Source organism: Thamnophis elegans, chromosome 1 (assembly GCF_009769535.1).
Source record: "Thamnophis elegans isolate rThaEle1 chromosome 1, rThaEle1.pri, whole genome shotgun sequence".
NCBI lineage: Eukaryota > Metazoa > Chordata > Lepidosauria > Squamata > Colubridae > Thamnophis > Thamnophis elegans.
The window spans coordinates 102,421,966-102,566,144 of NC_045541.1; positions in this window are offsets into that span (position 1 = coordinate 102,421,966).

Consider the following 144,179-nt stretch of genomic DNA (forward strand, 5'->3'; position numbering starts at 1 on the left):
AGTAATGGGAGCTCCCCCCATTACACAGCACTCGGGATTCAAACCACCAAACTGCTGAGCCTTCTGATTGACAAGCTCAACGTCTTAGCCACTGAGCCACTGTGTCTCTTTATTGGTACAATTAATTCTTAATAAATAATTCCATTTATTTTAATACCAACAAACAGGCAACCAAGAGGGGAAAAAAAAGGGGGGGGAGTTTTCTCTTCCTCCACTCTTTTTCCTATGACATTGCCTATCTGGATTTTTGCAGTTTAGGTAGTACCTGCCATCATAATCAGAATGCTAGACTTAGATGTCCATTTTCTTTGAAAGAGTAATTTCAACTGTAACATATATCATAAGTTTTCTATCTTTTTTTCGGTCATAGTTTATTTTCGATTAACTGTTTGAATACTATATGGATGGAAAGAGACATATAATTAAAACAAGAACCCGATAAAAGATTGCAACTCATCCTTATCAAAGGCTGCAATTCCACATCTAGTCTAGTAAAGACATTTAATGTGACATGCACCTATATCTATGCAATTTATATCTGCACACTACCTATTTTCTTTCGCAATAATAAATGTGTGAGGTTGGGCTTGGAAAGAGAGACTGTTTCAAAATTACTCAGGTGGCTGCTGTGGCTGAAAGTGGACTAAAGGTTGACTCTCCCTACTCCTAAACCAACAGCCTCACACTCAGAGGTGGTCTTCAACAGGTTCTGACCAGTTCTGGAGAATCAGCAGTGGAAATTTTGAGTAGAATTGAGTAGAATTTTGGAGAACCAGTAAATACCACCTGACTGCCCCCCCCCCGCATATATTCTCTGCATCCTGAGTCCCAGCTGATCAGAGGGAATGGGGATTTTACAGTATCCTTCCCCTGGAGTGTGGAGGGAATGGGGATTTTGCAGTATCTTTCCCCTGCTACATCCACCAAGCTATGCCAGGCCCATCAATACACGTCATGCCCACCAAGCCACTCCCACAAAACCAGTAGTAATTTTTTTGAATCCCACCACTGCTCACACTACACCATTTTGTGCAATTTGAACAAAATTGAACAAAGAATAAAAATACTTAAGTTTGATATCAAGTCTTTAAAAAAGGGGCAAATGAGCATTTCAACTTCCCAGCAGACTCTATTGCAGATCTCAAAGTAACCATCTTGGAAAAACAGGACTTTAATAGCAGCATTGAGAGAAACTGCTGAACTGACCTACTTCCTACATAACTCCTACATCAGTATGCAGAGGTAGAAATAAAAAAAAATAGCCAGAACAGTTGCTACAGCCTCTTCCTGATTTTTGGCTGTGTCTAGCTGAGGACCCAGAGTGTTGGGAGCAATATGCTGACATTGTAAACTGCACAGAAGATGGGCTATGGGGCTATTGGGTGGTATATAAGTCTGCTATTGCTATATGGTTCATACTCCAGATAAAACCTCTGCTGTCATGCTTGGATTATTTGGTTAGCTCCATCCTTCTTGATGTGCTGGAAGTCCCCCAAGGCTATGATTATGGCTATGTCACCAAGCCAGGGCATCCCAGAGAACAAGAGGTATGTGTAGATGATTCTATTACTTAGATGAATATAAACATTTTCTCTCTGGCTGGAGTCAGTATGTTTTATTCTTAACAATATTTAAATTTGAATACTTTTTTTTTCATTTTTATAATGTTTGTTTATATAGCCATTTTTATCTGATTGCTCTAAGTCATAGCAGCCTGTTCTCTGGGTAACCCGATTCACTCCACCCTTTGATTCAGGTCTGGAATGTTGCTATTCATGTCCATTCTTTTATTTGTTTCTATATCTTTTTACCAATCTTTACATTTGTTCCAAGGGACGTGGAACAAAGGCTCAGTGGCTAAGATCCTGAGCTTGTCGATCAGAAGATCAGCATTCAGTGGTTCAAGTCCCTAGTGCCGCGTAACGGAGTGAGCTCCCATTACTTGTCCCAGCTTCTGCCAACCTAGCAGTTTGAATGCATGTAAAAATGCAAGTAAAAAAAATAGGAACCACCTTTGATGGGAAAGTAACAGTGCTCCATGTGTCTTCGGCATTTAGTCATGCTGGCCTCATGATCACTTCAGACAGCGCTGGCTCTTCGGCTTTGAAATGGAGATGAGCACCACCCCATAGAGTCGGGAATGACTAGCACATATGTGTGAGGGGGACCTTTACCTTTACCTATATTTGTTCCTGTGTCTGTCTATTGGGAGAGGCACAATTAGCTGTAATTATAAATGCATCATAAATAAAACTATTCCTATTCCTACTCCAGACTAGGAAAAACATTCAATTGAAATAAATGTTCCTTACTTCTCTGTAAATATGTGTAGGCTTGTTCGGTAAATTTTCAGATCAATGATAAGTTTTTCCTAAGCTGAATTGCTATTAGCTGATAAGTAACAGATGATTTTTTCACAGTGATCCAACTATCATGGATAGTTGATCCATTTATGTACAGTAACAGCACTATTAAAACCTATGTATTCTATCTATTACAACACTGATGAAATTACTAGTAATACTGAATTAATGGTGTCTGTAATGTAATGTAATGTGTAAATTCATGACTTACAGAAAAATGCATAAGCTTTTAACTATCTTTTATATTGATGAATCATTAATAGTAAACATTGAAGTAGTGTCTATCTCCTGAATTAGCATTAATGGATCCATGTTAATAGTACTAACCTACTAATAATACAATTTAGATTTACAGTTTTTAATATTTTGACTAACTTTGTCATCTTAAATATTGTGTTTGCATTGTCCATTTTGTGGACAAATGAGTTCATTGTATATCTGAGTTTTCATACATTAAGGATATGAATGCACTCATGAAGTTTAATAGAAACTAGTTTGACTTCTCTGAAACTTTTACCAATACTTAGAAATTGATGAGTATACTAAAAGTTGGCAACAAAATTATATGGTGCTTAGATATAGCTTCCAATAAACTCAGGCCAGCAAGGTAATTTCTTTTGCCTTTTATAGCAACACATTTTTATAGATTTTATAGCTTAGAGCAAGATATACAAAGACACAAGTAGAATTTTCTTTTTCTTTTTTCTTTTTAAAAAACAATTATGTTAAGATTAAAAATGGACAAAGTTAATCAAAATGAAGGCAGGCAGCAGGCAGGGAGGCAGGCAGGCAGGCAGGGAGGCAGGCAGGCAATTATATTAATCACTCATGGGCCATGAAATCTAGCAGCAAACTATTGGCAGTAAAAAAAGAGAGTGATATTAATGTTTTAAAGAGATTTAAAATTTCCAGAACATTTAGTTTCAGGAAAATCTCTGTTTTTAAACTCTCTTCCAAGGGGAGTCAGGGAAAGCTAGTAATCTAACAATGAAATATTTACTGTACACCCCTGCATAAACATCCACATTTACTTCATCTTGCGGTATTTGTTTCATATTAAATTAACATACCTAATTCCTGAACAAAGAAATATCAAAATAAACTTGACATAGAAAAAAATGTAAATGGTGGGAAGTGTTAAGAATCAGTTTCATCAATTTATCCTGGTTTTAATATAAAGGGAAAGCAATAGATCACTGAGTGTTTCTATGTTGCCTGAACAATACAGGAAAAAATAGAATAAAACTCCTTCCTGGAAATGTGTATGCAGTGTCTTGCCATTAATTACATCCCAGGTAATGTTCTTCTTCCAAGTATTTGAGATCAGATCAATTTCTGGTATAGATTTGAATCAGTATAAATTTGAGTAAACTTCCTTTAAATAGGTGTATTCAGTTAGCATTTCCAACACTGAGCCAGCCAATTAAAATAATGTTGCTTAATAGAAGATAAGCTGATTTTATTATTTTATTGTCCATTGAAACGATGATGGCTTAAACTTCCAGAAGTACTATAACAGTTAAAGGAAACTAAAAAAAAATTGTCCTAGTAATTCACTAGACTTTAACAATTTGAGTTAAAAAAAACCTGTGATTCTCCTAAATAGCATATAAAATCTAGATGATTCTTTTTTTCCACACTCAATTTTGAAAGGTCATTTTTATAATCTTTATAATTTAGAGATCATTTTAATCAGGTAGTGGTAGAACCATGTGTCATTGCCTGAAGACTTTTTTCAGAACAAATAAGCCACCATACAAAGCTAATTCTGTTAAGCACTAGATAGATCCATATAATAATAACATAGAAAATCACCTTCAAAAGATTTCATTGTCTATTGACTGAAAAAAATTGACAAGTTATAATCTCTACAGATTTCAGAATTTCTTAAAAACTGACAACATGTAAGTATGAATAAACAGATTTACATTGTTTTTAGTGTTGAAGGCATTACAACCTTATGCCAAACACCTCAGCTGATTTTACAGAAATAAACAAGGGGTGGGGGAAACAGATACCAACAACAAAAGCAACTTTGCAGAAGGAAGGAAATTCATTTTAAAAGTAATACAATGCCATTCCAAGCCTGGCACTTACAATAAACCATCAACTTAATTGAATTCCATAAACACCATTGCCACAACTAAATGTTGTTTAAAACAATTCATTCTTTCATTATGCTGCTTAGGAGCACCATGGAGTGATGAGAAATTACTGAGATGACTTCGATGTATCAAAATCCTTTCAGTTTCACTTCATTTTCCATCCTGACATAGAATTAATGAACTGCATTTACATGAAAAAACACTATATTTAATTGTAAAAGTGATGTTGTTAAATTACCTTCCAATGAGTTTATTGCAAATGGTTCATTAATTTTTTTTGAAATTGCACAATGCACAATTGCTTCTCTGTACTGTCTTACATGAACCATGGTTAGTTTGGAGATAGGAGCTATTTGAGAGGCTAGTTTATTTATTCATCAGGTTTTACTTTTTAAGGAACCACCATTTGTCTTTTATTCAGAGATAATTTGAAAAGGTTAGTGCACATTTCCTTGAAATATGAACTGAAGCAAATAAAAAAAAAACAGGGACTGCAGAGCTAAATAGGTTAGCAATAAAGGTAAAAATGCTCAACAGCAAAAATATGTTAAGATCCAAACAATAGTGTTAATCTATCGAAATAAAATGCATTATTGGCTGCAGGAGTTTTATGCAGGGAGCCATAGTTATTTACATTAAGAAAAAATCAGGAGGATGGTAGTAATCTGATATTTTTTTCAACCTTTCAGCCAGAAAAAATGATGTGCATCTTTTTCTATTAGTTGTTGTTGTTAGTTGCAAAGTTGTGTCTGACCCCTCGCGACCCCATGGACAACGTTCCTCCAGGCCTTCCTGTCCTCTACCATCCTCTGGAGTCCATTTAAACTCATGCAAACTACTTCAGTGACTCCATCCAGCCATCTCATTCTCTGTCGTCCCCTTATTTTTTTGCCCTCAATCTTTCCCAGCATCAGGCTGTTCTCCAGTGAGTCCTTCTTTCTCATTAGGTGGCCAAAGTATTTGTGTTTCCTCTTCAGGATCTGGCATTCTAAAGAGCAGTCAGTGTTTATCTTTTCTAGGACTGACCAGTTTGATCACCTTGCAGTTGAAGGAACTCACAGGAGTCTTTTCCAGCATCATAGTTCAAAGGCTTCAATTCTTTGGTTCTCAGCCTTGGGAAAACCATAGCCTTGACTATATGCATTTTTGTTGGTGGGGTGATATCTCTGCTTTTTAGTATGCTGTCTAGATTTGCCATAGCTTTCCTCCCCAGGAGAAAGCGTCTTGGCTGCAGTTCCCATCTGTGGTGATCTTGGACCTCCGGAAAATAAAATCTTTCACTACCTCCATTTCTTCCCCATCTATTTGTATATCTATCAGTATATCTATCAGTATAAACAACTTTTTGCTAGTTCAAAATACAGAGAAAGAACAAATAGTGATACATACTGCACAAATCCCTTTTGGCCAGGTGTTCTGACCCCCCTCAGTATGGTGAGGCATGCCGACACAAGATTACTGATAGACAATTTATTCCCAGTAAATTAACACACTGACAAGACTTTGGCAGCAACCCAGACTTCCACAGATAAGAAATACACACAAGAGCTTCTCCAGCTTTAGTATAATAGTTGAATCCTGCAAACAGCCTCCTCCCAAAGTCTCTTCTTATATACTCTCTTGGGAGGAGCCTAATAACAACCACCTGGCCCCAATTATCTTCTATATCTCCATAGTTGCTGTCGGCGCTTATATGCCCATCTTTGCCTGGCGTCCGGGACCAACTCCCTTAGCTCCTCCCACTGCTCCAGGGCCTGACATCAGGGACCAACTCCCTTTGGCTTTCACCTCTACTCCATGCCTCAGGCACCTCCTGGTTGCCAACCAGCCTATCTGGTCTCTGCTCGGAGTCTGCACCCTGTCCAGGGTCCCCCACATCTTCCAGAATCGACTCATAGGATCCCTCGCTATCGGAGTCTGTTTGCAGCTCCAACAGCTCCTGCTGGGCCACAACAGCCAGGAATACATTGACATAAAGCTATAGCAAGGGGATGTCAATCCTTCTACTTTCCAACAAAAGGAATTCATGTGAGCATGATAAACAAATGTCTTCATCCTTCCCAGTCATTTAGGCTCATCCTAAAATAATTGCTGCCCCTATTTATATTGACTATGAAAATGAGACAACAAAATCTGTCCTGAACTGCATACGCTTTGTGGCACAAAACTGAACTTATATAGAAGAGCTGTGGTGGTACTGTGAGTAGCATGCAGTACTGCAGGCTAACTCACTGTTCACTGTCAGGAGTTTGATTTGGCTCAAGGTTGACTCGGCCTTCAATCCTTCCGAGGTCAGTAAAATGAGGACCCAGATTGTTGGGAAAAATATGCTGACTCTGTAAACCACTTAGAGAGGACTGTAAACACTGTGAACCAGTATATAAGTCTAAGTGCTAAGAGCTATTGCTATTCAAAAGTAAGGCCTATGAAATTCAGTGGATTTTCTCCTGATGCTAGAGATTACACCACATCTCCAGGATCATAGCATTTATGAATTTAGATAATTTATATAGCCACCCTCTCAAATGGCTCTAGGGTAGCATAAGGATAAAATAACTAATAAAAGATAATTACTATAAAATGCAATAAAATTATCCAACAATCACATCAGTCAGGAACCCAAGTCCTCCTCACCCATAACCTTATGGAAATGTCTGGTCATTAAAACCTCACATAAGACAGATCGGGTTGGGCCACATGGATCATGGAGGTAACACTATTCCATAGAGCAGGGGCAATGACAGAGAAGGCACATTGTTTAAGACTGTAATTTTAAAAAAGATTAAAACAAACAAAAATTCTCAGAAATAAACCTAATAGAGGCCATTGAGTCATTTTTGTGACATAAAAAAGATCTATCTATCTATCATCTATCTATCTATCTATCTATCTATCTATCTATCTATCTATCTATCTATCTATCTATCTATCATCTATCTATCTATCTATCTAACTATCTATCTATCTATCTATCTATCTATCTATCTATCTATCTATCTATCTATCTATTATCTATCTATCTATGTAAAATGGATATGTTTGTGTGTGTGTGTGTGTGTGTGTGTGTGTGTGTGTGTGTGTGTGTGTTCCACATAACTCTAGAACACCTTGAGCAATTTCAGTCAAACTTGGTACACAGATGACTTACCCTCTGGAGAAAAATATTGTGGGGGGTAAGACACCCCTAAAACCCCTTGGGATTTGTGTTCTGTTAAGATACAGCCTGTTGTGTCTTAAAATGGCTTCTATTGTACTGCCATAAAATAGCTTCTACTGTGCAGCTCAGTGGAGTTTTCATGGTAACGGCTTCACAATACTCTATAAGGGGGCTCTCTTTGGTAAGGGGAAAGATCCAAAATTAGAAATTACATTTGGTTTGCACATTTCCCCCCTATAAATAAATACTCATAAATATAAAACAGTGCACTTCTACAGTGTGTGTGTGTGTGTGTGTGTGTGTGTGTGTGTTTGTGTCTCTGGGTGTGTACATGCTAGTAATTTTGCCATTCTTCAAGTTTAAGTTCCTAGTCAGATGTTGTGGCACTATGACTTATTTCCAGCATAGGACAACATTTATCCACACAGCTGTAAGGAAATAATTTGAGATTTTATCTTATTTTCATTTATGTGCTTTGGAATTATGCCTAGTAAAAAGATGTTTCATTTCAGGTTTGAAAGATGGCATTATTTAAATAACAGGACCCAGAGCAATCTAACTCTGTTGGATCTTACCAGACAGGCAGAGCTGATTGGTGACAGGAACTCTTGCAAATAAGCCAGCCCTGAAAATACACAGGGAATCTAATCTTCTGGAGTAACAATTCAGTGCAACAGAAAAAAAAAGGGGGGGGGGATATCAGTCTTGCGTTAATCTTTTGCAAACTTGGGTCCAGTCTGTTTCACCATATTGAGGACAATTAAATGTTCTGGAATACCCATTCTTCTGAGCAAACCTCACAGTTTCACATGATTGAGACAATCAAAGGGCTTTAAACTGATTAAGCACATAGTGACTTCTTTAGATATTCTTTAGCTTTCTCAATTATTCAGCACACACCAGGAGTAATTTCTCATGCCCTGGCCTTTAATAAAGGCAGCTGAAACATCTGGTATCTTTTTTCTCATGTAGAACTCTAGCCTGCATTGGTTTTGATAAAAAGGCTTTAGTTAAAACTATAGATGCTATACTTTGGCATGCTGAACTATTTATCACCAATGTAATCTATGTTAAATTGGGCCATTTCTTCTTTGTACAGATATGTTTCTATGTACATTCATTTGTACCTAAGATTGTCAAAAGCAGTTAAAATTGTTTACTGTAGCTTTGCCATGTTCGCCTGTAAGTATTAGCTTGGTATTCATTCACACATTGTCAAGAATCCTTAAATCAGAGTTTAAAAGTAAGGTTAGACCCCAGTCTATGGATTGGATTAGTAAACCTTGTGCCAGTTCTCAGGGGCCTGAATGCTCAGCTGACGCTTCAGCTATGTGGGGAAAAACATAACAGAAGTGTTATATCCCATTATCACAAGAGAAAGCAATGTTAAAGCTTGTATTTGTTCAAGACACTGAGAACTGAAAAGGTAAATGAAGGCTGAAAGTAATGTTAGCCTTAGAACTCTAAAAAGAGCTCTTAAAGATAGAGCTTAATAAAGTGATAAGACTTATTGGCAAGTTACTCCTGTTGGTGTCACTGTGATTATACCACTCAATCCATTCCAAGGTTTTTTAGACAGGAAAGTGAAGTTGTGATATGGAATTTTGCCTCTAACAACCCCAGGAGCAGAAACAAGGCAACAAATCAGCAAAATGCTCTAAATCCACACCAATCTGATTCATTAATGCACAACTTTGAAATAAGTCAAACAGTTTCAAACAGCTAATCTACTTTGATGAGGTGATTTGATCAAAGCCTTTTCAAATGGAAGTCTTTCTTCAACATTTTGCACAGTCCTATTCTAATCTCCCCCATTGTTTCAGAATGTGGGAGAACCTAATGAATCTTGACCTAAAAAAAAACTAAGCAGGGATGGTTTATACTTGGAGAGGAGAGACTAATAGGAAATCCCAGGGGTGTAGGCTAGACTAAGAATTTTTAAAAAAAGAACAATGTCCATGAATAAGGTATGACTTCTGTACTGTTTCCAAGAACACAGCATGGATCAGTTCATTCAGTTTTCAATATGGAAATTAATCACAAGGGAGATTTTACTTTAAGCTAATTTGAGGTTCATCTTTGAAAAAAAGGGCTCAGTGGCTAAGATGCTGAGCTTGTTTATCACAAGATTGGCAATTCAGCAGTTTGAATCCCTAGCACCATGTAATGGATTTAGCTTACTTGTCCCAGCTTCTGCCAGCCTAACAGTTCAAAAGCATGTAAAAATGCAAATAGAAAAATAGGAACCACCCTTGGTGGAAAGGTAACAATGTTCCATGTGCCTTTGGCATTTAGTCATGCTGGCCACATGACCACGGAGATGTCTTCAGACAGTGCTGGCTCTTTGGCTTTGAAACAGAAATGGGCACCGCCCCCTAGAGTCGGGAATGACTAGCATGTATGTGTGAGGGGAACCTTTACCTTTGTGCTGATTTCGCATGACAAAACTCTTCTCTGATCACTGGAAACTGAAGAAATGAGAAAAAAATATTGCAAATTCATACTGTGTCGGCACTAAAGTTATTTGTTGGCAGTTCTTGAATCTTCATTTTCAAATCACTAGAGTGAACCTCTACAATTGCAAATTCATACTGTGTCGGCACTAAAGTTATTTGTTGGCAGTTCTTGAATCTTCATTTTCAAATCACTAGAGTGAACCTCTACAATTATTTGTGAAAGGAAATCACGTTGAAAGGATTTTTGTGGTGTGAGACTGTATCAACAATGGGTAACCACATTAGCTAATGAAGTGTGCATTGGTGTATATTAATGCCAGCATATCCAGCCAAAAAGGTAAAACAATTTACTCCAAAAATGTATTCTGTTTATTCAACATATGGAGAATTATGATGTCAACAACACAAAATAATAGAGAGATATGATTTTCACTAGAAAACATGGTTCTCCTAAAACATAAATAGTTCCAATATGAACTGAAATAATAGCATTTCACTGACCAAACTTTAATGGTTAAAATTTGTTAGAAAATATAGCGAACTAAGGGAACTAAATCTTTTTGAGCCATCGCATAGAACATGATATGGTTCACATTGGATATTCCATCTTCATTCTTCTGGAACTCAACCTTTCTAGACACTTAAATCAGTGGTGGGTTGCTAACCGGATTACTACTGGTTTGCTTGTGCTCGCACGCACGGACAACATTTCTGTTGTGGATGGAGCTTCCTACTGCCGCCACTACTGGCTCAGCCAACCCTGGGCTGAACCAGGAGCAACCACCTCTGACTTAAATGTTGACTTGACAAGGCACACACAAATGTATGAATGTATCAAAAGAAGAAAATGTCAACCTACATGTCTGAATTTAATACTGGAGGTACCCCTTGGTCTTCAATGTGATACTTGTTCTGTTCTCCTGACATTTACACACATTCTTTCAATAAATGAAAGTATAAATATGAGCTTAGCTTGATTTTTGAAGACTACATGGGCATAGCCATGCAATTTTCTTGACAGAAGTATTTTGCCACAACTTCCAATATTTATTTTCCTGGTAATCTACAGATCTGGATTTTCCCAGTTGTTTCCCATCCAAGGGCTAAGTCCTGTTCTGCTTAACTTTCAAATTCAGGCCAATGCTACCATTTTCTGAACTGATACTTATTAGGGCTGTGCAAAGCTTTGAAGGCTTGCTTTGCTTCAGGGATGCTTTGAGAGAAGCACTTCTTCAAAGCTAATTCCAAATCACTGCAGTCTCCTGCTGTTAAGCAGGAACACAAATTGCTGTGCTGTTATACTTCATAGTGCTCTGGCACCCATCTCTGGCATGTTGAATGATGAGAAGAAACTTCTGTGCATATTGAATGTGACGTAGAAGGCAGAGTGATGTGAAATGCCTCAGCGATACAAAAGATTGTCACCTTTGTGCCTCATTGGAGTGAACAGCATGACAGCAAGGAGCACCTTATTAAAGCAGATGGTTGTTTCCTCACATGAACTTAATATTTATCCATTTATCGAATATTGAAAGACAAAGTTTTTTTCTATTTAAAATGCATTAAATGCGCTAAAGTTTCAGATTCTAAGTTCAATTTGGATGAAAGACAGAATAATGTGCATTTGCGTATATGCTTGTATATTTATGCTTGTGTATATGGAGAGAGAGATCAATAATCAAAGTGTGAAATTATACAGAGATATGAGTCAATCAATGGCTGCAATATGAAATAATGACTTGTATGTGTAAATAGCTGTCACATATCTGCAGATCACTGGAATGTTAATATTCCTTCACTAACAGATATATGTTTTTCCAGTGAAAATAATAGTATTTGATCCATCCATGAGCCACTGAATGCACTAGGCATGATATGTATGTATGAATCAGACATAGGCTTCTTGCTCGTATTTTACTGCTTTTTTATTGCCTTTTAAAAATACCATCAGCAAATTTTCTTGGCTGATTCATATACTGTGGGGAAATAGGGAAAGAGTGTTGTTTAATGACTTCAGCATCTTCTGTTCCCCTGCCTGTTGTAATCTGTAAAGTGAGGATGAAACCCAGAAGGTCCACTTCAAAGTTTATAGATGATGTGACATAAGGAAGTGTGATTTATCTCTGCATCTTTCCCAAGCAAATCCACCTGAATAATATCATCACATCATACAGTTAGAGAGATGGATGAAACTAACTCTCTGCTCAGTATAGGAATTCAAGTATTAAAGTAGACCTAGCAAATGGCTCTTTGAATACTCTCATCAAAGTTGAGCTTAGTATTCTAGAGAAGAGATCTTGGATCTTCTTTAGTTATCTTTTCTCAGAATTATATCTATCCAGTTTGCTTAGGCTCTTGTCTTTCCTGTAAGATTTAATTCATCCTAGTTGTCCTTATTTGCATCTGTTATAATTTATTTTTATGAATCTTCCTTAAGTTAAGATGCCCAAAACTGTCAATGGTACTCATAGTGGGTTTAACCAAAGCAGAATAAGAAGACTATTACTTAGTAGTGAAATAATGTTATATGTGCAGTTGCACATATAAATGCATATCACATCTTGATGCATACTTATGATTATCTACAGGTCCAAGATCCTTTTCATGACTATAATTACCAAGTCAATGCTCATATTTTATAGCTTCTTCTTATTTGTCTCTATTTTTTTATTCTGCCTGTATCTCTAACAGTGGTGGGTTGCAGGCAGTACACCCTGGTACGGGCATACCTGCCCACCCTCCCTCCTTACCTGTCTTTAAACTCTTCGGTGCTTCTGCGCATGGCACATACAGCACCTGCGTGATGCTCTGCTGGAGCATCGCGGAGGCTCGTGGAAGCATTGCTGGACAGTAAGATGCATGCGAGCACTGTGCGTGTTTGTGTGTGGAGGACACCGGGCCCTGTTGCAACTGTAGCAGTTGTAACAGGATCCAGAACCCACCACTGGTGAACATCATCCTTATTTTATATCTGTCTTTGAGAATTTAATGCAATGTGCAAATTTGGTAAGCATTTGTTCCAGATGTCTTCTAAGCCATTAATGAAAATGTTGAAGACTATATATAGGACCCAAAACGTGACACACTCCACTTGATACTTCAAATAGTCTGATGATGAATTGTTGATTAGAACTATTGGAGTATGATTTGAAATCAAATGGGGTTAGTCCTTCACATTAGCTCAGCTTAGGAATCAGACAATACAAGGACTTTACTTTCTTGTTGTAGGGTATGATAACAGAATTTGGAAAGTCTGCCAGAGGTTCTCTCAGTCTCCTCATACAATATGTGGAATTAAGGCAAAGTTATTTTGAGTCTCTTTCTCATGTTTTCCCCTTTTCCGGGACTAAATTGTCATTTATATTCTCTTGTATTGTTTACTAACAGTTGTGTTAGCAGTTTTTGCATATCTTCATCAACTGTATCTACAACTGAGGATACAACTTATGCCATTTTGCTTATTCAACTAGGTTGCTATTCAAAATGTATATAGTCTCATTATTTGATAGTTGTTGAATTCAAGATATATTATGCTTATTGTATATGGTTACCCTAAGGCTATGTATAACTTCAAATCTGAAAGAAAATAAACTTCATGAGGGCATTCAGGTATCCTTTGCTAACTTGTTCGTGTAGCTATATTTTTTTCCTGGATTCACAAAACTTTTAATTTCAGTGTTCTTACTAGAAAATGTGTGTATTTGGCTTAAGGAATACATTCAATCAGTTTTAGTTTTGTCATAGACCAGCATCAAGTTATCTTGATCCACTCCAGTCCGGCTTCAGGCCTGGTTACAGCACAGAAACCGCTTTGGTCGCATTGACCGATGACCTCTGGAGAGCCAGGGATGGAGGCCACGCCTCCATCCTGGTTCTCCTTGACCTCTCAGCGGCTTTCAATACCATCGACCATGGTATCCTTCTGCGACGACTACGGGAGGTGGGGGTGGGAGGCACTGTTTTGCGGTGGTTCTCCTCTTACCTCTTGGACAGGTCGCAGTCGGTGTTAGTTGGAGGGCAGAGATCGACCCCTAGGCCCCTAACATATGGGGTGCCGCAGGGTTCGGCCCTGTCCCCCCTACTTTTCAACATCTACATGAAACCGCTGGGCGAGATCATTCGGCGGCACGGGATAAAATACCATCAGTATGCGGATGATACTCAGTTGTATCTGTCCGCCCCGTGCCAACTCAATGAAGCGATGGACGTGATGAACCAGGGCCTTGAAGCTGTTAGGCACTGGATTAGGGCTAACAAACTCGTGCTCAACCCGGATAAGACTGAGTGGCTGTTGTGTTTCCCTCCCACTAATTCGGCAAGCATTCCATCTCTCAGGCTGGGGGGGTCAAACACTACGCCCCTCAGACAGGGTCTGCAACTTGGGAGTCCTCCTGGACCCACAGCTGACTTTCGAACACCATCTGTCAGCTGTGACCAGGGGGGCATTTGCCCAGGTCCGCCTGGTGCACCAGTTGCGCCCCTACCTGAACCGGGAGGCTCTCACAACAGTCACTCGTGCCCTTGTGACCTCTAGGCTGGAGTACTGCAATGTGCTCTACATGGGGCTGCCCTTGAAGAGTATTCGGTGACTTCAGCTAGTCCAGAATGCAGCCGCGCGAGCGATTGTGGGTGCACCTCGCTTCACCCACATAACACCTATCCTCCGCGAGCTGCACTGGCTACCTGTCGATCTCCGGGTACGCTTCAAGGTGCTACTCGTCACCCATAAAGCCCTTCATGGTAGTGGATCTGGGTACTTGAGAGACCACCTACTGCCAATCATCTCCATTCGACCAATTAGATCTCACCGATTAGGCCTCCTCCGAGTTCCATCCGCCGGTCAATGTCGACTGGCAACCACGCGGAGGAGAGCTTTCTCGGTGGCAGCTCCGACCCTATGGAACGATCTCCCCATGGAGATTCGTACCCTCACCACCCTCCAGACCTTCTGCACAGCCCTTAAAAACTGGCTATCCCGTCAGGCCTGAGCTAAAGATTGCAACCCGCCCGAATGGTATGAATGTTGTGTTTTAATGATGTATTGTTCTATATGTTATAAGTTTGTTCCCCCCCCTTTTTAAGTTGTAAGCCGCCCTGAGTCCCCCCAGGGAAAAGGGCGGCATATAAATAAACTTAAATACAAATACAAATACAAATAGGACTAATAATATAACTATTATGCTAAAATAGAAATAAAAATATAAAGTCATATTGACAGAATAAGGTAAAAGCAAAACTATTAATATAAAATTATAGAATACAAGAACTAAAGCACAAAAGTATCCTATAAAATTACAATTAAGTGCTGTACATCCCCATTCCATAATCTTTAAAATATATTATCACTCAAAAAAAATTGAAAACAGATTAATAAATTGATGCAGCCATCTGGCAATCATAATATTATTTTCAAAGTGGTAACAAAATGATCATGAATATTGCAAAATATTCCCAGGTATTGAGCTGTCAAAGATATTAGTCTATTTTTTTGGGGGGGGGAGAGATTGCTTTACTTATATTTAAATATAGGGAAATTTATTTATTTATCCATTTTCCTTGGTGATCTATCCTTCTCTCCACCTGCTTTATGTGCTTGTTTTGATTTTCAGATTTTCAAAAAAAATTCTTAGCAGGCACATGTTTTTATCTATCTTGTTACCCAATTTTTATTTCTGATTCTAGTATCTTTTTCTTCAGGAATTATCAAGATTTTATTTTCTTAGTAGTTGATCTAGTTACAATACTTTTTAAGGTGCTGAATTTATTAATGTTATTGAAATCTATAGTATGAATTTGATTTGATTAGCTTCAGTTTCCCTTAAAATCAAGAATTTTGGAATTAAATGGGTGGTGGTGGTAGAGAAATGATGTCACGATGATACGAAGTGCGATCTTGGAGCTCCAAGATAACAGTCGATATTTCTGCCACTGGATGGTCCTTTTGGACCTAAACTGTCCCAAAGAGATGGTGATAGAGGAGAGTATGTCCTGCTGATCTCAGGGATATCGCAAAGTCTCTGATCCAGGAGAAGCTCTTTTTCCTGATTACAGAAACCCAACCCTGAAGCTGCTGAAGTTGGGACAGCTCCGGAATGGAAAGAAAATGGAAAAGAATAGTGTGTTGGATCGGTGAGGAAATTTTATTATTAGAAAAGAGACTACCCAAAGAAAATTAAAACTAAATTAAAATTGAAGACAAAAGAAACAAGGTGAAATTAAGTTACATTAAACTTAGTGTGTTATCCATTTTAAAAAAATTCTCTTTTCATGAATGGAAGTTTTGCAAATGTTTCCTATTTTTTAAATTGGAAGGCTCAGTTTTTCTTCTTCTACTTTTTATTTTTTACTTTTTCTATATATACTTGTGGATTAAAATTTTCTTGCTTTTCTACAACGTTTGATTGGGGTTTTTTAATTAAGAATTTTTCTCCATAAGTCTGCTATGTAAAAAGGGCTGTAATAGCAGAGAAAAAAAAAGTAATACTGCCACTTTAAGGCTGGAGGCTGAATCATTGTATCTTCTTTCCACTATTTGATCATCAGAGTTCCTTTCAGTTTGTTTATTGGGAGTGATAGTGGAAAGAGCACAGTTTGTTTATACAGCTGCTGTTTCAGAGTTTTTGCAGTGAAGGCAAAGTTTTGTCTTGAAAGATTATAATGAACTTGTTTGGAACACAATAAGAGCCTTGCATGCCATAGTGGCAGTGTTTATAAGTTGGAAGGATGGTGCAACATGAAAAAGAAATATTAATATTGCAAATGATGTTTAAAATTCAAAAGATATTAATAATAACAGAGAAAATTGAGATGAGAATGGATGATGCAGAACAAAGAACAACAAAAAGAGATGGAAAAATTGAGAATATTTATCAAAAGAAGAAAGTTGAGGACAGAGTTCCAAAAATTGAAGGAAAAAAGGAACAAAGAGATAAGTAAACTGTGGATACTGACAGCATACTGAGCGGTGGTTGGAAATAATAAGAGTGGACTATGGAAAGGGGAGGTAGGTGGACTGGAACTCTACCTCAGACCTCAAACTACAGAAGAAGAAAAAAGAGAAAATTTGATGGAAGTAAGGAGAAAAATCTTGACTGAAACATCGGTGATAACCAAAGATCAGTTGATGAAAGGAACAGATGGAGGGTGTCGCATGCTCATAAGATATACAATGAGCAACAAGCTGTGAAAAGAAGTCCATAAAAGACCCACTAAGAAAACAACCAGAATATTAATTCCACAAATGACACGAGATATAAAACTGCACTACTACTGGAAAGATACAGGTTGATGTAGTGAAAGTTTATAACAAAAATTAAGTCAAACTTAGTTAAATTTTGAGTATTATATATAGTCATATAAATGAGTAATATTGAAATAATACATATATTGGTACTAATTTGAGGTTATGAAATTTTATACAAATTGCAGATGAGGACTACGAGAGGAGACTTAAAATATTTGTTATTAAATATAATCTATTTTTATTTAGAATATGTTAGAAAGATGAAATGTTAATGAATGGAATGCTATTATATAGTTTTACCTCAAATTTAGGATATTTCATACAAAAGGATGTAAAAGCAATTTATAGTCGAATGTTTAATAATTATAATATTTTTTATATAACATACTGGATTGATGATATGAGAATTTGTTTGAGATGAGTTGATAATTTGTGATCTTACATACATTTGAAAGTGAGGAATAGGGAAGTGATGCACAAAAACTTTACAACCAAATGACATGCTGTACGTGATTGAAGAAGGTTCTATGTGTTATTTGTTGTCTGTTTTTGTCTGACCAAAAAAGAAAAATATTCTTTAAAAAAACATGAAATGATATACAAAGATTTTTTGGGTTTGCAGAAATACCACCCCCAGAAAATAGAAATTAAGAGCTGGAAGAGTCACCTGCAGCAATAGAAAAAGAAAGGAAGAGAGGAAGAGAGGAAAAAGAGGGAAGGAAGAGAGAAGGTGAGGAGAGAAATATGGAAAGGGGAAGCAGAGAAGGAGAGAGGGTAAGAAGGGGAAGAGGTAGAGAGAAGTAGGGGAGGGGTAAGGGAAGAAGGAAGGGAAATAAGAGAAGGAAAGAAGAAAGTAGAGAAGGGAGAGAAGGAGAGAAAGGAAGAGAGGAGAGGAGATAAGAAGAAGAGGAGGGAAGGAAGATAGTGAGGAGGAGAGGAAGATGGAGGGGAGAAGGAGAGAAGGAGAGAGGGTAGAAAGGGGAAGAGGAAGAGAGGAGGAAGGGAAAAGTAAGGGAAGAAGGAAGGGAAAAGAGGAAAGAAGGAAGTAGAGAATGGAGGGAGGGAGAAAAGGAAAGGAGAAGAAGGGTGTGTCAAAATAGGCGAGGGATGGTAAACAAAACAACCCGAATGGAATACTACAATTCTATAAATGGAATGACAAATGTATTAGAATTATGAATGTAAAAAAAAGAATAATAATTATGTGTATGTATATAAAGAACAAAAAATAAAAAAACTTTATTTATAAAAAAAAGAATTTTGGAATTAAATGGATAGTTTCTATCAAGAGCTCCAGAATGTGTGCTTTATCTAAAAAGTCCTTGCTACTTGATATAGTCAAGTCAAGAATAGATTATCCCTTGGGTCTATCTCCTCTTTTGAAGGAAAAAGTCTGTAATATTGCTAAAGTTTTACCTAGAAGGACTATGCTGGGCAAAGTTGTCTTTCAAAAAATGCTTAGGATAATTCAAATTCCCATCACTACTACATGCCTCTTTGAAAAAATTACATCTTGCTTTTGGAAAACTTCACTGAAGTTTTGCTTTAGTGGTTGAATACTCAATTATACACACTAGCACTAGAAGTTTCTTTAGCTGTTCTTCCTATTATTTTCAACCAATAGCATTGATTTCTCTTCCAATGAACATTTTTTAAAATATCAAAACATAACTTTTCCTCCCCATTGTGTTGTTTCTGTTTCTTTTGAATAAATTGCACCCTTCAATTGCCATATTTCAATGATGAAACTCATTGCACCAGATCTGACTTATTCCAGTGAAATTGAGTTTGTCATCCTATAATAAGAGTTCAAAGTTGTTTTATTTATTTACTACACTCACATCACATCGACATTTGATATGATTTATTCAAAGCAGTATAAGTCAATGGTAATAATAAAATAATTTTAGTAGAGTATGTTTATATTCAAGCTGAACTATATACAAGGCCATCTGTCAGTTGGCTCATAGTCAAAGGCATGGGGGCCAGATAACTGGTTTCTGCATTTCTTTCATGTTCATTTGATTGCTATCTCAGTAGTAAATATTTGACTGTTGGAAGTAGGATGACCTCTTCTCCATTGCCAGAAAAAGAAGAAATGCCAATGCATCTCACAAAAAGGGGAGGGGGATGCTACATATCATATGTGCATATGATGATTTGTAAAAGCAAAAGTAGAAATAATTACTGCCATGTAAGTGGAAATGCTATATATAGGCAACCAATTCAAGTCATGATGGGAAGTCGTAGGAACAGAAGCAAGAGGACAAGCCACTACAGAGGAAGACACCCTCAATACTGAATACTGGTGCTATGTTCTGGTCCTACAAACTCATGCCCAGTCCCTGGACCAGTTGGGTTCCAGGCCCAGTTATGGTACAGATATGGCCTTGGTCATTCTTGTAGATGATATCTGGGAGTAATGCTTTCTTGCTCTTTTGATCTCTCAGCAGCTTTTGATAATATCAACCATGGTATCCTTTTAAGCTGGCTGGAGCAGCTGGGGCTGGGTGGTACAGTACTCTACTCCTTTCTTTGAGATCAATCCCAATTGGTTTCTATAGCAAAAGAGAGGTCAATTCCGCAGTGATTCCATTGTAGCTTGGTGCTCTCTCCACTTCTTTTTTGATAACTAAATGAAATTGCTGGGTGAGATCATCCAACACCATGGTATGAAGTATCATCAATACATTGATAATAGCCAACTTTGCATCTTCATCCCTGGTGATCCAAGTGATGCTGTACTTGCCCTCTCACAGTGCCTGGAAGCTACAGGAGTTTGGATGGGGACAATTGTCTTCTAAAGAACACTGGTAAGACAAAGTGGCTGTAGGTTCAAGGGGCCTTAGGACCTAGGAGTTTATAATTCTTAGTTCTGGATGTGGTTGCACTACCTCAGAAAGACCTGATGCATAGTCTAGGGTTCTCCTAATCAAAGAGTGGTGGCAGTTGTGGTCAGGAGAGCCTTTGTGCAATTTCATGTTGTGCACCAGTTGCACCCATTCTTGGATTTTGAGGCCCTGTTCAAAGTCACCAACATCCCTGGTCATCTCCCAGTTAGTGTGATACACTCCACATGGGGCTACTCTTGAAGAGGATTTGGAAGCTACAACTGGTACAGAACTCAGTGGCACAGACTTTTCAAGGCCTTTGGGTGGCATATACAGTATGACCTTAATGTCACACAATCTGCATTGGTTGGCATTTTGTTTCTGGATCCAATTAAAGGTGATGGCCATTATCTTTAAAACCCTATATCGCTTGGGTCTAGGGTATCTTAGGTACTGCCTTACTCCAATAAGTTTAACTTACCCCACTCCTTCCAGTGGAAAAGCCCTACTTCAGATCCCATTGGCTAAAGAATATTGGCTGGCCAGGAGAAGAGGCTTTTCTGTTGTGGCCCCCACCCTCTGGAATTTTCTCCCATTGGAGGTGAGGTTGACTCCCAAACTCCTGGGCTTCCTGAAGAGCCTAAAAACCTGCTACTTGGCTGGAGTCTGGTACATCCGGGGTGGGGTAAAGAAGATTTTTCTCCCAAGTCACACTTCATCATGGTTTTTAACTTCAACTTTTCTATTCAATTTTTAACTTTTTATTATATTGTAATCATCTAGAATCATTATATCAGTGAGATGGGTAATGCAACAATTTAATAAATAAATACAAATAAATACAATATTTCTCATTATAGCAGACTGTCATGGAGCCCCAATATTAATAGAAAAAGATCCTTTCTCTCTTCATTTTTTAAGGATTTTAATTTTCACCTGTACTAGATTTATAGTAGATAGCCTTTCAAAGAGAAATCACCTTAAAATAGAGGTGTGTCCTTGGATTGTTCTACAAATAAATGCCTGTCTTTTATAAAGTAAGATACATGTTGATTACAGAACCAAAAGACTAGAGTCAGCAGATGATGGTGATGATGAAGACAAATTGAACTTGTATGCCATCTGACTCTGAATAACTCTGGGCATCTCACAACAATCATAGGAAAATGCATTAATGCTGAACATTTTGGCATTCTTTCATTAAATCACAGCACAATGATGAAATATTTTGTAATTTCATCAAAGTGGTCATTTTACCATTTACATGTACATGCACATACACACATTGTATTTTTCTATTCTATTCTATTCTATTCTATTTGTCCATCAATCCATCCATCCATCCATCCATCCATCTATCATCTGTCTGTCTGTCTTTCTGTCTATCTATCTATCTATCTATCTATCTATCTATCTATCTATCTATCTATCTATCTATCTATCTATCTATCTATCTATCTATCTATAATCTATTGTATCGCTATTCATCTATGTATTCTCCCTCTCTCCCTCCACAATATGTATCTAATTTTGGAGGTCTCTAATTTTGGAGGGTACCATGGTCACTCTTCTTTTACCAACTCTAGGGTTAGTATAATAGCAATAGCACAAATGGGCTTTAAAGCCCACTTTAAGCTGTTTACAGTACCAGTATATTGCCCCCAACAATCTGGCTCCTCATTTTACTGACCTCAGAAAGATGGAAGTCTGAGTCAACCTTGAGCCAGTGAGAATTGAACTGCTGGCAGTCAGCAGTATTAGCCTTCAATACTGCATTATAACTACTGTGCCAGCATGACTTTTTGCACCATGCAACTATTATACATAGCAGATGACAAGAGATAAGAATGGACTGTCTCCTAAAATGTTATTTTTAAACTATGGCTTGTTTTTGGAATTCACCTGAACCATTGCTTTAATGCAGGTTTTTTTTTGATGACGATTAGTCACCTTTCCCCATGTGGCTATTATTTATCTTTTCCAGTGGTACTCCTTGGCTCTTTAGCTTACAAATTAACTTTTGATTTTGTTAATAAGTGAACAGCCCAACTCATGCATTTCATATTGTCTCAAGCACTTTGGCAGGCACTGAATGTATTAAACTCATGCAGTGCACATAGATGCAGTGAGACCATTGCACATTTGATTGAATGGATATAATAGCAAGAAAGCAACAGTGGAGGACTGTTGAAGAACGGAGTTGTATGTACTGTGCAAACTCTCTGTCTATGTCTTATCTATCTATAAAAGATCTAGTTAATAGTCTTGAAATAAAAATTAAACTGATTAACTTCTGAACATGAAAGAGGCAAGGAGATTTTTTCTCTCTCAGGCAGTAAAATACATTGGATTGATATCCTGCAATGAAATATAGGATCCCTTCCCTTCCATTCTAATTTATTCAATACATTTCTCAACCCCAAAGGAAATTCTAGGGAGTTTTTATATTAGGATTAAAACACACATACATAATGTGATAATAACATCTAGTAAGGTCTCAACCATGCTGAACTTTCATAAATCCTTAAAGATGTGACTGTTCCCATAGACCAGAGGTGTATTCAGTGTTTCTCTCTGGTTCAGCTGAACCGGTAGCAGCGGCTGTGAGAGGCTCCGCTGACCCACCTGACGTAATGTGAGAGCACTGCGCATGCGCATAAGCTCACATTTGAGATCCGGTAGGGAAGGTAAGTGAATCCCATCTCTGCCATGGGCCCTGGAAAAAGAAGCAATGCTTTCCTTGATACTGGATAGATATTAGACTGATATTCTGCCAGTTCTCTCTAGAGGATAAATTTTGTCTTTTAATTTAGCTGTGTTTAGACTTTGTTTCCTTCACATAGGAAAGAGTTTGAATACGATGTTGGAGAAAAAAACCAGTTCTTCTTGTACTACTTAAAAAAATACAAATGCATTCAGCATGTAGTGTAAAATGATCTGAAAGATAATTTTTTTTAAAAAAAATACTTTTTTTTTCAAATTCCAGTTATTTTTTATTATTTTACTAGAAATATACTCAATTTCCTCAAAAAAACTAAAGCAAGTGCGAAAAATAGAGATGGTAGACCTGTGCAACCAAAATAATTATACAGACTGAAATCATATTTAAGAAAACATCAATTTAGATCAGTTTAACCTCTTGAATCAATGGACTTAACAAGAGTCTAATTTCTGGTTCATGATCCCTGAAAATAAAATTAGCAGAAATTATTGAGAGTTAAAAATACTGCAATGTTTATCTCAAAGAAAGCTCCAGTGATGTACCTCAGGAAAATATCAAACAATTCTTGCTTCAATAAAGGTACTTCCAGAGAAATATTATGAATGAACCTGAAAACAGCTCTAGGTCAGAATGTCGCCATGAAGTGAGCTGTGTAGAAGTTTTGAACTGATTTATTTCCAGAGTGTATGCTGTAGCTGAAGCATGCAAAATGCAATCGTTGTTTTTTTTTTGTTGCTTTCTTTTAGCCCCTCTAGGAAAGCTTTGTCTTTAAAAAGCACAACAAAGTAGTTTACCACATAACTAAGTAGATTTTGTGTTGATTTTTTAAATTTCCTCTGGAAATAAGGATAACTTTATGTCCGCCACAGGGGTCAGCCAGTAAGTACTGTGCACATTATTCTTCAGATGTAAATGAAAAGATTTTAGAGGGAGTTCATAACTGAACTAATTGTATATTAATCCATTTTTGATTTGACCCCTGAAAATTCAATTCCTCACCAAAACTAATCATTGAAAAGAAATTATGTCCTTCAGCAGTTTTCAACCTATTGTTCAGGCAATGACGTCAATAAACTGTGTGTGCTAAAGATTGTGGAATTAACATTCAACATTTGGAAGTCACCAATAAGGAGATACCTGGTTAAGATGCACTCTTTATTCATTATATATAGTTTGGGAGAGAAACCTAGAACCCTAATACAGGGCAAGATTTGTCCACTTTGTGTGTTGTCTATTAAGTGGATTCTTTTACTCCAAATATAAAACAAGATTCATTTTTTTCATATCACTATCAGTATTTGAGGAGTGGATGTTAGCAGGATTGTCCCTAATTGATAGTATTGTGAAATAGAACTACTGCTTGTATGGATTCATTGATTTGAAGAGTAGTTGCATTATGTCACCCCGGGAATGCAAACTGAATGGAAATACACAGTGACATCATTTCATATGCAGTCTTGGCTCTTTTGTGAAGACCTCAGAAGCAAAAGAATAGCTGTTCCTTCTATGTCCATGTAATGTTCTCTTTACCCTTTATGCTAAATCCGTCTTGGTTTAGCATGAATAAATGGATTATAAAACTACACTTAATTTCTAGATTATAGTTGCAGACACCTTCTCAGCTCTTATGCACCTTCTTTGCCAGTTGATGATACTTAATGAATTCTAAAATTCTCTAAGTGAATAATGGAGCTAATTGTCTCATCTGGGATTAAGGCGGACAGCTAATTTTAAAAGTGCCATTGCACAAAGACCCTGCCAAGAAATTCAGAAATCTCTTGGATAAGTTAAGTTTACATGTGGTAAAGTCTGTGTGCTTTGTTTCAAGTTAAGTGAAACAAAGCACACAGACATTACCATATGTATTATGCCAGTCACAGCATGTTAGAGAGATTTTCTGGAATAAGTGGTACTGGCATGGGAAGATGTGACAAATCTCATACAAATTTAAGTTCTTGTTTATGAACAATTGTGTCACAAAAGTCACAATGCAAGCAGATGGTAGCATTGTTTAATTTTGTGCCTGCCATGGCTGACTGTATCTATAAGGTACCACCACAGAGTAGAGAGATTAGAACCTCACAGAGTGCAGAACCAATATCCATCATAGGCAGTGAGGTCATTGGCAATGATGCTGTACTTATTTCTAATCTGCTAATAAACCTGAGTATGTGAATATCATGGCAGTTCTTTTCCAACTTTCACTTCCTTCTCTAAATGATAAAAACAAAACAAAGCAAAAGATAGAAACACTCAAAAGAATTCTTAAAATTCTTCACTTTATTCATGGAGGGCTATTTAAAGAAATTTCAAAAAGGAGCCATTTAGGAATACAATGGAAAAAGTACAACTGTTTTATTTTCTCCTAATCCTTTTTCCCCACTTTCAGCGGCAATAGTAACAATTGTGCCAGAAGCCTAAATAGCAATTTGCATGTTATTTATTTTACTCAGAGTATTTTTATGATGCCCACTCCCTGATCAACTTAGGACAACTTAGAGAAACTCTATAAAGACAATAGAAGAACTATTAAAACTATAAAGCAGGATAATAAAAAGGGATATTTTAAAACAATTAAAATATTAAAACTGTTGCAAGGACTGGGAAAATAAGTATATTCTGAGCCTCTTCCTAAATTGTGATATAGGTAGTGGTGTGGTGGTGGCGGCGGCTTGCTTCAACTTCAGAGAGTTTGTTCACCATACATGCTCTGTCATGGAGAAAGCAAAACTAAATATAGATATCAAATGTTTCTGTGGTGAGATGTGTAAAAAGGACCCAAATTTAGGGATCGATGTTACATTCATAGGACTAAGCAGATCTATAAAGGCATGATGATAAGCATTTAAGCAGAGGTGAAATCAACTTACCTTCGCTACCGGTTCGCAAATGTGAGTGCATGCGCAGAACATCAAAAACAGGATGTGATGACTCTGGGTGGGTGGGCGGAGCCTACTACCGAGTGTGCCTACAAATGTAAGTAGAACAGCGAAGGGGGAATCCACTGTGTCACACAATTTAGATTAGCTGAAATATTGGTTCACTTGAACTGCTAGCATTTTTTTATTATCGGTTTGGGTGAACTGGTTGCATTTTTACTACTGGTTGGGTGAACCATTCTGAACAGATAGCAGATCACCCCTGCTTTTAAGTCTTTTTACACAATTAGATGGACAAAGAATGTAACTGGAATCAATGAAGCTAAGCCAGTAAGGAGTGACATGGGACTTAAAAAGCACTGGTCTCTCTTAAGAGCCATGAACAGCTTCTGGACCATCTTCAATGGCTATCCTGAAGAGCACATTAACCTTGGATAGTGAGAAGGGTGCCATATAAACAAAGAAGCAAAGAAGCAAAGAAACTAAGAAACAAACAGTACCTTGAGGTTCTGAGCTCAAAGGTTTTTCTCTTAGAACTTTCTCCTTCTGAACAGTATTTCATCTGAAACTCATTAAAAACCTCTTTGCATACCTGTTACATATATGTCCATTTTTATGGTTACAGGAGGATTTCAAGAGTGCACCTGATTTTAAAGGAAGTATGTAAACCCAATTCATTTCTCCTGAACCCTGAAGTCCAATCCTTAGAATCTGTAATAAGACTATCTTGCTTTTGTTGTGGTTCCGCTTGTTCACCCACAAACAATCTTTTATTGGCTACAGATGTTGAATTCTGAGTTCCCAGAAAAAGAGATGTGTACTTTAAAATTATCATCATTTTATAACTGATGACAATGTTCTTAAAATCATCCTTCTAGTCTGTTTCCTGGAAGAAACAAGATTTCAAATAACATGGGAGAAGATTGATGTCCATCATTTTGATGTCCATAAGACACAAGATTGAAGTCTACAAGATAAATCCCAAAAGTAGTTCCACAGTATCATTTTATGATAATACTGGGAAAAGTAGGAATGGTTAGTAGTGGAAAATTGCACAATGGAACTTCAACCCCCCCAAATCTATTCTCCAAAGCACCTGAGGGTAGGACAAGAAGCAATGGGTGAAAACTAATCAAGGAGAGAAGCAACTTAGAACTAAGGAGAAATTTCCTGGCACATAGAACAATTAATCAATCAACTTGCCTCCAGAAGTTGTGAATACTCCAACACTGGAAGTTTTTAAGAAGATGTTGGATAACTATTTGTCTAAAGTGGTGTAGGGTTTCCTGCCTAAGCAGGAGGTTGTACTAGAAGATCTTCAAGGTTCCTTCCAACTCTGTTATTCTATTATATTCTTTCAAGCATAATCACTAAATTTGGTGTTGCACTAGAACATATCCCAAAAAGCTGAAACCATCATAAGAAGCAAACAAAAAAACTTGAAAAATATTGGAAGAAAAATGCCTTTTTCAAACGAGGCAAAGTCTACAAGAGAAGCAAAATCCTTGCATTGAAAATCTGAAGCAAATGAAACTCAGATTTATTTTTTCAAAATGAAGAGGAAACTCCCCAGCCTGCACCAAAGGAAGACAGATGTGATCTATTCTGTGACAAAAATATAATTGTTCGCCCCAAATTCAACTTTAATGCCTGTTCTTGCCTTTTGTTTAACTAAAAGTAATTACATTTGTATCAGATTAAGCATTGAATTTTATTCTTCTGTAGCATGGTGAAACTTTTCCCTATCTCTCCTTTAAGTACCATTTGTATCACTTAGATTATGTAGTATTCTCAGATGGATTTCTTTTAAAGATACAGTTTAAATTAGTGAAAGTTAAAAATTCCAGCTCTGACAATGACACATATTTTTATCCATAATTAAAAGTTGTAGCTAAGAAAATGCTAGCCATCAACAAGACATTTGGCTTGTTTGAAAGTGCTCTTATACCTCTCTTTTCATTTTTCTTATTATTTTCTTACCCAGTTATAAAGTCTCTTTCCCTAGGTAGCCTACACAGTCAACACTTTTAAAAATCTTATTAAATGTATGTAATTTCAAATAAAAGCTATTGTATCCAAGAATATCATACTAAAAAACAGCTACTTTTGGGGCAAATGTATGCCTTATGGGAAAGAATAGCACAAATTAGCATTTATTGCAAGGAAATCCTTATTTCTAGGATCATGGTGATTGCTGATCATGTGGCAGATGAATATGTTGACCCTCTGACACTTATTTTAAGTCATGAAAGTATCTATATAGATATAAAGATTCTTCAGCTAACTCAGACCCCCAATCATTTAGGATTCTAATAAGCACTTTGAACTATGTCCCCAGAAATGCACTATTACAGCTTTTGTACAATACAATCATTAAAACAATTTCTATAAGATCCAGATTGCTATTTTTGAAATTGTAGAGCTGTCTTCAAGAGCAATGCACACAGAATGAACTAGAATAGCATGGCTGGCTTTAACCAGAGGTGGAATTCAGCAGGTTCTGACCAGTTCTGGAGAATCAGTAGCAGAAATTTTAAGTAGTTTGGAGAACCAGTAAATACCACCTCTGACTGATCCCACCCTCATCTATTCTCTGCCTCCGAAGTCCCAGCTGATATGGAGAAAATGGAGATTTTACAGTATCCTTCCCCTGGAATGGAGTGGGAATGGAGATTTTACAGTATCATTCCTCTGATACGCCCACAAAGCCATGCCCACCAAGCCATGGCAACAGAGCCGGTAATAATTTTTTTTGAATGGATTTAACCAAGTGCATTCCAGAAAGCTATTCTATTTTGCTAAGATAGAGTTAAAATTAATGGATTATGTATTCATTTCCTTTCTGATTTTTCATTCAAGTATTTAAATAACCATGGTTATTAGAGAAACTATTTCAAAAGCTGTCCATATTACTCTGCAACTGTACTTCTTTTGATTCCATTGAATCAGGAGGAATCGCTCTTGCTCTTCAACTCTTGAAGGTCAGCTCTTGGTTCTTTAGAAAAAAAAATGGAATCATGTCCAATGCAAGATTAATCCCATATTCAAACTAGCAGATATTTTTTTAAAAAAATTGTTAGTTTACTTGGATTAAAGCATTGCTTTATTAATCATCAGAAAGCCATCTCCTAGCCTCCATTTAGAAATTCCATCATCTTTTAAAATTTTTCTTAGAGGGAAGAAAAATAAAGATGGATTAGTGTTGTGGCCCAGCAGGAGCCGTTGGAGCTGCCACCAGACTCCGACAGCGAGGGACCGTATGAGTCGGCCCTGGAGGATGTGGAGGACTATGGACAGGGTTCCGACTCTGAGCAGGGCACAGAGAAACTGGTTGGCCACCAGGCGGCGCCTGAGCCTTGGATCAGTGGGGAGGAGACAAGGGAGAGTGATCCAGAAACCAACTGTGAGTTGTTCCGGGATGCACGCCGTCAAAGAGCTACTGGGTGTCAAGAACAATTACAGGGGGTAATTATGCTCAGCTGATGGTCATTAGGCTCCTCTCTAGACTATAAAAGAGACTTCTTGTGCCACGCCCTTCTTGCAGAAGTCAACGCTTGGACTAAAGAGAAATTAACTTGGCAGGCTGGATTGCTGCCAGAGTTTGTTTGCATTGCTGCCAAGGTTTGTCGGACTTGCTGCCAAAGTCCTTATCTGTTTGTTTACTTGGCTTTCAGCCACTGAGAGTCTGGACTTGTTATTAAAGGACATTCTCATTTAAGCTTGTCTCGGCATTCGTTACAGGACGAGGAGGGGGTCAGAACAGATTATTATATTCTCTGCATACAATCATACAACCTAGTCTTCCAGAGGACACACCCCGATAGTTTTACACAGATATTAAACAATCTGGAAGGTTTTTTTAAAAAAAAGAATGCAATGTTCTTCATAGATAAAAGATCATGGAACAGAAATCCCTTAATGCCGCTAACTGTCACTAACAAATCAATTGAAAACCTTTCCTTGCAAACACAATTTAGCTAAGCAATTCTAAAGAACAACATAGTTGATAGGATTGAATATTTGCCCAAGCTTTCCTTTCCCTAAAATTGGGGTTGAAGTCAATCTGAACTGAAATGGATCCAAACTATCAGCATCGGTCACTTGAGAGACCGCCTTCTGCCAATTACCTCCCTGCGACCAATAAGATCCCATAGACTAGGCCTCCTCCGTATTCCATCGGCCAGCCAGTGTCGGCTGGCAACCACAAGGAGGAGGGCCTTCTCAGCAGTAGCCCCGGCCCTTTGGAACGAGCTCCCCGTGGAGATTCGTACCCTCTCCACCGTCCAAGCCTTCCGCATAGCCTTGAAGAACTGGCTCGCCCGTCAGGCCTGGGGATAAGGATAGTTACCCCTCCCGAATGATGAATGTATGTTGCCTACCATTTTATTACATGTCTTCTATCTTGATGTTTGTGTTCCCCCCTTCCCAGTTTTATGTGAGCCGCCCTGAGTCCCCTCAGGGAAAAGGACGGCCTACAAATTCTAATAAAACTAAAAACTAAACAAAACATTCCCACCACCTGGATTTCAGGATTGATGTAAACATTATAGATATAGTGTTATTGGCAAACCTTTTTGTCACCAAGTGCCAAAACCAGAATGCATGTGTGGATGTGTGCTGAAACCAGAATTCATGTGTGGCTGTGTGCACGCATCCATACTGTCAGTTGGTTGTGCATGTGGGAGCACCGGAAACCAGAAAAGCAGCTGCATGCACCGGCCAGCTGCTCTTCTGTGTTGTGGCATGTGCATGCTTGCTGGCCAGCTGGTCTTCATGCATGTGCACAGGAAACCGGAAGAGCAGCTGCCCAGTGCACATGTGTGTGCTGACCAGTTGGTCTTCTGGTTTCCTGAGTCCCCTGTGTGTGTAGACCAGCTGGCCAGTGTGCATGGATGTGATAGAACATCTGTTTCCACAGATGTTTAGATTCGGTGGTTAGATGAGTTCTTCTATAGTTAATAGAAGAGCTCCCCCACCATGAGTAGGATTATTATGTCAAGATTGAACCTCTTTTGAAACATTTAGGTCTTATTGCTATTCAACTTGCCAAAGATCTGAAGGGTGAAGGGAAGGGTGAAAGAATGCAGATGGTCCAGAGACAGACCACGAGAGCCTAGATCCTACCAAGGACACTGTAGGTGTCCAACAGAGAAGTGAACTGTTCTCAAAACAAATGGACAATTCGTAATTAGACAATGTGACCAAACTGGGATGAAGAGAAGGAGAAGCCATTGTTTAACTATACAAGCATTGTATAGGAATAACAATTGGTTTTGATTCTTCAGTGCCGAAATGATGCATCCAATAAAGTTTTGCTTTTGGGATTTAAAAGGTCCTGGGAGTGTCTACTTTTCTTGGGTTCACCTATCAGACTGTTGACATATTGTTTATCCTTGATTACCTGGAATGATGTATTTATTGTGGTCACATCTTAATCATGTGTGTTTAATCTTGTAAACAAACAAGAAAAAGCAATGAGTAGCACCACCATTCAATATTAAAAGGTGTTATTTGTTACAATAACAATAACAGCACACTGATTATTATAACAGTTACATACAGTAACAGAATTACTGCAATAGGAACAATAAATCAGTATACATTATAATTTATTGCAATCCAGATTCCCAGCCCAAGGGGGTAAGGGACTACATGGCATATTTTGACCTTCAAAGAATAAGATTCATAAGTTCAGGTTCCATAAGCTAAAACATACAGTAGAGGGTTATAACAATAGGAGGAGATGCCAATTATAGTCTTTTCTGATTCCATTACAAATGCATCATATACTTACAGAAGTGGTAATTTTAATCATTATGCAGTACAAATTGATCACAGCAAGATGACAGAGTGTTCTTTCTTCAAATTTACATTTAGTAGGTCTTTCATTATTCAGAATTACTCTGCTGGTTGACATTATACTGATATAATAATGGTGGATAAGCTACTTCTCCACATACTTCCTATTGTGTTCAGTCATTTTAACTGTAACAACATTTGCATGCCACACTCAACACGGCTGTGAGCAGAGTATAATAAAAACATCTAAACCCAACCAATTAGTGTTTTGTTTGGGGTATATTTATGAATGCCACAACCTTGTCAAATGGAGCAACTGCCCATCCTACTTGTCAGTATCCCCAAACTTTTAAGGCAATAGAACAACTAAAAAAACCCTTAATTCTCTACTTTAAAATGAACTATCAGAGTCCTGGCAGCCACTGAACATGACTTCCTGATTGTCTTCAGGGGCCAGGGAAGCCATTGACATCCTGTGGGTTATTCTTATTTAGCAATTACAACCAGCCATGTCCCAAATGAAAAGAAACATCCAGAAGACTAGTGATATAATGAACTTTACTAGTAGGGCCCTCTGGCTATTAGTATTTCCTGGAAGAAAGTTGTTAGAGACTTTGCACCCATAAAATAGAGTTTCTTGCAATAATTAGCAAAAACGTGTGGTGCCAAAACTTTTTCTATAGAGATCTGATTAAGTTTGGAAATAACTAAGGTAAATGTGTTGTTTGGATATGGTCTGTGAGTTCTCCACCAGTCACATTCTCATTCTAAAGCTAGTTCTTCAGAATGACAAAAGAAATGATCCATCTCTGCAATTTGATCATAGTTCATACCAATATTCCCAGTTATCAAATAATTCTGAGTGATGGAAAGTGCTTAGATAGACTATTAGCTTAAAGTGTAGGAACACTTCCTTGCAAATCAGTAAGCATTTGTTTTCATCATTCTCTAGAGGCAGGCCATATGAACTTGTCCTTCATTTTACAGTAGTTATGTCCTCTATTCTGTTGCAGAATTCCAAGCTTAAAGTAGTCCTTGCTATATACTGTATGTTGAGATCAACATAATTTTAATAAACCTATGGCTTTCAAGAAGCCATATGAAAAACTACAGTATGAAACACAGAATTAGCCAGCTAGGCAACTATTGTGAATATTTCATCTTCCAGGATGATCAGCCTTAAATCCTTCTGTTCCACTCCAACACTTCTTCCACTAATTTGGAAGACTGTGCACAAAATTACTATAATGTCTCCAATAAATGGAAGAGATGCAGACATTTGAGACTGGTATTTAGCAAAGGGCATGCTATGGATCAAAACTATCTGTTATCTGTCTTCTTGCCCCTAAAATCAGACATATTGCACCCAATTATTTCAAAGACACGATGCAATACTTTTACTTCAATAAAAAGGGACATCAGTGTTAAATAAACCTGCTCTACATTCCTGCTGGATTAGTAAAAGTAATCTTAAGACTACATGCTCCATATCCTATTATCCTTTTGCAACCAGTCCTTCAGCTGTTAGTCTTTTAAAGAAAAGACATTTTGGAACCCAAAATGGGAACTTGTAATCTTAATAGATACGTAAAGCATTTGATAAAGTAGACCATAACCTACTACTAGATAAAGTAGAAGAATGTGGGTTAGACAGCATCACCACCAGATGGATTTGTTACTGGCTGACCAACCACACTCAACGTGTACTCCTCAATGGAACTGCATCTACATGGAGGGAAGTATGCAGTGGAGTACCCCAAGGCTCTGTTTTAGGCCCAGTACTCTTCAACATCTTCATCAATGATTTGGATGAGGGAATAAATGGGGAACTCATCAAATTTGCAGATGACACCAAGCTGGCAGGAATAGCCAACACTCCAGAAGATAGGCTCAAGATACAGAAGGATCTTGACAAACTTGAACATTGGGCACTATCTAATAAAATGAAATTCAATGGTGAAAAGAGTAAGGTTCTACATTTAGGCAACAAAAATGGAAATGCACAGGTACAGTATAGGTGGTACCTTGCTCAGTAGTAGTAACTGTGGAGTCCTAGTGGACAACCATTTAAATATGAGCCAGCAGTGTTCAGCAGCTGCCAAAAAAGCCAACACAGTTCTAAGCTGCATAAATAGAGGGATAGAATCAAGATCACGTTCTGGTCACCACAATGTAGAAAAGATGTGGAGACTCTGGAAAGAGTGCAGAGAAGAGCAACAAAGATGATTAGGGGACTGGAGACTAAAACATAAGAAGAATGGTTGCAGGAACTGGGTATGTCTGGTTTAATGAAAAGAAGGACTAGGGGAGACATGATAGCAGTGTTCCAATATCTCGGGGGTTGCCACAAAGAAGCGGGAGTCAAACTGTTCTCCAAAACACATGAGGGCAGAACAAGAAGCAATGGGTGGAAACTAACCAAGGAGAGAAGCAACTTAGAACTGAGGAGAAATTTCCTGACAGTTAGAACAATTAATCAGTGGAACAGCTTGCCTCCAGAAGTTGTGAATGCCCCAACACTGCAAGTCTTTAAGAAGATGTTGGATAGCCATCTGTCTGAAATGGTGTAGGGTTTCCTGCCTAGGCAAGGGATTGGACTAGAAGACCTCCAAGGTCCCATCCAACTCTGCTATTGTATTGTATTGTATTATTGTATGTATCCTTGTTAGCTAGAGCATTGCAGTTAACATGAGTGTTTCTGTTAAAACTGTGTGATGTAGCCTGGAATAATCCTGAGAAGAGTTTTATGCCATACAGATAGACACAATTTTTTTCATTGATGTAAAAGCAGGGGTGTCAAACTCATAGCCTGCAGGCCAGATGTATCACATGCTGGCCACACCCACACCCATTTTAACAAAGGGGGAAAAAGTCACGATATGTCATGTGACAAAAATGTGACACTGAGTTTTTTTGCCATGTCAAAATGTTTTGTATTGCCTTGTAGTATCAACCAGCAATCACAACTTTTGGAAGAGACTTTGCATATGAGCTGCATGCTCACAAAAACCCCGACCAGTGATGGACAATAGAGCAACAAACTAACACAATTACTTTTCAGAGGGAGATGGTGATGCTACTTCTGAAGGCTGGGTTGAGGGGGAACTTTGTTCTGGTCACCAATGAGAAACTCAGGGCCTTCTTCATTGATATAATGCCCCTATAACTATAGTTTGTGTTCTGGCCTTGTTCACTATTTCATTAAGAATCTTGTGTAGCTATTTTCTTTCAATTAAAATTGAATAGAAGTGACTTGTGAAGCAATGGTTGTGTACCATTTATGGAATGCTGCTCTGGAATGTTGTATTCACACTATATCAGCAGTGTTGGAAACTGAGCTGATTTTTTTTCTAGCTTTGGTATGATAGAGTTGAAACTGCATCAAAGCCCTTCCTTCCTTCCTCCCTCCCTCCCTCCCTCCCTCCCTCCCTTCCTTCCTCCCTTCCTTTGCTCTTCCTATGGGAGAAGATTGGGACTTTAGCTCCCCTCCCTCATTTTAGAAAGTTCTTGCATGATCTCAAATCGCACCATTGCACAACTTTTTAAATGGTATGGTGAGTGTATGTGGTATGAATGTGGTTGACTGACTGTGCCCACTTTTATTCCATATTGTTGTATTTGTGTTTTTTAAATCGTTTTGTGGGGAGTGCTTGGTTGTATGATTGTGTACGTCTGAGTAGGCTGGGACCACAACCGGGTACCCTCTGCACTGAGTGCTCTGCAGAAGTGTCAGAAGGGCCTGGGCCTAATCCCAGCCTAAGATGTCTGATTCGAAGGGCCTGCCGAAGAATGCGGTAGCTATGGGGGAGGGTGGGCCGACCACAGACACAGGAGTGGGCCAGAACATTATGGTCATAACAGGGAGGGGCAGATATGGCGGGAACTTTAGGGCTAGCCATTACCGGGGAAGGAGGGTTCGCTACGTCACAGAAATCCCTCCTTCCGGCCCTATCAGTTCCACTCCAAGGCCAGATGGCATGAGTAGTCAGGGCCCTGGTATCAGGCTGCTGTTGCTAAATGCCAGGTCGGTGGTTCACAAGGCTCCCCTCATCCGGGACCTAATTTTAGACAAGGGGACAGACCTGCCATGTATTACTGAAACCTGGCTGAGTCTGGAGGGAACAGTCCCCCTCACTGAGATGTGCCCAGAGGGTTTTCAGGTGCTTCATCAGCCATGACCTCAAAAAAGGGGTGGGGGAGTGGCTATCATTATCCGAAGGTCTCTAGTTCCTCGTAGGATCCCTGCTCTGGAGCTTGTCGGGTGTGAGTCCTTGCTGGTGAAGTTGGACTTTGGTGGTCAAGTGGGCTTGTTGTTAACGTACCTGCCTCTCAACAGCGTTACAACAGCCCTCCCCTGGCTCCTCGAGTCAGTGGCCGAGCTGGCAGTTGAGTTCCCCAGGCTTATGGTGCTGGGGGATTTCAATTTGCCTTCGCTCGGCGGGTACTCGGATGGAGCGCAGGAGTTCATGGCTTCCATGACAGCCATGGGCTTGACCCAAGTAATTCGGGGCCCAACTCACTCAGCGGGTCACACGCTCGACCTCGTATTCCTCGCGGAGCAGTGGAGTCATGATCTTGGTTTGAGGGGTACTGAGATTGTGCCCCTGTCATGGTCGGACCACTTCCTACTGAGGCTTGACTTTCAGAGGCCAATCCCCCACTGTAGGGAGAAGGAACCGATTAGGTGGTTCCACCCCAGGCGCCTAATGGACCCTTTGGGTTTTCAGATGGCGCTTGGTGTTATACTTGATACTCTCGTCCACAGTCCAGTGGAGACCCTCGTTGCTGCTTGGAACTCAGCAGTGGTGGAGGCTCTAAACCGGATTGCGCCTTTACGGCCTCTCCGAGGTAGCGGATCCAGGAGAGCTCCTTGGTTTACCGAGGAACTCCGGGAGATGAAATGCCAAAAGAGATGCCTAGAGCGTCACTGGAGGGCCAGTAAGTCTGAGTCAGACTGAGCACTGATGAGAGCCTAAATCAGAGCCTATCTCATGGCAATATGGGCGTCAAAAAGTGCACATTTTGCCGCTCTGATTGCATCCACTGAATTGCGCCCAGCCGCCTTGTTTAGGATAACCCGCTCCCTCTTGAGAGGGAGGGATGTGGGTGACTCCTTACAAAGTAGAGCTCAGGCTTTGTTCAGTTTCTAGCAGATAAAGTCGCTTGGATTCAGACAGACCTGGACTCCAATTGCTCAGAGCCAGCCGAGGTACTGGGGGAGGGTCTTGAGTGGAATTTATGGATTGATTTTCAACTTGTCACACCTGAGGAAGTGGACAAGGCCATGGGAGCAGTGAGTGCCTCCACTTGCGTACTGGACCTGTGCCCCTCCTGGCTGGTTGCGAACAGGGCTGGATCCAGACGATAGTTACTACCTCTCTTCGGGAGGGAGTCTTCCCACCCCTTTTAAAGGCGGTGGTGGTGAGACCCCTCCTGAAGAAGCCGTCTTTGGATCCAGCCATTTTAAATAACTATTGTCCAGTTTCCAACCTCCCCTTTGTTGGGAAGGTTGTTGAGAAAGTGGTGGCCTCTCAGCTCCGGCGGTCCTTGGATGAAACGGATTATCTGGACTCCTTTCAGTCTGGATTCAGGCCTGGCTACAGCACGGAAACTGCTTTGGTCGCACTGATTGATGATCTCTGTAGAGCCAGGGATGGGGGTCATGCCTCCATCCTAGTGCTCCTTGACCTCTCAGCGGCCTTCGATACTATTGACCATGGTATACTTCTGCGGCGGTTACGTGAGGTGGAAGTGGGAGGCACCATTCTTCGATGGTTCTCCTCCTACCTCTCTGACAGGTCGCAGTCGGTGTTGGTTGGAGGGAAGAGGTCGACCCCTAGGCCCCTTAAGTATGGGGTGCCGCAGGGCTCGGTCCTGTCCCCCCTCCTGTTTAACATCTACATGAAGCCACTGGGTGAGATCATTCCTCGGCATGGGATAAAGTACCATCAATACGCGAACGATACACAGCTGTATCTGTCCACCCCATGCCAACTCAGTGAAGCGGTTGAAGTGATGTGTCAGTGCCTGTTGGCTGTCAGGGTCTGGATGGGTGTGAACAAGCTTGCACTCAATCCCGACAAGACCGAGTGGCTTGTGTTTTTCCCTCCCAAAGATTGGCCCTGTATTCCATCCCTCAGGCTGGGGGGTGAAATTATACGCCCCTCAGACAGGGTTCGCAATTTGGGAGTCCTCCTGGACCCACAGTTGACTTTAGAACATCATCTGTTGGCTGTGACCAGGGGGACATTTGCCCAGGTTTGCTTGGTGCACCAATTGCGTCCCTACCTGAGCCGGGAGGCTCTCAGAACAGTCACTCACGCCCTTGTGACTCAAGACTGAACTACTGTAATGTGCTCTACATGGGTCAGCCCTTGAAGAGCATTGGGAGACTTCAGCTTATCCAGAATGCAGCCACGCGAGTGATTGTGGGTGCACCTCGGTACACCCACGTCACATCTATCCTCCGCGAGCTGCACTGGCTGCCTGTTGGACTCCAGACGTGCTTCAAGGTGCTAGTCGTTTCTTTTAAAGCCCTACATGGTATCGGACCTGGGTACTGGAGAGACCACCTCCTGCCAATTACCTCCCTACGACCAATTAGATCCCACAGATTAGGCCTCCTCCGAATACCATCAGCTAGCCACTATCGACTGTCGACCCCTCGGGGGAGGGCCTTCTCTATGGCTGCTCCGGCCCTCTGGAACGATCTCCCCATGGAGATTCGGACCCTCACCACCCTTCTGGCTTTCCGCAAAGCCGTCAAGACCTGGCTATTCCGGCAGGCCTGGGGCTGATGAGTTCCCAGCCCCACTTGAATTGCTGTGACTGTTGTGTTGTTTTTAATCTGTTTTGTGTATCTTGTTTCTGTCTTGTTTGTTTTTTGTATTTCCTCCTTCCCCACTTGTTTGTTAGCCGCCCTGAGTCCCTCGGGAATAGGGCGGCATACAAGTATAATAAACATCCAACATCCATCCATCCAACCTTCCTTCCTTCCTTCCTTCCTTCCTTCCTTCCTTCCTTCCTTCCTTCCATCCATCCATCCATCCATCCATCCATCCATCCATCCAATATGAGTTGCCTTTGTTTCTGACTAGAAACCATGCAAGATACCAGACCTAAGTGAGAAAACTGATTTTGGATTAATCTCAGTATTTTCAAATTTCATGGTGAAAGCAAGACGGATTGTCTTCAAACTGTTTCTGAGGATTTGAGGGGTTAAAAAGGCAATGATATGGAAATTCCCTAATACATCCATTTCAACTGAACAGTGAGTGATGTGCATTTTTTGTTGACTCAAATCAAGAAATCGCATTGTACTCCACCCCTTTCTCCCCATAGTGATTAACCTCTTCTGCTAAGAAGCTGAAATAGCATAGCTGCCTGATTGCTATACTGCACAGACCTATGTTTAAGTTTCTCATGAGCTTTTGGGACAAAACGTTTAACCAAATATTAATTTTACCTATATTACCCAAGAGCTCGAAATGTGACACGTGCATAAAACTAAATGTAATTCATACTATATTTTGCTATTATGACTCCTTATATCGGTGTTGGAAGGCATGCAAACAGGACATTTTAAAAATATTTTACAGTAACACACGAGGACACAGATTTTACCTTGTAATGAGGAAAAACACTTGAGCACAGTGCAGGGAAAACCACATGTGGGAAACCAACAATCTTTAGCTGGCTAACATTTTATTTCCTTAATCTACCTTTGATTGAGCTTGTTCCTAGGGAAAGCATTTTCAGTATCAATGAGCCATGAATAACTTTGCCTACTGAAGAAAATAATGTGTCTGGCTTTTGCATAAACATGATGGTTACAACAGGTCATGGTTGATAAACATATCACTAAATTCAAAGGCATAACAGGCCAATACTGACTTTCTTCATTGTTTTAAAGGCTGCAAAAATACCTTGAAACTTAGAGACGTAATGTGTATGTTAAATATCCTTATTATTTTGAAGATGGCATCCAAGCTGGATTCCTAGCTCCATAAAGAGTTAATATTCATACATTCAAGTTGAAAAGCCTGAGTTTTATTTCACTTCAGTTATTTTTGAAGGACACTTTTTTTTGTTCAATGCAGGTCACCTTCTTGAATTCCCATAAGGATTTATTAGCAAGCAAACAATTCTGAAAGTCATTTACCACAATGGGAAAATGTGCTAAGGCCTAACATTCAACTCTTTTCATTAAACTTTTTTTTAAAAAAAATAACTCTGGTTTATTTATAATTTAGAAGATTTGGTTTTTAAATTAAATTCAGTTGTGATGAGACTTACTGACTTTTCTCCATATGTTTAAGTGCCAATGCTAGAGATATAATGTTGTGTGCTCAGAATCCCATTCATGTTTATTTTGAAATATGTTATGGGCTTATATTTCTTGATACAACTAGTTTTAGAGTTGAAAGATTATGAATCCAACATAACAAGTTTAATCCATTCATGGATCCTTACTTGTAGGTCAGTGGTGGGTTACGGATCTTGTTGCAACTGGTATGTACCCGTACCGGTTGCAACGGGGCCCGGCGTCCACTACATGAATGGGCGCAGCATGTGCATACACACGCACAGCACGCGCATGCGTCCTTACCTCTTGCGACACCTCTGCAATGCTCCAGCTGTTTGGCAAAGTATTTCACAGGTGCCGTGTGCTCTGTGCGCAGAAGCACTGAAGAGCTCAAATACAGGTAAGGTGCTCGTATGGGTGAGTGGGCCCTGTGGAGCACCATACCAGAATGGTACCTGATGCTCCAGGAAGGCACTGGTACACGTGTAAAAGGGAATACCACCTGCAACCCACCACTGTTGTAGATCGAGTAACATGTACTAACAACTTCAAGAGTCATCTTTTGCAGTATTATCAAATCCTTATCCATTTTATCCAGTTTTTGAACACAACACATGGGTTGGATTCAGCTGGTTTGGACTGGTTCATGCAAACCAGATGTTAATTTTAATCTGGTTCACAGAACTGGTAGTTACAAGGACTGAATGACACCCCCTCTCCCAGGAGTCTCCACATGGCCCGTTCATCATGCCAGTAAATGCAGGGTGCATGGAGGTTCTGGGAGGGTGAAAATGGGCCATTTTTGCCCTCCCGGAGGCTCAAAAAAAGCCTCTGGAGCCTGGGGAGGGCAAAATTTTCCCCCTTGCCGTAATGCAGAAAACTGACTGGGCCATGCCCCCATGGCCACAGCCACCAGCAACCGGGCAGAGAACCGGTTTCCAAAATTTTTCAAACCCACCCCTGACATAACCCTCATACTAGGAGTAAGATTTCTTTATCATGATTCAGGGCAGAAATATGGGGTGTGGATCACCTATCACACACATTATGCATTTGGAAAGCACATTCCACTGTGCCAGGCTCTAAATATTAGTTTTGGAAGGGAGCATATGGTCAGCGAAGAACTGAATGGGATGCTCAAAGACCCACAGTTGACTTACCTCTGGGGTTTACACAATACATCTTATTTCCGAACTATAATTTCAATGATTCCCATATAATTCTGACTTACAACCACCCTTCTCTTGTGGTAATATTGATTACCGCAAGAGAAGGGTTAAACAGTCATACAGCATGTTGGACCCTTTGTTAACCTCCTCATCGGAGTTTCTTATTTTGATAAAGAGATAGCTTTGAAGGCTGCTGGAGAAGTGGGAGAAGAAATCTGACACTGTAATTTCTTCTCTGAGATGAAGCACCTGCTACTATCCTTGACCTCAGCCAGAGAAATATGACTAATTCTAAAATATCTAGAATGCTGCCTTGAGGGTATTGGAATACTTATTATTTTCAAATCCATAAAAATCTTCCTTTTCAAAATGGCAATATCTGCACTTTGCTCTCAGTGTGGGAAAGAGTGATTAAATTCATTCTCTGAGACAAGTCCCTGGGTAATGACGGTCAATTCTAAATGTATACAATTATAAGAAAAAGAGAAATGTGCTTTGCCTGTTCCCCTAAGAATTCAATAAGTCTTCTGGGGCTGCATTGAAATTGGCTACTTGCAGGTGGTGATTGTAATATGACATATTCTTTTCATGGTGCTTTTGGTATTGTATTATTTTTTGTGTGTGTTGTTTAAATCTTCTTGCAAAAATGGAGTGTTTGCCTCTTAGAACTGGCTGAGGTGTCCTGAAGGCTAAGTAATAAATAATCTGCAATTGTGCATCTGATTGCTTGAAGGTTAGTGCACATAGAATTGAGTGTTTATGAAGCCAATCATCTTCAACGTTGTAGTCCCACTTTGAACCACTTTACGTAATTTGCACTGTGAATTTTCCAAACACTTTTTGTTTACATAAAAATAATTCAGAGTAATTTCAGCACTATGAAATTTAAGAAATACAAAACAAGAGAGAAAGCATTAAACACTGAATGACAGTGTTGCTGTTTACTACATCTGTAGGTGAACTTGTGAAAAAGCAAAAACTGAATAGGACTAGTCAGCTATGGAGAAATCAAATTGCATTATAGTTGGAAAACATTTTGATTCATATCTAGCAATATATCTTATCGGTTATACTAAACAGTTTTTTATAACTGTACTTTGCTATTGGATGTTTTATCGGTAATAAGCAAATTGATTTCCTGAGAATCTGTCATCAAAAAAGAATATCCCCCCCCCAAAAAAAGCATAGAGGTCTCAAGTTATCCATGACTATGTGCAGAGCAAAGAGGGGGAAATTTATTATTATCATTATGCAAAGACATGTTTTAACACATTTATAATGCTGAAAAAGATTGAAGGAAAGTGAAGAGGAGAAAGACCAGGTGGATGGGGTCGATTGCAATGGATGGCATTGTATGGACAATTGATAGGAATCAGATCATCTGGAAAGGGTCAATTTACATGGTTGTGGATATCTAATTGATAGCAAATCATCATCATCTTCTTCTTCTTCTTCTTCTTCTTCTTCTTCTTCTCCTTCTTCTTCTTCTTCTTCTTCTTCTTCCTCCTCCTCCTCCTCCTCCTCCTCCTCCTCCTCCTCCTTCTCTTTGCCAACTTTAAATAGATTAAAGGATGCAATATAAAAGGTCAATGGAAGCTAGCCTATTTGCTCATGGGGAAGTACAAAAGGCATCTTGGGAAACAGGAACAGACAGTGCCAGGAAAAAAAATATTATTATGCAGTCTGCCTCGGTTAACAGCTATTAGATAAAAGGACAAAAATGAGAAGCAAGTAGGGAAAGAGAAAGTGGTGGCATTGTACATACTTTCCCAATGTAATTGCTGACATTACTGAACAGCTCTTGAACCTCAGACTATTATCAAGTTTTGAATAACTTGTATTTCATCTTTCTGTCCTCTCTTAATTTGTATTTAATTAATGTACTTATCTGTACTTAATAATTACTTAATGAACCTGCAAACTGTAGTTCAGTATATCTTTGTTGCGCAAACATCCTCTTGACAAGTGAGCCTGTTGTTCAATAAATTATGGCGTGTCCTTTAACATACATTGGGCATGCCAAAACAAGGTATATGTAGCTAAATCAGAGTAATGGAATAAACAAAGATAATTTCACTTTCCTGACATGTTCCAATTACCCACTCATACAGATTGTAATTTCTTCAGTGCATAATTGCAGTCTTTGGAAATAGGGATAATTGCAAGAGAAAACTGGGATCAAGATCTACATTTTGAAAAGTCATATCTGATTGATGCACTTGACTTGTTGGTGAGAAAATTGAGCTCTTGCAAAATTTGGGGTAATTAACTTCCTTTTGACTCTAACCATAATATAGGCTTATTCAGTGTTGTTGCATTTTACACTAGGAGAAAAAATATGAATTGAAGTTCCATTAGGATAAGAATACATTTTGGGAGGAGTTGAAACATAATTTATTCTACTAACTTTACAAATGGTATATTTTATTATTTTGGATCTCATTTCAGCTTTGTGCAATAATAATTATCTCACTGTTTTAGCAATAGCAACAGCACTTAGATGTATATACCACTTCACAGTGCTTCACAGCTCTAAACAGTTTACAGAGTCAGCATATTAGTTTACATCCTGCAATGATACTTTTAACACCATCAAATGATATCTGGCCTATCCCAGATCCTTGGGAGGGACTTGAGTGGTAAAAATGCAAAATCCAGACTTAAACACTCAGAGCCATTCGGACCCGTTTCCCACAGAAAAGGAGCCACAAAACCTGGGTGGGTATGGGCAAGTCAACATCAATCACACCAAGTCACATGACCACCACCCCAGCCATGCTTACCCAGGTTTTGTGGCTCCCAATGTTTTCAGCAGGAAATGGATCTATCTCTCTCTTTCCCCACCCCTCCCTCTCATTTCTGTTTTTGTCTCTTTTTCCTCTCCCTATTTCTTCTTTCTTTCTTTCTTTCTTTCTTTCTTTCTTTCTTTCTTTCTTTCTTTCTTTCTTTCTTATTTCTCTCTCTCTCTCCCTCTTTCTTTCTTTCTTTCTTTCTTTCTTTCTTTCTTTCTTTCCTTCCTTTCCTTCTTGCTTACTTCCTTTCCCTCCCCCTTCTCTCTCTCTCTCTCTGGGAAATAAGAGGGAAACAAATCCTCTCACTCTCTCATTCTCTGCCTCCATCATTTTTTCATTTCTCCCTCTCTCTTTCTCCCCTTTTCTCTCTCTTTCTCATGCATATGCACAAGTGGAATATTTTCCTGGGCCTGGATCACAGTGGCAGCACTGACTCCTCCTCCTCCTACTGCCACTGCATGCTCAGGAGAGTAGTCAGCCATGCTATATAGGAGAGCCGGAGCTCTTCCCTTCCTGCATCCGGTGGGCGTGGCTGCTCCTCCTAATTCCCCTCCTTTCTGAAGGGGACCGAGGCTGGTGCTGAGCTGCCTGTGAAGGACGCAGAATCACAAAAAGTAGCCGGTTGCGGGCAATGCAAAGAAAATGCTAGAGGTGCTTCAGCTGCACAGCTCTGCGGACAAGTGGCAAAAGGTGATCATGTGGTCCCAGGGACAATGGAGCCTTCATAAATACATGCTAAATACATGCCAAGTGTTCAAATTTTGATCACATGACTATAGGGATGCTGCAATGGTTGTGTTAAATATGGTCATAGGTCACTTTTTCCAGTGCCATTGTAATTTCAAATGGTCTCTAAATGAACGGTTGTAAGTTGAAGACTATCTGTAGGAGGAAATGTATTCTGTTGTATGAGAGATCCTATAACTGAATTGTGAACTTTGCGGTAGCTATGAAAATAATTAATCTTGGGCCACACATCTTCCTGTCCTTTTATTCGACTGCAGTGTGTGGAAAGAAGATATTGGATTAGCAATTTTGTGTGCCAGCAAGTTCTGCTCGAGAAGGTTTATGATTTATTTTGTATAAACATTTGGAAAGTAATAGATGTTGTGAAGTATTGTTTTTCACAGGTAGACACCTGGTTTTGTTTCATCTAATTGAGTATCAATAAATAGCTACTTTTTAAAAACAGAACATCTTTCACCTGTCACCTACCAAACATTCATTAAGGAACATATATATTTATTTATCTGTCTCATTGACAGGATAAAGAATTAGTATTTTTGCTGAAATCTTAAATCAAAAAAAGTAAAAAATATGTGTCATAATGCATTTTTTATCCCCTTGGAAAAGTGAACACAACAGTCTTTAAATTATGCACTTTTGTATTCAATCTTGGAAATGTTTAAATAAATATGCTTAGGGCTGCACCTTTAGAAACTTTTGAAATTAATATTTTAGCGAGTGAAGTAACAGCACTGTAATATGCATAAGAACAATTCTCATAGTCTTGATATTCTTTTAAATATTTAGAAATGGTTCATTATAGTTTTACTGGGGTTTGGCCTAAATAATTGTATCTAATTCTTTCAGATTTCCTTCATGGTTTTTTAAAAGGCCCTTTTACTATCTTTTAAATGATTTCTTGCTTTTTAGTAATTTCTCTTCCTATTTTTCCTAGGCTTTTAATACTGTAATATGTTCCATTAATGTTACTCATTTCAATAGATATGAAAAACTCCTTAAGTATACTTTTTGTAAAGCTCTCATCGCAATTTAGGCTTCAAGTTAGACTCTATTACTTAATTCTATAGGATATAGAGAAAAAAAGGTAAAAGGGCTCCCTGCAGATTTTACTCTGCTAGTTATTTTCCAACTATAAGGGCTATGCTCATCTCCATTTCAAGGCCATTGAGCCAGTGCTGCCTGAAGATATTTCCATGGTCATGTGGCAGGCATGACATCATGAAACATTGTTACCTTCCTAACAAAGTGTTACCTATTTATCTATTCACATTTTCATGCTTTTGAACTGCTTGGCTGACAGGAGCTGGGGTAAGGATGGGAGTTCACCCTGTCACGTGGCACTTGGTTCTCAAACCTGGGCTGCCAGTTTTCTAGCTGACAAGCCCAACATCTTAACTACTGAGTCACTACACTGCCCTGAATCTATAGGATATAGCAGTGATGGCTAACCTTTTTGTCATCACATGCCGACAGCTCATAGTGCAATGCATGTGTGACACTCCTCCCGCCCCTCACCCCTGGCATGCATACATGACACCCCCGCATTCCCCCCACCCCTTGCACATGTGTAAGTACTTACAGTTGTATGTCAAGACATCCATCAGACTGACCCAATTCAACAACCTTTTTTGCAACAGTTGTTAAGGAAATATGTGATAACTGTGGCATTCATTAAAGGAGTGTGTATTCTTATGAGTATTTTTTTTATTTTTTTTTTTGGTCAGAAACCAGCCAAATTGGAGAATTGGAAAACGATTGTCATAAAACACATCACATGTCTGCAGAATACTACAACTGGCTCTATAGGTGAGGTGGTAACCAAGCACCCAAAAGGACATTAAATGATCACAGGCAGGATGGAGTGCTGCCATCATAAAACTGGATATCTTTCGGGGAGATCTGTTGTAACTTTGAATGGTTGCTAAGCTTTTCCCATGTTCCATATTTCCATTATAATGATACCTCTCATGCTGTGATTTCTCTTTTTCTGTATTGCAATTGGACATCCTGAAAGATTTAACATAGACAGATCATAAACACCACTACTACTCTGAAACATCTTCAGCTCTTCCTAAGTAGTCTATTGGGTGCCATCCAACCTGGGGGACCCATCATCCAGACTGCAACCTAAACTGTTTCAAGTCAGGAAAAATGAAAAATTAATGGGGAGGGAGTGTGGAGAGAGAAAAAGCAGTTATTTTCCTGGCATGAAACATATGGGAAGTTAATAGCTAGCCATCAACACCACAATCAACATATAAAAAGCCACACACAACTAGTACCATATAAATAGCACTCACAGAATAGCCCAAAATATACACTTTTCTAGAGAGAAATTACCTGAGGATGGGCTCCAGCTCAAGTTCGAAGGTTTAGAAGATTACATCTCTGGTCCTTGTGACCAATCCTAGTGGATTTTGCAACATTACCCCAGGACACATATATTTGCCTTTATTCATATTGGAGATTACATAGATCTAGTTTTTTTTGCTGATACTGAAATGATATTTCTAGGATGATTAAAATTTGGTTATGGGATACTGTAATTTGTCTCTTCCATCTCTGCTGCTGGTTTTTCTTTCTTTTTTTCTTTTCTTCTGATTTATTTCTCTTCTTTTGGTAGGAATGAGCCATTTTAAAGCTCTTTCAATTGGTAGCTACAGTTTTTGTCTCTATCTAATTCCCTTAAATCAGCACAATTTCAGCTGGGATTACATCAAATATGCCATTGAAAATAACAGACTTACTTCTGTATAAATATGCACTGGATTACAGGCTTATTGGATGGCTTACTAGCCAATAAATTTAATATATGTTTTAAATCAAGTTGTGGTGCACCTTGGCCAAAACTACCTCTGAGAATCATATAAATCTCGGAATATATACAAAACAATTCAAAGGATTTCTTATGGTCCCAGACAGTAGCATTAGTTGAAAGTCAATTTCTTTAGTTATTCAGACTTAGCTTTTTCTACATTCTTTATCATCCTTACAGCTCTTTTTATCAAATACTCTTAAATTCAAAGTTTCAATGAAATCAAGGACTGATTCATGAAATTTATAGTTTTTCCAGTTTATAAAAATTGAAATAGCACTACTTCCTGATTGGTACTGGCATCAGCCTTTTAAAAAGTGTAAAAGACAGGTGTCGGCTATGTACAATATTTGTGTACACTGGTACATTTTTTCCAATGGAAAATTATTTATTTATGAGATATGAATGGCATTCTTGGAATAATAAACAATACTTAAGGCAGCTTATGGCGGAAAGATTACAATAGAGACAGGCAAAAAATGTAGATGAACAGATAATCTTATATATTGCATGCATTTATGGCAATTATTTATATTTTGTTTTTCATGATAACAATCCAGCAAAAATAGTTTTCAAGCAAAGTCATATGTCAAAATCAAGCAAATACCAAATATAAAAATTCTTAAAAAAAAAAAAGAAAAACAATGCTATATTTCTTCCTATAGGCTAGTAGAAGATAATAGGCCTGTAAGAGAATGGGAGGGGATAAAAGAAAAGTAAATGGAAAACATAAAAAATATATATCTACAAATTAAATCACAAAGGAATTCAGTTTAGCCAAACCAGTTAGACAAGAAATGATTTTTTTAGACTTTCTAAAAAATTGTATGAAGGGCAAGGGAGGAAGAAGATCACCATTTAATGCCATAATTCAGAAGGCCATGCTCATTTTTGTTGTTCTCTTAAGGCAGGAAAGTAAACAAAGCACAATGGTGAAGTAATAGACAAAGAATGAATGGGGTTATTATTTCCACTTTCATATAGAAATGGATTGCAGAAAGATTCACTGAATGGAGAAAAAGGGCCATTTGGAACATATAAATCAATAAGCAAAGCAATCAGCTTGGTAGCCAAAGGGAATTAATCATATTCATTAATTTGAAGCAGATCTATCTATACTTTAGCTTAGGGGAAAAAAACTGCTAAGGAGGCTTTTAAAAGTTAGTAGTACAACAGATCTGGCCATCAGGTTTGTCATCTAAAGAAGTGGTTCAGAAAGCAACAAAGATGTGACAGGCGTTTCCACAGCCGGTCACCAAATAACAAAGTAGGTGTCATAATATCAGTATACAACTTGGACCCTTTTGTGCTTGCAGCATGTCATATGCAAGATTGTGATGCAGGTTTTGTCACATGCACCTCACCAATCACCTATTCAGCCTGTCTAGGGAGGAAGGGAGAATAAATACTCTTAAAAACAGTTCTCAGAATGATCAGTGTGGGTGGAACTATTTCAAAATGGCTGCTGATAGGGGACAGCTATAGGAGAAGATTAATCCATATGACTTGTTTGCTGAAAGCATAGAAGAGCTGCAGGTCATTTCTAGAGGGCAAAATGCACTACATGGTCATCCACCTTCATCCAATCCATCCAAAAGGCAAACACTACTTTTCTGTTTCTGTTATAAGCAAAAAGTAGTATTTTAAAAAACTTGGTTCACCTGATCAGCTTCATTTCATTCTATGTAAGCAAGTCTACTCCAATTGGTTGTTGTGTTCTGTGACAGAAATGATCCCTCCCCAAGTGCATCCCTCACTTTTTTTAAAAAGTTAAATAATGAAAGAGTGAAATGGTGGTTTTATCCCTCCCTCTTTTTAAAAAAGTTAAGTGCACTTGACAATAATTTTCCACTTTATCCTTCCAGCCCAAGTAATGGGAAAAAAATGCCTCTTCCCCGTCCCCATCCTAAGGGAAGGGTTTTCTTAAGTTGCCTTCATTTCTAGCAGGTTCAAACATAGTAGACTGGCTTAAGACTGAGATGTGGAAAAACTCATTCAAAGAAACCAGCCTGTATGAAGAGATGCTGCTGCCTCTGGCAGATATCTAATTAAAGTCACCTAATTGGTTTTAACATTGTCTCAACAACTGGATGATGTCAGAAGGTGCTATACATCGCAAATGGTTCTGTTCCCCCTCCTTTTCTATGCTGTGCTGAAATGGCTCCCATTTGGAGAGAACCCTGTCTTCTTTTCCCACTCTGGTGTTACCCTTTGAGACCAATAGAAGTATATACAAGGCTTTAATGATCAACAGAAATTGGCTTTGGAATTATAATCAAAGTGCCAGATCATCGAAAGATAATGCTTATACATAGCCCACATTCTGCTGATTTAGTTTCTTCTAAGGCAGGGGCATCAAACTCACGTTGTCATGATGGCATCACGTATCATGACTTCCTCCCCTTTGATAAACTGGGCATGGGTGTGGCCAGTACGTGACACATCTGGCCCATGGGCCAGGAGTTTGACAGCCCTATTCTAAGGGATTCTGAACCTCCAAGGTCCTTTCCAACTCTCTTATTCTGTCATTTTTTTAAATGACAGACTGAACTATGGTTAGGTAGAACAATAACTTGTTATCTAAGGGAGAGGCAACGGGTTTGCAGAAATAAGGATTGGCTAAGATATAGATTGGACATCAACATGATTGCAACTATGTTTGATAATTGTCCTTGGGAATGAAACACTGGGGATCAGTCTGATATTTTTCACTAGAATGAATATAAATGTAATCACACTGGTTGTCTTTCAAAATGTAAGGCATTACAGTATGCAATTCTCTACTATTAGATTCTAGCAGTGCAACAGATTACAATAATAAAATGACAAAGAAAAATATGCTTTCCATTTTGCAAGCACAAAAGAGGCATCAATCAAATATAATAGTGAGAGTAGAAAGAAGCAGGGCCTTTCTAAAAAAACATGAAAGCTGGCTGAAAATATTTAAAATGCTTTACTCATAACATACACATGAAAAAACATATGCACCAGGGAGGCATTCTAAATACATATTCAATAGATAGGGACAAAACAATATAATTCTTTATTAAGGATGACTTCTTATTTTTCAGCATGGATTAAATGAACCTTAAGAAATAATCCACACAGTAGAATTGTATAGTTCAAATTTCAAAAATATCTCTGTTTGTGTGATCAATGTTAACACTGTATAGCTCTACAAGAAGAGAAATAGCTGATTTACACATTTTTATTACTCTGATGACATTGAAAAATGAAGATAGAATATTACAGAAAGCTGCTTTACATCAAGTCTGATCCAAAGTGTTCCATGGCACAACTGGCAAGAAATTTCAGTGGTCTGTTTCTATAAGCAGCTTTCTCCAGCTGTACTGGGAATGCCATCCCCAGAATTTCCTTTGTCCTTGCTATCCAAACACATCTGGAATGCTGGGAAGGCTGCTTGGATGTCCCATACAATATTTCTTCCAGTTCAACTATCTTGAATTATTTAAGAATGAAATGAGAACCTGCAAAGGCTTAGATGTTATGTTGGTCATGGACTAGATGTTAGTCACATTGGCTGAAATCTGGAGTTCAGGAACAGCAGAAGGCAATCACGTGTCCATTTTTTGCTTTAAATTTGTGATGCCATAGATTGAACCAAAATGTGATGCATCCAAAGCATAATATCAAGCACAAGATGATGTTAACAGCCATAACACCTCTCACTGATTTTAGACTGCTTTCATTATAGGGGAAGGATAAACATGGATCCTTTTTCATTCAAAATTTCAGCTAATTCTGCTGATTGCAGACTGCATTGAGTCTCAGACTGTCAAGTGACAGCAGTTCGGCAGTTCAAGTCTCACTGGCTCACGTTTGACTCATTCTTCCAACTTTCCAAGGTCAGTAAAATGAAGAACTAGACTGTTGGGGTCAATACGCAACACTGTAAACTGTGTAAAGAACTGTAACAAACTGTAAAGTGGTATATAAGTCTGTGCTATTGCTATTGTAGCTATATTTTTTCCCTGAATGTTCCAATCTAGTTGTAATTCAATAAGGGTTGATTTGATGCTAATATTTTCTTCAATAAGTTATAAACATCTACCTATTTAAACAAACACCATGCATTTGTTTTATATCTCTACCACAAATATATGGAGATTTGTGTTTCTGCCTTTGAGTCAATTTTAGCTCCTGGTGACTGCCTTGACATATCCTGCAGTTTTCTTGACAAGGTTTTGGAGAAACGATTAGTCATTGCCCCCTTCCTAGGGCTGAAAGAGATGGACTGGAACAAGGTCACTCAATGACTTTGTGTGCAAGGTGATACTAGGACTAAGTCTCCCAGGTTTTAGCCTGGTACCTTAACTGAAATACCAAATTGACTCTCAGCATTAAGGAGAAAATCATCAGTAACTCAAGTACCACTGTGGTTTTTATCAATGATTGTCACCCAAAAGTTTTGTAAGCACTGGAAGATTTTTAACCTACTTCTAGCTTTTCCAAGGAGCTTGCCTTCCATAATACCAGGTGCCACCCACAATAACATGGTCTGCAATCAGATTCTTAATTGTCAGTGCTTTTAGTGAAATTTGAGATGGTAGCGAATTCAGGTAGATATTCCTTAGCAATACAGAATCTGAAGAATTGACAGCAATAAAAGTGTGCTTTGTCAATATACTTTAAATGACATGACTTGGATGAAATACAAGCAGTAGAGGTGCACAATAACAAGGTGACAAACTTCCATTCCAATTGTACATATATTTAATTCCTAGATGATGTTAGAATCCTTAAGAGTTATTTGTATAGTCATTGTCACAATACAAATATGACCCAGAAAAAATGCACCGTATACTTACAGCATAAGAATCCTTCTTGAGAATAAAAAAATAAAATAAAAGTTAAGGGTATGCATGTGAATTTTATCAATGGCTTAAACAAATATACAATAAATATTAATGAAAAGTTAGAGAAACTACAGAACAGAGGTTCTTAATCGGGAGTCCAGATTAAGTCTGTTTTTCAAATGATCTCCCCTCTTATTTAAAATTAATAGTGTATGAGTTTAAGTATAACTTCAAGCCCTCATGAATTCATTATTTTAGTGCACATATAAGACATTCTTTTCCCCATTTTCCTGGTGCTATTTCTCCCTTTTATTGAGGACATAAAGTAATTTATAGCTTTGTCAAGAAAGCATACCTTAAACCTGTTTGAATTGTTTCAGTGGAATTTACATTTTTCCTCTGTTCAACTTATCTAATTTCAGGTTTGTTTGCATTGGGACAAGCTCCTTAAACTTAAACAAGAACCTCATCATTTAAGACATATTTTCTGACATTACACTGTATAGCAAATCAGACAATGGAACACAAATAGTATTTTCCTTTTATAAACTAGTCAGAGAATCAACAGAATATCATGATCTATCACAATTCCTATTCCCCTTGACTTTCTCAGTGAGATGACATTTGACTTTTTGATTTTACTTTGAAAAAGTTCTCACACAAAGTTATGACATATTTTCTGCCTGAGCATAACAAACTGTTCACTGAGGTTGCTGTCACAGCAAGGTACATCCATTCTCATCAAAATCCATTATTTTTATAATGGACTATAGCCCCAGAGACCATTCAGACATCTTTGGTACCACATGACATTTATTTATCAAGAAACTTGTTAATTCCTTAAGAGGGAAAAATCGGTAAATCTCAGTTTTTTATACATACAACCCAGAGAGTTCACTAAAGTTTAAGAATAACTAAGGGGATTAAAGTCTGGTGCAAAGTTTGCTAGGAGAAGTAAGGAAGTTAACTTTGGTATAAAGACTCTCACACACAATGTCTATAACCCAAGTCAGAATTGGAGGAAATAGGATTGTCAGTGATGTTAAGGGGGGAAAAGGTAGAGATTAAGGGGAAGTAATAAGCAGCTGGTAGGCAGTTGGGAATCTGGGAAAGAAGTCAGAGAGATCTCTAGCAAGGGAGAAAGTTTCTTTTGAGAAACAAGAAGCAGGAACAAACATTAGAAAAGTTATAAAAAGCTGTGGAATTGTGGATGCACAGAAAAGACTAAAATGCACAATGAGGAATAAGGGAACAGAAAGCACAAGAAGATAGCCTGATGTTATGGACAGGCAAAAGTAAATAAAAAAGAGTATCTTAGCAAGAGTCAATCTAAGAAGATAAAGGGATTAAGACACACATCTTTAAAGTGAGCAAGAAAGCCTATATATGAATAAACAAAAGGTAAAAGGGAGAAAGGATAAAGTCCTCCCCCCCACTCTCTGGCTCTTTGCTCAGCAGGGATTCTACTCCCTGTAACTAACGGGGAGAGATTTGGTTTGGGGGTGAAGATACAAGGGATTCAGAAACATTCTTTCCCAAGCTGGACCAAAAAAGAAATGGGCAGTTTCACTTATGAAACTATCTAGTGAATCAACTAAAGGAGGATTTGAAGAACCAAGAAGAAAAATGGACTGATTGAGACAAGCCAAGATGAATGAGGTCATTCACCCAGTAGGAGTGATCAAGCAACCAGACAGAGGAGAGAAAGAAAAACTGCTTTTTAAATCTTTGGCATGGACAAAAACTGTTCCTTTGAACGTTTTTTTGTGGAGTGTACTAATCTTTGAAAGAGATTGTCCCATCAGTTGCAAGCAAAGTGGCAGGGAAATTCATCCATTGACTTCAAGTAGCTTATTATTTTTAAAGTTGTTTTGTACCTATAGAATAGCATCTATTTATATGCATGGAATTTTCCTAACACAAAATAGTAAAGTTACCTTCATAATAAAAAAAGAATATTTAAACACATTTATAGAGGTACTGAAAGAAGTCCTGGCTTAGAGGATTGTAGAGACAGCTGGTTCCCAAAACTAGATAAGAAGATAATGGGTGACAAAACAAGACAAGATCCCAACAGTCTCAGTGGGGCTTTCCAGTCAAAGTGAATAAGTAGTTCATGGTTCTTAACTTTGCCTGAATTATAACTCAGTTTGTCCCTTCCTACTTGCTGATTAATAGATTCCATATGCAAAGCACTTGAACATCCAGATTTGTTTTTCAAGCACATTTACAATTAACATGATAAAAAATATCTCCAAAGGCCAAGTTTAGTGGGAAGATAGGATTTTAACAGAAGCCACCACAACAACTAATTATATATAAAAAAGCATATGCTGTTTTTAAGAAACAATATGCTTAATCTGTAGTAGACTTTTGTTCCCAACCCCTCCCCCCGCCAAAAAAAACTGGGTTATACAAATGCAATGAGATGGAAACTGTGATATGTTTCATGCTGCTAATACTTAAATTGTTTCCATCCATTTTTTTTAAGGAAATTAATTGATTTAGAGTCATTTCTGGGAATTGCTGTGCCATAATAATCTTTGCATTCTGGCAGACTTTTCTTGGCTTTGTTATACTAAGAGAAATAAAACACCAAAACTGCAAGAAAATGGATATCATTGTTACAAAGTGAATTGTTGGAAACTGAACAAATACTTTTAACTTTGATGAAAATAATTTTTAATTTTTCTTCAACTCATTTTGAAGATTTCTAGATTTAAGGAATGAGGAAAAATATTGAAATTACTACTGCTATAATAATACTCTTATGCAAACCTGTGGGATGTCTATTTATGAAATACTGATGGAATGATACTATAAGAGCAGATTTGTAGATAAATATGAATATGTAAATAGATATATAGTTATAGATACAGATATAGATATAGATATATTTACCCATCTTAGACACAAAGTCAGCTGGATAATCTTGTCACTCTATCTCAGTCCTATAAAGCAGACAATGGCAAAGCATTTCTGAAACCTTGCCAAGAAAATTCCAGGTAGTTGCCAGGAGTCAACACTTGAAGGCACAAAAAAGTGTGCAGAAAACGAAAATCAAAATAATCAGGGGGTCAAATATATATCTTACCAGGAAAGGCTAGAATGTTTGAGAATCTTTAGTTTAGGGAGCAAATGAGTGGGGAAAGAATATGTTTGAAGTGTATACAGTTTTGAATAGCATGGAAATAATAAAAAGGGAAATATTTATCTTCTCTTCTCAGAAAACTAAGAGTAGCAGTTATCAAATTAATCTGGCTGGAATAAAACTTTGCACAAACAAAATACTTATTCTCACAAAGCATAATTAAACCAAAATCCATGATCTTGAATCATGGTGATCTCTAACATGAATGCTCAGAAGCATCTGTGAGAAACAATTTCTTGGTCTCTTTAATATTTAAGGGGTGACATAGTTTAGATAAATAACCACAATCTTGCCATCACCCAACAAAGCAAAACAAAACAAAACATTTGTAAATGGAAAATGGACAATCACAGTTTGCTTTGTCCGCTATGGAAAGTTCTGAGTTAGTGAGTGGAAGCATATTTTGGAAGCACTAAGTTAAGGGTCTTTTCTCTGCTCAGTTAAAGAGTTATTCCTTGATTAGCAGTAGGGAACTATTCTGACATGAATTGTATCAGTGAAGGCTTTCATGGCTGCTATCAATGAAACAGTGATGAGTGTTTGATCTTTTTTTGTCCTGATGTTTCACCAGCCGGTCTGATTGGCATTTTCAGAGACAAGAGTTCACTGTTTTGCAATGTATCTCTCAGCAGCCCACAGACTTCAGGGTAAAGGAAAATTAAATCATAGCCATTCAGATCATTATTGATTCATATCCTGGTAATTTGTTGTTCATATTGTCACCTACTCTGTTTCTATTAAGGACTTTCTACATGCTAAATATTATAATATGATTAACAGAAGGATTTGAAGATTAGTGTAATGATAGCTAAACCTGTTGACTGTTTTTCTTCTTTCTTCGTATGTATGTATGTATGTATGTATGTATGTATGTATGTATGTATGGCAGCCGTAAGGTATATACAAACAATGATGGTTTTCCCATCATTAAATAGGACAGGAAGTCAAGTGACCAGAAGTGGGTGTGAAGAAAGAGCTTCTTTCTGAGTAATCTAGGTTACTGCCAGATGTCTCTTTTCCACAGATGCCCACTTTGTCTTATCAGGTTTCTGCTGCTCTTTCCCTAAGAAAGATCCTACTCCAGACATCCTATGTAGTTCATTGTTCAACCAACAATTGAACAATTGTTCTATATTGATAATGAATATTTTCCCTGTCATCTGGTGTCATGTTGCAAAGGGAGGGAAATAAATCTGAAGGATTCACCCAATCACTTGTAGTTCCATATAGCCATACATAATCTGGACAGTACCATCCAGTGGTGACAATAGAAACAAATATGGACAACAAATTTGATACCAGCATATGAATCAATAATGAGCTGAATGGCCATGGTTTAATTTTCCTTACCCTGATGTCTGTGGGCTGCTGAGAGATACATTGCAAAACAGTGAACTCTGTCACCGAAAATGCCAATGAGACCAGCTGGTGAAACATCAGGACAAAAGAAGATCAAACACTCATCACTCTTTCATTGATGCCAGGCTACACCAGTATAATTCATGCAAAAATAGTTCCCTGGTGGTAATCAGGAAAAATTCTTTAATTTTTTAAAGTATTTATTATCATAAGAAATAAAATACAAAACAAGAAAAATGAAAGAAAGCAAAATCATACATTCAACCCTAAGAACAATAACAAAGAAAAAAACTGTGCAAAAAAAGAGGAAAAGGTGATCAATTAAATCCACCACTGTGGATAAAACCTGCTTTAAAACAATACAGCTAGGAATGAATGAAGCACAACTCACTCATTGACTATGGCAAGACAATCTCATAGAGACAAAGAAAGCCAACAGCCCCCACTCTATAATTCCCTTCCAGAAGGTGCTGAAGACCTGGTTCTGCCAGTGGGCCTGGGGAACCCAGAGTGGGATGGAGTCCATTAAATGGCTCTTGTGATCTGCTGTCACTGGGGAGAAGGGGGGGGAAGGAGGTAATTTTATTATATTAATTTATATGATTATTTTATTAGTTTTATTGTTTTTAATGTGGTTTTAAATTATGTAAGCCGTCTTGAGTCGCCATGAGCAAATAGGCGACAATATAAATGTAATAAATAAATAAATTAATTACATAAATAAATAAATGTTCATGACTTGATTAGGTTTCAAGGAGAGAAAGCTGCCCATAAGTACTGTACAGATTTTGAAATGTTCTGTTTTCAATGTTTAAGTTTTCATGTTCAGATATTACAAGTTTTCAGTCCAGGATCCACAATGAGTTTGCACTCTAGTAACATTTAGTGTGTGGTAGAAGCTGATTGAAGATTTCATCAAACTCTGGTGTTAGAATAATGGATTATAAAGGAACTGGCAGTTAATCAAATCTAAAGTCAGCCTTGAGTTTCATGTTTCAAACAAAACTTTGCATGCTGCCACATAGCCCTGATAGATAGTGTCACTGATACAATGAGCATGAATTTTGGAAACCTCTGGGAGACAGTGGAAGACAGGAGAGCCTGGTGTGCTATGCTCCATGAGGTAGCAAAGTGTTGGACACAGTTTTGTGACTGAACAACAACATAGGTCTGAAGAAAGATTTTCATGTTTTCTAGTGGAACAAGGAGTATAGGTGAAATATTGTAGCAGATGAATCACAAATGATATGAGAACATCTTAAATAATTAAATATTAAATAATTAAATTAAAAGGAAAAGTCACCGAATAAGTCACTGGTTGAGAAGGCCGGCTATAAAATTAATACATAAAAAAGACAACTAGTTTTCTAAGTCAAGCTCATTTTCTGATAATTAGAGCAGCAGTCTTGTGTAATGGCAACATTATGTAAGTGACTTGTCAGTGTTTTCTTCCATGATATATTTCCAACTTTCCAGCTGAGCCCACCGTCTGGTATTTCTAATAGTCTTCAATCAAAGTACTAACCCATATGCAAGTTGTTTCTGCAGTCCAAGAACATTGGATAAATGTTGCTACCTACACTAGATGGGCAAACTAGGTACAAACAATCTTTGTTTCTTGCTGTGTCATATGAGTTTTTGCCACATCACTTTGCATGAATGAAGTACATGTTAAATCAATAATATACATATTCTGCAAACAGATAATGTCTCCTGCCTAGAGTCAGTTGTAAGGGTTAGTTGAGATGGGTAGAAAATTGAGTTAGATCGGCATGGCTAGAAATGGGGACACTGGGAGTTCTAACCCTGCCTTAGACATGGAAGAGAGTTTACTTTGGGGCAGTCCCTTTCTTTCAACTCTAAGAAAGAAGAATCTGAATTTCACATCTGAAAACATTGATTAAAAAACACCACCTGAATGCATTTGTTCATGTAGTTTTAGGAGTGAAGACTGACTCAAAGACTTAAAAGAAAAAATAATGCAATTTATTTAAGCATACTCTGCATTTTAACAAACTGTTGTCTTACCTGAAGATTAATTGGAAAAGCCATAATTTAATTATAAATTAAAAATATATTTTAATCCAATTAACTGATGGAGAGATATTGCATTATTATTTTATCTTTCAGATTAAGCATTTAACTTGCTTGGACACTTTTTGTTTAGCAATCAAATGATTAATGATTTGTAGATTTGTGTAAGCTCCTATTTATTCTGGATATTATTTTTTAAACTTGAAACCAAATAGTTTATTGGTAAAGAATTCTGGTCATCATGACAGATGAGCTGTTGTGCTTTGCATTGTCTAAATAAAATATATTTCTTAAATTAGTTGTGTTGCATTTCAAGGTAATTAGAACTACATCACCTTCCAATGTTGCATCTCCCTTCAAATATGAAATCAATTAAGCTGTGTAAAATTGAATAGTCAACATTGAATTAAATAGTTCACACAAGTTAATAAATACAGGTGCTATTCCCACTGTGTTCAGTATGTTGGTAATTAGCAGTGAGCTTAGGACAATTGGAGACTCCCAATACATTTCAAGGTGACTTCTCCCTTAAGCATGATTAGAAAACTACATTCTCACTACATGCTGTGCCCTACACTGATATTTATAGCAGTCAATAGTATTTTGCAATAAACAGGCCTTTTTTCTGACAAACACTTTTGGAAGACCAAGTCCAATGGCAGCAATTCTTTATGATCAGCCGAGGTGGTGCAGTGGTTAAATGCAGCACTGCAGGCTACTTCAGCTGACTGCAGTTTGGCTGTTCAAATCTCACTGGCTCAGGGTTGACTCAGCCTTCCATCCTTCCGAGGTGGGTAAAATGAGGACCCGGATTGTTGTTGGGGGCAATATGCTGACTCTGTAAACCGCTTAGAGAGGGCTGAAAGCCCTATGAAGCGGTATATAAGTCTAACTGCTATTGCTATTGCTATTTATGACCTACGGACCATAATGGAGTATGACATTGTAAATATACAGTTAAGGATTTACTCTGTGTCCCTCTTTGTGTAAGAGATTGTTGATCCTTCTGTCTTTGTTCCAGGCATTTGTTTTCTGACTCTCCTCTTATCTAGATAGTTTGGCTTATTTCTATTATAAATTTCTTTCTGGTTATAAAATGTGTAAAGCCTGTTTAATTAATCATTGCTGAAGGCAGACCACTGTTCTCAGGAATCTTCTCCTACAGATCCAAAAAAAATTCCACCTCTCACTTTGCTTGCCATCCAAACAGCTGTTGAAAATTAAGCAGCCTGTAGAAGACACTTGAAAATAAGCTTGGAGAGGGTTTTTTAATGACTTAAATTTACACTGCAGGTTCCAGGTGAACATGAGGCTTGAGGTTGGATCCAACCACCAGAAATAAAGGAAGTTATCAAAGCAATCACTTGGCTTCTATAATAAACATAATTTTTCATTATTTCATATTAAAAAGTGGTTCATTTAGATCAATTGATGAATAATTGTGCAACTCACATTCAAATCAAACTTCTGTGTTATAAGCCAAATGCAGGCACTGGAAAATGTGGTAATTTTTTTAGAAGCAATGAGTAATTGCATAATCAGTCAACACTTGTATTTTCCATTTGCTTTCTTAACTTTCAATGGAACATATTGTTATCCACAACAATACATTGTGTGATATACAATACAATACTTCCAATTCTGTTATTCTGTTATTGATCAGCATGAACTGTAACTGCAGGCCATCTATTGTCGTGAATTCTCTAACTCTGATTGTGTTAAAGAACTACATAATGAATTTATCAGGCAGGCAAGCAATTCAGCATTGTCTTATTTCTGACTATGTGCTTTATTTCTTTTAAAAGCTGTATTTTCACATTGCCCAATCTGATCCAAACCAATGGTAAGGAAGAGAACTAAAAAGCCAGTTTGGGGTAATAGGTAAGGTGCTAGCTGAGAAACCAGGAGATTGTGAATTCTAGTTCCACTATGAAAGCCAGCTGGGTAACTTTGGACCAATCACTTTCTCAATTTATACAACTTTCCTTACAGGGTTGTTGTGGGGAAAATAAGAGGAGGAAGGAATAGGGGTATGTTTGCCATCTTGAGGTATATATGAAAAATACAAATAAAATGATAAAAATCAAATAAATAAATAATAAAACTTGTTGCTTATTCAAAAATCAGAAAAATTAAAGTGACATGCATGGTCTTATATATAGGAGAATGAATAGATAGAATAGGAAGTTGAAAATACTTGCTAGAAGGCCATAGCGGACCATTTCAATATCATGCCAAAAAAAAAAAAAAAAACCTGCATAGATGTTTTACTGTAAGTCACCAGGAGTTCAACTTGAATTGAAGAAAGCTTTTCTTTAATCACCAATAATTTTATAGTTGTGAGCTTTTAGCTGTCTGACTAATCTGATGTAATTAACAATTGCTTTGGGAGCAGATTGCCTTTTCAAATGGATTTTTTATTTTTTATTTTACTTCTATTTTCTTTATTGGCTTAGTTGATGCATTTTAACTTGTTGATTAAATTATCAAATGGTTTTTGTTTAATTCACTTTTCTTTTTTCACACTCTACGTTCTTTTGAAGAAATAATTGTAAAAAAAGAATAGACCATCAGAGCAATATAACTAACCAAATTACTGAATGATTGTATACTGCACAGTGTTGAATACTTTGACAGTCCCTAGTACCAGATCTCTGTTCACATAGTGCATCTCATCCAGTGAGAAATGGCATGTTTGAGAAAAGTTTCTAATGTAATAAAATCTAAATTAAAAAAATACCATATTTTTCAGTGTATAAAAAACACTCCCCGCCCCCCCCCCAAAAAGAGGCTGAAAAGTTGGGTGCATCTTATACACAAAATATACCCCACACACACCAGAGGCCAAAAAATGTGAGGCACGGAGGCAATGATGGTCTGTGGCAATCCCTGCAGACTTGAACAACTGATTGGCAGTATTCCGGCAGTCCAATCCATCTGCCAATCAGCTGTGCTGAATCAGGCTGCAATAAGTGCTAAAGCTCACCTGGCTGGTCAGAGTTTGCAGCAGCATAGAAAGCATAGTAACTGATTCAGCAGGATTCAAAATAATAATAATATATAATACATCACCAAAAGCAGTTTTCCAAGGTAGCAGTAAATACATGCAAAACCCAAACAGTTTCACTTTCAGTTCTCGGCAAAGCCAGGCTTCTTCCTGTCTCCTTCTTGCTCACGCAGCAAATTTCAGAGTCCAAATAGCCCTCATTGGCTGACTTAGTTGCTATGCCTATTCATTGGCTGACCTTGTTACCATGTGTCAGCTGAATATCATGGATACTGCTAGGCTTATACTCTGGAGCGTCTTATATGCCAAAAATATGGTACGTAACAGTAAGAAAGCAATGTAAAAATTATATTCAAGGGTGATATGTTCAATGTTTGTTAAGAAAGGAAATATTGAATATACCACATGTTTATTTCATTGTTATATTTCAAATAATAATATGATCTTTCCCTGAAAATGATTGAGTGTGTGTGTGTGTGTGTGTGTGTATGGAATATTACTTTGATTTTTAATTCATCAGTAAAATATTGGGGAGTGGAAGAAGCTAATGAAGCTTGAAGAATATGACAAATTAACTTTAAAATGCATGCATTTTCATCTAGAAAATTCTAATTGAGCCCTAATTGAGACCACACCCACTCCATGATGCACAAATAAAAATTAAGCTAGGATGGGAATGGGTGGTGGTGGAGTTGCCCTACTACTTACTTCGGACAGTTGTAGCCAGGCCTCACATACCATAATATCTGCCTTGTTGGCCCATTTCTTCTGAAACCGACAAGGCTGGTAAGGCTTTCCTGAAGGCCTCTGTAGCTGATAACAGAGCTCCTGATCAATCTGAAGCTCTCTTATCAGAGACCTTTAGAAAAGCCTTGCAGATGCAGAAGAAGACGTTCTGATGGTGAACAGGAGGGTGGGGATGAAGTCTGCAAATGAGGTGAGTCAGTGGACAGCATCCCCTGATGCCTTTTTTGGTGGGGAAAAATATAAGACAGGGTCTTATTTTGGGGAAAACACGGGCACTTGAATTTTTTCCATGATGACCTATCCCTAAGCTGGTCTTTCAGGTCTCCCAACAGTGCACACATCACCACTTTAATTAAGTCCATCCACCTTACTGCTGGTTGCCTTCCTCTTCCCCTTCCTTCTATCATTGCCAGCATCTGAGTTTTCTCCAGAGAGCTAGAATTTCACATAAGTATCTGAAGTAAGATAATTTACAAAGTCATTAACTATTTCTTTCTCCAAAATGCATTTGATCCAGGAGGAAAGATGGTTGCAACCCTAAGTAGACAAAATTAATGAAATCTATAATTTTCCATTGTTATTGCACTTTGTGTTGTGAAGATATATCAAAACAAGGCAAAAATCATTACATTTATCCAGGAAAACTTCAAGCAATCCCCCTCAAGACTTGTGATTCCTATTTACCTACAGTATATATCAAATATCTGGCACTTGAAGTTAAATTAATTTATATGTATGCACTTTTTTCCAAAAGAAATAATAATAAGCTGCTGTATTCTGCCACTAAGCCTGTTATTAAGAAGATATTTTACACTGTCAAGCTGCCTGAAGGTAGGGATAGAATGAGAATTTGTCAGAAGACAAATGAAGCTTTATGTTTACAGACTGTGGTTCAAGAGGGAAAGGATTAATTTGGATGATATATTCTAACCAAATAGAAATCATGGGAAGAAGTACCACTGGACTTTTAGAGGATATGGAAAGTTGGAGAGTCAGTAGGTGGGCAGGATACCACAGTCAATCAGACATCAGTGACGTGTGGTGAGGTTTATGGCTGGTGAGGCACTGACACAGGGGTTTCAAATTTTTTTAGACTTGTGGACTTCAACTCCCAGAATTCCTCAGCCAGGCATGCTCAGTTCCAATTTAAAGCAACAGCATTTGTTTTTCTCCTTTGCGAAAAAGTTTTCCTTCATTCTTTTTCTTCTCCCTCCCCCTCCTTCCTCCATCTCTCTCTCCCTCCCCCCACTCTCAAACAGACACACGCACACAGAGAAGTTGGATCTCTCTCTCACTCATTCACTCTTAAACAAACACAAACACAGAAGTTGGATTGGATATATTTTCTAATGGCTTGAAAGAAGCTCCTCTGCCATACCCCCCATTCCCCTGCTGCCTCCTGATCCGAGTCTTTGATTGCAGGTGGAGCCATGTTGCCTTTTCAAACTTGTAATCAGCGAAGCTAGGCTTATATACTTTTATTGAGCTCTGTGTGTGTGTGTGTTTGTGTGTGTGTGTGTTTGAAAAGACAACGTGGCTTTGCATGCAATCAAACTTTTTGAATTCCTCCCCCTCCCTCTGACCCACACATGTACCTTTTCCAGCTGTTTCAGAGAGGATTTCAATTCTGCTCTTGCCTGCCATCATGAAAAGAAAAAAAATGTAAAAGGAAAAAGGCATGAGCTGAGGTCAATAGCAGTTAGACTTATATACCACTTCATAGGGCTTTCAGCCCTCTCTAAGCGGTTTACAGAGTCAGCATATTGCCCCCAACAACAATCCGGGTCCTCATTTTACCCACCTCAGAAGGATGGAAGGCTGAGTCAACCCTGAGCTGGTGAGATTTGAACAGCCGAACTGCAGAACTGCAGTCAGCTGAAGTAGCCTGCAGTGTTGCATTTAACCACTGCGCCACCTCGGGTCAGGCTGAGCTAGTTGCTGCCAGAGGCTCTAAAAAGCCTCTAAAAAAATGCCCTCTACAGGAGGCAGGCGAACGACGTGCCTCATCAATGTCAGGAATTTTTTGGCTTTTAACCCTTGCTTAGCTCTGCTCGAGTGATCATAAAGTCAGACTAGATGAGGCACCTCGTTCTCCTGCAACCTCCTGTAGAGGGCACTTTTTTAGAGGCTTTTTTAAACAGTTAAGCACTAAGCAGAGTTATCCATGGTGATTCTGGCAGCAACTAGCTCAGCCTGATCTCAGCTCTTGCCTTTTTCCTTTTACATTTTTTTTCTTTTCATGATGGCAGTGGTGAGGCTCTGCTTCCCCTGCTTCCCCTGACTGCACGTCCCTGTCAGACACACATGAAGAGCAAGAAAAGGTCAACTTCAACCACTCAGCATTTGTCCATGGAACTGCTTTGCAGTTGCCAGCAAATCAGCATGTGAAGACAGAAGCTGGTGCTCAGCGTCTCTTCTCTTTCTTCCAAATGTTCCCCTTTAAAAGCCTTTAAAAAGAAAAAAAAAGAGTCAGTCTTGTATAAGCTGTGTAAACCTCAAGGATATATATGCACTCAAATATATGCATATAGCCAAGGGTGGTTACCTTCCCTGCTGGTTTGCAAATGTGAGCATGTGTGCTGCCTCTGCACATGCGCACAGTCTTCCGCACATGCATTTTTGGCAAAAAAAGGGCCTAAATGGGATGCTGTGGAGCCGGGGCGGGTGGGTGGGGCCACACAATTTCCACTACTAGTTCAGGAGAACCAATCCGAACTGGTAGAATACCACCTCTGCATATAGCACACAGACACATGCACACGCACACACACACAAACACATCCACATTCAGAACCATCCCTGAACTTCCAAAGCATATTAATGGTAGAAATATAGACAGCAATATACAGTTAGATAAATGGGTATAGTTAGAGATGCCTCATAGACAACATTTTGTAGTATATTTATTTATTTTGCATATCACAAAGATGAGTGCCTACACCTGAAAGCATGAGGCGCCGAGCAATTGTTTGGTAGACTGATAATCCACAGTTGAAGGTCAGTCATGACTGTTGAAAACTGTACTGTAAAGAAGGAATTAGACATTCTTGCAGAGCTATGACACTGACACATGCAGGGAAATCCAATAATCTTGCAAATTACCTTATTTTTAGTGTGCCTTTTAAAAACAAGCATACATACATACATACATAATCTCCATAAATGCACAAAGGAAAAACAATAATAACAGGTATCTGTCTTTTCCCAGGGATGCAAATATCCTTGTATTCTTATTGCTTCCCAAACATTGATTGGTAAAAGAGAATAACGGTTTGAATAAATGTTGCTTTGCTGTTTTTCTTTTCTAGAGTCGATGCATGAAAATGTCAACATTTTTAGATAATCATACTAAAAAGGAGTAGAAAGTGTTAAGTTACCATACGAAATAAGACATAGTAAGGTACAAACATGCATAAGATATCAGGAGCAATCAAAAGCTTTGACGCCTTAAAATTAAGAGAAGTGGAATAATAGAACAATTACTTCCCATGCTTGGTTTCTACTTCCAAGGTTTTTTGTTAAGTCTTCCATTTTCTGCTCAGCAGAAATTCAGATTATTCATTATTAAGAGCTTATTTTGGATCACAACCTGGATGTCAGTAGATTAGGACACAGGGGAAGATTATCTTCTACTGTAGTTTTGAAAATAAGTTCTTTATCTTATCATTAGTATGGACTTTCATGCCTTTTTATTGTAATTAATAATTCTGCCAGCAGACTTTTCCACAAGGATTAAAATGTAGATAGTTTCATTTAAATAACATAATGAAGCTGAAAGTAGGGTTTAGTGAGGAGCAAATCTATTTTATTTTAGTTAATTTGCTTTTTGGAGCTTTGAAAATACTATTTTGTTTCTTCTTTGAAACAAACAAACAAAAACTTGACTCTCAAAGGCGAATGAAAAAAAATGGTATAATTCTCTACCCCATCATATCCTGATTTGTGAAAATAAAACATAACACTCTGCAAAGAATCTATCAGCTTCGTGGCACATGCTACTAAGTAAATATGCATGGAATCAAAACAAATGTAACGGTACAGTAGTTTGCTATTAGTAGAAACCAAGCATATAGGGGAAGGATTTCTAGTTGAATTCTAATTAATTGCTTTTTTTTGTTCTCTCTTTTCCTTTCTATTTTCCCTGAGCTTTATCCTCTTTTTGATTTTCAATAGATTTCTATATAGTTGAATTCTAATTGATTGCTTTTTTTTGTTCTCTCTTTTCCTTTCTATTTTCCCTGAGCTTTATCCTCTTTTTGATTTTCAATAGATTTCTATATTTGAAAACAAAACTAGGTCTTGAAGCTTGACACTTTGAAAATCCCAAATTAAATGAAATAATATATTTTGGCTCTTCTCTCTCTTTGTAATTAATTGTGCATCACTTGTGGTTTACACTGTTTTCAGAACAAATGCTTCTAGATGCTGTTTACAAATAAGAGATGAAAAATCAAGATCCATAGTAGGTAAACATTTGACTTTTAACTCAAGAAACAGGAAGAAGCTTTGAAAACAAATTCTGGCTCTCAAATCCATTGATCGGTTGGTACATAGGTAGGCAAATGGTAGACAGACAGATTTTTTAAAATATATATTTGTTTTTTGCAGATATTTAAGATTTGTAAAGTCCTTCTAAAGTGAAAGATTTTCTGTAGTGTGAAATACTGTGTAAGTTCTAAAACAAAGTAAAGATTATCCTAAACACATTTCTTCTTCCATTCCAAATTCCTCAGACAAGTGTTATTCTTAAAGGCAGGTAGGAAAGTTTTTTTTCCAGTTTTAAGAAGTTTACAGTATTGGATTGCTGGATTGGAGGTCTCTTCATTCAAATTGATATCTTTTATTTTTCAGTTTTTCAGTCTATTGCTGAGAAAGACTAATCCAAAATTACACAGCTATCTGCTGCACCTCAGTGAGGACTAGCATACACATATCACTTCTCCCAGTTTAACAATTTGACTGTTACACACACTGATTGTCAAATCTGTATCTTCTATTATCTGCATCTACATTTATATAGTGCGTACATCATACAAAAGTCATTTGTGTAGGAAGCAGTCATGCCTGTGGGGTTCATTCCCAATCACAGACATTTGAATTTGATATGTGATTGGCTTTAGAATATTACCTGGAGAAGAGATAATAGCTCTGTTCAAAGAACACCTTCACTATGAAAATAATAGTAAAAAAAAAAAAAAAGATTCTCCCTTCCTTGCATCTTAGTTTCAGTTTGTCTTAGGCTTTGATTCCAGCTAGAATAGTCTTCCTTTCTTTCCCTCTCATTTTTCAACCATGCCAGTGGCATTCTTTAAACATCCCAACTCTTACGACAATTTAGTACCGCTCCAAAGAGGCAGTAATGTAATATATTTCACTGTAGAGCTTGGAACCTTTTTGTAATACTAAACTATTTGTTTTTCATCTTGGTTTATGCCTTGCAGCTATTACACAAGAGATAATCGAAGAACTACTACTTAGTAAATATAGTATTTGTTGCCAGGAGTTGCTTTAAATTTCTTCAGTGCCTGTTTAATAAATAATGGAAGAGCAAGAAGCTAAAAACCAAACTCTTTTTTAAAAAACAGAAGAACCTTCTTACTGATCTATTTAAATGATGGAACATGGACAAGAAATGATTCTGTTTGTATGTTCAGGTTATAGTGGGATTTATGGAATTCAATAAAAATGAACAGAAAAGGCTTTTATGTAGATGTAAAGGTGGTATTCTACCGGATTGGACTGGTTCAAGTGAACCAGTAGCGGAAATCACAGGTGGGCCCACCACCAATTCTGGCTCTATTTCATCCTATTTAGGGACATTTTATGAGCAAAGCACATACACGGAAGGCTGGGCGCACACACACATTCGCGAACCAGTAGGGAAGGTAAACCACCCCTGTACAGATGGTATTACAGTTTCCAACTTAGAAACTTTAGAGAACAAAGTAGATACATTCAGGTAAAATTAAAGCTGTGAATGGCATTACAATGATAGCACCATTCATCCAGAATTAGATGCTGCTTTCCTTTGAAACCCAATTGTTGGGAAAGAACTGTTGCTGTAATATCCCCCTTTCTGATTAGTTATCATCAAAGTGGTTGTTATTTGGTCTGACCCAGCTTGGTTCTTACATTGCACATAGGACTATTGTTCTCTCATAACATATACATGCTGCTTTGATAGAGTTGCTGTAGCTTGTCTATCTTTTAGGTATGTTCTTTTCAAGACCCTACCGTAAGCAATCTGTTAATCTGTTTGAAAGAGTCTTTTGGGAGGAAGAGTGCTATGAAGAGAAATAATTATAATAACTTAGAATAGCAATAGCAATAGCAGTTAGACTTATATACTGCTTCATAGGGCTTTCAGCCCTCTCTAAGAGGTTTACAGAGTCAGCATATTGCCCCCAACAATCCGGGTCCTCATTTTACCCACCTCGGAAGGATGGAAGGCTGAGTCAACCCTGAGCCGGTGAGATTTGAACAGCCGAACTGCAGTCAGCTGAAGTAGCCTGCAGTGCTGCACTCTACCCACTGCGCCACCTCGGTTCTCAATAGGATAGGAACTCAAGTTCTAAATAGTGTACAATAATCCCAAAATGAGTAAAAGTAAGAAAGAACTCCAATAATATGACCTTTGAAAGACTAATGACCCTCACATACTCTGTCAACCATGCTTTAATAATCCTGCAGAAATGCAACAGGAAGTGGCAGTTGATTAAGTGCCATATATTTTCTAAAAGAAATTGACATCTGCCATTCCATATTCATTCCTAGTTTTCACTGTACATTTTCCTTAATGGGACTTAGAATTTCTGCTGTATTCTGGGTCTGCTTTCAAAAATGCTTATCTTACTCTGATTAAATTTGACCCTAACTCTAACACTAATACTATATAGACTACATTAACTTCTCTTCCAAATATGGAGTGTTGATTCTTAAGGTATGACATGTTTCTATTGTGTGCAGCTAATCTTATTATGATTATCTAGAGTATTGCCAAACTGCATATATGTTATTCACATACGTTCACTGGATGATTGCATGACTGCATGAACAACATATATGCAGTTTGGCAATACTCCAGATAATCAGAATAAGATTAGCTGCACACAATAGAAACATGTCATGCCCTCAGAATTAATCAACACTCTATATTTGGAAGAGAAGTTAATGTACTCTATACAGTGTTAGTGTTAGAGTTAGGGTCAAATTTAAATGATTCTACAATGGACTTTATCTTGGTTCTACATCTTCATTTGGTGTCCAATGAATCCTGTCCAAAATTCAGAATAAACAAATAACTTCCCAGCAGCATTGCTTAGCTTTTCTTTATAGGAAGTTAATCATTCAGACAGAACTTCAGTTCCTTTAAGCATAGAAGTATACTCTTGCAGAAGATCTATTTCAACTATCTGTGGCCCATTTGTGAGTCTCTATTTCAGCTATATAGTTCTCCCTGCAACTGAATTTGTGTGTGGACTTAGATTTCTGGAGGGACCCTACTATCACTTAAAATTGAAGAAACAAAAACATTTGTGACCATTCCACAGAGGCAGCACAAATAACTTTACAGTAACACCTTTGTGAGAACCAGTTTGGTGTAATGGTTGAGGCATCAGAGTAAAAACTGGGAAACTGTGAGTTCTAGCCCTACCTTGTCCACAAAGCCAGGTCAATAGTCAATTTCTCCCAGGCCTAGGAAGGAGGAAATGACAAATCACTTCTGAAAAGTCAAGCTAAGAAAACTCAGGGATATGTCTAGATAGTGTTTGAGAATTGGACATGATTGAATGAAAGAAACACAAACAGCATCTTTTTAGAAAATCTTGGGCTCTACCTTTTATGTGAATCTCACAATACAAATTATTGAGCTAGTAATGTGACTTATATTCTTACATTTGTTGTAGACAGTATTGAAAAGAATCAAAACTGAAAATTTAGAAAAAAGTTGAACTTAATATATTGAATAGACATGCATATATAGCAATAGCACTTACATACCACTTCACGGTGCTTTATAGTCCTCTCCAAGTGGTTTACAGCATACTGCCCCCAACAATCTGAGTCCTCATCTCAGAAGGATGGTAGGCTGAGTCAACCTTGACCCACTCAGAATCGAACTCCTGGAGTGAGCAGTGAGTTAGCCTGCAGTTCTATTCATTTATTTAACATAAATTACAATTTAATGAATAAACACATTTGATGATGTAACTAGAAGGACAGGAAACATAGTGCAGGAAGAGAATCAGCTGCAATGATAAAGAATAAATATGCGGAAAGTTATAAATTAGACCAAGGTAAAATACAGTGAGACTACTGTAATCTTACGATAGAATCAAATATGTCATGTATATGAAATGGGCATCCTATAAACTTGCTATATAAATGAAATGTACTAAACAAACTTGATAGCTTGTAGAAACTGCCTCTAACAATCAGTCTTTCTGTAGCTTTATGGCTGCCTGTTACATACTAAGCATGTGACAGTGATATGGATAAAAATGTCAGACAAGAGAAGAGCACAGAACATTAAACAAACAGAAGGACCAGATAAGGAGAGCAGAAAAATAAATACTTGGAAAATGATAAGAGAATGCTAAGGGCAAGGACAGACTGAGATCTTTTAAGGAATTAGCAGAATTCGTTGTAGTAAATACATATTCTGTATTTTAAGTTTTGAAGCATTTTTCTTTATGTCTATTGGCATAAATCTACTTTCTTCTTTTGGGCTGCCTGGAAAGATACCCAAATACTGGCACCCCATCCCATTCCTTAGGCTTCTAAAATTTAGAATGTAATATCCCCATCATTACAAAAGTGCTAAAGAGCTAGTCAAATTATGGATACAAACCCGCTGAGACCACACTAAAACCATATACATATCTCAAATGTAAACTCAGTGACTTCTGCATAGTTTATTTCAGTCAGCCTAGCTATCTAATTCTTCATAATTATAAAATGAAAAAAAAATCCTTTTACAGTAATTAAGAAAAAGAAAAGACAACAAATATTATTAGATGCAATATTCTTTTCAGTAATTAGACTGAGTTGTCTGTTTAATAACCTATCAGGTTCAATGTTAACAGCATGATCATTCACTGAGCCCAGTATCTTGTTTTCAACCGTATAATTTCTCAAAATTAGCATTCACCAAAGGCCAAGCAAAGTCGATTCTATCTACATCATTTTAATAGGCTCTAAGAGTGTATAAAGACATTTATTATGACACAGGAGAAACATTACAATAATATAGCTTGGCAGAAGTTACATGTATATATTGAGGAGAATATCCCAAAAATATAAATGCAATGTACAATCTACAAAGGAAAATTCTGTCACCATGACCACCCTGTTCTTTTTCATACTGCCAGCTCAATAAAGAGTAGGTTGTACTAGTTTTTTTCATTTGATCAAATGAATATCATACCTGAGAAAAGATATACACCAAGGTCACCTTGGTATTGCCATAGTTAGATTGTCTGTCAGCAAGAAAAAAAACTGAAATTACTTGGGTATCTCTGCTTATACTACCAACTCCCTTCTTGCTACACTCTCTTATATGTCACTAATCCTTCCTTCACCTCATTAATATAATTTTAGGAATCCGTCTGTGTAATTTATTTTCCTTAAAGAAATCTTGTTACAGATCTTAAGAGCTGTGGTTGGACAGTGGTTAGAATACAGTACTGCAAGCTACTTCTGCTGACTGCTGGCTGCAGTTCGGCAGTTCAATTCTCACTGGCTCAATGTTGATTCAGCCTTCAATTCTTCTGAGGTGGGCAAAATGAGGACCCAGATTGTTGGGGGAAATATGCTGATTCTGTAAACTGCTTAAAGAGTCCTGTAAAGCACTGTGGAGTGGTATATAAGTCTAAGGGCTATTGCTATTGTTCAAGAAAACTGTCTGGGATGAGATGACATCTAATGATACTTTCTGCCTTTATAAGGTAAAGGTAAAGGTTCCCTTCCACCTATGTGCTAGTTGTTTCTGAGTCTAGGGGTCATGGGGCTTACCTCCATTTCAAAGCTGAAGAGCCAGTGCTGTCCGAAGGTATCTCCATGGTCATGTGTCCAGCAAGACTAAACACAAGTGCATGGAATGCTGTTACTTTCCCACCAAAGGTGGTTTCCATTTCTCTACTTGCATTTTTACCTGATTTTGAACAGCTAGGTTGGCAGAAGCTGGGACAAGTAATGGGAGCTGACTCCGTTATGCGGCGCTAGGGATTTGAACCACTGAACTGCCAACCTTTCTGATCGACAAGCTCAGTGTCTTAGCCACTGAGCCACTGTGTCTTCTGCCTTAATATCCACACTCAATTTAGACTATTTTAAAAATTTAAAGCCCTAAACAATAGGGTATAATACTGGCCTCTAAACAGTACTGTAAAAGTGATTTTATCCCATACAATCCTGCCCAATTCTTGAAAGTATAATCTCTGCCTCTTTATCTCCTCTGCCACCACAGCCAAATTTTTCATCTCAGTTTGGACTGATAGCTGAAGGTGAAGAATTTTGAAAGAATACTTTCATTTTGGATGTTTCCTTGGTTAAGCATCATTTTAAAGAAATGTTGAACCTGCAATATAATACAGTGGGAACATTCTTTGATCTTTCTTTCTGTTATTTCTTTTTTATACTGACAAAGGAGTTCCACATTGTTAGCAGGTAGCAAGAGCTGGAGTGAAAGAAATATTTGTTAGATATGTGTCTGACTTATTCATTAGGGAGAAATGTATAGTTTCTTTTACGGAAAAAGAATAATTAAAAAGTTGTTTTAAAAAAATCCCTGTACCAGCAGTAATCTAGGTGATAACAGTTACTTTAATTTCATTACTGACAGATCAGGGTCACAACAACAGCAATTACCTGTAATTTCCCATTCTGGCAATTATATTATTATGAAAATGATCACTTGCTAACTGCACTAAAGCTTCTTGGGATGCTAAAGTGAATTCTTTTTGCTTTAGCATGCTTGCTAATTGTGTCAGGTCTTTAGGGTAATGTGATTACTGGAGCTTTTGTTTCCCCCTCAGAGATAGAGAGGAAGAGAGAAAGAAGCACTAAGTAAAAGACTAATGTTGCTTTTCATGTGAATATTGTTTCATAGTAAATCCACAGGGAAAAATTCAGATACGTACTCTTATAGGAACACCTAATATATTCTCATGTTGAACTGTGTACAATTGCAGCCAGTACAATGTAGCTAGAGAAATGACATCAAGAAAAGAAGCAAGGAGAAAACTTTAAAATGATCAAAGCATTTATTCTTTTTAAGACATAAAACTTTGGGCTATATGACCTTTCTATTGTTATTATTGTCCCTTGAAGATGTCTTTGGAGGAATACTTCAGATCCAGATAAGATGATTGTGTCTAGATGATTATATCTCAATCCCCTCCAGATGTTTTTTTAGACTTAAGTCCCTAGTAGATCTGAAATAACAACCAATGACAAGGACTTGTGGGAGTTAACCACAGATATTACTTATCTAAAAGTTGGTAAGCCCGTATCTCCCCTGCATTAAAGGCATCTTGGAGTAGTCTATTCAGTAGCTATTCAGAATAACCATCATATACAAACCCATAAAGTCCTGCAAAATACACTAGCAACCCAGAGATAAGAAGCCAAATAGGAATCATCTATAAATAACGTGCAAGAATTGTGAACACCAAAGTTCACCTTCAAAGGTGAACCTTCATAGGTCAAAGGGACAAAGGAAATAGTGCAATGCACATAGTAATACCAACCAGCTGTCAGAAAATGCAACAAAACTTCTCTAATGTCCCTCTACATAGATAATTTCAGTTAGAAAACAATGAAAGACTTAGAATATGCAAACCAAGAAATGCATGAGAATTCTTAGAAAAATGACATTCCAATCAAACTTCATATATGCTTTGTATATATGTATCAAAAAGCACAACTACAATCAGAACTACTTCATTAATTGATATATAACAATATGCCTGAGAAGGACACAAGGAGGTAGTGGTATGCCCTCTCCTAAAGGGGCCATCACTCAACCCATCAATCTGGAAAGCTATTGTCCAGTCTCCAAGTTCCCTGTTTGGGGGAAGATTGTGGAGTAGGTGGTTGCATGGCAGTTGCAGAAGATCCTGCATGAACTGGACCCTTTTCAGTCACGTTTCAGACTGGATTACAGAATTTAGATGCAATTGATCATACTTTTAAATGACTTCTGGTGGGAGAGATGTGAGAATAATGTGATCAACCTTTCTCTTCTTGACTGCCCCTACTTTAAAAGGTGCCCAAAAGCTCAGTTATCTCTCATCTATTTTATATCTACATTAGGCTAATGGAGGAGGTAATAGGATAGTTTGGTAGTCTGGGCTGAGATATCATCAATCTGTTGATGGCACCCAGCTTTATATTTACATCCCAAGCTGCCTAAATCAGGGGTATCAAACTGGATTTCTTCAAGGGCCAAATCAGCATTGCAGTTCTCCTCTGCAGGCCTGCAGTGGGGAGGGGGAAATGGGGCAGATGCCTACTGCAGCACTTTGCCGGCCAAAACAGGGCTCGCGGGGCCACGCAGATCCTTATTTTGGCCTAGACAGCCTCTGCAACACTTTGCTAGCCAAAATGGGGCACAGGGGTGTGTGTGTGTGTGTGGTCCCTGTGCAGCCCCCTCCCATGACCCGTTTCAAATGGCAAGTTGCAGGAGGCTTTCCAGGCTAAAAATGGACTGCACGGGGGCAAAAAAATCTTGACATAATACAAATGTTAACTAGTTTTGTTACTGCCAAAACATAAATTTCAACATTTATGACTATTTCATCTTTAGTTTATTTCTGAACAGTGGCATCCACAACAATTTGCTGCTTTTATTAGCATGATATGATGCGACATGGCACACTGTATTCCTTTTGGGTGTGATACAATGACACAATGCATATTGAAAAGAAATGAATCATGATGCAGTGATGCTAATGGCTCTTCTTGCTCTCCTGGTAATGCTGTTTTTTCTAAAAAAAACCTTTGTTCTTTTTTCTATTTCCCAATTTTGGTCCTCAAAACTACAGCCATGAAAAATAAAAATATTCTCAAGTTTATAGTGTGATGTGAAGAGATGCTGGACTTAGTGGAATGAAAGATTCATCATTGATTTTGATGTGCAGAACAAACAAGGCATATATTATTACTTTATTTATGACCATTATGAAATTTGTTTTTCTCTGAGTTACCTGCTCTGGCATCACAAACAAACCTGCTTATTCATCCCAACACATTGCTTGTAACCTTCTTCTTTCCCGCAACCCTTATAACTGTAAGTACTCGTAAAAACTGTCTCAATAATAATTTATTCCATTATCTGACAAATCTCATTTCATGATGACTTATTATATTATAAAATGGTTTTTATAATCTCCCCCCTCTCCTTCTCCCTCCCCCATCCCCCTCTCTCTCATACACACATACACACAGATGAATATTCAGTACAAAAGCAAAAACAACAATGGAAAGGAAGACTAGCAGCAGCTGCTTTTCAACTCTACTTTTGAGCTGTGAATTCTATTAAAATTAGAATGCAGTAAAAATACATTCAAGTTCTTAAATGCTTGTAATTTTCACCTCAGTTTGTCACAACTATCTTCGGGGATGTCCAGAAAATATCAAACTCATGGAAAACAGCACCATTCTTGCAAATAATTTGCATGCCAAATGCTCTCAGTATTGACCCCAGTACAACCATTTAACACTTCATGTTTGGCTACCACTGTGTGTAAAACACATCTCTGAATACTGTAGCACTCAAAAAGCCCTAGTGATTCCCATGAAGAAGCAGCAGGGCAAGTGGGACATTTGAAATGGAAAAAACATGGTGAGGATAATTTGAAAAGGGAATAACAGTAGACATCTGTGAATCAATCTTTTAATGTGGTTTAAGAATCCATTATTGTTAGCAATGTTAACAGAGTAGAAGCCTATAGATTATATACTGTAGATGTTTTATCTATGGGCTCAGCCCGTACAGCTGCACATGTGAAATATTGTGAAGTGAACTAAGAATGTTTTAAAGATTAGCCTGTGCAGTTTACAAACCATAGCCTTCAGGGAAGATGCTTTCACCCTCCAACAGATTGACAGGCTGGTAATATTCATACATATATAAAATGTATATAAAATATTGGTTTATTATGCAAATGCAGGAGATTAAGGTGACATATAAAGTCCCCAATTCATTTAATCTCCCCAATAAATATCCTATGATATCAAGGTGATATTCCTTCCTTCCTCCCTCCCTCCCCCTCCCCTGCCCTTCCTGTCACTTCCCTTCCCTAACTAGGTGTGGTATAATTGCGCTTTTTCTACAAAGTTATGCTCATAGAAAGCTTTGCAAAGGTACTGTAAATGTATCACTATGGTATAACTTTCTGGGTACAGATCTGTAGTAAATCAGAAATGTCCTTGTAATATTTATTTTCTCATACATCCTTCCTGAAATCTATCTATCTATCTATCTATCTATCTATCTATCTATCTATCTATCTATCTATCTATCTATCTATCCTATCTATCTATCATCCATCCATCCATCCATCCATCCATCCATCCATCATCCATCCATCCTACTAATCAGGAGGAGACACAAGTTATTTGTCCTGTAGAGTCAGTGGGAAAAATGAAACAACCACACAAGGAAGATCATGGTTTCTTTTGGTCTACTGATTGGAATTATATTGGCATATATTTTTATATTATTATTACAGATTAATATCAGACACTAGTAGAAGATGGATAGCTCTTTGGACTGTATGTATGTCTAAATAAATAAATAAATTGATGCACATAGTTCTTCCTATTACAGGTAATCCTCAATTTACAAAGTTCATTTAATGACTTTTCAAAGTTATAACAGCACTGGAAAAAGTGACTTAGTGCTGTTTTTCACACTTATGACTGTTGCAGCATCCCCTTAGCTATGTGATCAAAATTCAGATGCTTGGCAACTAACTCACATTTATGATGATTGCACTGTCCAGGTGGCAGGCCGGAAGGCCCAATGCAAAAGATAGCTACCAGGCCATCTTTGAGGAATTTCAAGCCTCAGAGCCTTTTTTTGTTGGGGGTCTTACTTGAACCCTGAAACCAGGATCATGTGATCACCTTTTGCAGCATTCTGACAAGCCAAGTCAACGGGAAAGCCAGATTCACTTAACAATCATGTTACTAACTTAATTTGAATTAACTTTAGTTGGAAAGGTTGTCAAATCTGACAAAATTCACTTAGCAAATGTCCCACTTAGTAACAGAAGTTTTGGACCCAATTGTAGCCAAAAGTCAAGGACTACCTGTATTTGTACAAACCAGCAAAGCTTTGGCATAAGCTACCATTTAATTCTGAAAAATAAAAAAAAATGAATGTAGACAGGTTTAGGCAAGATCTTAACATATTTAGAGATAAGATCCTAGCAACTAGGGTCCTAGAGATGAGCAGTCTAGAAATATGAAATATAAAAATGAATAAATTTAGTAAGATAGATTTCAAATAAAGATTTGTATGATTGAACTGTTATAATTTTATACATCTCTACATATAGGACTATTGCTGAAAAAAATGCCATAGTTGTCTTGTAAATTGCTCAAGTGGAAGAAATATAACTCAGGTCCCCAACAAAACCCTTAGAGAGACCAATCTGGCTACAGATGTTTCCCTTGGCAGTCTTATCTTCCTGTCCTATTTCTTTACATTTCATGTTCTTAATTAAAAGAAGAACCAGCCTCTAGCATAACATTTTCAAGGATACCTCTGAGCTTTAAATTAGATCATAAACTTTATTAGAAAATAAACAATGATCAGCAACTGTATCCCAGAGCTTTGCTTATATGCCTGTCCACCTACCTGTGGAAAGGCAGGTGGACAGACAAAAAAAAACAGGGGAGAAGAGAAGGGGAAGAGTGGATGAGCAATAGAATGAAAAAAACCAATATTCTCGGGAAATTGTTTTTTATTACAGGCTCTGCTCCATTTGGTAGCTATTTTATGAATGGACATATGCTCTCCATCCATTTAGTGAGAAGACTCAAAACATGTTCTCCAAATTCTATGTGTCCATTGATTCCTCCAAATGTAAGGGCTCCTAAAATACAGGAACAGTTGTCCAATTACCATTATTTTCAGGGAGAGTAGGATCCAGTGTGGCTCATTGATAATTTATCCTGTCCACAAAGCATATTCAGCCAAGGGCATAATTCATTCTGTCTTTTAGGACAGAAGCCTAAAAGATTCTCTTTATATCCAGGAGAAAACAGTATATGCATGTGTGGATCTGGACTAAGGATGAACATGTAGTTATTGATAGAACACTTTTTCTTGATGCTTTTTTGTACTGACACTGCCAATAATCTGTCAGTAATCTGGTCCCTATATTGTTTGCTAAACTGTGTTTTCTTGAATATGGGTAGTTCTTGTGTTATGCTATAATGGAGCCTGCCCACCACTGTCATAGCTCATGATACTTATAAAGCAGGTTTGGTCATGTGATTGCCTGGATTTTATGATCATTTCTTCAGCAGTTGTAAGCAGCCATCATGAACATTAAGTGACTGCGGTGATCATTATGGGCCACTTTTGTCAAAAACTAGAAGTAAATGCCAGGTTGTAAGAAGTGATAACATGACTTTAGGATGTTGCAAAAGAGCATAAATGCAGCCTGGTTGTCAAGTTCATGAAGTGTGGTCATATGCCCACAGAGAAGACAACCATTGGACCCTCAAAGCCATGTAAATACCCCCTCCCAGGTACGTAATTTTTTGGAGTATAAAATGCACTTTTCCCCCCTCAAAAAAGAGGCTGAAAATCTGAGTGCATCTTATACACTAAATACAGCACATTTTTGCTTACTGAAACCCCACCCCCTTCACCAAAATGACCATGCATAACCTTTAGGAGCCTTGCAAAGTACTCCTGGGGGCGTACTCCTGGGGAAGGCAAAAATGAGCAAAAACAGGCAACGTTTTGCTCAATTTTCTCCCCTCATCCCCCCAGGAGCACTCTATATGCCTCTTAAAGGCTATGCAAGCCCTTTTATTTGACAAAAAATGGGTACGTTGTCGCAAAAAATGGGCCATTTTTTCCCTTTTTTGGGAGCCCCACCTCCCAGGAGCACTCTACAAGCCTTCTAAGCATCTTTTTTTAAAAAAGAAAACAGGCCCATTTTTGTGAAAAACGGGCCATTTTGGGGAGGTCTGCAGAGTGCAAAAACTTTTGTTTTTTAATTTGCCTCTTCAATACCTTAGTGCGTCTTATACTCCATAAAATATGGTAAGTCCATTTTTAGTTTCCAAGTTTAATAGAATTTGTATGCCGCCCACTCCCACTGGGACTCTGGGTGGCTCACAACAAGACAAAGAACATTTAAAATTTAAAAATAGAAAATACAATATTAAAATTCCACATCATCCATTCCATCTAAGCGGGTCTGGATATCAATCAACAGCCCCAGGCCTGCTGGAACAGCCAGGTCTTGACGGCTTTACGGAAGTCCGGGAGACTGGTAAGGGTCCAGATCTCTGCAGGTAGATCGTTCCACAGGGCCGGCGCAGCAACAGAGAAGGCCCTCCCCCAGGGAGCTGCCAGTCGGCATTGTCTGATTGACGGCACCGGGAGGAGGCCCAACCTGTGCGATCTTGTTGGTCATTGGGAGGTAAGTGGCAGGAGGCGGTCTCTCAGGTAGCCAGGTCCTAAACCATGTAGGGCTTTAAAAGTAACAACTAGCACCTTGAAGCGCGTCCGGAGACCAATGGGAAGCCAGTGCGGCTCGCTGAGGATAGGTGTAACATGGGTGTATCCATATCGCTCGAGCGGCTGCATTCTGGACCAGCTGTAGTCTTCGAACACTCTTCAGGGGCAGCCCCATGTAGAGCGCATTACTGTAATTCAGTCTTGAGGTGACGAGGGCATGAGTGACTATTCGAAGTGCCTCCCGGTCCAGGTAGGGCCGCAACTGGTGCACCAGGCAAACCTGGGCGAAAGCCCCCCTGGTCACAGTCGACAGATGGTGCTCTAACGTCAGCTGTGGATTCAGGAGGACACCCAAATTGCGGGCCTTCTCTGAGGGGTGTATAATTTCACCCCCAGGCTAAGAGGTGGAATGTCTGGACTAACCTTGGGAGGCATCAATAGCCACTCGGTCTTGTCTAGACTGAGTCCAAGCTTGTTCACTCCCATCCAGACCCTGACAGCCTCCAGGCACTGGCACATCACTTCCACTGCTTCGCTGAGTTGGCATGGGGTGGACAGATACAATTGAGTATCATCCGCATATTGATGATATTTGATCCTGTGCTGGCGTATGATCTCACCCAGCGGCTTCATGTAGATGTTAAATAGGAGGGGGGACAGGACCGAACGCTGCGGCACCCCATATTTGAGGGGCCTAGGGGTCGACCTCTCTCCTCCAACCAACACCGACTGCGACCTGTCTGAGAGGTAGGAGGAGAACCACCTTAAAATGGTGCCTCCCACTCCCACCTCCCATAACCGTCACAGAAGGATACTATGGTTGATGGTATCGAAGGCCGCTGAGAGGTCAAAGAGCACTAGGATAGAGGAATGTCCTCTATCCCTGGCCCGCCAGAGATCATTGATCAGCGTGACCAAAGCAGTTTCTGTGCTGTAACCAGGCCTGAAACTCAACTGAAAGGGATCCAAATAATCTGCTTCATCCAAGGTCCACCGCAGTTGAAAGGCCACCATCTTCTCAACAACCTTCCCTACGAACAGGAGGTTGGAGATTGGGCGATAGTTGTTTAAAATGGCTGGATCCAAAGAAGGTTTATTAAGGAGGGGTCTCACCACCGCATCCTTTAGGGGGTGCGGGAAGGATCCCTCCCGAAGAGAGGTGTTAACAGTCCTCTGGAGCCAGCCACGTGTCACCTCCCTGTTGGACGAGACCAGCCAGGAGGGACACAGGTCCAGTAAACAGGTGGAGGCACTCACCGCTCCCATGGCCTTGTCCACTTCCTCAGAAGCAACAAGCTGAAACTCGCTCCATAAAATCTGATCAGGATCTTCCCCCGGCGACTCGGCTGGTACCGTCGAAGTGCAGTCCAGGTCCGTCCGGATCCGAGCGATTTTATCTGACAGAAACTGAATAAATTCTTCAGCTCTACCTTATAAGGGTTCGTCTGCATCCCTCCCTTTCAAGAGGGAGAGGGCTATTCTAAACAGGGCGGGTGGGTGAGATTCTGCGGCTGCAATAAGAGCAGAAAAATGCACACATTTTGCCGCCCATATCACCACTAGATAAGTCCTAATAAAGGCTCTTAATTGTGTTCGGTTGGATTCGGAGTTACTAGCCCTCCAGCATCGCTCTAGGGTCTCTTTTGGTGCTTCATCTCCCGGAGTTCCTCGGTGAACCAAGGAGCCCTCCTGGATCCACTGCCGTGGAGAGGCCGTAAAGGCGCAATCCGGTTTAGAGCCTACGCCGCCACTATATTCCAAGCAGCGACCAAGGACTCTGCCAGACTGTGGGCCAGAGAGTCAGGTATCTCACCAAGTGCCATCTGAAATCCCGTAGGGTCCATCAGGCACCTGGGGTGGAACCACTTAATCGGTTCCCCCTCCCTACAGTGGGGGATTGGTTTCCAAAAGTCGAGCCTCAGTAGGAAGTGATCTGACCATGACAAGGGCAAGATCTTAATGCCCTTCAAATCTAGATCACGTCTCCACTGCTCCGAGAGAAACACAAGGTTAAGCGTGCGCCCCACTGAATGAGTCAGACCCTGAATTACCTGGGTCAAGTCCATGACTGTCATGGAAGCCATGAACTCCTGTGCTCCATCAGAGCGTTCACTGAGTGACGGCAGGTTGAAATACCCCAGCACTATAAGCCTGGGGAACTCAACTGCCATCTTGGGTACTGACTCGAGGAGCACAGGCAGGGCTGCTATAACGCTGTTGGGAGGTCGGTACATTAACAACAAGCCCATTTGACCCCCAAGGTCCAACTTCACCAGAAGGGACTCACACCCGACAATCTCCGGAGCAGGGATCCTACAAGGAACTAGGGACTCTCGGATGATGACTGCCCCTCCCCCCACCCCTTCTCTGATGTCGCGGCTGATGTAGCACCTGAAACCCTTCTGGGCACATTTCAGTGAGGGGGACTCCTCCCTCATGGCCCAGCCAGATCTCAGTAATACATGCCAGGTCTGCCCCCTCATCTAATATTAGGTCCCAGACGAGGGGAGCTTTGTGAACCACAGACCTGGCATTTAGCAACAGCAGCCTGAGACCAGGGCCCTGACAACTCTCGCCATCTGGTTCTGGAGTGGAGCTAACAGGGCCGGAAGGAGGGATCGCTGTGACGTAGCGATCCCTCCTTTCCCGGTAATGGCTAGCCCTATAGCTCCCATCAAACCTGCCTTTCCCAACAATGACCGGGATGCACCAGCCCACCCCCGCACCCGTAGAACCCACTTCCCCTCCCGTAGCCCCTGTTCTCCCCGGCAGGCCATTCATATCATTCATTCTAGGACGAGAGGTAGGCCTGGGCCCTCTACCACTTCTGTTTCAGCACTCAGTGGAGGAGACACCAGGCTGCACTCCCAGTCCTCTCATGCATACCACAGCCACTCACTCATGCAATCCCCACTATAGTCAGTTTAAAAGAGTACAAAAATACAATAGATAAAATAAAATTAATTAAAATTAAGTGGCCACAAGCATCAACAATCATACCATACACACCTCATCCATAAAATTGTGCAGATCTTAAGTCCAGTCAAATGGGTTTGTGCAAATATGGGGGTGGAAATCAATGATAGTGAAGGAGGGAGAGCTCCTCTGCTCCTCTTCCTTCCTATGTCCAGAAAAAAAGCCAAAGAGGGCTTTTTTTACTTCCAACAGTGCTACAGTAAGTAATCAGTCATAAATTGAAGACTATCTATAAGCTGCAATGGCTGGGTTAACTCATCAGCTAACCCATAAACCATGATTTACAAGGTATGTTGGGAAGGTTCACACAATAAGCTAAGCTTGAACCAAAAGAAATAGAGCACCTTATTGACTATTTCCAGCCCCCATATACTAAAAGAGAAACATTCACTGTTTTTTTTTTTTACAAGGCCTCAAGAAAAAATACTTGATGACTTTTCCTTTTATGATGGGAATTATTATTTACAATATAGTGTATTCTGTTTTTAACTTTAAGCAACACTAGATAGACAGGAAATCAAACCACTTACTGCTCACGGGGTAAACATAAGGATTTGGATCAAACCACAGCACTTAGTCCATAGCTTATCCAGATTGTCTCCCCTGAGCTATTTTCAGCATTTATCAGCATGAAAGTTATGTAAAAAGGCCTTAAACCATATGTTACAAAGCAATACTCACATCAAACACATTAAGAACGACTGTAGAGGGCTGCAGAAATGCTATGTACAGTTCCTTGTCTGACTCTAACAAAACAGATCTAGACAACATAAACTGCAGAAATGAGCTGCCAAAGTCACTGACAGAGAAAATAAAGGTATTTGATGAACTAAACTCTTCACTGTGACAAGATACAAGATTTCAGCGGATATATCCCAATGATGGAATCAGTCAAATGGATCTGACAGAGAATTACTGAGAAACAAGAAACTGTTTTGAAAAAGAAAATTAAAGTCAATATTAGTCTGAATGAACACAAAGGAGTATGTTGTGTGTAGATACTCAAATGAAGAAGTGGAAAAATATATAGAGTACTTTAAATCACAGGGACCCAGCATATTGGATGCTTTTGTAACAGTTAAAGTAGAACCAATAATCTTTGAAACCTAGATTGGATTGCTCTTTTATCTAAAGTCACAACATAAATACAGGCGACAAAGTGGTTTTGTAGTATTGCTATTGTTTCAGTCACTTGCTTAGAAATAAACTACTTGTAAATATAATGTCAGCAAGGATCATAGAACATTTATATCACATTAAGAACCTGGGAATATAAAGGAAATTGGTTTTGATTGATTCTTCAGATTCCTTTTCAGGATTTGTGGAAATTATAGCCCAGTAAATCTGGAAGGCACCAAGCTCAGGGAATATGGAATAGAGATTTTTCAGCCTACAAAGGTGCTTGTTACTGGGTAGAATAGTCAGGAGGTGGTGGTGACTATTCAATTGAAACCTTATTTCTGTTTCATGAGGGATGAACAACTATTTATCTATGTGTACATCTCAGGATAACAATATATGGTAAAATCATGCTAGTTGGTTTTTTTTCTTCATATTATTTGGTTTTTCAAATAGGTACCTAGATGTATAATGGGTATCTACAACAAATATTTCATAATAAAAATGAATATTCTCTTTTTAGTATTTGTAGAATGTTTGAAAATCATTTAACTTCACACAATCTGTGTCTAAACTCTGTGGTAATATATGCAAACTGTTTTAAACTAAATTTATTCTCCTCTTTAAAATTGAAACTAGAAACATTTTCTCCACAAGCATACAGTACTCATTTCACCAAGCCTGACATGGTGGAATATCCTTCTGTTATACTGAGGGAGAAATGGTACATAAGTAATTCACTGAGTCACCGTAGAAAACTAAGTCATGGATTCTAGTCCCTGGACAGCCCTGGCTCTCAGCAAAGCCCAATACAAAATGAAAAGGATGTTGCAAAAACCGAAGGTGATTTTGAGGTGCCTTGTCAAATTAAATTGTGATTGCAGGCACAATAGATCAAAAGTTCATCAGCAGACTACTGTGTTCCAAGGAAGCTATTAAAGTTGCATAATCTATGTTGATTCTCTCTTCTTCTCCCCCTTATTGAAGAACTGAACCTTTGGGAAAATATCATAAACTTGATTGCATTCTCTCAAAATGAAAGTCTCAACTAAATGAATGGTAATTATATCATTTATGACACATGGTTTCATCTAGTGTGTTACTGTCATCTGTGGGAGGAATCATCAGTTAAAGCAAAGATAATTCAGTATTTCAACTAAAGCTGAGTACCAAAAGATTAAAAATTAAAATTAGTGTGTGAAAACACTAATGGATAGACAGTTTCTACCTTAGATATGAGTATGCTACTGTCTAATAAATAAAGAATAGTAATTAAAAATACAATAGACTTGAACATTTAACAGATTTTTAATAGCAAATAGGTGTCCCAAATCATTAACAAGGCCTTTAATATATACTTCTCTCCAAAAGTCTGAAAATGAATTAAGTGAGATAAAGCAACATAGCAATTATGTAGCCATAAATAAGTGGTGATAATATTCTTTCAAAAATGTTAATATACTTCTGTTTTAAATTATACCTGTATAGTGGTATGGGAAAGCTGTTTTTGTTTTCTGACTTGAAGTTATTAGGTCTGGCCAAAATCAACAGAGAAAGGAATACATTCTTTTTCCTCTGCTAGGAAAAGTAACTTGAACAAACGTTTCAGTGAGTAGCATCTGATGTATACAATTCTTCTAAACATCCTTATATTTTTAACATAAGGAGTGTGCAGAGTTTGGAAAGAGTGTTTTACTTTGGTGATGTTTTGAGTGAAACAGTCTTTGAAGTTACTCTGCAATGCAACATGACCTCCAACACTTCTGAAGAATAAAGTTAAGCTCTCCTATTTTTTATACCATCCTATCTTCTTCTCCATCTGATCTAGCAGCCAGAAGAGGTGTTTACATTTGTGTTCCTCATATGCAAAAGGCTTTTTTAATCTTTCCAAAGAATTCTTAGAATTTCTGGAAGAGGCAGCTGGAGTTGAGCTGAATAGCATCATCTCACTAAGATGAATTAGGATGAATGTCAACTCATAAAGCTTTGGCATGTCTGTTATCAAGTTGCCATAGTGAGGAAAAGGGGGAGGGAGTGCATTCCATGCATACCTTCGGCTACAGTTGGATCTCAGATTACTACAGCAGGCTTGCAAGATGTGCACCTCATTGGAGAATGCGATTTATGACACAGACTGAGGGGAGGGAAGAAACAAAGGGCAAAGTTCAGCCATAATTTAAATGAAGTCAGATCTGACTGCAATGAGGTATTGCTGAAATGGTGTTCCTAATAAATGACTGGTTTTCTTTTGAAACTTGGCTTGAGGTTCATGAATTAATTAGGGCATCTTTTGGAAACCCGAAAGACAGTTGGGAGAGCCTATTTTGTATCTGTGTAAGGCTGTTGAATGTTCATAATTTCATTATCTTAGTATTAAATGAGTCTTGTTGCCTGATCTTCACCTCTTTGACCTATACAATATTACAAGTCAATACAACTTCAGTTCAAATGTTTGTTTAACATCACTGACATAATCAAATCTCCAGATTCCTAAAGCTGAGCAAAAGGCATTAGTTTCTGTAGAAAAGAACATACTGCTCTCAGCACACATATAGCAGTAGACTTATATACCGCTTCATAGGCCTTTCAGGCCTCTCTAAGCGGTTTACAGAGAGTCAGCATATTGCCCCCAACAATCTGGGTCCTCATTTTACCCACCTCGGAAGGATGGAAGGCTGAGTCAACCCTGAGCCGGTGAGATTTGAACCGCTGAACTGCTGATCTAGCAGTAGCCTGCAGTGCTGCAGTGCTGCATTTAACCACTGCGCCACCTTGGCTCATATGAAAAGATCATCTCAGATATTCTTCAGCATAGTCCATGTTGTACAAAGAGAGTGTTGCTCTTATTCTGGCATTCTTCCTTATGGGAATTAAAGCCTGCAAAAGCACCGAGGAATTCTATGCATGAGTATGAGTGACCATGAAAGATAGATGAAACCAGTAAGGTCATTAGAAAGAAGATGCACAAGAGTATGCAAGACTGTGTATTTTAACAATGAATTAGTGATTACAAACCACCCATATCATTAGGAGTTGGGTGACATATACATTTAGTAGATGATGATGATGATGATGATGATGATGATGATGATGATGATGATGGTATGCTTAGAATTTTGCTCCAGTTGCTTAGAATTTTGCTCCAGTTGCTTGAAATTTTGCCTGAACAGCTTCGTTCTACCAGCATGCAATCTGCACACTACATTTGTGTAGATTTCAATATGCATTCAAGTTTTAGATTAAAAATGCAAAAAAAGAAAACAGAAAAAAATCAATAGCATTAGAAGCAAAATTAAAATTTCATTAAAACCATGACAGCACATTTCTTTTCCTTACCCTGGTTTTTCAGTGGAATCTTTCTTATTCAATTACTCATATATTCTCTTTATCTCTCAATTAATATATGTCTCTTTCACCTCTTTTTGCATCCTTTGGGTTTACATTGGCACTGGATAATTATTTAAATGTGTATTTGCTGTCATAGCGTTAGGAGATGCATGTATTTCCAGGCACATCCTGGGAGATGTCAAGCAGATGGCAAGGGCTCAAGTGTCATAACGTAAATATTACAATGGAATTTGCTGAGATGAAAACTTGCAGCAATCAGAATCTTAGTATTTTCTTTATGTTTGCCTTTCTCTATGTGCGTGTATGCCTGTGTGACATCAAACATGAAAAATGCAGTTGGAATGATCAAACTGGTACTACTACTTAATCCCAATGTGATGGTCCTCCTTAGGAAAATAATTTCTTTGTCTTGTAAAATTGCTACAGCTTTTATTTAGTTCATGATTCAAATTAAAACTAACAATGTTTAGTCTCCACAAACTTTGTTTTCCCAAGAGCTAAACTAAACAGAAAAAAACATGCCACTATAGCAGAGAAAAGTCTGGCTAATAAATCAGGTTTTCATATTATAGTCCAAGCTCCTGGATATTCCAGCTGAATAATGAATAATGTCTCTTAGACAGATGCCAATTGAGGACTAAAGCCAAACAGAACAAACTAAAAAGGATTCAGAACAGGAAGTAAGGCCACTTATTAGTCTGAAAACTAAGTTTTCAAATAACTAAGAAGATGGTTTGTTTAACCTTATGAAAGATGACTGGGGTGGGGTGAAAATATAATAGTATGTTTTAAGTAACTGAAAATATGAAGAAGGGCAGGATTTTTTCTTTATGTTCCTAAAAGAAGGCAGATTCCACTTTGGAGGTTAGGAAAAACTATCTAACAGTAAGAATAGTAAAACCAATTGCAAAGAAGAGTTAATGAGCTTAGATGTATCCAAGCAGATCAACAGTGTCTCTGTACATCTATTATGTGAGTAAATTGAACCAAGTTGATTAGTTTTGCTTATCATGTACTGTATAGGGTTTTCACCATAACATGATTTTTGGGCATTTACAAGTTGAATTAAAACATAGGAGAGTTTCTCTCCTTCACTCATAACTCAAAATCCATGACTGAAACAGCTGTTGAAACCTTGGAAAGTCCCAGACACCGGTGGGGACGGACGGACATGGGATTGTTCGTTTTTATAGTGTTACTGGATTTTTTTATATTTTTTTTAAAAAAGTATTTTCATGGTGAAAATAGAGGGGTCTCTTTTTCACATTACTTTCTCTGTACTATTGTGTCTACAGTGTTGACTTAATGGTCTATACTTCATGGGAGCCTACACTGGAAGAAAACCTTCTATCTCCTATACTTAATATAGCTTGTCATGTTCAGAGCATCACGAAAGAAGCTGCATTATTCTAGTAAGCAGAGTTGGTTCACAGGAAAAAATCTTTAAAAAGCTTTAAAAAAAAAAAAAAAAATGGGGTCAAGTTTACTTTCAGGCCAGTCCAATGGTTGCCACGGGAAAATGCCCAGGATTGCATACAAAGGCAACAGACATATGCACTGAGAATACCTGTCTCTGTCTCCTTAGTCAATTAAGCTACTGTATTACCTGATGGACTGTTGTTTATAGCAATCAACTTTAAATAACTTATTTAGTCTTCACTGACAGAGAACATGTGTTTTGTGAGTGCTGTCCATTTCTTAATATTGCTATAGATATCTACATCTTTCCCCAGTAGAAATAAATTCTTTTTGAGATTATCGATATTTATTTTCTATTAAATTCATAAAACAAATTAAATAAAATTCATATAAAATCAAGCCAACCAATAATGCCATTATAACAGCAAACTGATAGCTACCCTAGTTCTTTAACCCATTCTATTTTTTGTATAACATAGCAATAAAATGCTCAGGTACATTTTAATTCATCACAGATTTATAGTCCTATTTCCCAGTGGATATCCTTGAGATTTTATGGCATTTCATACCATATCCTTGCCATTTACACAATTCATCAAGAAAATGGTAGCAAAATAGCCTTTAGATATGTGATCCACAAGATTATTGCTGTTTATACAATGTATCTTTCTCTCTATATCTGATTAGCTGATTTTCTTGAACACACATCAGAGAAATTGCGTGATCATAATACTGAGTGGAGGATAAACAGAACTGGTGAAGGTTACTGAACAATATATTAGAATGCTGGAAATATAATCAATCTTTCACAAAGACAAAAGATAGAAGAAGCAGAATAGGGAAAGGAAGAAGAAAACCAATAGGAGGAATATATTTATGCTTAAAGAATGATTTCCTACATATGTTTATATTTGTCTAAATATGAAACATGAGGAAATCATGCTTCATATTTGCCTAAATATGAAGCACAAGGAACAGCAAAAACTCTGGAAAAAGAGCTAGTTTGGAAGTACTCCTTTCAAAGCCCAGGTACAGAATGCAATGTGGAAAACCAGCAAAATTGTTCCTTAGACTAGCATGAAAATCAAACTCTTTCTTTTCCGGCATAAAGAGAGGAAATGCACAGCAAAGTTTGGTGCTTTTGAATGAAAGAAACATGCTAAATTTCATAGATATCCGTGCAATTGCTATTGAATTACATTACTTATTTTTTTTTAAAGAAACTGTTAACTTCATCTTAATTTTTTTAATGCAGAATATGATAATATTTATGGTGATAAGAACCTGATGAAAGCCCAGGCTTCACAAGAGGTGAGAAGGATTGGGCTAGAAGGCAGATTTTGCTATAGTTGTTCCGACATGGAATACACTCCTCACAGAGGTGTGCTTAATTCTTTCCCTCAGGATTTTGCAGATGATTTATATTACATGTTTTTATAACGTACTTAGAGTCAATTTTGAGGTAGCAGCATAGAATAATGAGTGAGTGAGTGAGCAAATAAACTACAGCTGTTACGGAACCAACTTTCATACAGATACCACTGAATGTTAGTTAGGAAGAAGGCCCATTCATGACAGGAGTGGAATTTATTGTCAAGTCCTAGATCAAAAGTCTTCTGTGGAAGGTTGCTTCCCTGTTTGTCATAGAATCATAAGGTTTCTAGGCCAGATCATTCAGGGAAGGGATTCTAAAACAATGAAATAGAATAATGATTAAAGCTAAGGATCTTCCTCAGTGTGCAACATACTGTAGCAGAAATAATGATAAAAATTCTCCTGCTTGTTTATGGTGGGGGACATGTGCAGATTACTATTTCAATACCTCACTTTCCAAGTTGCCAACCGTGACATTTTTTCTAAACGATTATAAAAACATTTTTGTCATTGTTGTTCTTTTGAAAGATCCTTCCTTTCTTCCAAGGGCTTGGATCAATTTCCTCAGATCTTAATTTTATCCCCATCACAGGCTGAGAGAGAGTATGACAGAAAATCATTCACTGGATTTCTCTTGAATTTCTCCATGATGGGTGGACTTGAACCTGGATCTCGCCATACTAGTTTAATATCTTAACCACTTTGCCACAATCTATCACTTCATTACCTATTCTATGGCTACCACATAATGCAAACCCTACATAAAAGGGCTGGGGAATTATATGGAGTCACCTTTGGATTTGAAACCTGCAATATTTGCATAGAATTGCCACAAAAATGAGACCATTTTTGTGGCAATTTTGTGACCATGAAGACTATTCATTAGGCTATTAAAGTTCTTCAAAATGAGAAAGCTACACAAACAGTTCTCACATTAATATGCCAGTTATGACAGGTAATAACTCAAATTCAAAGAGAGGGATGTTATGAGACAAGTAGCAGCCCAGTATGGTCTAATGGCACTTACAGTAGATGCCATTAATTGCAAAACTCTCAGAATCTCTTTGGATGGAAGCATATTATACTATAAAATGGATCGATCCATATCAAATTACAAATCGAAGAATGCTTTCCCAATAGGAAAATTACCTTCTCATAGCAAATTGGATCTTAAGGCAAATCTCATCGACTTTCAGCTTTCTAAATGTGTGTATATACATACATAAATACATATACCAAGATAGTACATTAAGTAATGCAATTACTGTATATACAGATGGAAGTGGTATGGGCTAATTATCCTGTTTTTTTGTCATATTACCCCTTTTGGGTTTTTGTTGTTTCCCTTTCTCAGTCACTTCAATATAATAAATACATTTAAAATATGCATTTAGGAGGCTTATATTGTACCATGTATTGCTGCAATTAAAGAGAACAGAAATAAATACACAGAAGAAAGTTTAATAAGCAAAACATCATCAAAATATTTGGCCAAAATGCTTGAAAGTCTTCTTACCACTTTGTTTAAAGAAAAAAAAAAGTCTAAATTAGACAATGAGCAATATACATCAGCAAATCAGGTACATTTAACTATTTCCATATGAAAGAAGTCCATGATCTACATTCCAATAGATTGTAAATAATAAAATATAGCCTACGTATTCTCAACTTACATAAAGCCGTATTAACAATACTATGAATTTTAGCCAGAGTTACGGGAACAAAACATTTTTCTATCATGATATTTTTCGAATCAGGAGGGAGAAGGCCTCAAGCATGGAATTAGCCTTGAGCGCTTGCACAGTGGCAAGAGAACTAAATTGACCCCTTTAAGCTCCAAAGAGCCTTATCTATCTGTTTCCAGGCTGAGGCTGGCAGTTTATGGAGATCCCTCTATAATAGGCAGAATACAATAAAGTAGCAAAACTAAATTCTACACATGTGAGTCTCATCGCCTGTCCCTGACATAATTATTTTATAAATTTGTTTAGTTGATAGATATATTTTCTGCTTTTTGTTCAAGAGTTCAAGTTAGGCTATGGAACACTGATGTCAGGATCAGCATGCAGGTCTAACAAATAATTTGGAGGGCCAATACAAATGCAATTCCTCAACTCTCAATCAATTCTGGATTACAATAAATTGACTCCTTCATAATGAAATGGAGGAGAACCAGGAAGAGGCATATAGTATGCATTAGAAGAAATAATATTTTATGGTTATAGAATGATCTGGTAACAGAAATCACCATTCATCACACAGTGCATTTAGGTTAGAAGAATGGTCTTGTCAGTTTGATCTACTCTTAGTTGTATGAGACTACATGACCCAGTAAGTAGATCATCCTGGTAAAAAAAATCCTGTTAGGTTTATCTATTCATTAGACAGACAGTTTGGTGTGGTGGCACCTGGCTAAAAAGTAAGATATAAAGCTCCAGGCTGTCCAGTGATGATCCTTCCCATGGACCATCAATCTGTACATCCCTCATCTATACATCTTAAATCTCATGAAGAGTAGCTGATAATGAATGGCTTGATTTAAACAACACAAACATGCATAGGATTGCAGGCAGCAACATTTTATCTTTTTACTTAGCACTGAATTTTGTGCTAGGCTGGGAACTATTTTACTGCTTAGCATAAATATCTTCTTACTTAGTGATAAAAAGTATGGAACAAAAAGAAAAGAAAGCCTGCTCCTGAAAAATACATCAAAAAGAGATTTTTTTTCTTTTTCTTTTTTTTTTAAAAAGGGCAGTATGCCTTATTCACCTTGAGAGACGGGCAAGCATAACTTAACTATTAAAAAAAGATCACCACTATAGAATGGCAGCTCCATTATTACTGCTGTTTACCATTTATATAGATCTTTTTAGCTGTGCAAAGTGTGTTGCAAACCTTATCTAATATAATCCCTCAACAACCTTGCGAAGCAGCAATTTCCAGAGGGGTAGCTGCATGTGGCAGAAAAACAAGGAAAAGATTTGTGGCATCTTAAAGACTGCACCAGATAATCAAGGCATCAGATTTTGTGGGCACCTGGAACATCACACACATTGATACTGAAAGCTGAACAAATTTAGAAGAGAACCAGCGAGCTTACCACTTTGGCATATACTCTCCATAAAACACCAAGGCAACTCTTTCAATCTCAAAGCAGCTTGTATCCAAGCAAGCAGTCTGCATAGGCTTGTGATGATTAATTGATTGATTTACAGATTTTTAAACACCAGTCCAATCAGAAAATTCTGGGTAGTATTAAAATCAATATACAAAAATAATCTTCTTTAAATCAACTTCTCATTCTATCAATAAAATAATCCTCCAAGACTAGAGAGCAAGTTAGATGGTTTACAAGAGATGGTGCATTACACACAAAGCCATCTGGATGAGCTTGGGCCAGTCAATCTCTCTCAACCCTAGGAAGAAGGCAATCGTGCCAATAAAATGATAAGGACTTGTCCAGGCAGTCACCAGGTTTCAACTCTGATTTGAAGGCAAGCACACATAGACACAGACAAACACCCCTCCCCTCCAAAAAAGAAGAAGATAGCCATCTATTCTCTATTATCTAGGCATCAAACATTAAACATCATAGGTCCATTTAAAATGTGTTTTCCTGAATGATAAGGCTGAAGGAAACTGTTAAGATCCAAAAGAACCAGGCGGCTTTATTTACAGGGATACACAAACAAGTACAGTAGACCGGCACCCCCTCCCTGTCTGACATCTATTTATATGGAGCTGTCAGACAGGGAAACCAATAGCCGCGCGTATGACAGCCCGGCAACTGCAGGTCGCGCCTGATTGGCTCCGGCGTGCCTGACTGTTGCCGAGCTGTCATTCGTAAGTCCGAGGACTTAACACCTCTTCCTCTGAGCAAGGGCGCATGCGTCAAGAGTGGCGCATGCGTACTCTTGCAGGTAGGTGGGCGGATGGTGGACACGCCCAGAATGCCTCAGTTGAAGAGGCGGCGCCGAAGAGTGAAGACGTCCCCGTGAGATCTCCTCCCTGGAGGGAGTGGAGCTCCAGGTGACGTCACTGCAGCCTAGACCAGGAGGCGGAACCCTAAGAGAAGGTAGGCCAGGCAGAGGGGGCGTGGCTGGAAGAGGCGGGTAATTTTGAACAGGCTGGTAGGCGGCCAGGGGGTGGGAAGGGCCTGACAAGGGAAGGCCTAACTGGGTGGAAGAAGGGAATGCGAAGGCAGATTGAGCAGTTGCTGGGGGCTGTGCTGGGGGTTGCAGTGACCCGGCGGCCGGGCAGGGGTGGCCTGACTCGGGGAAGGCCAGCGATGGAACGGTGCGCTGGAACTGTGGCGGATCTGGGGCAGGCTTCAAGACGTTGGCAGCCGGCCTCTGCGTGTCGGTTTGACTGGAGGCCTCCGGAGGGTGGCGGCGCCTCAGTTGATCCAGGTGGCGCCGCCACTCGCTGCCATCGGGTAGGTAGACCCTGTAGGAAACAGGGCCGGTTACATCGGTGACGGTGGCAGGCACCCACCGAGGGTCCCCCGGGTAGTTACAGGCCCAAACCAAATCCCCAATAGCAAAGGAACAGGAAGGGTGCCCCAGGTTGCCAGGCTGAAGTCCTGAATAGAGCGGGTGTAGTCTATCCAGGATGGTCCGCAAGCGCCGACCCATCAACAGCTCTGCGGGGCTTTGCCGCATGAGGGGGCAAGGAGTGGAGTGCTGGGCCATAAGGTTAGCGTCCACCCTTGCCTGCCAGTCGCCACGGTTCATGCGGCCCAAAGCCTCCTTTGCTGGCCGGATGGTAAGGGGTGGCTGGGGCATGGCGGATCCCTTGGGCGGCCAGGAAGGCCTGGAAGACTGCGGAGGAAAATTGCGAGCCGTTGTTGGACACCACTGTGTCCGGCAACCTGTGGGTAGTGAACGAGCGTCGCAGAGCCCGCACCATACTCTCCACTATGGTGGAGTGCATGAGCACTAGCTCCACCAAGCGCGAGTGGGCATCCACAGCGACCAGGAAAACCTGGCCGTGGAAGGGACCCACGAAGTCGAGATGAAGGCGGGACCAGGGCCCACGTGGCATCTCCCACTCCCTAAAGGAGGAGGAGGGGGAGCGGGGTGGGACACCTGGCAAGGGTCGCACCTGCTGACCCAGGCCTCAATGTCACTGTCAAGGCAGGGCTACCATACGTAGCTCCGGGCCAGTGCCTTCATGCACGCAACCCCAGGGTGGTCGGCATGGAGCCGCTGGAGGACCTGGCGGCGGAGGGCGGAAGGGATGACCACCCGGTTGCCCCATAGAAGGCAACTGCAGTGGAGTGACAGCTCCAACTGACGGATTTTAAATGGGCAGCACTCGGGAGAGACACCCCCTGTAGGCCAGCCCCTCAGGACTCATGCCATGATCTGAATGAGGACAGGGTCAGTTTGAGTGGATGGCCATGTCAGAGGCGGTGAGGGGGTGGTCCAGCTCAGCAATGGAGAGGACTGAGAGACAAGGGACCGGGTGGGGGTCAGAGCAGGGAAGGGGGCAGCTGAGGGCATCAGCATGCCCTAGTTGCTTGCCTGGACGGTAGCACAGCGCGTAGGAATACGCGGCAAGGAACTCCGTGCAATGAGTCATCCTGGGAGACAGGATGGAGGGGTCGGCCTATCACCAGCCAAAAGCCCAAGGAGAGACTTATGGTCAGTGTAGAGGGTAAAGTGCCAACCGTAGAGGTAATCGTGGAACTTTTTAACCCTGGACACCACAGCCAGAGCCTCCTTGTCGATCTGGCTGTAGTTCCTCTCGGTCGAGGAAAGTGTCCGGGAGTAAAAAGCGATCGGGGCCTCCGAGCATTGAGCAGAACATGGCTCAGGACCGCCCCCAAGCCCACCGGAAAGGCGTCACAAGCTAAAGTCAGGGGCATCTTGTCGCTATACTGGACTAAGACTGCCTCTGAGGTCAGCAAGGATTTGACAGCTGTGAACGCATGCGCTTTGCGGCTGCCCCATTGCCAGGCCGCGGATCAGTCGAGCAACCGATGCAATGGCTCGGCTAGTGACGCCTTGTGAGGGAGGAACGGCGCGTAAAAGTTTAAAAGGCCGAGGAACGCTTGCAGCTGTGCCTTGGAGGTAAGTGCAGGGGTGTTTCTGATGGCCGAGATTTTAGAAGGGGTGGGGTGGATTTCCTGGGCATCAATCATGAAGCCCAGGAACTCCACCCGAGGCACAGCAAAGGAGCATTTGCTGAGCTTTAATTTGAGACCCGCGCCCCTGAAATGGTCGAGGACCTTCCAAAGGACTTCGATGAGCCCTGAGCTGCTGTTTGCAGCGATCAGGACGTCATCGAAGTATGGGACAACGCCGGGGAGCCCATGGAGCAAGTGCTCCATGAGGCTCTGGAAGATCCCCGGGGCAACGGAAACGCTGAATTGGAGACGGTGACAACGGAAAGCCCTGCGGTGGGTGACGATGGTTTGGGCAGCCGCCGCATCATCATCCACTGGGAGCTGCTGGTAGGCCTGCGCCATATCCAGCTTGCCGAAAATGCAGCCCTGCCCCAAGGAGTGGAGCAGGTGCTGCACAACAGGGACTGGATAGGGGTTTGCCTGGAGGCCAAGGTTGATGGTCGACTTGTAGTCGGCGCAGATCCTGATGGACCCGTCGGCCTTCATGGGAACCACTATGGGGGTCTCCCAGAGTGAATGGTCGATGGGCTCCAGGATGCCCTGTGCCAACAGCTTATCTAGTTTGGCATCAACCTTAGGCCTCAAGGCAAAAAGCACCCTGCAGGCCTTCAGCCAGACGGGGGCAACCTGGGGGTCTAAGTTGAGGGAAATAGGGGTCCCCCTATACCACCCCAGCTCACCATTAAAGACATCGGCATAGTCCTGTAGGACATCTGTGATGTCAGGGGGCGTGTTCCGCCACAGAATGCACCCCAGAAAGAGATAAGCCCAGAGGTGTGAACCAATCAAGGCCCAAGAGAGCAGGTAGGGGTTTCTGCACTACCAGGACTTGCAGGAAGCAACATTTTCCCCCGTACTGCACCTGCACCCCATAGCAGCCCAGGGTAGGAATATTAGTCCCCTGGTAGTCCCTGAGCAAAGTGTCTGCAGGAGACAGCTGAGACTTGGGGACTCGAGGGCACACGCGGGAGAAAGTGGCCCATGAGAGGAGAGACCGGGAGGAGCCCATTTCCATGAGGTAGGGAGACCCCTCAATGGAGATGGTGATGGTGATTTTCCACGTACCAGCCGAGGCTTGGCTGACCGACACTGCAGGGTTGGCAGGGACGTCTTCCTCCAGGGCATAGCAGTCAGCTCGGCGGGCTTACTGGCATCAGGGCTGTTGGTTTCTAGGTGGCACAGGAGGACCGTAGACAGGGAGAGTTGGGTTGGCTTGATCTGGAGGTGGCAGGGTGGCCCGGCAGACCTGAGCCAGGTGGTCTTTCTTGCCGCAGCGGCAGCACACAGAAGCCTTGAAGGGGCAGGACGCTGGCCGTGAGTGCCTCCGCAGCTGAGGCAGGCGGCGGCCACCACAGCAGTGCAGGCTGGAGGAGGCTGAGGATGCCGGGGAATGGCCCTCAGGCGATCAACCTGACCTTCATAGAATGGGTCAGTTAAGGGAACCAGTTTGTCAATGAGGCAGGTGGAGTGCGGGAAAGGCGGCAGAGGCAGTGGGGTTGGTGCAGGCGGAGCAGGCACTGGAGGCAGGGCAGGCACGGAAGGCAGGTAGCGGGCCATTTTCATCGTGGACAGCTCCGCAAGCTCCGCAGCCCGCGCCTCTTCAATGGCTATAGTCAGTGTAATGTCTGATTTTGCAAGGAGGCACCGCCTGAGGTAGATGTCCTTTAAACCGCAGATGAACTGCTTGCCCAGATTGTCCTCCAGTTTGGGAAAGTTGCATTGGATAGCAGCGACCCATAGCGCCTGGAGGAACTGGTTGATCGAGTCAGCCGCCTTTTGGACACACCGGCGGAAGGCGTACCGGCACGTAATTTTAGAAGGCGTTGGGGCGTAGTGAGCTTTAAGCCCCGTCATGAGCTCGTCCCAGCTCAAATCGTAGACAGGCCGCAGGGCCGCGAAGGAGCGAGCCGTCCCAAACATCTCGGGGGTCACAGGCAGTCAGGAAGAACCTGCACTTCCTAGCCTGTGAATACCCCTGCCGGTTATTTGCGATTAGAAAACATTCGAACCGCTCCAGGAAGGCGGCCCAAGATTCGCCGGACGTCCCGAAGGGAATGAACGTGGGCATCCCAGCCATGGCGATATGCCATTGAGGCGTAGCGAGGTGCGATGAAGAGTTCCCGGCAATGCGGGGCGCGTAATAATTGTTTGCTTGCCCTGTAGGTTGAACTCAGAGCCCGAGATCCCACCAGCTCGTCGCCAGTGTTAAGATCCAAAAGAACCAGGCGGGCGGCATCTGAGGTAAAGTTAACTCAACCAGCTTTATTTACAGGCATACGCAAACAAGAACAGTAGACCGGCACCCCCTCCCCAGAGTCTGACAGTATAAATAGCTGTCAGACAGGGAGGGGGTGCCGGTCTACTGTTCTTGTTTGCGTATGCCTGTAAATAAAGCTGGTTGAGTTAACTTTACCTCAGACGCCACCCGCCTGGTTCTTTTGGATCTTAACAGAAACTACTGTAAGTAACAAGTTTCAAGGTGTCAGGACAATCAGATATAGTCTCCCTTCTCCTCTGCTTCTAATCAAAAGCAAAGACTAGAGCAGACACTTTTTTATTTTTTTAAAATATATTTTACATTATAATTGAGAATAGTAGGCAGGCAAGCAATGAACTCAGTACAGATAACACTCCAAAGTTAAGAATAGGCCTGGTGGGTGAATAAGATGAGAAAAAAAGTAGTAGATAAATTTACAAACAGTAAAAATTAGGTAAGAATTTATCTGATTGACAGGATGAGGAGTATCATTCTGGACAAGACATTCCTAACGTAAGTTGAAATGCTAACAAACTTACAGTTGCATTCAAGAAAATTGGTTGGCTTTGGCACAATACAGATAGACCTCAAGCTACACTTAAAGAACATTCAAAGTTACAACAGCTACACCCCAACATGTGACCCAGTTTCAAAGTTACAACAGGTGCAGTGCCCCTGTCGTCATTTGCCTTTACAACCATCCAGAGGGCCTCTCTCTCCTACCTCACTGGACCCTGCAACAGTTAGACCTATTCCCCAAACACCCATCACTCATTTTATTTATATTTTGAAGCCCTTCAGACTTCATTCTGGGGAAGTAAGGTACTGTAGACCACATATCCCCAGACTGTATGGAGATGACTCAAATGCTGCTACCATTTTGTCCTACCTGCTTGTGGGCTGGGACAAAATAGTGGCTGCCATATAAACTGCTTCATTTTGCTGCCTTAACAAAATCTACACAGTGGCACAGAAGCTTCTGAACACTGCAGAAAGCTTTTGCAGTCCTGTGCAGACCTCATTAAGGCATGTTGTATTGGATATGTTCTCCGCCTTAAGTTATTTGTTAAAATAATAAATGCAAGATACAAATGAACAAACAACAAACAAATATTCTGGGCACAGTTTAGAATTTAAGAAGACTTTTAAAACATTATATGGTTACCTGTTTATATGACTCTGTGTGGCAAACAGCCAGCTAAAACCATGAACAAAACAATGTAACGGTAATTAAAGCATATTGTGTCCAAGGCTGTCCATGTATTCATAACAAACAATTCATCATCTTTTAAAAATGGCTCACCAAAACTCCTGGCTTCATGTTCTAATATTCAATTCCGAACATGAAATTCAAATTTAAATTACACTTAGAGAATTCCTGTTGAAGTTACTGGCAATTCTGTTGACAGGATTAATTTGTCCCACTGCTTTCAATGGGTCTATTCCGAGCATGATTAAGTTTAAATCCAGATGCACATTTCTTTTTTAGTTCTAGCAAAATCTTATCATAACAATGGGGCTTTGAGGAATAGAAGGAGGATTTAAAAGATTAAGCATAATCCATTTGAAACTCTAAGTCTATACAGATAGGTAAATGAGATGGTAGAATCCCAAGGAGATAAAATTAACTGTATTATTTTGGCTTGGGGGTTGAATAGTCAATTATTACTTGGCTGAATCTGATGTAATTTTAAAAAAGCATTCAAAATGCCCTGGATGAAATGCTTGTCCCATTCAAGAACTGGAATGAGCAAATATATTTGGCTCTCTTTGTTTGTGTATCTAAAATCTATAAGTGGAATTTGATGTTGTCTTTGTAAAACAATATTTTAAAAATGATTTGCCATGTTATAATATTCTTTTGTCCTGAATAGAGCTATATTTGATTGACGGACTTATACTCTACCTATGTAATGCAGAGGTATTTGGATAGGTTATAATTTTATATATAATCTTATCAGGGGTGGGTTCCTTTACTGCCAGTTTGCTTGTGCATGCACTTTGCGCACGCGCACATGCACAGTTCAATTAAATTTATTCTGTGCATGCACAGAATTTAAAAACAAGATGGCAGCACCAACAGCGCCGACCGTGGAACTGGTTCGGGGGCTTGGAAGGCCTAGGTTGTTGCCGGTTCCAGTGACCCCTGCCGCCATATCACTACCAGTTCAGCTGAATTGGGCTGAACTAGTAAGAACCCACCTCTGAGTTTATTTATCAAACTGAACATAGAATTCCTGCTAGTGATAAGAGAATTTTCTTTGGGAGGAATTAAACTTTCGAATTGTATTCCAGCCCTCCTGCACTTCTGAAAAGCCAATGTTCACTGGTAGCAAAGCATAAGGCCATGACATGTTATTTTTATTTTTATAAAATTTTATTATAATTATAATATAAAAGCTAATAAGAACTAATATTTAAAATGGAAAAAGAAGAATAATGAAAGATAAAACAGCAGACCTAGGTGCATATATGAAAGAAAAGAAAAATATATATTAAAAAGTGACTTTCAAATTTCTTTTATAGCAGTTATGAGCAGAAATATAAAATAACCTCTTATCATTACAACTTTATTTACATTTTTTAAAAATAATATTTTATTCTAATCCTCATTGGGGGGGTATGGCTAGCTGATGAGAGCTAAATAGCTTGAAATAGATCTATATACTCCTTATCAGCCAGGCCAGGGTGAAAGGTATATATTTAAAGTCACAACCCCTGGTATGCCCAAATATGGGAGGAAGGTCACACTTCCATTCTCTGTCCTTCGGCTCATCACAAGAGACCATCCAGACAGAAACCCAGTATTTTTTACTGTCTGGATGGTCTCTTGTGACGAGCCGAAGGACAGAGAATGGAAGTGTGACCTTCCTCCCATATTTGGGCATACCAGGGGTTGTGACTTTAAATATATACCTTTCACCCTGGCCTGGCTGATAAGGAGTCGAGCCCTGTAGCTCAATGGTTAACACATCTGCCTTAGAGGCAATAGAGCACAGGTTCGATTCCCAGCAAGGGTATGGCTAGCTGATGAGAGCTAAATAGCTTGAAATAGATCTATACTAGTCTCCCTTTATTTATTTATCAGCATAAATATAACAAATGTAACAAAAAGGCAACAGTAAAAAATAGTGGGTTTCTGTCTGGATGGTCTCTTGTGACGAACCGAAGGACAGAGAATGGAAGTGTGACCTTCCTCCCATATTTGGGCATACCAGGGGTTGTGACTTTATATATATATATATATATATATATATATATATATATATATATATATATATATATATATATATATATATATATATAAATAAAATATCATTTTTTCCCTTTTCTTCCAAAGTCAATAAGGGGAAGGCTATGGCATTTTAGAAAAGCCAGCGAAAAGATAAGGATTTATTTTTGGATACAGTTTTCAAAACTTTGTCATTTTAATTTGAAATGGGATCTTTTTTTTTTTTTTTACTTTGGTTCAATCCCCTTTCCTAGAGAATTGTGAAGCTGTTATGCTATCCTTCCCTTCTCCGTTATCTCTGTCCAACAGAAGTTAGGGGGATTATATCCACTTTTGATATTCTAGATAAATAGAACTACAACCAAATCTTTGTATTTTACATTTTTAACCAATTTCCCATCATATTTTTAAAGTCAGAATGAGGGTAATGTGAAGTCATCACATCAGAAATATCACTATGATCTCCAGTATATGCTGTGCTACACTAAATATGCCATTCTTATTTGGTACTGATTGATATGTAGCCATAAAATGTATTTCATATAGATGACAATCTTGACATTCTGGCAAATTATAGATAGGAAAGGAAAAATGGCCTATCAGTATATGTCTTTAGGAGGTTTCAAACTCAAATGGTCTCCCTACACAGGCTCTCTAGATATTGCCATATTGTTCACATTAAAAGATAGCCTATTAGTACATTGAAGGTCTTTGAGGGCAATTAGATTAGCTGAATACTGGTGAAAGTATTATTTGTGAGAACTAACACTTTAACAGGACTAGCTCAAGGCTCACAAGGATCCAGTATCTAAGTACTTGAGAATTTGAAAAATTACAATAAATGCAAGAATAATTACTAATAGTTGCATCCTAGATAATATCCTATTTGGAGTATATTGGGAAGCATGATTCTTCAAGGAAATTCCTAACTCATAGAAAAATTATTCTGAGTAAAGGAAGCAATCCGAGATGATCAGCTATCCTCATTTTTATCCTAACCAATAGAGAAAACTTAGTAGACAAAGTGGAAACTAATAAACTTAACTTCAAATTAGAATTCTAATCTGGGTAGTTTCCACATTTTACTACACTTTGTTTTTCTATTTGTTTTATAACCTGTAAGCTGCCCAGAGTCACCTTATGGAGGAGATCGTGACTAAATAAATAAAAAGTAGGATTCAGTGGCAAAAACTAATGGAAAAAGTGTCTGAAGAGTGACAGATGCCCCTGGAAAAGATGTTACCAACAGCCCAATCAGAAAAGTTTTTTTTAATGATAACAGAAGAATAAGCCAATATGGTTATAGAAAAATCTAAAAGTGTAAAAAAAGAAAAAAGAAGACATGTACTGGTGGCAGAGAAAAGTGACATTTTAGCAAATAAGAGTATATACAGTTTGTAGAGATTTTGTCCAGAAAACTAAAATGTAAAATGTACTGGGGTTTGCAAAGGTTGTTATCACTAATACTAAGAGTCTATTGTAATATGTTCAAAATAATTTTTTTTTAAAAACAATATTTATCAGCATTCCATCTGCTCAGGAAAGTTGACAAACAGATAAGAAGCTTGTCCAAAAAAGTCAGTAACAGTTCTTTCATATTTTGGCTCATTCTTCTGTGAAAAAAGGATTACATTCCATTATAGAATCATGAAGAACAGTTTGTAGGAACAAAATTTCAGCCTAAGCTTGTTACATAGCTTACAAGCACCATCTTTTAATTAAACAAAATTTTAAAAAAATGATGCAACCTAAAATAGTTCTGAACTTCAGAAATGGTGGCCATGCATGCTTCAGGGAAAAAGATTGAATTTTATTGACAGAGTGAAAGCATGTAAAAGTTTTCATGAAGCACTCAGTGATGGAGTGTAACAGACAGTGAGAAATTATTTGTTCATTATGCAATTTTTTTCAGTGAGAAGAAAATATTTAAAAACAAGAGTATTTGAAGTGACTATTTATTTCAATATGGTGAACACAACCGGCCCTTTTTAAATAAAGAAAGGGTGACAAGATGGGCAGCATATAAATTTAATGAATAAATAAATATGCATTGAATTCTTGTACATTTTTGAAAAGAGTTGGGATTCACCTTTTTGAAGCCACTGACAGATTCCCCTAATTAAATATAATAAAGAGTGTAATGAACAACCACAGTCTGAAAGAATGTAGATAAAGCACCCAGTGAATAGCTAATGCCAATGAAAGAGGAAATAAACATCATTGGGGAAATAGCTGTCCGTGGGGAATAACTTTAAAACAAGAGTGACAAGAGGCAAATAAATATCCATAGATACAATGATGAAACACAGTACATAATACCAATTCTAAAAAGTAAGCTCAGTACACACTCAGTCTTTCATGCAGAGGTGGTGTTCAGCAGGTTCTAAACAGTTCTGGAGAACTGATAGCAGAAATTTTGAGTTGTTTGGAGAACCACTTCTGACTCATCCCGCCCCCATCTATTCTCTGCCTCCTGAGTTCCAGCTGATCTGGAGGAAATGGGGATTTTTCAGTAACTTTCCCCTGGAGTGGCAAGGGAATGGAGATTTTACAGTATCCTTCCCCTGCCACACCACCAAGCCATGCCATGCCCACCAAGCCATGCTCACCGAACCGCTAGTTAAATTTTTTAATCTCACCACTGTTTTTATGCATATTTACATGTGTAACAGAGGAAGAGAACTAGGTTAGTTTTACATTGTGGTATCAAGAGTTCAGTGAAAGAGAGGAAAGGAAAAGGAGGACTGATGTAACTTATAGCTCTGGGGAAAGAAATAAAGTCAGTATGCAAATATCACTCAGAAAGGAGGAAGGGTAAGAAGGATTACTGTATTCTTCTATATATTTAGTTGATGAGGGATAATGATAGATTCAACCCTTGGAAAAGAAAAGGAGGAAGGGAAGAAAACTCTATCAATAGCTGTTCAGCAGAGCTTTTTGGATGGATCAGCTCAGCATATAACTTGGCTTCCTGAACTCACAGTTCTTTTGAAGTTGGGAACTCTGTCCAGTTCAAAGAGTTGGCACTGATGTAATTTGTCCAAATGATGAAAAACCCTCTATACTTCTTCCAGATTTTGAAATACAACTCAGCTACTCCAAAGTGGCAACTCACACAGCATTTGAACTCTGACTCATGTAATTATTAGGGTTATAAAAATAAAAATGGGTTCTTGTATTGTTTCCAAGTTTTCCTTTAAACCCCTATGTTTTTTTTATGTCTCTAAATGAGGGGAAAACCCTGCTGCAGCAATTCTTTGCAATTGTAACTTCAGGCTAATCTTTAGAGCAGTGCTGGCATAAAAATGGCATAGGATAGTGATGAATCAGACACTTTGTTATTGGCTCACTATCCTAAATTGTTATATAGTATTGTGATGGACTGTTAAACATCTGATTACTTTCCTCTAGTTTAGACAGCAGTGCTAAACAGTGTTTTATTGCCTTTTGCCAAGTTTGAAAGTTGTAACTTTTACTTGAAAAACAGTCACTGACTGACCATTGTTTGAATTTATAAAGTAGAAACTTTGGATGGATGCCACCTTGAGTTAACATTTTCCAGTGCAGAACATATTATGTGCTTAGTCTTTGTTGTATTTCTTTCATAATGTCTAAACAGAATATTGTTTTCAGTGCTTAGAACTCAGAAGGATTTTTCCCACCTTGCTTTAAACCTCTTAGCTGCAGATAAGAATAGTATACAGAACATTTTGTCACTTTCCCTTTGTATTATATGCAGAATTGTCCTCAACTTCTTTCAACCCAATTTATGAAGAAATGATGAGTGATGTTACATGCCTAATTCAATGCTTGCTCCATATGCAAAGTTAGAGATGCAGTAGAATTCATTTGGATGTCATAGAATTCTTGGGTTGACCTGCAGGTCCTGGATACTCTCTGTTGAAGATAGGTGATTGTTTTTGGAGAGAATGATATCATCCTAAATCCAGCCTTTGCCTGCTTAAAAGGCAACATGGACCTGAAGTTTCTTGCTCCACATCAAAAGCTGTGTTTTTATGCCCTGGTACTGCAAAGAGGACAACCTGGTTTGGTTATTGTGTTTCATCTGCCTAAAAGAATCTATTCTGTTCAGACTTCCACAACCATTTTGTTCTGAGCTGTTGGATTACCTGCCACAAAAGCCTGGATGCTTTAGATGTCAACATACAAAGAGTGACTGCTGTCCTATTGTTTTGTGAACATCAGCCTCAGACCCAGGTGATTGAAGGAAAAAGTTGGAAGAAGGTAGACAGATCATTCTAGAGAATGAGGGGATGGGGAAGGGAGAGAGGACAGACAATAAAAGTGATAAAAAGAGCTAAATTATAAAACAGTGCAAGGTTTTTTTAAAAAAAAAATGTTAATGAAGTTCATCAGAGAACAGTGAGATCAGGAAGAATATTTGGATAGAGAAAGATTATAAGGAAGGAGAGAGAAAGAGTGTGTGTGTGTGTATGTTTCAAGGTTAAAAACTGAAGTTTAAAAGGAATTGAGTTAAAATAGAAAAAAAGACAAATCCTTAGAACTGTAAAGAGATAAGGTTTAAAATGGCTCAGATTATTTTGTACATATTTTTATAATAAAGCACTTTTGAAATAAAAGCCTAAACTCTGCCTGGTTGCTATCATCTCTCATAAAAAGGATCATATCATATATTCTCACAGTTATATTGGTGAATGCAACCACTGATTGTATAATTTATCACTGGTACCTTGAATTCCAAAAACTAGTTTGTGTAGGGATAGACACTCTGTTATTTTGACATAACCTCTTTTGTATTATTTTCCAGTCAATTAGATTTTTTTTAAAAGCAAAAAAAAAATATCACACAATTAAGTGCATGAGATTAAAAACATCACACACAAATACATTTGCCTATATATTTTTTAATATTTAATCTTTTAATATTTTTATAGCAACTCAATAATTTCCGGTTTACTTTCTCAGACTGAAAATAATCCTAGTTCATAACATAATTCACATACTGTAGATATACCAAGTATCCTTTACATTATAACTTCTGGTTGAAAATAGTATAATGAAATGAGTTTATATCTCATCTAAATCTAAAACTCTGAGAAGGGATAAGAAAAGGCAAATAGGCAAATTAAAGCAGAATTGGCACTTTATACTAAGAATGTTTGTAAAAACTGTTTTGTTAATTATTTCATTTTTTCATAAACATTTTTGTTCATTATTTAAAACTTATTATTTAAAGAAATGTAGGAGAAAATATAAGTTACAGATCCAACTATCTACATAAAAAGGTTGTGCACATCTACATTTGCAAAATATAAAATAGACATTTAATTCATATCTGCTTCTCATGCATTTAATTATAAACCTGTTCCAGTAAATTTTGCTTCCTTGTTTAATTAAAAAAAAATCGAAAACAGATTTTACTTCTGTTACTCAATGACTTGCCTATGAATCTGGACCATTTCCCTTAATACTTATACAAAGAGATAGAGATGGGTGGATAATACATAGATAGATGATAGATAGATAGATAAATAGATAGATAGATAGATAAATAGATAGACACAGAGAGAGAGAGAGAGAGAGAGAGAGAGAGAGAGAGAGAGAGAGAGAGAGAGAGATAGGCAGGCAGGCAGGCAGAAAGACAGACATGGAGGAAGGGACAGAGGGGGAAAGAGAACAGGAGAAGGAAAGGGATCATTATACTAGTGGTATATACTCAAAGTTTCTGCTATTAGGTCTACTATGTTCAGCAAAGTAGGTGAATAGCTGAAGGCTTTTTTTCATCCTTGTTAGAGATTCCTCAGGTGTTTTCTTTTCAAATGTAGCTGCTAGGAATTCCATTCAAAATTTGACTGAGATTCCATGCTGGTCAAGCAGCATTTCATCAACTAGAATGGGAGCCCACTGATGGCAGCATTTCATCAACTAGAATGAGACCCACTGTTCTGAGCAGATATTTTGGATTAGGAAACTGTTTAGATTTGTATCTACAGCAATAACCTTTAAAGTTATGGATGCCCAGTTTTTGGGGTTTGTCTGCAATGTCCTGGTTTACACCTCATTTTTTTCATTAACTTCTATTATTCTTGAGAAGGACCATCTAGGTTCAAGCTTCTTAGGAATCTCATTCATTCTGTCAGTCATTTGTTTGTACACCTAGGTATGTGCAGATTTCATAGTGCTTATAATTGGCTTTTCTGTCATATTACAGATTGCCAAATACTTTTCTTGTGAGAAGAATTATAAAACAGTTATTTAATAAACGCTGCAGATGCTTGGATGTTATTCCCCTCTTTGTTATGAATAAAAACTAACTTACCTTTTTCATTTTTGATAAAGAAAATGTAAGATTCCCATTCTCCATAATCCTTCTTCTTTACAGATATTCTATTTTGGTGTAATTGGATCATCAATTGAAAAAAACACTTTGGTTTCTAAGACTCACTTTTGTTACTAAGTATTTTGCTTCACACAAGATGAAATGGCTGAGTATAATCTGCTTTCTAAATTTCCCCAATGTATTTGATCTTTGTATTTTGCTGCTATATTTTCATCCCATTATTTATTAGAATTGGATTTTTACTTTTAGTGGAATGCAATGTTTGATTATTTAGAATACTGAACAAAGCAAGCTGAAATTCTCTGTATTGCATAGGACTACTGTGGCATGAGAATCTAGGTCATTATTCTGGGTTTTTTTTCCCACCATGAAGAACTAATTTCCATTTAAAAGTTTCTTTATTCTGATGTCAGCTTTACAGTAAATATGAATATAAATTCTCTAAATTTTTATTTTTGTGTCTATATTTAGTTGCAAATTTAAAGAAATGCAAACACTTTAATCAAACATCTTTATGAATGTTTTTATGAATGAATGAATTTAAAAATGGAATTTGGCATAAAGCAGGGCAGAGGAGATGTTTAAATAGATGTTAAATAAGCAGAGATTCAAATTTGAGAAATTCATGTATCTCAAGAACAAGATAATTCATCATATGTCTATGGAGATTATCAGTCACCCAAGTGTTGGTTATCTCAAAGGTGCCCCCCCCCCCACAGGCAATGGGACTTTTTGGTTTTTCTTTGAAGACATTTCACTTCTTATGCAAGAAGCTTTTTCAGCTCTCTTCAATTAGAAGTGAAAAATCTTCAAAGAAAAAACAGAAAGTCCAGTTGCCTCTTGGGAAAAAAATTACCTTTGCGGAAATTCATCATAATGAATTATAGTGAACATGTATACTCATAAACATTTTCAATCCTAATACTTACTTCAAGTTTCTAAGTTCCTTCAATCTTTTGATTGAGAGAAGGATGTTCAATTTTGACATAGATGGCCTCTTTAAATGTCAAAATTGAACAGCCCTCTGTCAACAGAGTGGGAGGTATATGACTGGAGTCCTACGGGATTGGGCGGCATATAAATTTATTAAATTACAATTACAATTACATCATCTATATCCATTCTACAACACAGTCCTTTCAACAGTTATAAGAAGGCTCCACATCAATTTGCACCACCTAGATAACCCTGATGACACAAATAAACCTCCAGGTGACCTTAATAGCTCACTAAAAGAATGCAAATAACCAGCTGTCTGCAAGAAGTATACATCCTTCCATTCCCCACCATCCAGTCAGAGCTGAAGAAATTTCTCGGATGAGAAGTGAAATGCCTTCAAAGAAAAACCAGAGAGTCCAGTTGCTTATTGGAAAAAAAAAACACCTTTGGGACACCCATAACCTGGTTGACTGAGAATCTCCATAGATATGTAAACATTATTTTCTTTGGTTGAAATGCTGATGGCATGTTTGGTACATTTGGAGGGAAGAATAGTATGCTCTATGCTACTTCCAAGGGCTTAATTTGAATACTGTTAGTGTTTCAAATGATGATAGATTGTACCATAACCGTGTAATTTAATAAAGAGAAATTCCATAATATGAACTTTTTAAGAACATTTAAATACTAAAATGCAAAATAGTTTTTTCTCCAAAGCCCAAATCCCTTAATTCTGGCATATGAAGTGAACAATAGAGAATTATAACATAAGTTAACTGATTATAGAATACATTATAACATCTGAAAAGATCTGATTTTCAGTTTAATAACTGTATAGATTTTTTTAATGGTCACAGCTATATAGTCATTTTCTCAGGAGTAGTTTAAAGTGAAGAATGAAATTAAATATCATAATCCAGTTTTAACAAGCCTCTTCAAATGGTGCATAAGAATTGATTAGCAGACAACAGAATATAGGAATTTAAAAGAATATTATAATATATTCTAAGTGAAATATGTCTACAATATGAACAGACAAACAAAAGAACACCTGCTAATAGAAATTCATAACAATTTAGGATGGCAATATATTTCTCAGTATGGAAAAGATTATTGATGTACTTGGAATGCAAATTAAATTTATCAGCTTGAGGGACAGCATTGAATATCATTTTATTTTGTTGTTTTCAACATGCTCCTATGTTAACTCCCATTTCATCCTGTTTACTACAGTCAGAATGTCTTGGAGCAAACAATGACCATATAGGATCCGAGACAGCCTCTGGTTGTAATAAAAGTACATCTTTCTCTAGTTTTTCCACTGTAAGACAAAAAATTGCTTCTAATCTAAGTTCCATTTTATTGTTTTGGACACATGTTCATCTTCTCTAATTTATCTTGAAAGATTGGCAGGGACTTCTTAATGAATGTATATTTATCCGTCATCTAAGCATATTTATTTCTGTGTAGATATGTTGTTGTTAGTTGCGAAGTTGTGTCTGACCCATCGCAACCCCATGGACAATGTTCCTCCAGGTCTTCCTGTCCTCTATCATCCTCTGGAGTCCATTTAAGCTCATGCCTACTGATTTGGTGACTCTATCTAGTCATCTCATTCTCTGCCATCCCTTCTTCTTTTGCTGCCATCCCTTCTTCTTTTGCTCTCAATCTTTCCCAGCATTAGGCTCTTCTCCAGGGAGCCCTTACTTCTCATTAGGTGGCCAAAGTATTTGAGTTTCATCTTCAGGATCTGGCCTTCTAAAGAGCAGTCAGGGTTACTCTCCTCTAGGACTGATCGGTTTGATTGACTTGCAGTCCAAGGGACTCGCAGGAGTCTTCTCTAGTACCATAGCTCAAAGACCTCAAATCAGCCTTTCTTATGGTCCAAACTTCACAGCCATACATTGCAAAAAAAAACAAAAAACCCATAGCCTTGATATACACACTTTTATTGGCAGGGTGATGCCTCTGTTTTTTAGTATGCTGTCTAGATTTGCCATAGCTTTCCTCCCCAGGAGTAAGCATCTTTTAATTTCTTGGTTGCAGTCCGCATCTGCGGTGATCTTCGAGGCCAGGAAAATAAAATCTGTAACTACCTTATGTGTAGATATAGTTCATAGAAAAGTAATAATAACCTCCAAAACTGCATATCCAGGTTCAAGATAATTCATTGGCAATCCTTAATATGTTGTACTATCTGGTGTCCTTAGTGCTCTCTGAGCTTGGCTGTTCTCTTGCAGATGTTTCATTACTGAAATAGATAACATCATCAGTGCTAGAAGGGAGTGGAGTTTGTTCTCTGTTTATATACAAATGGCTGCAATTGGTGGGAGTGTTCTTGGTAGTTCCTTGATTGGGCTGGGATTCTCTTCTAGCATTGATGATGTTATCTAGATGGGTAATGAAATGTCTGCAAAAAAACAACCAAGCTCAGAGAACACCAAGGACCCACAGTTCAAATGTGATCTACAAATATTCTCTTATATTGATAGCATAATAGGGACGTGCAGTCAGGGGAGGCAGGGGAGACAGAGACTCACCACTGTCATCATGAAAGGAAAAAATAATGTAAAAGGAAAAAGGCTGAGCTAGTTGCTGCAAGAATCACCATGGATGACTCTGCTTAGTGCTTAACTGTTTAAAAAAGCCTCTTAAAAAGTGCCCTCTACAGGAGGCGGCAGGAGAAAGAGGTGCCTCATCTAGTCTGACTTTATGATCACTCGAGCAGAGCTAAGCAAGGGTTAAAAGCTGAAAAATTCCGGATGTAGATGAGGCACGTTTTCCTGCCTCCTGTAGAGGGCTTTTTTAGAGGCTTTTTAGAGGCTCTGGCAGCAACTAGCTCAGCCTGACCTCAGGCTCATGCCTTTTTCCTTTTACATTTTTTTTCTTTTCATGATGGCAGGCAAGAGCAGAGTTGAAATCATGTCTGAAACAGCTGGAAAAGGTACGTGTGGGTTGGAGGGAGGGGGAGGAATTCAAAAAGTTTGATTGCATGCAGAGCCACATTGCCTTTTCAAACACACACACACACACACACACACACACACACACAGACCTGGATAAAAGTATATAAGCCCAGCTTCACTGATTATAAGTTTGAAAAGGCAGCGTGGTTCCACCTGCAATCAAAGGCTTGGATCGGAAGGCAGCAGGGGAATGGGGGTGGGTATGGCAGAGGAGCTGCTTTCAAGCCATTGGAAAATATATCCAATCCAACTTCTGTGTTTGTGTTTGTTTGACAGTGAGTGAGTGAGACAGGGATCCAACTTCTCTGTGTGCGTGTGTCTGTTTGAGAGAGAGGGGGGAGGGAAGGAGAGAGGGAGGAAGGATGGGGAGGGAAAAGAAAAAGAATGAAGTAAAACTTTTTCGCAAAGGAGAAAAACAAATGCTGTCACTTTAAATCGGAACTGAGCATGCCTGGCTGTAGAATTCTGGGAGTTGAAGTCCACAAGTCTAAAAAAAATTGAAACCCCTGTGTCAGTGCCTCACCAGCGACAAACCTCACTGCACGTCACTGTAGCATAATGTTCTTGGATAACAATATACTTTTGTATAATTGTAGGCTGCAAATGTCAACATGCTTTCCGGAAAGCAAGTCTCACCGAATTCAATGGCACTTGCATCTGAATAGATAAGAGGATCACACTTTTTAAAAAGAATAGAGACATATTTCAATGCTACAATGCAGATTCTGATTTCTGTCATTCTCAGGTGTAGGGACACTAAATGAGCTATATCCTCAATACACGTTTAAAGACAAAGGTAGTATAGCCAAGTATGGCAGTTACTTTATTCTAGAAGAAAAAAGGAATAATCATTGCCAATTCAGAAGCTAAATACAAGCTGTCCTTTGAATCCCCTTGGACAAGCTTAAATATTTGAAATACCTGATAGTAAAGCAAAATGTTCTTTGAATATCTTCATCAACATTTTTCTTATTGTTCGCTGCCACTAAAAAAGCTTTTGAATTACCCATTCAAATGACAGCTGGTCGTCTTGCTTGGAGCAGTGCTCTTATTCTTTTTCCTCCCACCCCATCTCATCTTTTAAAAACATCACTATTATCAATCTCTTTTGTTATTTGTCAAAGCTATTTCTATGCTTTCATTGCGTAACCTATAAATTAAACTTGACAAAGTTTTATGGGTATGTTTGAGTGAAAAAGTAATTCCACTACTTGATGGAAAAGATAGAAGCATCAATGCCAGATTATCCAGTCCTGTGAAATTACATTTTCTGTCCAAGTATACTAGGTTCCAAGGGCTCCAAGAAGCACTAACAAAGTAACAATCCTGGTTATGGATGGCAGAGAGAGTTGCTAACAAATGCAAATGTTCAAACTCTCAACAATCATGCAGCTGGATTCACTTTCAACTTTAAGTAGCCTAGTTTGGCCCAAGTAATAGATAGCCTCCTAATTATGCTGATGGCATTGGCAAATGGAGGGGTTGGAATACGGATTGTATGGTTCTGCAGAGAATAAGGAAGTTGGTCAAGAAGGAGAAATACAGCAAAAGGTTGCAGCATTTTTAAAATCCAAAACAAGCTAACATTTGGAAGCAGCGCAGGGAGATGTCTGCCTAATTCACTGAAGAATAAGAAGGAGAATAGCAAGAGTACAATCAGATTTGGAAGATTTTATTATTATAGCCAATATCAGTCAAAGTAGTTTTATCCTTTCTGTGGAGATATTTCCTAGCTTACTGGGTTCCTAATATAATCAAGGAGAAAAGCAATCTGCAATTAAGGAGAAACTTCCTAACCCTGAGAAAAATTAACCAGTGGAATGGCCTTCAGAAGTTGTGGGTACTCCATTACTGAAGGCTTTTAAGAAGAGACTGGATAACCACTTGTCTGGAATGGTATAGGGTCTCCTGCTTGAGCAGAGTGTTGGACTAGAAGACCTCCACAGTCCCTTCCAGCTTTATTATTCTGTTATGTTGTTATTTAACTATTTAGTGCCCATGCTCTGATTCATTTTTAACCCACTTGCAGTGCAGAGATGGTCATCATGCGACTCCAATATATTGTTTAATTCCAACAACTGTAAGTCCTAATCAGTATGTCCAGTGATAATGGAAGATGTGAGCTAGAGTTTAACATCTCAAGTACCATAGATTTTCTGCATCAAATTCCCATTATGCAGATGTAATATCTTCTTATGACTGTGCCCATCTTATTAACTCTAACTTATCTTCTCTGTTTCTATTCCTCTTTTTTAAATAATAATAATTATTCCCATAGACCTGACTATTAGTGTCATAGAGGAAATGTCAGCAGTCATTTCCTTTTTCCAATGAAAGACAGTCCTATTAATACATTATTAATAGCAATAATTATTATTGTTGCAATAATTGGAAATAATTTACACCATGAATCAAGAGTTAACATCCTTGATTCATTTTCTAGCAATATCTCATAATATTTGTTAAGTAAAATGTTCTTAGGTGTGGTTTAAATCCAGCAACTCAACTATTTTCAGTGTAAAACAAATGTTTCCTATGTATGTTAAGAGAGAGATTTTGATTAACTGTCTGATATCAGTGATGTTTACAGGGTGCTCAACAAAGAAAATCATTTTTAACCTGATGGCAAAAAAGCTGAAACAGCTTAGCTTTTAATGTATAAACTATTCCATAATGCTTCATGTGTTCTCATAATGTGTAATGTCTTGCTGAGAACCCTCCTAATTATGAGAAACACATTTAATAAGGTTTGCATTGCAGCAACTCCAAAGAACTGTGATTGCTGAGATGGGAAGAAAGTTGAGTGATAGACAGAAAAGTTTAAAAGAATGATTAGCTCCTTGTGGAATCAGTGAGAGAGGAAGTAGTAACATCACTGGAATGAATGGGAAATGAAGTCACTGAGGATGACAAATGAACTGAAGCATTAAATGAATGTTTTACAGAAAAAGAGAACACTAAAAATGTGCCGTTGGAAGCTGACTGTTGAATCCACTCTCATGGATGACTTCCAGGGTAGTGAGGCAGAGATACTGAATAAGTTAAAGAAAGTTGAAACCAACAAATCATTCACCTCGTATGACACTGGTCCTAAATGCTTGAAGAAGGCCAGAACAGAGAAGTAGCTGCTTTCTTGTCTTTTAATCTCTAAACATCAAGTTTACACTGTTATAAGTTTAAAAATCAAAATTTATGATAATGAAAATTCATTGTTTAGGGCAAATTCAGAGTAGTTTTACTGAAGAATGCATATTGGTGTATTAACAACCTTTCTGTTACTGTTACTTGTGACCTAAGCAGGTCACAAATTTCTGAATAGATGGTGACAAATATTATGTCTCATCCTAATGCTATGGTTTATAATAAAGCAAACACTTCAGGCTTCCCTTTCCCTTTCTGGCTGACACTGATTCCAAACAATTGAACCACATACCATCCATAATTCTGGCTGGGTTATGCTTCATTTTGTCATTCCCCCATTGAAGCTATTATTGATTGCAGATTTCAGTTCAGGTGATGGAAAAATGGATAAGGCTATGTTATTACCCATTTCCATTTCATACCTTATATAAATGTTATTCTTTATTTCAATATCAGTTTCTCAGAACAAAAATTTCAGATAGATTAGTCTATGCATAAATTGACACAAATACTTAAACAAGTCATTAACAAACATTAATTGCTGAATGACATGTTGAATCTAAGTTAGACTGGGCTGATATAGCTTCCCCTTACTTTTTTTCAGAATTGTGTTTGGACTGGTAAGGACAAAGCCTTTTTTGGAGTATTGATATGTTGGAGTCATCACACTATTTTAGAGGAACTTATTAAATAGTCAGCAAGGTGGCCTAAGGTAGTTTTCTTGCTTTTCTTTTTTAACCAAGAAAAACCAAGACCTGTTGCTTCAGGCTGCTGCTCTCTTCTTCTGCTGCTTTCCTGGGACAGAATGCTAATGAGAATAAAGGTATAGCTACATCTTCAGAATTATTCTTTATTGAACAATTTTTGGATGAAGATTGAGAAGTTTTACATGGGCTGAGACAATAGATTCTTCCTGGATTCACCATATAAAGAATGGTCTAAATCTAAATTGAATAATGGAGTTCTTACTACTTGGGACATGCACTTGCCAAAGTTGAACATGCACACCACAGACTCAGAAACGCTTCAAGAATATTAATTAAAAATGTAATTGTTTTGGCTCATTACACATACAGTACCAGGGGTGGGTTTCAAATTTTTTTACTATCTATTCTGTGGGCATGACCTATTTTGTGGCTGTGGCTTGGCGGTCATGTGACTGGGTGGGCATGATCAACTTAATGTCACTCACCAGGAGATGCCATGGATTGGGTAAAATTTGGTGAAGTTCACTTAACAACACTCTTGCTTAGCAACCAAAATTTTGGGCTCAATTGTAGTCATAAGTCAAAAACTATCTCTGTCTTTCTCTGTATGGCAGCCTTGTCCTATAATAAACTCCATCTCATTTCTGGCAATTTTCCTCTTTGTTAGAGGCACCAAAATAATCCAGACAATGTAAGCAGGGGGTTGGACTAGATAACCTCTGAGTAGCCTTCTAGCCCTAAATTGCTGTGCTGTTTTTCTTTCTTTCTTTCTCCCTTCCTTCTGTGGGAAACAACCAACCCCTCCCCCCAAAAAAAACATTACTCCCAGAAGGGCTCATTCCACAGTCCTGCTAGATAGAGATAGAAAGTTTGGCTCCATTCACAAGCAAGGAATGATCCAAACCCTTTTAGAAACAGAAAGCACAAACCCCAAAACTTCAAAAACATAGAATCATATAAGAATCCTACCTTTTATCCAGTTTGTTGTTCTGTTGACCCAGAAACAAACTGCTGAATGTCACTTTGCAAACTTCCTTTTGAGCAGCTTTTCAATTTAAAGCAGGTTTCATTTTAAAGTTTGCAGCATTAAGACTTGTGGACTTGAACTCCTGGAATTCTACAGGCAGGCATGCTCAGTTCTGATTTAAAGCGACAGCATTTCTTTTTCTCCTTTGCTGAATCCCGGCTAAAAAGTGAGTTTCCTTCTTTCTTTCTCTTTCTCTTTCTTCCTTCCTTCCCTCCCTCCATCCCGTCCTCCCCATCTCCCCTTCTCTCTTTTAGTTTTTAAAACCTTTGTTCCCTTGTCTGAACTGGCAGGGAAAAAGGGCTTTAAAAAAGTTTCTGACAAAGGTTCGGGGACGTGGCCAAGCCACCATTACTACCAGTATGCCAGATTTTCACTACCTGTTCTGGTGTACCATACTGTGTTGGGAGGAACATACCTCTGTACAGTACACACACATACACACATGTATGCACACACATATAAAACAATAAGCAAAAACTTTCTCATAAATAATTAAAGGGAATCATTATAACATTCTTAAGAATTTTGGGCAAGAGACAGCGAGAACTAAAAAGTTGTTTTGGTCATTAAACATTAAGAAAGAATGTGAATAATGCTGCAAAAGATGAGTCAATCACAAACTGAGTTACTGGGGTTTCATTTTGCCTGAAAGGGCAATTTAGGGAACTTAATGAAGTCTTTTTGTCTAATGAATTTATCATTGTAAAGGAAAGAATACCCTTCATGGGAAGCTTTTGGATTAGTTGGAGTTTGTTGCCAGTCAATTTCCTGAAGTTCTACCTCCAATCTATTGAAAACATGGATTCCATTTGATTCAAATTCTTTCTACAAGAGAGAATTTGGAAGCATTCAATAATGAGAATGTTGTGAATTTGGGATATTTTATGTATACTTAGGTGCAATATACAGTATGTACAACTGAAACTCATAAGTATAGAAGAAATATATCAAAAGTATGAGAGTGTCTTCAACACAAAGCCAATCATGAGCAAGATGGCTTGCACAGAAAGTGAAAGTTGATCTTGCTAGCATGCATGAGCCTATAGAGTGGGCAAGAAACCATAATTGAATAGAAGAGGCTAACTAACTAATATAACTAATATATGAGATAGACTCATTACATGCAAAGCAAGATAGTTCAAGCCGTGATTTGTCATAATTGTGATTATTATGGCTTACAGCTCATGAAAACCCCAAATCCACAATTTCAGAAAATTAGAATATTTGAAAAGGTTCAATATTCTAGGTTCAAAGTGCCCCACTCTAATCAGCTAATTAAGCCATAACACCTGCAAAGGGTCCCTTTAAATGGTCTCTCAGTCTGGTTCAGTAGGAATCACAATCATGGGAAAGACTGCAGACCTGACAGTTGTTCAGAAAACCATCATTGACACCCTCCATAAGGAGGGAAAGCCCCCAAAGGTAATTGCAAAAGAAGTTGGACGTTTCCAAAGTGCTGTATCAAAGCACATAAATAGAAAGTTATGTGGAAGGTAAAAGTGTGGAAGAAAAAGGTGCACAAGCAGCAGGGATGACCGCACCCTGGAGAGGATTGTCAGGAAAAGGCCATTCAAAAGTGTTGGACTTTCACAAGGAGTGAACTGAGGCTGGAGTCAGTGCATCAAGAGCCACCACACAGATGAATCCTGGACATGGGCTTCAAATGTCGTATTCCTCTTGTCAAGCCACTCCTGAATAACAAACAACGTCAGAAGCGTCTTACCTGGTCTAAAGAAAAACAAACCTGGTCTGTTGCTCAGTGGTCCAAAGTCCTCTTTTCTGATGAGAGCAACTTTTGCATCTCATTTGGAAAACAAGGACCCAGAGTATGGAAGAAGAATGGAGAGGCACACACTGCAAGATGCTTGAAGTCCAGTGTGAAGTTTCTACAGTCTATATTGATTTGGGGAGCCATGTCATCTGCTGGTGTTGGTCCACTGTGCTTCATTAAGTCCAAGGTCAACACAGCCATCTACCAGGAGATTTTGGAGCACTTCTTGCTTCCTTCCGCAGACAAGCTTTATGGGGATGCTGACTTCATATTCCAGCAGGATTTGGCATCTGCCCACACTGCCAAAACCACCAAAACCTGGTTCAATGACTGTGAGATTACTGTGCTTGATTGGCCAGCAAACTCATCTGACCAGAACCCTATAGAGAATCTATGGGGCACTGCCAACAGGAAGATGAGAGACATGAGACCGAACAATGCAGAAGAGCTGAAGGCCGCTATTGAAGCATCCTGGTCTTCCATAATACCTCAGCAGTGCCATAGGCTGATAGCTTCCATGCCATGTTGCATTGAGGCAGTAATTGCTGCAAAAGGGGCCCAAACCAAGTACTGAGTACATACGCATGTTTATACTTTTCAGAGGTCCGATATTGTTCTATGTACAATCCTTGTTTTACTGATTGCATGTAATATTCTAATTTTCTGAGATTGTGGGTTTGGGGTTTTCATGAGCTATAAGCCATAATCATCACAATTATGACAAATCATGGCTTGAACTATCTTGCTTTGCATGTAATGAGCCTCTCTCATATATTAGTTTCACCTTTTAAGTTGCATTACTGAAGTAAATGAACTTTTGCACGATATTCTAATTTTTCGAGTTTCACCTGTATATATATATATATATATATATATATATATATATATATATATATATATATATATATATATATATATATATATATATACAGGTGAAACTCGAAAAATTAGAATATCTAATATTCTATATAATAGAATATATATATATATATATACACACACACACACACACACACACACATACATACATACATACATCTTAAAAATGCTACATGAAAAGGCTGCAGGAGAATACAAGGGGACCTCATTATTTCCAAAAGCTTCCCAGCTTTTTGGTAAGCTACCAATTGAAAATACAGGCTTAGAATAGAATAGAATTAATCTAGAAGCCAATACCATCTCTTTCCACAAAAGATAATTGAAAACATGGGGACATTCTCATGTATTCTTGATGCTAAAACAAGATAAAGCTATTGAAAAAAATATGGAGCCTAGATATAAGATTGCTCAAGAATCTCATTTGAATCAGTACAGGTCTGTCTGAAATAATATTTTCATTAGTCTTCTTTGGGGCTTGAGTTATTTGACCAGCAAAAAAGATAATTTAGATGGATTTTTGGAAATATGGATATGTATTCCAAAGAGCTTTAAAGTAGTACAAGGCCAATCTTCATGATCCTGGCCTTGGATAACATTCATCCCATACACAACTGAAAGATTCCATGTGATGAACATTACTAGAACATTCCCTTCAAGCCACCTGGACAGCTCTTATCCCATTCTAATTTACTAGGATGCCTCCTCCCCCCATGTTTATTGCATTATTATTACATTTGTGAATGGCAGCTTAAAGCTTGTTTCCCAAGGATTATGAGGTGTTATTTTTAGGTTTAGGGTAGCTACTTTAGTGTCTGGTTGGGAGCACTGTTGAAAGGAAATTTCTATCCTGATGCACATTGGCCCACATTGATAGTTCATTGTGGATTTCATTTTCTACTGATCCTTTCATCCTCTCCCTCATCTCAGAACACTAAACAGAGCATTTTGTACAATCACACAGATGTATGAATATGTAGCCAGCTGTCACAGATCAATTACTTCACATTAAATTATAAGAGAGGTTTGGAAGAAAAACATCCCATTATATGGCCAAATGGTGTGTCAGAGTGCACACAGCTTTACTACGTGAGACAACCCAGGAGCAATAACAGCAACAGAGGTTTCTAATAAATAGTGGTTTTATCTACAAAAGAATATTAACTATACGTACATGTACTATAAGCAGGAGTCAAACAATCAGCAAAATACAGCAGGGAAAACTGCACAGCAAGAGTTGCCCTAACAGGGCCTCTTCTTATTATACAGGCTCTTAAAGGGATAATGACCAAAAACCCTTGCTGACTTATTCCCATCACTTTGCAACAGCTGTTCAGCTCTTAAATTACTACCCTGACAAGGTATAGTACATTAAGGGTTATATGACCTCACTGAATGCCTACACATTATTCTACATATCCCAAATTCTAGATATTCAACTGGATAAGAGTAAGTAACTAAACATCATTATCTTGCTTAATCTGCAAATGCTGCAAGATAAATTTCCTGGAGCTTATACTGTATGGTACATTTAGACTTGCTGGGATGGAGGCTCTAGCAGACTATCAAAAATGCAAATTGGACTCTTCTGGGTGTAACAATCTGCACATTGTTTACAAAGCATATTAAGGATAATGGGGCGCACCACATTAGAATGGGAATGTGGGATGTGGAATACTCAAGAGAGGCCCTTAGGTGTTGATTGCAGCAGCTGGAGCTTAGCAAGTGAGCTAAATCTCCAAGTCTCCCAATTTTGCTGACTTTGGGCACTGATATGATCAGTGATAGTAAGTAAGGGAGGATAGGGCAGCATGGAATAGGCCACTAGCAAGAGATCAAAGTACAGATACCAGCTAGTTTTTCATGTTAATAGCTATAGCAGTAGCACTTAGACTTATATACCAGCCAATTGTATCTTTGTATTCTATTCTAGTGTATTCTAACCAGTATTACGTATACTTGATTTTAATCAACAAATCTTTTTTCCATGAATTCTTGCTCCTTTCTTTGAGTTGGTTTGGTTTATTTGATACCAGGAAAAATCCTTTTCTCTTATTATTGTCTGATGAATGTACAACCTAGTTTTAAGCTTGACTAATTTAGATACTTGGCTGCTACACTGATTGTCTAAAGTGGAATATGAATAACTAGATTGCAGATCAATCATGGAATTAAAATTAGTGAATCACTGATTCAAAAGTATTAGTCTCTAAGATATCATATCTAGAAAATGTCTGGAGTTTCCCACATACTACCCTATGAGATAGATAATATTGAGTAAGAAAGATTGGCCCTAAATCATTTAGTGAGTTTTCACGGCCATGGATGTACTTGAATCTAGGTCTCCCCATTTTAGCCCTAAAGCTAAACTCAATCACATTGCTAGTTTGATTTCAGATGCTACAATCCTGATTAAAATATTACACAAATATGTACACAGGCATGATCCTATATGATCCAATTAAAGCTGTTATGTATCCCACATAACAGCTTTAATTGCCATGAAACCATCCTATCATTGATATTTAATTTACTGTCTTAAAAAAAAAGAAACCAAGAAATTTTCTTGACTATTTCTAGGCAACACAAGTTTGAGAAATTTGGCTTCACGTTGTTTTTGTCTAAAATTAAGACATTTATTATCTAGTATTTTTTAGAAATATTTTTCAGCTATCCATGTGCAACTTAGGCATGCAGTTCTTTTTTCCTGAATTTTAATTAGAAACCATATCTTTCTATGTCAGTGAATTGTGCCTGTACATTCCAGTTTCACCATCAGCAGAAGGGCCTTTGCTCCCTGCTCTTATCAATCCTGGTGTTTCCTTTGAACTATAATGCATTTCAGAACTTGTATTTTCTAGTCTCTTCTCTTTCTGTTTCTAGGTCCAGGTCAAAATATTTACAATTAAAATACTGCTTCTATGTGTTAGATAGTTGCCATGCTAACAGTGCTGGCTTTTCCTATAAACCTGAATGGCTTTTTTTCTTTATGGACATTTGTTGTTGATTGTAAACCAAATAAAAATAACCAACCTTACAAACTTTAATATCTTTTTGGACTGATTCTTCACTATTGCATATAAGTGTGTTGACTAACCCGCTTTTCCACAGTTTTAGAATTTTCACTGTGTTTATATAAAGTCAGAAATAGCTGTTCCCCAAACAGTAAGAGCCACAGTATATTAGCATGTTGTTTGATGGATAGGATAGGATAGGACAGAATAGGATAGGATGCTTTATTGACCAAGTGTGATTGGACACACAAGGATTTTGTTTCTGGTGCTTATGCTTTCAGTATACATACAAACAATAAAGTAATATAAATATAAGATACCAATAGCAGGAGATAGTAGAAAAGATGAAAAGGATAAGGATTTAAATGTCATATTTTAACACAGGGCTGTCAAACTCACTAGCTGCTGGCTATATGCATCTTGTGCTGGCCACGCCCACACTCGGTTTAGCAAAAGAAAAGAAAAGTCCTGATACCTCACGTGATTTGTTAAACCACAAGGCACGTTCATGTTAAAGTTCCAGCATGATATTCTTTCTATATAATCAAGTGTAAGAATGTCTACTTGTTCCTCAGCCAATACATATTAAGCATTTACATTTTCCATATGTTTTACATTTGATCCAAGTGAGAGAATTTAGGTAATAACATCCACAAGGAAGATGATTAGTTCTTTCTCCTTCCCTGCCATTGGTCTTGATCCAAACTGAAATGCTGGCCTTATTAATATTCCATTGGTAATAAATGAACTGTATTATACATGATACTATATCATATATTATGATTCTAAGATGACACAAAGTTTGGCTTACTGGACCATTGCTAATCTGCAAACCCTTAAGGTTTGTTTTTTTCTAATTCATTATATTAACATTTCTCTTTTATGAATTCACTATCTCTGCAGTGAACATCATCTATTGGCTAACAAACACAAAGCTCATGGCTGTTGTATGACTATTCAGTTAGGATATATCTTTCCCTTTTCTATTTAATCTGCATTCCCATCATAATAACAATGCAATCATTCATCTAAATGCCCATGTTATAAATGTCACCTGAAGAGTTTATGTCTTAATAAATTTGGAAGATCATTTACCTGGCTGATGTTAACTGTAACAAGAAGAGCAAGAGTAAATGCAGAGCTTTACACCTGCAGGAGCTGCTAGGTGAAATATATAGATATGAAGCTTGGGAACTTGTTGACTACAAAAGGGGATGGTATGGTCTCCATGCTTATGGTGCAATTTAATTTGAATTCTTGATCAGTATAGTCTAATCACACAAAAGTTCTGAGAAAATGACTAAATGTCTGTGGAGATTTTTAGTCCTCCAGGTCATGGTTGTCTCAAAGGTGCTTTTTGAAAAGGCAACTGGACTATGTTTTTATTTTTTATTTTTTTTCTGTATGGATGCTAGTTCAATAGCTCATTAGGTGAATCAGGCCACAGTTTAAATTCAAGTATATTTTTTCTAGCAAGCACTAATTGATCTCTATCTTTTTCTTTACTGCATGATATGAAATTGAGTTTGAGTTTGAGTTTGAAGTTTATTTATATGCTGCCCTTTTCCCTGGGGGGACTCAGGGCGGCTCACAACCCAAAGGGGAGGGGGAGACAAACTTTTAACATATAAGACAATACATAATTAAAAAACACAACATTCATACCATTCGGGCGGGTTACAGTCTTAGCCCCAGGCCTGACGGGATAGCCAGATTCTGAGGGCTGTGCGGAAGGTCTGGAGGGTGGTGAGGGTACGAATCTCCATGGGGAGATAGTTCCATAGGGTCGGAGCTGCCACCGAGAAGGCTCTCCTCCACGTAGTTGCCAGTCGGCATTGACCGGCAGATGGAACTCGGATGAGGCCTAATCGATGAGATCTAATAGGTCGCGTGGAGGTAATTGGCAGTAGGCGGTCTCTCAAGTACCCAGATCCACTACCATGTAGGGCTTTATGGGTGACAAGTAGCACCTTGAAGTGCACCCGGAGATCGACAGGTAGCCAGTGCAGCTTGCGAAGGATAGGTGTTATGTGGGTGAAGCGAGGTGCACCCACAATTGCTCGCGCGGCCGCATTCTGGACTAGCTGAAGTCGCCGAATACTCTTCAAGGGCAGCCCCATGTAGAGCACATTGCAGTACTCCAGCTTAGAGGTCACAAGGGCACGAGTGACTGTTGTGAGAGCCTCCCGGTTCAGGTAGGGGCGCAACTGGTGCACCAGGCGAACCTGGGCAAATGCCCCCCTGGTCACAGCTGACAAATGGTGTTCAAAAGTCAGCTGTGGGTCCAGGAGGACTCCCAAGTTGCGGACCCTGTCTGAGGGGTATAATGTTTGACCCCCCAGCCTGAGAGGTGGAATACTTGCCAAATTGGTGGGAGGGAAACACAACAGCCACTCGGTCTTATCTGGGTTGAGCACGAGTTTGTTAGCCCTCATCCAGTCCCTAACAGCTTCAAGTCCCTGGCTCATCACGTCCACCGCTTCATTGAGTTGGCACGGGGCGGACAGATACAACTGAGTATCGTCCGCATACTGATGGTATTTTATCCCGTGCCGCCGAATGATCTCACCCAGCGGTTTCATATAGATGTTGAAAAGTAGGGGGGACAAGACCGAACCCAGCGGCACCCCATATGTTAGGGGCCTAGGGGTCGATCTCTGCCCTCCAACTAACACCGACTGTGACCTGTCCGAGAGGTAAGAGGAGAACCACTGCAAAACAGTGCCTCCCACCCCCACCTCCCGCAGTCGTCGCAGAAGGATACCATGGTCGATGGTATTGAAAGCCGCTGAGAAGTCAAGGAGAACCAGGATGGAGGCAAAGCCTCCGTCCCTGGCTCTCCAGAGGTCATCGGTCAATGCGACCAAAGCAGTTTCTGTGCTGTAGCCAGGCCTGAAGCCGGACTGGAATGGGTCAAGATAGCTAGCTTCCTCCAAGGCCCGCTGGAGCTGAAAGGCCACCACCTTCTCAACAACCTTCCCCACAAAGGGGAGGTTGGAGACTGGACGATAATTGTTAAGAACGGCTGGATCCAAGTATGGTTTCTTCAGGAGGGGTCTCACCACCGCCGCTTTAAGTGTGGGGGGAAAGACCCCCTCCCAAAGGGAGGCGGTAACAACCGCCTGGATCCAGCCCCGTGTCACCTCCCTGCTGTTAGCAACCAGCCAGGAGGGGCACGGGTCCAGAACACATGTGGAGGCACTCACAGCTCTCATGGCCTTGTCCACGTCCCCAGGGGCAACATCCTGAAACTCAACCCAGGGGTGGTCTACCAGATTATCCCCTTGTGCCTCGGCTGGATCTGCAGAATCGGAATCGGAGTCCAACTCCGACCGAAACCGAGCAACTTTGTCCGCCAAAAACTGGACGTAGTCCTCAGCCCTACCCTGGAGGGGATCCCCCGTGTCCCTCCTGTTTAGGAGGGAACGGGTTATCCTAAACAGGGCGGCTGGGCGCGACTCAGCGGAGGCGATCAAGGTGGCAATATAAGCTCTTTTCGCCGTCCTAATTGCCCTGATGTATTCCTTGATGCACGATGTTAGAAGTGCTCGGCTCAATTCGGATTTGTTGGACCTCCATAGGTGCTCTAGGCGTCTCTTTCGGCGCTTCCTCTCCCGGAGTTCCTCGGTAAACCAAGGAGGCCTCCTGGATCCACTGCCTCGGAGCGGCCGTAGTGGCGCAATCCGGTAAAGAGACTCCGACGCTGCCGAGTTCCAGGCAGCAACCAGAGTCTCCACCGGACTGTGGGCGAGAGTATCAGGAATAACCCCAAGCTCCGTCTGGAACCTCAAGGGGTCCATAAGTCGCCTGGGGCGGAACCACCTGGTCGGTTCCTCCTCCCTACAGTGGAGGTTTTGTCTCCGAAAGTCAAGCCTCAGTAGGCAGTGGTCTGACCACGACAGGGGTATGATCTCATTACCCCTCAGACCAAGATCACAAGTCCACTGCTCCGAGAGAAATACGAGGTCGAGCGTGTGACCCGCTGAGTGGGTTGTGCCCCGAATTACCTGGGTCAAGCCCATGGCTGTCATGGAAGCCATGAACTCCTGCGCTCCATCAGAGTGTTCACCGAGCGAAGGCAAATTGAAATCCCCCAGAACCATAAGCCTGGGGAACTCAATTGCCAGCTCAGCTACCAATTCGAGGAGTGAGGGGAGGGCTGCTGCAACACTGTTGGGAGGCAGGTACGTTAACAGCAAACCCACTTGACCCTTGAGGTCCAACTTCACCAGCAGGGACTCACACCCGACAAGCTCCGGAGCAGGGATCCTACGAGGTACTAGAGACTCTCGGATAACAATAGTCACACCTCCACCCTTCTCTGGGCTCTCGGCTGATGGAGCACCTGAAAACCTTCTGGGCACATCTCTACGAGGGGGACTCCTCCCTCCGGGCCCAGCCAGGTTTCAGTAATACATGCCAGGTCTGCCCTCTCGTCTAAAATTAAGTCCCGGACAAGGGGAGCCTTGTGAACTACAGACCTGGCATTTAGCGACAACAGCCTGAGACCAGGGTCCTGACTACTCGCGCCATCTGGCCTTGGAGTGGGACTCATAGGGCCGGAAGGAGGGATCTCTGTGATGTAGCGAGCTCTCCTTCCCCGGTAATGGCCAGCCCTAAAGTCCCCGCCATATCTGCCCCTCCCTGTTACGACCGTAATGCTCCGGCCCACTCCCATGTCCGTGGTTCCCTCAACCACCCCTATGGCTCCCGCATTTCTCGACAGGCCCTCCGAATCAGACACACTCATTCGTTCATCCCAAGCAGTCCCCACAAAGTAATTAAAACACGAAAAATACAACAATAATGGGCAATAAAAAGTGGGATCATTCACTCACTCACATACAAATCCCATACATTCACCATACCAGTTAAAAATTGCACAACCGTGTGAAGTTCGTAGGCAGATGTACAAACAGAGTAGGTGTGGGGTTAATCCCAGTCACAAGGGGAGAGAGCAAATTCCCTGCCCACGTCCTCTTTGTCCTCCACTTTCCTTTTCTGCAAGAATTGTGAATACAGAGTGGCATGCACAGCTCTCGGCGAGAACGGAGATCAAAAAACTCCATGGCCGAGCAGCAACAGCCAGAGTGGCAGGGGGTGTGAGTGGTGGAAGCAGTTCAGGGAGGCAGCATTGTCTGGGAAGGCAAGCCAAGAAACAGTCACAGATGGTTGCAGTACTAGTAGTGGCCACAGGGATCACAAGCCAAGATTGTAAAAGCCGGTCTGAGGTAGCAATAGTTAGATGATAATTAAAGCAATAGTTAGATGGTAATTAAAGTCAGAAGCCGTGATGGAGGAGGGGGGGGACGCACCAGGATCATCCATGGCAGCGATGAAAAAGCCAGTCGCATGGATCCATAGTGCAGAGTAGTAATTCCCAATCCTGCCCACAGCCGTCAGAGTACTGAATACACAAAAGATCTTAGGAAAGTAACATTCATTACTTGTTCAGAATAAGAAACTCTGTAACTTCCTAACGGGTTCTGTGTTTGTGAGAATGATAGAGAAAGGCACACTCTGCAAGATCACTACAGAGAGATCAGGCTTGTACATGCCCAACAAAAAAGTATTAAGTGTAAACACCATTGTTAATGTTCGTGTACAGTTAACAACAGCATTCAGCAGAACAGTTGTAATATGCCCAACATTTTTATTCTGGTTCAATTGTGGCATCTTTAATTGGCTATTAGGAGTATCTTAGTTGCCTGGGTCTATGCTAATATAAGGGACACGATGGCTCAGTGATTAAGATGCTGAGCTTGTCAATAAAAAAAGTTCAGCAGTTTGGTGGTTTGAATCCCTAGCGCTGCATAATGGAGTGAGCTCCCATTACTTGTCCCAGCTTCTGCCAACCTAGCAGTTCGAAAGCATGTAAAAATGCAAGTAGAAAATAAGAACCAAGTAGAAAATAGGAAAAATAGTGGGGAGGTAACAGCATTCGGTGTGCCTTCAGTGTTTAGTCATGCTGGCCACATGACCACGGAGGCGTCTTTGGACAGTGCTGGCTCTTCGGCTTTGAAACGGATATGAGCACTGCCCCCTAGAGTTGGAAACAGCCAACACATATGTGCAAAGGGAACCTTTACCTTTACCTCTATGCTGATAAAACAATTAAGATTATGATCTGAGTGCATTTAGGATGACATTGTAAATGCTCTTCTCTTTTTATTTTACCACACACAATCTACCCTTAATAATATGACTGAGGATGCCAACATTTATATTTATTGATAATAGGATAACATTTTACGATATTTTAGTATTTTAATATTCATTTTGCAGACAAGAATAAGTGTATGTTGCTAATTGTTAGAACCGTGGGATGATACATTTGCTCTTCTGAATTTTAGATTTTCAGCTAACCTTTTTCTGAATCAAATTCTCTATCATTACACTCTTTTCACATAAAACAGGAAAATAAATCAAGTATGCAGTGGATGCCTTTACAAAATCTGTAATACTTTATACCAGGCATTTTATTTGTTCTCTTTATTGAAGAGAAGATTTTTTAAATGGTAACTTGGCTGAATATTTTTATAACAACATTTAGTAATTATCATGATACTTTTTATGCCCCAAAGACTGCTTCACCCTTTAAGAATTATAAACTGATTTATTTTGGGATTTATTTTGTTCATTGAAATGCTTAAGTATATAGTTAATGTGAATCTTGTATCTGGGAAAAATCATTATCTCAAACAGCAAACATAAACTAAATTGTTCAATGAAACGCACATTGTGTTAGCTAGCAAAATCTCTAGAATTTTTATTTATGCGTTAGGCTAAATAAGGGAGCATCCCCAGAATAGAACTAGATAAATTTATCAAATTTGGTTTCCATCTTTTTGAATCACGAGTTTGAGTTACTTGTTTTTGTATCAAGTGCCATTTTTTATTAATGCTTACACAATATTCTGCATGTATTATTGGACAGTAAATATTTATATTTGTGTGATACATATTTTTCTTTGTTTTCTCCTTTCCTAAATGACCATGCACCAGCTATCAGAAGGAATGCAAGATATCATTCTTCATTACTTAGAATTTCTCAAATTGATTGTCGCTGAAAATAGACCAACTAAAATAAGTTTTAAAATGCCAGTTTTCAATGAGCTTTCCTTGGTATTTTTTGATCGGTGATATTGATTTGATCTTGTTTTGTGATATTTTCCTCACCCATTATTTAAACAACTCGTTTAAATAATGGGTGAGGAACTAGTAACCCTCAAGCCTGAAGCAGCTGCAGAGTTTTTCATTGGATATGAGACCTCCATTCCTTTCTCTTATTCAAAACTTACTTTATTTCAAAGCAGTTATCTTAGTACCGCTTGAAGTTTTTTAAATATAATTGATACTGCAAAAAGGAATGTTCAAGTAATGCATGACTCCTTCCTAAAAGTACTTTTCACATGGCAAATATAATCAAGCTTCTAGTAGCATCAATGGATTTTTTTTTAAAAAAAGTATAAATGCAATACTAGGAAAGTGATTTTCAGAGGGAGTTATTATGGGCAGGCCAAATCTGTATTTCTCAGCAAAATATTTTCCTTCCTTGTAAAATAACTAGGCTTTCTGATTCTGCTTTTCCTTCTGAGATTTCACTAAGGAAAAGAGGAAATATCAAGGGAAATATGAGTGAAAATTCATGTTAAATGATGCCAGCATAATGTGAACATTCAAACATACATTTCCTTGTTATAAAGTCCATAGTCATTGAAAATTTGCAGCATGTAAATAACAAAAATAATAACAATACCAATTTGCAGGAATTCTTTAGAACATTGGAAGGTAATTGAACTCTTGCAAAGCATTAATTGCTGCTATTCTCTTCTTTCTGCCAACTGTTTTCAGAAAGCTGAGTACTCTGCAATTCTACATATATTCATTCAAAAGCCTCAATTCAACATCTGTTTGAAATTGCAAGATAGTCTTCATGTCATCTGAAAGTTTTGCCCTCCCATTAAGATTCAGGGGCATGATCTATAACAATTGCCAAGATTTCCCCTCTCCTTTAAACAGCAAAATGTCCAGGGTGAGAAACTGAATCAATTTTGGCATTCATGATGTAAATATCAGAGGACACATTGACCTTACCTTCATTTTTTTTGTTGGTCTTTCTCTATGTGTGAGTGTCTGTGTAGTATACGTCATCCTGTTTTCAACATTTCATCTAACGTTTTGGAACAATACATGAAAAAAATCCATGAGAAAAAAATATAGTCGATTTGAATCTTCTTTCCAAAGTCTTTATTATTCCAACTTGAAATGAGAGCTGTATTACACAAAGCATGGAATATTGATTTACCTGTCAAATTCACATTAATGTATAAAATGAAAGATTGGTCTAAGACAACTGACAGAAGTGTTACTCAATTTAGTTCAGAGAAGTAACCACTGCCTAAACAAATGTCAGGGAAGTGCTTTGTTCAGCTTCAATAAAAAGATCCATAAAACCATCTGGTTTTAAATAATGTGTGTACCTAGAAAACACTTTAATCTTTTTTTTAAAAAAATCTGTAAGGTTAACACATATATTCATCACAGTAATCAAAGTTATTTTTTCTGAATAATCAAAAATACTGTTCATAGAGGACAGTGCTGAAAATTGTTGTTAAATTATTCTGACAAAGAATTTTGCCTATAGATGTTGGTCACCAGGCAAGCAAACTTGGTTCCCACATTTCTTGTTTGAATTATGCCTTTAGTGGCAATTCAAAAATATGAGATCATAATTTTTTGTGACAAAGTCCAATAAATCAGTTGAAATTTATAGTAATGTTTATGTGGAAATCTTTATTTCTCTATTTTTCTCCTCTTTACACCTTTATCTCTTTTACTTCCATTTCCAAAATTCAATAATTGTTGACCACTTGCCAACAAATCACACAAAAAAAGCAAGTTGCTAACTTATATTTCATTTAAATATTTACTTTTAAAATAAATGGGGAAAAGAGCATCTGGAAGTAGTCCATAGAAATCAGTACTTTCTCCCAAATATTATATGGATAGACTATGGTGTCAATGTAATTATTTATTTATATCTATATCATCTATATACAGAATGTGATATTATTTTAATACATTTCTGCTCTTTATGTTTGGTGATACATAACTTTAAGTAAGAGATATTATTTAAAAGAAATAACAACTTTAATGTTTTAAAAGCCAAAATAAATGTATTTATACATGATTTGACTTTGTTTCCTTAAAATTAGACTTTATCCAATAATTAATTTCCTTTCTTCTCAAAATGAAGAAAGATATGATTTAAACTTTTGTGAATCCCTTGCCATAATTGTCACAAAAAAGCAAATGGATTTGAAGACTATTAAGTAATAGAATTATTTAAAGAAATAAGGTTTAAGGATGGGAAACAAAAATTAATAAGTGTAATTTTATCTTTGGGAATATTAATCTGAAGTGGGAAAATGTCAATTAAAATCTTTAAATTGGGGAATATTTATTAATTTAAATTATTTGGATTTGAGAAAGGATATTCAAAGTGTCAAAACTGTTTATATCAAGCCTAGGAAATCATTTTTTTTTGTGGCGGGGGAGGTGTTCCATGCTGAGCTGAAAAAGTGAGAAAACATCATTCAGAACCACTGATGCAATATAGTTATTTCTGTAGTATTCCTTTCTATTCGTAAGCATATTTTTAGAAGTTCATTTCAATCTGAGAACACTTTACTGCTAAATACATTTTCATCCACATAAAAATATATCTGTGTTATTGCAGAATGAAAACTGCTTATGCTTATGACTAAGTGAACAGAGTTGCTTTATGTATCATACAATTATTTCAGTTATTTCAAAATATTGTTTATCCATCAACCTTCGGACTTTGTGGAAAGTCAGTTCTGTGGCTTTCCAGTTCATTTTTGTTTTCTCCATAGCAAGCTAAAATATTTTCAGAATTTTTTTCTTTAATAATTTTATCTTTTATTTCAAATTACCTCTGATTTTATAGCAAGTTTGTAATTGAAGTTGCATGCATCAGACTTTACCAACAGGTTGAATATAACTGACCAAACATACTGTATATTTTAACTCAGAAATGGCAGAAAGTTCCATATGGAACAATATTTGGCAACTTTAAAATGTTTGGACTTTAGGGAAGAAGGCGGGGCTTAGCAGTCAGAAGACAGACTTTCAGGCTACTCCTGAAACTCCTCTATTCTGAAGTACTTGGACGGTCCCTTTTTGGACCCAAGCTGTCCTGGAGAGACAGTGAAAGGTAGGAGGAAATCCAGTGGTCCCAGAGACGTTCGCAAAGTCTCTGGGGAACTGAAAATAACCTCCTTTGCCAGTGACTTCCGGATTAGCCATAAGGCTAACTGAAACTGCAGACAGCCCTAAAGAACGTCGAAAGTGTTTCCAGCTGGTAAGATTAATATTTTATTATTCAGAGAAAAACAGTCCGCCTAAAAATTCAAGCTAATTTAAATTAAAGAACAGAAGAACCTAGCGGCGATTTTGATCTTTTTATTGGTTTTTGGATGGTGGTTATGCTACCTTTTAAATGTTTTAAATGTTATTCACATGGACAAAGGATAGATTACTCCAACATCTCTTCTGATCCTCTGCAAACAGGCTGTAAACCAATTCACTATAATTTGGTTGTTTACAACTTGATAATTTTATTGCTTGGCTGTATTGGTCTAAGATCTAATAAGATTGCATAGCTCCCAGCCTGCTTTGATTTGCAAATACCTCAGAGCGCTCAAGAAAAAAATACTAACTGCGTACAAATATGGCGTCTATTCAAGTGTCTATTCAAATGATTTTTTCAGCATTACAGAAATTATCTGCCACTCAAGATAGAATTGAGAGAAAATTGGATTATTTGGTGTTTTTAGCAACAAAATATGAGGAAAAAATTGAGAATGTTCTTCAAATACAAACTAAGGATGTCAGAGATAGATTCTCAATTTGCTGATACTCGGGGCTACTGGCTTACTTCTGAGGGAGAAAAAGATGGAATGTCTGAAGGGGAAGCAGCCACACAGAAGATTTATTTTAAAAGACAGTGTGCAGGAGGAGTGAGAAGCATTAAAGAATTCATATTTTATGAAATACCATCTGCAAAACATTTGATACCACCACTGAGAATTAAAGACAAGCTGATAAAGAAAATAAAAAGTGGGCGGCAGCATTATATGAGAGGCACCATAACCAAAAAGGTGCAAAGATTTCTTCGTATGGACTTGCTTATAAAGATGTTTGGAGAACTGGACCTATGAATGGCAACAGATTTAAGGCTGTTCTGTTACTGGAGAGACACAGGCTGATAGATGGAAGAGTATAATTTAAAACTAGCTAAATCTAGTTTAATTCATTTGTAATAGGTATAGTTGAATAATAATTGATAATGATAGTAATGTATATAATGTTGAGTTGATATGATAAATAATAATTGGATATGAGAAGGGAAGGTTAGAAATATCTTTGGACTATAGATAAAGGTTATTAATCACAATAATAATTATTATAAAAAAATAAAATAAAACTATATCTATATAAAGTTAAATCTTAACTAATAGGAGGAAAATGCTATGATATAGGATATAATTAAATAAAGAAAGGAGAATGATAATAAATTATATACATGGAGGATGAAATTTTTGGTATTAAATATTATGGATGTTTAGCTAAAACAGGATATGAGGATTTGATGTTAATGGAGGATTTTATAAATAAGTAAATGAAATGCCAGCATGTGGTTATGGATTAAATCTTTGGTATAGTTAAGGATGAAGGATGTTTAAATAACCGTAGTCAATTAAAAGTGGAGGTATGTTGATGTTAATATAGTAAACATTTGAGTTAAGATATTTGAATTAATATGAATTAATGGAAGAGATGCACAAAAACTTGTTGTAACCAGCTGATATACTTTTTTATAACATATACTTGTTTTTTTTCTTTTTCTTTTTTTTTGCTGTGAGTGTGTTTTTCTTTTTTAATTGTTGTGTATATGCAAAGTGTGTCTGTGGGGGGAAATATAGTTAGGATAAACTAGTAAAGATAAGGGAATAAGAAATGATACTAAATTATACCTATTAAATGAAATAATAAATGTATAAGAATGATGAATGTTAAAACACCTGTAACCAAATGACATGCTATATGTGATGATGGTTTTTTTCTTCTTCTCTGTTTTGTTTCTTGTTCCTTTTTGCTTTGTTTTTTCCCCCACTGTTGTGGGTATGTATTGTTTATGTAACAAAAAAATAAAATAATTTCTTTAAAAAATGTTTGGACTTTAACTTCCAGAATTTCCCAGTCAGCATGCTACGTGGAAAGAGCATCTAGGACCTTTAGGTGAATTGAAATAATAATAAAGTAATTGAAATAATTTTGATTTGGTTGCATCGACAAATGGCAATAAGTCTTATGTTTTCAAAGTCCCAAACCAACTTTTCAGGGTGTGATGTGGCATTAAGAAATAATTGCTACGCTTGTTATTTGGGCTGCTCAACTGTTGTTTGTTTTTTGTTTATTTTAATAAAAATATTTGGCTGAAAAACTTCTTCAAATTTGTTTCCAGAAGTAATTTGCCTTCTCACCTCTAAGCCTTCCATGTGCAAAATCCTTAATAAAAATATATTTGTGAAGGCCCATGGTGCATTAGCAATCTTGTAATAATGATTTAGTTCCATGAAACTTATTTTTTCTAGATAATCAAACCTTTATTCTGCTACTAAAAATAAAACTTCTTGGAATAAATCAGAAAGAACACTGACTCATTTTAGAGTATTACTCTGATTCTATTATTGAAATTATTAAAAAAAATAAAAATGCTTTGATAAAGGCCTAGGTCTGTGATGGTGAACCTATGGTATGCATGCCAGTGGTGGCACACAGAGCCCTCTTTGCGGACTGTCACCAGCTGCTCTCCTGGGTTCCGTTGTGTGCATGCATGCCAGACAGCTGCTCTCTTCCAGGTTCCAGCATGCCAGCTGGTCATCGCATGAACATGGGCACTGGAACCCAAAGGAGAGCAGCTGGCTGGCGTGCATGCACGCAGCAGAACTCGGAAGAGCAGCTGACTGCCACAAACATGAGTATCAGCCATCTGCTCTCTTCCAGGTTTCTGGCGCTATGGCACGCATGTGCATGCGCTCCAGTGTCAGCATGCAGTGACAAAAGGTTTAACCATCACTGGCCTAGGTAGATAGTGAGAAGAACAAATAAATTAATATAGGACCTGAATTCTGGAAAGAATGAATTAATTATGTGAGATTTTATCATGTTTAAAATGTTTAATGTGCCTGATTTTGATATGTAGTCTTTACTTTCCGGTTAGGGATATCGTGCTTAGTGAATATGGTGTCAGTATTTTTTGGGGGTTTACAGTTATATTGATTTATATTGCAGTGTATGAACAGGAGAATTCAATGGGTTTAGGTGGCATAGTACAATGCATGTTTTCTCCTATCTACACAACAAAGACATATACTTTCATATCAGTGGTGGGTTCCAGATCCCGTTCCAACCTGTACTGTTGGAAGGGGCCCGATGCCATCCATATGGATGCACGCAGCATGCGTGCATGCATTGTCAACGACTAAAGCATTTCCATGACTACTATCAACTTAAGGAGGGGGGGAATGCTATGCATACTTTTGTCCAGAGTAAAAGTCTCATATTTCTGTACTGGGATGTGAATGCGCATGTCCTGAACCTTGCCATAACGTCCTGTTGGAGAATGTGATTAATGACCTCAACCAGAGGGGAGGGGACACAGGGGTAAAGTTCAGATGCCATTAAGTGGGATTTAGTTTCGGCTCCACAGAAGTCCGTGCCAAGATGTTAGTCCTAATAAATGATTGTGTTTTCTTTGAACTTTGTTTGGAGGCTCATAAATTAATTAGGCCAACTCTTGGAAACTTCACATGCATCTTATTGCCTCCATGAGCCTCTGCGATGCTCCAGTTGCTTAGCAGAGTGTCGCGCAGGCACTGTATGCACCATGCATGTGTGCAGAAGCGCTGAAGACTTAAAAGACCGGTAAGGAGCTTGGGCAGTGGGTGGGCCTCCGGATCACCATACCAGAATGGTATCTGGTGCTCCGGGCAGGCTCTGGTACGCCCGTACCCGGACGTACCGCCTGCAACCCACCACTATTTCATATCTACTTATTCAAGACAATCCAAATTATTTTCAGTTCTACTTCAGAGGTGGGTTTCTAATTTTTTCACTACTGGTTCGGGTGCGCTTCTGCGCACTCCCGCGATGCTTCTGCGCATGCCTCCCACCGCTGCTACTACCACCTCTGTTCAACTTGCATGATATTGGAAGGTTGGGAATAGAAAAAGAAAGACATGTATATGGTAGAGATGCATGACTATCTGTCCCCACGTATATTGCTATCTCATGTTTTGACCTTATAAGTTTAAATGGAAACATTCAACATGTTAATAAAGTACCAGTAGTAGACTTAAAGAAAAGATCAGTGATGGGACAGTGGATAAAATAGGATTTGAGTTGTTTTTGTTGGCACTTCATTATTTGGGTTTGAATTTGGGTTAGAAAAGGAGATCTTCAACTGGCAAATTATTGTCTACCTCCTCCCTCAAAATCATCATTCCTACATATACTCTTTGGATGACAGAAGGCAATGAAATGAAATATGTCAATACTTTACTTTATTGTCAATGTATGTATATACACAGTTTACACATACAATGAAATTCACAATATAGATTGGGGTAGATTGAAAAGGAGTACATAATTGCTAAATCTAAAGAATTCCTGTCTTGTGACATAGCAATAGCAATAGCAGTAGACTTATATACCGCTTCATAGGCCTTTCAGGCCTCTCTAAGCGGTTTACAGAGAGTCAGCATATTGCCCCCAACAATCTGGGTCCTCATTTTACCCACCTCGGAAGGATGGAAGGCTGAGTCAACCCTGAGCCGGTGAGATTTGAACCGCTGAACTGCTGATCTAGCAGTAGCCTGCAGTGCTGCATTTAACCACTGCGCCACCTCGGCTTTGGGTTTTGTCATGACCCTGACAAAACAGAAAAATGAAGTTCTGTATTTGAAAGGAACATAAAGAAGGATGTCTAAATATATGGAAGATCCCTTTGTCTTTATCCATGGGCAGAGAGAACTTTTCACTTCCCCATAGCTTTAGGTTCAGTAGGGCAGGTTAGCTTTGTCAGTTCTTGGTGATAGAGGTGATACAAATGTCTGCAGAAAGAGAAGGGGGAAAAAAAGAGAAAGATTGTCTCACCTTTCTACTATTGAGAATGTTTAAACCGAATACTGAGAAACCACTGAACAAGTCCACTGAGATATGTATAAAGAATATAAACAATAAAAACTTGATTGAAAAAAACCCAAGCCCACTGAGAGGAGTGTTTTTTAAATTACTCTTTACTAGTCAGAAGGCTACCTATAAGGTGGTATTTTTATACTTCTAATTCTAAGGTTTCATTTTTGTGTTATTTGATTTAAATGAAAGCTGAGAAATGCCCTCGTTCTCCCACCCCCAGATGCTACAAATCTCTCATAGGCTTACCTGTACTTTCCTTTGGGCAAGCTTAATTTCAGTAGATATTTGTTGATACATTTTAAGTGGCTTCCCAGAGGGCTAGAAACTTATTCTTAAAGAGATAACAGAATCTCAGGGTTTTGAAATCTCTTATTATTCCATTCTTGGATGGAGGGGTGGGGGATAAATGTTTTAAACATAGATTTAAAGAAACAGGACCATATACACTATATTGCCAAAAGTATTCACTCACAACTGATTCTGATTATGTGGATGGGGGAGCGAATACTTTTGGCAATGTAGTGTACGTCAATCATTTTTCAAACAAAAGAAATACAAAGCAATCAGATAATTATTTAAAAACCCTACTATGTAGCACAATTCTCATTCCTTCTGTGTGTATCTAAAATAAAGCAATAGAATAATTATGGTAGAACTGCAAAACTGGCACTGAAAAGCATTAGTTTTACAAATGCTGTAATTAACCCTCCTCTCCCCTCTTACCAATAAATTAGTCTTACTTTTTTCTGCAACAACTAGTTTAGTTCTTGTTTTGGGTTTTGATGAGACAAATATCTAGCAGAAGGTTCATTAATGAGGGAAGATTCTATTCCACCATGATTTGTCCCTTTCCTTTTAGACATGTAATTTTATTTCCCTGCCATTCGTCAAGTCCATTCCTCTCCCATTAGATATTATTGCTTTACAGAGATGAATGGATGGCTGAATTTCAGACTACATTAGCTGGCTGTGCTTTGGTGATACAGAGATTGTTCCATATTCATGACAGATATCCCCATTTAAATACATTTTTGTCTTTTGTCTGAATTTCATTTATACCTATATGGGATACCTTCCTTGATCCTGATAGCTCCAAGTTAGATGTTTTCTGGAAAAATAAGACTACATAAAGTCTTATTTCATTCTACTTTCATAATCAGCATGGGATCCATATTTTCAGATAATTAATTGAAGATGGCAGTAAAGCCTCAGCGATACTAAAGTCCTGGAGATTGGTGAATAATAACTAATCAATAAAAATATTTCTACTTATTTTAACAGGTAATATTGCCCAGGGAACCTTACAAGATAGCTTCATTTGTAAAGCAAAAGCTAAATAAATTACTGAGTTTAACAAGCCTAAGATTAGCACAAAACTTGTTTGAAGAATTGCTGAAGTCTCCTCCCCCTTCCCTCCCCCTCCCTCCCTCCTCCTCCTCCTCCTCCTCAGGACCTTTGGGAATTGTGTATTCATGTCTATCTCCACAGTGCAATATGTAATCTACACTCCCAATTCTTCAAGAAAACTGAAACCCAAGTAAATGTATTGAAAGAAGAGACATGGACAGTGCTTTAAAATAGACTGTCTTAACTTGTTCTGACCCTAGAATTAAGAAGCTTAAGCTTTTTGAGAGAAAGGGGAAGCTTTATTTGCATTGATATTGCCTTGCAAACTTTTCCTCAGTGAGATGGATTGTTATGATTCAGTTAGGTGTTGCTCTCTAAGAAGGACTTAGAGGTTAACCGGATGGGATTTTTCTTTTTACCTCTCTCTGTGGTACTTCAAATTCCTCCAATATCTCTTTAGAGTCTGTCAATTTTTCCTGACACAGCATGGTACATAGAGCAAAGGGTGGAAATAAAAGCACACAAAAGTGGGGGAGGAAAGCAATGATGTCTTTTATGTGCCTTTTGCCAGTTTGGGATGAGTCCTCTTTAGGTGGGCTCCTGGGTGCCCTCTGAGCTTGGTTATTTCTTTGCAAATGTTTCATTACCCAACCAGTAGCATCATTAGTGCTAGCACTCATTAGCACTGATGATGTTACCTAGTTGGGTAATGAAATGTCTTCAAGTAAATAATCAAACTCAGATAGCTCACTGTTCACTTGTCAGCTACATATATTATCTTCTTTTTTCCCCATGTGTTTGCCTACTCCATTTAGAGGAGTCCCAAACAGAAGAACATTTTTGAAGATGTAAGAACAGGAGGGTGGCATTAATTTCTGAATAAGAATGCAAAGTGAGAGATGCTGGAAATATATGATGTAAAAGTCCCTTCTCTAGAGTGACAAAATTGCTACCACCATAATCTCTATTAAGTGCTCCAAAATTACAGTATAACAGCTCTGAAATTACATGTGACATCTGCATGAATACCAAATTGATTCATTATGCTCAGCCCTATTATAAAAAGCACTTACTGAATTTTGTACTGATTACAACTCCTTCAAATTAACAGTTACTCAAGCAAAGCTACTACCAATATACATATATTATTTAAAGATCACCGGTTAAATGAAAATAACAGGACAAATAATCTTGCCACAGAGCAGTGGCATTTCAGATAAGAGCCCCCCCCCATTCTTTACTATCTATTTCTATAGCTATATATCAGAAATACATTCAACAATGTTTCCCCACAAGAAGTGGGAATGAGATAGCAGTAGGTTCTTACTTTCTTCAGATAAAACTCATTCAACTGAGTGGGAGATACTTCTGAATAGACACCCACAGCGTTGTATTACTAATAGTTTTTGTTTAGCTAAAAAGGTAAAACAGAGCACTATCTCTGTGTGTAGAGTTGTATCACTCACAACACATATTACAAAAACTATTTTTTAAAAAAAAAAGATAAATGGCTATTTTATGCACAATTTGGAATTTCATAGGGATAGAGATTATAAAGAAATAAAAAGCCAGTAAGAAGAACTAGAAGTGAAACAGGATGCAAATCCTTGCCACCTGCTGAGACAAAATCAGTTGCAGAGACTGTCCCAAAAAACTGAACTGCTATTAACACCTTATAAGAATTAAATCTGAAGACAAGGAAGAAAAGCTGACTGATAAATCTGCAAAATGCCACTGGCCTGCCAGATTTATTGCTCGGCAGAATGTTTTGGCCATATCTACATAAATGTTTTAATGAGAATTTAATGTTAGTTGGAATTTCATTGTGTTTTGTGCACTATCATTGGGTCCCTGAAGTATTGGCTCTTTCACATATAAGTGGTGATTATTCTGACTGAAAGCAGAGAGAGAGAGTCTAAAGAACTACCAATTACTTTGCTTGTCTTAGCACAGAGAATGTAATTTTATCTTTAAATGTGATATTTATTTTCACACAGATATCTGCATTTATACACAATTAATGTCTAACTCTGAGGTTGAGATTATAAATAATATTCCATGTTGTTAATACACAAGACAAAGTTTCCAGACATGAGCATCTCTTATGACTTGGTTATGCATATATGTGAGATACAGATGAACATCTGATTCTAGTAATAGAAGTTCCTGAAATCCAAGCATTCAACTGTTCAGCTGTGGTTCTCCAAACAAGCAGTATCAAATCTGGGAAATCTGTGTGGGTTAGATTGGGGAGAAAGAATTAAACCAAGAAGAAAAGAGATTGAGAAGAGCAATCCAATTGGCAGCACAAGGAAACAACAGCCAACAACTTAATAGCCAGCCATAAACACCCCAGTCAGCAACTAAAAAGCCACACACAACCAGGCACCATATAAATACCACACAAAGACTAGCCCAAAGCACACACTTAGCTAGAGAGAAATTCCCCGAGGATGGGCTCCAGTATGAGTCTAGAAGCTTGGAAGACAAAACATCTGGTCCTGCTGACCAACCAAAATTGGACCCTGCAACATTATCCTGGGACATGTATATTCACCTTCATTTGTGAGAAGAACAATGGTTAGAAAGAAGAGGCAAAATAAAATGCCTTCAAGGAAATTAACCAGAGGTATCAGTTAGAGCAGTGTTTCTCAACCTTGGCTACTTGAAGATGTCTGGACTTCAACTCCCAGAATTCCCAAACACTGAGTTAGAGTATATCAGATATAACAATGCATCCACGTTATATATTTTTTCTGTAAGCATGATTCCAAACTGAATGGAAATACCGCCAACACTAGGTGTTAAATTATGTTCAACAGAAAATAATGCCTTCAGTTGCTTAATTATAATTGCAAACTATATTAACCATTTCCTGTAAGTGATGTAAATACATGCAGCCATCTGTAACACTTCTATGGTTTATCCTTTCTTAGATACAAGAACCTTGAAAAAGATTAACAGATTAATATAATTAGCTGCACACACAACATTCCAGTGCCCTGGGGAATAAAATAACTGAAAAAATAACAATCATTTCCTTGAGTGATAAATTCAACCCAATAAATAATATCACTTATTAGACCAAGCATTTGCTCAAAAAAAAAATACAAGCAACATTTTAAGCTCTGTATTTTACTCATATTAAATGCAAATGTACTTATTTTTAACCGTAACAAGGTGATAGTCATTTTCAAAGGAAAAATAGGAGAGGAGGAGAATATTTCATTTTTATTACAAATGTTTTGCCTTTGGTCAAAGAAGGAGCTGAGAACTCTGATTACACTGGCTGCATACAGAAATATATATATGTGACACACACATGTGAACATGTGACACATAATGTCTCAAACATGAAATATAAATCTGATTTATGTAGACCCTTAGAATTTGTCCAGTCCATTCCCAGTAGGAAAAAGATGTTATTCTATTGCAATTGTTTTTGATATTTTGCTTTTGATGGCTGCAGACTGATGGTTTCGTGGAAAGCATGCAAGTTCTGTCATCCATTCACATTGTTGGAGTAGAGGAAAAAAAGCACACACACACACACACACAAACACACATACACACACACACACACACACACACACACACACACAGGGATGTCTATTGTACATAATATTATTCCCAGAAATATTTTTCTACATAATTTCAATTAGAAGAAGAGTATGTTATTCTGTTACTATTAGTTGGGTAAAAATAAAAAGAAGGTGGAAAAAATTTGGAGAGCACATTGAAACTCTAGATCTAAAATAAATCCCATAAAACTAATTTATAAAAGGTTTTCATCTCCTCTTCATAAACAAAAGAACAAAAGATAAAATAAAAACAACTGAATGGACCAATATAAGAATTGGCAACTTGTTGGCTTCCAAAACCTAGACCAGAAGATCCCACATTATTTTTAACATTGGCCATATTGGCAAAAGCAGATGGCGATTAAAGGTCAGAACTTCTGGAGATTACAAAAATAGGCATTTTTTTTCAGTCAAGTTTATATCTATTTGTAGATTTACTGATATCTGGTCATTTATTTCCTTCCCCTAAAATCTTAGAATCTTTATCTGGAAAATGGAAAAGAAGTATTTATCATATTTTTGCTGTATAAGACACACTCCCCTCTCCCAAAAGTGGGTGGGAATGTCTGTGAGTCTTATACAGTGAATGTTGCCAAAGCCCCACCCACCTGCCAGCCCCCACTCTTCAGCCTCTGCCTCACAGCAAGAGCAAATAGTCTGCTTCAACACAGACTGATTTAACATGAGCAACAGATTGGGGGTTGGATTTTCCTCTGGCAATACTGCCTATCAGCTGTTCCAGGCTGAATGGATCACCACCACCCATTGCCACCGTCACCCATGCTGCCTATCACCGCCTCTAAGCATCCCATTTTTGGCCTCCAGGCTTCCCATTTTTTGCCTCCATGTGCCCCATTTTTAGCCCATTCCAGGCAGCAGGGATCAGCACCGCCTATCCCCACCATATGGAATGCGGCAAAAATGGGATGTGCAAAAGCCAAAAATGGGGCATACAGAGACCAAAAATGGGTCGCACAGAGGTGACCATAGGCGGCAATGGCATTGATGGGAGGTGGTGATCCCTGCAGCCTGGAACAGCTTATAAGTGGTATTCTGGGAGGCAGATCCAACCACCAATCAGCTGCTTGTGCTAAATCAGGCTGTGCTGAAGCTAACAAGGTTGTTTGCTCCAAG